The 142727-nt window shown below is 27.6% G+C and overlaps 1 protein-coding gene across 1 annotated transcript; it reads left to right on the plus strand.

Annotated features, from left to right (window-relative positions):
* The first annotated feature begins 60613 nt into the window (after positions 1-60613).
* LOC148227754 (uncharacterized) lies at positions 60614-121231 on the plus strand. The gene is made up of 3 exons (XM_088201761.1): positions 60614-60877; positions 88123-88164; positions 119815-121231. The coding sequence occupies exon 3, from the start codon at positions 119822-119824 to the stop codon at positions 120683-120685; it is 864 nt and encodes a 287-aa protein (XP_088057887.1). The 5' UTR covers positions 60614-60877; positions 88123-88164; positions 119815-119821; the 3' UTR covers positions 120686-121231.
* Positions 121232-142727: the final 21496 nt, after the last annotated feature.

Consider the following 142727-nt stretch of genomic DNA (forward strand, 5'->3'; position numbering starts at 1 on the left):
ATTTTTTATGTCCTTTCTTCATACCATTGCTATAAATATGACGCTGTAATTATGCCGGAGAGAAATTGCAAATTGGCATTTGGTATTGTTTATGTTTTTTGCGCGTGTGCGGTTAGGCTACGCGCCTTTGTATACGACCTTCATGGTTCGCGCTAGTTCATGCTCAAGGCAGTCAAGTTCTTCTGGATATACTCGTCTGCTTCTAAATGATGAGCTTCGGTAAGGTATATCGGACGTGAAGCGATGGCCATTATTACAAATGGTCATTTCACTCATAACTGTCTGTGTGTTATTAAATCTGGGGAAAAAGCGGTGATTAAATTCTTATATTCCATTATACTGAGATGCTTTTGCAGAAACATCCTTTAATTACTAGACTCAGGTTTTAAGAAGTATTAAAAATAGCGTCATTAACCATTCAATCTTAATTTACATTTTTAATGGTTTATTTAATGTTTCAATTAGTAAAAACCAAAGTAAAATATAAGTGATGCTGTTTCATAAACTAATAATATATTGTGCTAGAAAAAAATAATTAAAAACATTTTACAATACTATATATTCGAAAATAATAATCAGACTAGATTGATTATTTATATTTATAAAAATAATAACATTGATTTATTTTCTTAAAATATTATGTAGAGTCGAGAACTCATGGCAAATTTTTTATATAGATTTTTAGAGCTCGTGACATTCTGCATTTCTAGTCATTTGCAACAAAATTTAATTCATAAAAAAAATATATTTACTCGTAGTGACTGAGGGATGCGCACTTGTTGAGTCGAATATTGTTTTTATTCAGATTCTAGGCAAATTTAAAATAATTTTAATGAATACATATAAGTTATTATATGTATTATATAATATAGTTAGTTATTAGTTAATATAGTTATAGTTAATATAGTTATGCAGGTAGTCCATTTGAAAGTGTTGCAAATTGACAGATCTTTATAAGTATGACCAAATTTATGTCGTGAATTTGTAGATTCCTAATCGAATATTTAGCTATTTTTTTATTATATGAATATTTGAATGATTGATCAAATATTCGTTTATACTATTTCGAATGAAATCTTAGAATGAAACAATTTGAGCGACACAGGTAGTCATTTTCTCTCTCAATATACCTGAGTGACTAGTGCCGCTTCAAAACCTATGGATTTTTATGCGCTTTTATTTTGTTTTGAATTTCTCAAAAAAAAACTTTTAATGCCGCCGAAAAAAAATGATGAATATAATGTTTATCGGCAGTGTCTACTATGACCGAAATTCGCTGAATTCATTCGTTGAACGAAATAAAATGTTTAAAAAGCCCACCATTAAAGCTTATCTCAAAAACAGGTGTGCGTCGCATTTTTGTTAAGTTCGTGTTACGTTTTTATATTTATGTTTTAAAGATGCAAAGATTTTATTTTAATCAATTTAATAATTCAATCGCGGTTAAACTATTTCTAGTTATATAATTTATATGCAAATACGCACAATTTAAGAAAATTAGGAAATGGCGCAGGTTATTTTGTTAGCATTGTGGCAGTCTCCTTTTTGGGCCAAAAATAGCAAAGTTGTGAAACGGTTTTTAATTTAAAAGTTTTTAACACACAATTCTGGTCGTTTTATTCTGATTGTCTTAAAAGGTGGTAAGAATTTGTATAGGTTATTGGACCATATCGTTACAATCGTATAAAGTATTAAGATTAACTTTGATAATTGATAGAACTTGATGTGCTTTTTTATGGTCTTATCGCATGCGATGGGACAATCGGTTGGACCTTTGTTTCGATGTCATAACCATACACTCATGAATCGGCACCCCGACAAAGCCGCGCCGTCATATCCGCGCCGACATAGCCGCGCAAAGTCAAAACAAAATTCATTTTATAACATGGTTTTTATTTATTAATAATTACAAATATATATAGGAAAAGGGAGGCGTCTCGCTACGGCTCGCGCCGACTTTCCCTGTAGAACCAAACAACCTAACCTTTTTTTAATGATATTGTATTGATTTATTTTCATTTCGGTATATTTTGTAACTGTCCAGCATCATCCAATCTATGACTAACTGTTTAAAAAGCGAATCACTAGTGATAGAGCTGTTCACAAAACAAAATAATTAGAATTGAAAAAATCATTTTCTTTCATTTTATTCAATTTTATAATTTTAATTTGTGCGGCAATGTCGGCGCGGCTTTATCGTCGCGGCAATGTCGGGGTTGTATTGCGCGGATATGTCGGGGCGGCTTAGTCGGCGCGGGATTGTCCGGCGCGGCTTTGTCGGGTCCCCCATGAATCGTTACACGTAATGCTGCATTAAATACAGCAACTTTATTTAACAACTGCTCAGCATTTATTTAAGATGTTATTTTATGTTGAAAATTTAATAGTCCTAAAGCATATTTTGCTGCTACTCGTTTAATGCCAAATATGCCAGTAAAATTATTTTGTATTAACCGTACAATATACTTGTTCAAAAATCTCCCTAATAGTAAATTTTTGTTCTCAGATTCATATTATTTAATTATTTTCACATTTATTAGGACGCTTCTTGTCATCTTCGACGTTGTCAACATTTATTCTATTTCACTTGATTTTAAAAGAAAAGTTTAATACACATATTTTTCAAAATAGAGAAATCTCTGAGCGTGACAAAATGCGAAATTAATATTTAGTTGTTAATAACAAACTATGCGTTTACATACACATTATATATAGTGCTACCAAAATGAGAAAAAATAATTTCTAATAAAAAAATATGTTTTATTATATATTAAAAGGTTATAATTAATTTCTATTGTGATGCAAATATTGTAGGTTTAGTTCTTAAGCTTTTACTACTTAATAAAATATATATATGTATATTAAAAATATTTTTAAATTTATTACAGATTCCTGATCTGATAAAAACAGTAGCACATTTTAAAAAGCAAATTTTATTAAAGGCACTGGTGTTATCTACAAGTTTATTGTAATACAAAAGTATTGAATATATGCAATGTTTTTTACTAGTACCCATGATTTATTTCTTTATTCGTTCTTAGTATTACTTTAAGTACTTAATTTAAATATGCTGTGATAAAGTTTAATTTTATAGTCATATCTAAACTTTATTGTATTTAATTCAATAATATGTATATTCTCAACTGAACGTATCAACCGTTGATTAATGTACCGTAAACTCTTGATGCGTTTAATCCAATCGGTTTAATTTATGAAACGTTTCACTTTTACGATTTCTGCTTCGATAATACCTGTTAACGCTCTTCTGACAGTAAGCATCGAGATCATACCAATGTAGCAATATAATTCAATATCTTATCGAATTGTTTTAAACTCTTAAGTGAATTAATTGAGAATGACTAGTAAGAAGTTTAGTATAATTAAAGTATATATTTATTATTAGACAATTTTTTTTTAAATGTAAGTTAATGTTAATAAAAAGTAAATTAAATAAATAATAACTCAAGTTAATGTGTGATATATAAATGCTGTAGTATATTCAAATGAAAAACATTTTTTTTGGCTACTAAACTAGGTTGAGAGTAAGTTAAAGTCAACACTCAAGTACCATGAACATATTAAGCGCATTATGCTCAATAAAAAAATCAATAATAAACGAATGGATTCGAGGGCAAAATTAAGCGATCAGCACCATGGAAAGCGGAACAAAATTCACGATTAACCACACAAATTGACCGGCAAATCGAGAGCCAGCGAGCCGGATTAAACTGCAAATAGTAGAAATGTTATTTCAACATATGATATGTACACAAGATGAAATAATAAGAAAAGAAATAGAAACCTGTATAGAAGCACGTAGCGGGATAGAATAAATGCGATTTCGATTGTTGACGCACTTTCGTCAAACGACAGTGAAAATGTATTATTCTTTAATGCGAGCATAAATTCAGATTAAAATAAATATACACACGTATAGTATAAACTTTCGTTTTTCTTTGTTGTATATGCCAACTCACTCTTGTTTAACATAAGCTAACGATTAATGTGTTTTTGTGGGCATGTAAAAATTTTGACATGTGCACTAGACCGTGCGGTTAAAATAATACTACACAAAATCCAGTGAAAATGTGATCAAAATGGAATTTCTACATTCTAGACTAGTTACTATAAAAGAATCAAGTTTGAGTTTAATCTTTACATTGAACGTTGGTTAATAATGACATTTTGCTTTCTAGAATTCTTGTTTTAATTAAATTATAATTGACTTTCGCATGTGGTTGCATTTAATGAGCGGTAATGTAATTGTAAAGATTTTGATTTATTTGTGTCATTAAAGAATATTAACATCGGTTTTTTAAATCAGTGTTATTGCTTTTATTACTTATTAATATATCATAAAATAAATAAATAAATAAAGATTATAAATCAAATCAATCGTAAGTTTCTATTTGTGGTTAGGTAATAAGGCGATAATAATTTCTCATTAGATTTAAACCAATAGACAAATATATAAATTATTACAAGATTTTTTGTGTTATTTTTATTACATATTGATTATATTCAATAATCGGTTTATAAAATTATAGTATTTAAAGCAAATTAGAAGCTAAATTTGATTTGCACATAATAAACCGCATTATTGTAATAATACATATATATATGTTTTATTGCTTCTGCTCAGTCGCTTCCTTCTTCATGTTCTTGGTCTTCAGTACTGACCATCAAAGAAACTGAGCACTCAGATCTTAAATACGGATTTAATAAATTAAAGACAGGGCATTCTTCTGGACCTGATTTAATTGCCGATTTTATTTTGAAGGGTTGCGAAGTCAGTCTCGCTGCTCCTCTAAAATGTATTTATAATCTGATTCTCAAAACATCATCATTTCCTGATCTATGGAAATGCACAAAAGTCACTTCTATTCATAAAAAGGGTGACAAATTATATATAAAGAATTATAGACCAGTCGCAGTGCTGTCAGCTCCTGCTAAATTATTTAAAATAATTATTCATAAATATCTGTATAATCCCTTTCGGCAAGTTTTGTTAGACCAACAGCACGGGTTTCGTCCTGCCCGTTCCACTGTTACTAATCTTCTGTCGTTCACCAAAACGGTGACAACTCGATGCGGGAATTCAAGTAGACGTCGTGTATACAGATTTTGAGAAAGCCTTTGACAAAGTTTGTCATAGGTTATTATTAAATAAATTGTCGAACCTCGGTTGCTCAGATAATTTAACTTGGTTATTCTCGAGTAATTTAAGCAATCGTAGACAGTTTGTAACCTATGGTGGACGATTGTGAAAAGAATATTTTACCCCTTCGGGGGTTCCTCAAGGATCCAATCTGGGACCTCTGCTTTTTGTGTTATTTATTAATGACATAAATACAGCAATTAAAAATTCAAGTTTTCTTCTGTACGCAGATGATTTAAAATTATATAAATGCATTCGATCTGTTGTGGACTCCTTCTCTCTACAAAGTGATTTAGACTCTCTGTGGAGACGGGCTTCTATTAACCGTCTGCCCTTTAGTGTCGGAACGTGCCATACTGTGTCATTTTCTCGATCCCGTTCGCCATCAGCTTATTTCTACCATCTCGGTGGTAACATTTTGACTAGAGAAACTTCCACTAAAGATCTCGGAATCACTTTCGAGAGCAAATGGAGGTTCTCTCTACACATACACGACGTCTGTGATAAATCTTCCAAGATGCTCGGCTTTGTTATGAGGAATGCCTTTCACTTTGACGATCCGTCAGTTATTCGCGTCCTCTATGATACCTTAGTTCGTAGCATTCTTGAATCGGGATCTATAATTTGGAATCCCCGAATAGCCAAATATTCCCTTTTAGTGGAAAAAATTCAAAAAAAGTATTTAAGATACCTATACAAAAGGACATTTGGTTATTATCCGTACTTATATCCCAGCGCCTTTCTTTTAGGAGCGTTGGGATATGATTCGCTGAGTTCTCGCAGAAGGCTGTATGTCGCTAAGCATTTTTTTAAATTACTAAAAGGTGCTGTCGACAATCCAGCTATTCTCGAGGAATTCCAATTTTGGGTTCCTGAACATTTTCGAGAATCACGATCGAGACCTCTTTTGATGGCCGTTAGGGCTAGGACATCCGCACTTGCCGACTCGCCTATAGCTGTGGCCATCCGGCTCCTTAATACGCTGACATCACATATTGACTTATTTAATGTCAGCTACGAGGATCTGATCCAGTTTATATCATTTCATTTTAATATTTTATAATTTTTTGTTAATTTTAAGTATTGTTATATTTATGTATATATACGTTTTTTTATGTTTTATAAATTTAAAATTTGTTTTCGACCATCGTGGCGCATTGGGGTAACCTGTTAGGCCACGATGGTCTTAATTTAATCTAAAAAAAAATAAAAAAATAAAATTTAGAGAACTATATTATATGAATTAAATATTTAACTAAATTAAAAACATAATCACAAATAAAGTAGTGTTCCCAAAATTTTTTATTTTAGATTGTTCAACATGTTTTATTTAATTAATATTATCAAGTTTGATTTTATTGCCATATTGATTTATTTCTAAAATTTAAAATATCATATTTTTTGGCTATTTTGGTCAGAAACAAATATATTTTAAGTTCAATTATTACTCAATAAAAATATATTGGTTTCGGGTTATAAATTATAATTTTTTAAGTTAAAAAAATTGAGTTTTTTTGAACTTTTGTAGTGAGTTAATTTAAACACATTTGTTAATTTGTTAGTTAATACCTGGCAGTGAATTAATCTTACGTATTTTTCCGTAATTATTTTTGTTGTTATTTATTTATTATTATTTGTAGGCAATTACAGAAAAAAATCAATGTTTTTCAACATGTAATTGTTTTAATTTATTTTACTACTTTTTTGTATTAGAGTGTTTTATTCATTTATTTTAACTTTATTTTATTTTACACATATTTTATCTATTTTTATTGAAAATGCTATTTTATTAAAGCAATTTCTGAAAAAAATATATTTTTGTAAACCATTATTTTTCTGCGTTATTTTTTATTTTACTTGCATCATTTTTTTGCGTATTAATAAATATTATGTATTATTTTATTACCCCCATTACTCATTGGGGTATCCTGTTATGACACGATGCTCCTAATTCTATTAAAATACAATTATGAGTTTTTTAAAATATTGAAGCCTAGGCACATTTAACTCTATTCCATCTCTCTATAATAAAAAAAACATTGCTTATAAATATATTAAATGTTACCCATAAATTCAAATAAGCCTGAAATTAAAAAAGTGGGATCTTCCAAAAAAGCCTTGCTAAATTACATAGATATCATTACAGGCGGCCCACGACTTTTGCACATAATTGGTTCCTGAAAAAATGTGCGAATGTTGAATGTTTGAAGGTCGAGGGAAGTAAAAAAATTGAAGCTGTGTGTATTTTAAAATATTTATTTATCAAGTAAATATAAAATGTTTAAGAAGCGTTTAAGAGACACGTTTAAGTAGGGTTTGCGGGTGCTTCCTTTGAAAAGTTGTCAAGAGTTAACTGTTTTCCACTATTCTGTTTCTTTTCTTCATATATTATTTTATAACATGCTATGTTTTTATTGATCGCCCTACGCACTTGGGATATGCGTTCTTCATTGGAATCACAATTTTCAATAATATTTAAAAATTTGTTAAGGTGCGTGAAGGCTTTATTCATATTTTTCATTGTTAAAGAGTTTTCCAAAATAAACCTGTCTCATCTACATTAAATATTTGGCTATAGGAATATTCTCCATCTCAATAATTTTGGATAATTGTAAAATCATTTTTTTGCAGCATCTTTATCCGCATCAGCGATTCTTCAGTAAATTTAATATTATGAAAAGAATACCTCATTTTAAATTGTAAAACCAACCGTTACTTGCTTGAAAAACCGTGCTAAATTTTTTTTAATCTATCCTTCCAATCTTTGTGCAAACTAAGAGCTTTTGCTTGAATAATTTAAATACTCAGAGGGACATCTTTTTGATGTTGGTCATCGATCCACGATGACAAAGATTTTCCATTTCATCCATGTTTTTTTGGAAACATATCTTTAAAGATTGTGGAATTATATCTTAATTTTCCACAATTTTGAACGTATTCCTTATTTATATTTTTATTTTGCAAAATTGAACATATCGTGGACCCGTTTGTATCATACGAACGTCCGATTGAAGCAAAAGATTCACCGCTATCAGAACGTCTAATAATTTCCATCTTTGTCTTGAATCGTGTGAAGTTTATGAGTCCTTGATTTATTTTTGCTTGTATCAACACAAGTTTTTCCGTTTCTCACTCATGTTTTTAATTAAAAAAAAATCGTATGTAATTTCATATCTATAAGTGAAAATATTATTATTCTAAGGAAAATATAAAAAAATGTTGTAATTTAATTTTTAATATTTACTGTTCACTTCCTCTTTAGTACATATTATTTATTAGTGATCGTGTACTTCTTATTGATCGTGTTATTAATAGTTTGTCAACTCGTTATTTATATATTATTCTAGGAATTAATTATCATAGAAAAAATCGTGGTAGCTCTAGAAAATTGAGGAAAATAGTATTGAATTCATTTTTATTACCTATCCGTTGTAAACATTTACTTACCATCTCACATAGTTTAAACCGGTTCATATTTATAAGATTATTAAAATTGATCGCTGCACGTATAAAAATAAACTTCTATAAATAAGTTTTACGCTGAGTTTTATATCTAAGATTATATCCCTCTCTACGAACTTTACGCTAATTATAAAGAACACCTTAATTGATACGAATCGCCATTTAACAATCAAACAAAATTTATTTTCTATTTTTTTTCTCTATACCTTTAACGAACCATTAATTCCGAGAAAAAAAAGTAGTAATTATACGCAAATATACTAATTTAACTCCAACACGCCAGTGATAAATTATTTTCACGTCTTGTGCAATTATACGCAAACACGTTCGCCTTATCTGACTGAATAATTTTACAAGCAAAAGGTTGACCATCGCTTACTTATCGATATAATTTATTGATTTCGTTTTTCGGTCACATATTCAATTTCGTCGCACAATCGGATTTGTTCCGTAGAACGAAAAAAGTACACAGTTCTTAATCGTTTTGTAAACGTACTAGGAAATGGAATCGGAGTTATAAAAATGCCACAGTAATTCGACGGTTCGTCATAAAGTGACCAAAATAAGATTTGTACAATTATCGTCATTGACCGGCCACGGTAGGCGAGAACCACTTTATATTTGGTAACCGCAACAGATAACCGCGGTTAGTATTTTTTACAATTTTATTTTATTTTAGGTATTAGTCAGGTTGCTGGTAGCGATTGATATGTGTATTGTTTAATATTAGAACGGCAGTGAAATAAATATAATATACCATATAATATTTATGCAAATACCATAATCATTGAAGACTATGATCCTGAGAAAGGACAATGTACCTGGCACCCATCTCTCGTACAGAAATAATGGAGTTATAATGGTCGAGGGCTAAAGATTAAGTAGTAAACCAGTTGCTAGATTGAGATACTAATCATTTCGAATGCTCTTTTTTTGCAAGCAACACGTTTTAAATGCTAATACGTATTTCATTACGAGACTCGGATGATATTCACAATGCTATTTGTGTTTAAATTAAAATATGAAAACATCACTCACTAGATATGCAATTAAAACAATTTGATCCTTTAAGTTTAGCTATACTAAGAAATTAAGTCATTATATTACATAAGCATTTAACTAGTATATATTTATGCATTCTATATTATTGCATATTGAACATTAATTTCTTGATATATTTTTAGCAGTAAAAATAAAATATTACATCAAGTTATTCGCATGTAAATTAGTGCATATTTTATTATTTTTTATATATGTTATCATGCAGTAAATCAGTAAGACGATTGGTGAATCTGCTTGGTATATATTTTTATTGCATAAATTTATAAATAAAAAACAGGTGTTAGTGTCGGGCGGCATTGTCAAATGCGCAAGAGTTAAGATAGTGTAGTAGTACATTAAGTACGAAATCTTATATTCAATAAATTATTAATCTGATCCCTTTTCAATTTTTTATTGAAAATTTTATTGTAGCAAATTGTAAAACGTCTGAAAATTAGTTATATTTATTTTATTAATTATACCAGCACGATAGACGAGTGGTATAAGTCGGTGAATAAAACATGAAAGACTTAAGCTTAAATTCCATATACACTCTAATATTTTTCAATTGATATTGTGTCATGGAGATGCTTATTAAATATAATTATAATTTTGATCGTTCATAATAGATTAAGTTTTACTATATTTTATTAATCTCATGCATTACTATCCCAATGAATTATTTAAAATGATCGTTACATCTATTAATTGTAAGCTGTAATATTAATTATCGCTGATTTATAAAATTATTTTAGTCTAATATCTCACTACTTACTTAGAACAATAGATGTTGATTGTTTCATCAGATTAAAATGCATTGTCATGTTGCGACGTAAATGCATTGTCATGTTATATACAATATATAATATATTACGTACATATTTTTTCCAAATATGTACGTAATATATTATATGTATAATTTTATTGTATTGAATTGTAACCACAGAATGAGTTATATCTACTCATGCGGAAATATGTAAATAAATTATTAAATAAATATAATATTCACTAATTACGATCTTACAGACACAGTAAAATTTAAAAAGCACTAAGGTTTATATGAAATTAAAACTCAAGCCTTTTAGGTATGCTGGTCTCTTTTGTCCTACGATTTGTCCGACGGATCTGTTCGTTCGTACGGATGTCTGGCGGACAAATCCGATCGTGTGTGGTGAGAAAAGACACAGATTTGTTTGTCCGCCGTCTGGTGGCTACAAAGGCATTTTACTCAAATGCATGAAAACAATGACATTGAATATTTTAACCACGCATTTAAATATGTACCATTAAATTGTTCAGAGGTAACAAATGGTTATACATTTTTTAATAAAATTTGCGACAATGGTAATTGTTTTTAGTTATATATTTAAAATTATTGTTTATGTTTAAACAATTATCGCTATTTTTACTAGTGAGGGTTATTTTATCAGTGAGATTATGGTAAATCTGGGAAAACCTAATTAGCGATATGCTATCAGAATTGTACCTATATACAATAATAAGCACTAATTTTGATTTTTTAGACAATATAAAATTTGATAAGCCTAAAGAGCTATATGGGATCAGAACTTAGGTTTTTTAGGTATGACTATTTTGGTGGAATGAGAGCAAGTTTTTGTCATGACAATGTCATATAGTCTATTAACCGCGCGTTTGAATCAGTACCATTATATTGTTCAGTGGCGATAAATAGTTTCAATAATTTTTATGTCATAAATTTAGTTGTAAGCCTGACGGATAACAAATTGTATTTCTTGTGACTGTCATTTGAATACTTAATTTCTATATTTTACAGTTGTGAATTAAAAATAATTAATGTACTTTTGTAATTTTAACTAAAAAAAAAACACGTTCACTAAACACTTTGTATATATAAATTCTTGAAATAATTAAAAAATATCTTACTCTTTGGAAGTTGGCCAAGGTTGGCCAAGAACGGAGAATATAGTGGGTTAATTCGGGGTTACTTCGGTTGAGCTCGGTTTTGCCCGCTCTAAAATATCTCGGTAGTTATCCGAGGTTACCGAGTGTTTTGTTTTCGCAAAGTAGTAGATTGAAAAAATATAGTATGTGCTAACGAACATGGTAAATAAAACCTTCATGTTCTTAGACATTTCGATCATCACCCTCACGGAAAATATATCATTTGTACATCATATGTTTTATTACTATATTGACTAGATTTCAAACAATCATCATTATAAGGCTCGACCGGAGAGAAGAGTCATTATACCCCGACAAAACTGCCATCTCAGCCGTCTGATGGCTTTTCCACCTCCTGAAACGAATCCTTGTGTTTATATTAAGTGATTATGGTGTTTTTGCCTGTGCGCTGAATCTTGATGTTGATATAATAAATGCCCTCCGTGTAATCATCTCGGCCGATGGATATCATTAAGGCACGTATCCAGATTGGGTTATCCTCGAGGAGGCCTTAGGCGCCTCCTCGGCTTTCCATGGTGGGTTGAGGGTAGCCAAGATTGATTGATGGAGATGACAGGCGACTGATAAGTGGAGCCACAGATTCCTTTCGCAACGCCAATAATATTCTGACATGGCAGCTTCAATTGATAATGACCGTCCAGATGTGAACTAAGCAAAATGATTTTATTACCAGTTCTGTAAATAATTGATACAATAATTCTTTGCTCATTGTAATAATGACTCTTATTAATAAAATTCAGCAAAATGATATAACATTCAAGATTCTACCCTTGTGATTAAAAATATGCATCATGAACATAAATCGCGCTATTACGTAAATTATAGCTATTATATCTTAATTGTGACTTGCGGGTATCAAGTATCCAAGCGATAAATACAAAATATTAATATGATATTACCTATATTTTTAATTTTGCTTCAATAGCAGCGTAATACCGCCATATTTGGTATAATTTAAAATTAAAGATTTACTTGAAAATAAATGTAAAAAATTGTTTGATGTTAATGAACTATTTATAAAGTTGATTTGTGTAAAATTATGGCTGATAAAACTATGAAAAACGTCAAATTGTATTTTATAATTTTGCATATTTTTTGGTCTGCATATTATTGTATAAATACTGGATTGTACTATCACAAAAAAAGTCAAAGTAAATTCAAATATTACACTGCTTTTAAATTTCAGTAAATTAAAAACTGTTTATGGATGTTTTTTAGTTTGTAGTTATTTTGGTAATAGCTGATTTAATGGTAAAGAAAACATTCTAACAGTGAATCAATTATTTCATTAAAATTTATTTTACAATATCTGTACCTACTAATAAAACAACAACCTGCATGTGATTTTTAAATAAATCATTGAAACAATGTATAATAAAAATAATAACTCAGGTTTTACTGATCAGTGTATTAAAAGGTAATTAAATATTAGTATAATTATATGTTAATTTCAATTTTCATTAGTCTTCTCCCTAGCATGAATGTTCATTTTTAATAATAGGCAATTTTCTGCACGATAGAAGTGTTTAGAAATATAAAATATCAAATATTAACAAAATAAAAATTAAAATACAATTTTAAAATCAGCACGTACAGTTTTTGTCAAAACAAATCAATAAAGTTATATTGATCCGTGTATTAAGATAAATTAATTATTATTAAAAACATTTTTTAATTATTATTTTAAAATATTATTATTTAAATTAACAGCAAATTTTCTTCTTATATATAATTGTTTTAAGCCGCATATTTTAAAATTCAGCATTTTCCGTTTAATATTCGTAAATCTGTAAATCGTATTGCTTTGTATGAACGGTGTTTATAATAATACACGTAAACAAAAGAAATATTTTAATTATAATAATAAAAATTAAATTTGCTCCTTTAATTTTCGAACCATCGGTAATGCATTCTGTTGTTTCGACCAATGAAAAATAAGTATTCAAATATAAAACAAGATGGCCGACAGTAACGTGACAACAGTTTTAAATGATATTGCTTCGCGACAATAATTTTCATTATTTTATCATGTGCGTTATTCGATTTAACTGAATATAAATATTCAGGTGTGTTATAACTATGCAAATTAAATATAAACATAATGTGTGTGAGGATTAGAAGACATTAAACTATATACTCAATCATAAAACAATCTTTGTGTTAAATCTTCAAATTTTGAGTTCCGAGGCCGAAAAGTGAGTTTTTCCTTTTACAATACATAAACATTATCATTGCCTCCAATTAAATGCACTTATTTGTTAGATTTGTCTAATTATAACTAATCGAATTTTAATTAAACGAGGTACGTTTTAAAAACCTATTTTTAATAAAAAAATATATGATTTATATTTTTTAATAAAAATAGACAAAGGTCTCAAATTATTATAATTTTTAAAACATATATTACACTAATTTTTCACATTTGGTCTAAAGCAACAGATTAGGTGATCGATATTTTTAGTTTGTTACTTTCTAATTAGTAAATGTAATTAAAAACTGGCTTTAATATTTACACATAAAACATGTAAAAATCATGTTTTAATTATAAAATAACTTTTAATAAAAAAGCAGATTAAATTTCGACTTTTATGCTGACATTTATTAATAAATATTTGTATGTATGTTTATGCATATTTCGTGCTTCAAACAATAACAAGCTTTTAAAAAATCTTCCGTACATTTAGGCACTTCTAAAAATACTTTATACGCTGATCCTTTATTATGTTGTATACGAGTCCAAAAGACCAAAACCTTTTTGTCCCATTTATTTCTCCACTTTTAGTAATTTACTATTTTGTCGGAAAAAATAATTAGGATACGGGCGCCAAATTTTTCTTTTTTTTTGAACAAAAAGTCTAGAAAATTATGTTCTTTGATAAAAATCTAAATTGTTTTGCTAGGGGCCAGTGCACCACTCGCTAACTTATTCTAATAAAATATATTCCTATACTACAAATTATTTTCACAATTTTAAAAGAGTACCTTATAAGGTTCTTTCTTATAAGTGCGTATAAAATTGTAAGTCTGTTTACTTAAAATTATTTATTTATTAATTTACTTAGCTTAATAGCTAATCTTTATATCGAACAACTTTAAGTATATAAACATATATAAAAAATATATAAAAATTACACAACAGAAAATAAAAATATACACTAATAAGACTTAATATTATAATTTATTTCTATATGTACGAAAGTGTTTTATAATTCCATTTAGGAAACCCGTTACATTTTTGCTTTTTCGGATTATTCTTGGAACACTATTATACAAATCAAAACCTCCCCTAGCCGTACTCGTTTTCTTATACTTATCTATCTTTAAATTTTCTCTATTTCTAGTATTATATTTATGTACATCTCTATTTCTTATTAAATACTTATTAAAATATTCTGGTAACATATTATTTTCTAACTTATATATAAATACTAAAACATTCATACTCAATATTTCTTGAACATTCAACCATTCTAATCTATCAATCATACTTTTACAACTAGTTAATCTATTTTTATTTAAGATTACTCTCATTGCCCTATTTTGTAATTTTTGCAACATTTGTTAGTCTAATTTATTTAACACATTTAATATTGTTGCACAATAATTAAAATAGGGCAATATTATACTATTGTAAATTTTTTTTTTGTATTTATACTTAATATATTTCTTATTCTAGATAATAAACCTATTTTTCTACTAATTTTTTTTAATATGTAATTACAATGTTCTTTAAAATTTAATTTTGTATCAACAATTACTCCTAAATATTTTATATTATCCACTATTTCTATACTAGAGTTATTTATTACTATTTTGATATTATTATCTAACACATTTTTATAATTAATAAACATACATTTAGTTTTATTCTCATTTAATTTAAGTACATTATTCTTTAACCATATTTCTAATAAACTTAATTCATTATTTAAATTATTTACAATTTCTTTGATGTTATCACTTATGCAATACATTAATGTGTCATCCGCAAATAGATGAATTTTACACTTTTTCACGTTATTAACTATATCATTAATATACATATAAATAACAATGGTCCCAATTTAGACCCTTGTGGTACTCCATATGACACTAATTTCTCTTCAGAATATACATAATTTATTTTAACTTTTTGTTTTCTTTTATGTAAGTAATTATTAAACCATCTTAAAACTATATCACTTATACCTATATTCTCCAATTTCTTTAACATTATTTTTCTGTCCATTGTTTCGAAGGCTCTCTTGAAATCCAAGAAAACTGCTCCAATGATTTTGTTTGTATCCTTAGCCAAAATGCCATATATTTTTTTCTTAGAGCAAATTTATGTAATTTTATTTTATTTATTGCACATTTTATATTTATTTTAGAATATCACAATAATTTTTAATTTCGAAAGATATATACATATATATTTCTATGTTAAGAATACCATAAATTTAATTTGAGTTATAAATTTTTATATAAATAATATAGAATACATAAATTCTTATATACTGCATAGCTAAATTTTACATTGATAACACCACTTAGATTGATCCCTCGCTATGAGAATTATTTTATTATCCGCTTTTGCTTTCAATAAATATAAGAACCAGAACTTTTGTAGTTTTAAGCCAGCAATAAATCGTTTTTTGGTGTTTGGAAAATTGTTTATTGGTACTACCGATATTACAAAATTAAATGCTGGTAGTACCGGTAATACCGATAATACCGGTATTACCGGTATTATCAGTATTATAGTATTGAGGCAAAAATATTAGTTTAACGAATATGTTATCGAATCAATTAAATGTTGTCAATTATGAATTGTGCAAGTGATTTTTATATTTCAAATATTGCAGGTTATTAATTTTTTTAAATATTTACGAATATTGTTGTTTTTATAAGGAATATATTTATAATATTATAAATAGTATAAAAAAATCAATCTTTTTGCAGATAATATCGCAATCTATTGTATCAATTTTTGTGCTAATGGTGATAAACTTAAATAATAAATTAAGTATAATAAAAATTTGGTATAAAATTATGTACTCAAAAAATAGAATAAAAGTAAATAAATGATTATTGATTATAAAGATATGTTAGATAATAATATATTATATAAAAAAAATATGTTTAAAATTTTTTTTTAAATTTTTTTAACGATATTGTTATATATTGTCATATATTATAACTCTGTTTTTGTGAGATGAACGAACATTCATACGAGTTTTGATCTAGCAAGTCTGTTTACGGACACCCCTTTTCTTACATCGAATTAGCATAATCATATATTTAAGGGAATGTCCTTTGTTCGTCAGCATTCCTACTAATTACTTCAAACCATACGTTCAGTCGTCCGTCTGACGACCCCCTTAAATACCGATTTTCATCGAGTACCCGAAAATATATAACAATATACTAAAAAAATATGTACATTAGCTAGGATGATAAATAAGTTATGTATAAATACAAAAAAATCTACAGTAATTATTTTGTAATAATATTAAATATAGTTAATGAATTAGATAAGACGATTTAGAAATAAAATACATAATGATTGAAAGAATATTTTTTTTTAAATATTTTAGTATTATTACACAAGTTAAAAAATAATTAGTTACTCGAGTAGTTAATTAGTGCAATGATACATAGATTTAATACGAGAAATAGAGATAATATAAGGCTAAATAGTACTGCTAATGGAAAATTATCTGGAGTATGATAATAATATTATTAGGACAATCCGCGTATTTAATAATTAATTAATAATACGTTTCTACTTATATTTTTCTTGTTATACAATATTACACTATAAATTCATATTTTTCTCGAAATTAAGAAATACATATTTCTTAAAAAGTTAATTAATTATAAAATCGCGGTATATATATACACATATACCTATGGGTTTTTGTTTTAACCCAATAAATTTAGTAAACATTATTTATTACGTACTTGCAAAGTGAAATTTCGAAATCCGCTTTATCAAAGAACTTCGTCTTCGTTTTTGAGCGATTTACAATGGGCGACGTCTTTTATTTCCTACATAAACGATACAATATATGACCTTATCATAAAATTCGTCTTCGAAATTCGGGTCAGACATCCTGTCCGACTTAAAGTTAAACTGCACACAATATTAATAATTATTAATTATTTATCGCACACAAGAGAGAATTCTCACGCCTTATGTGTAGCACTGTTTACTGCTTCTGTTAAGATCGTGGGTAAATAATTGCACGATCGGGTTAAAAGATAAACTGTACGGAAATCCTTTACGGCCCAGGCCGTGACGAGATCAACGAGCGAACAGTCTATTTAACGGCGAAACCGTATCCGTTGTTAACTCTCCGACTTCGACGTGTGCGGTTCAAATTAGTTAACCTTAGGAAGTTGGATTGAGTTTTTTCTTTACTTTTCTTATACAATTATAGTCGTTGCGGTTTGGGTTAATTGGGGAGAGGGACGTCTGTTTGTTTTAGCCGTATCCATTTTGCTCAAGGACGGACTGTGATTCACTAGTACGTTGAAATATCAACGAAACATTTATTTGGATAAATTTGATTATTCACATTTAGACACACTATTTAATAATACATAAATTGTATTACGCATATATTTTTAGTACCAGAGTTTAACGAAGCGGTTCAGAAAACACCGCAGGAAATAATTAATAGATTGTTTCATTGACTAAGGCCACTTTGAACAATGGAACAGATGTATTGCCCGAGGTGGCAGAATAGCAAAGCAGCAATAAAATACATTGATATCCGTCCATCATTGTTCATTTTTATAATTGCTTTATCATGCCTCTGCGAAAGGTTAATGGTCATTCTTAAAAAACACAATTTAAACCCCCGAATTAATAGACGCAAAGTGTCACAAATTTTTATATAGTACAATGTAAATGTATGTGCATTTTTTGCAACATTAAATACGTGTTATTTTAAATCGATAGTGACACATTTGAAACGCAAAACGGACACACCGAATTAATCCATCACAATGGATCGATTGTGCTCGAGCGTCCAAACGATTAGATGAATTAGCAAAACGTTCCATTACATTTATTATAATATAAATACGACATTGAAACCGAGTGGCCGATAATAAAAAAAATAAATAAACACATCACAATCGTCCATTATAATCGACAATCCGCAATTAGACCATTCACAGCGACAATCGAAAGAAAGTGACTGGCAAAAAAAGGTGACAACATTTAAAGAAACACATACACACGTTCGAAATTGAACCTTTTGCCATTGTTGGAAATTTTTTGCATGCTGTCATGCCGCCATGGCAAAAAAGAGTATCGATACAGACAATCTATTAGCGCGAAATGTGGAACGGCCTTTGGGAAAACGCCATTGTGGGAATGCAGCCATATAATGCTGTGTACCGGAAGACCGGTTTCGGATATTCATACAAATTATGCACCATGTTTTATAGTTATACATATAGTATATGTGACGATCGATAAGATTTATAATATGAATAAGGAGCGAACGAGAGTGTGAGTCGTGTATTTATTACCTTTTTGGTTAGGAAAAAGGGAAAGCTCTTTTTGAAAAAAAAGCTTTAACGCAACTTGACTTCACGTACGGTTACTTTCAGTGTTGGCTTACTTTGTGAGCTTTTCAGAAAAAATGTAATTGAATTACTGTTGTATCATGAAATCGATAAACATAAACTATTGTGAGAAAGGTCAGATTAAAAAGTATCCGACTTTATTTGTTGTGTCGAACAATCGAACTTGCGCCATAATGAGAAAGTGCGATTTTTAACAGACTGGACAGAACTTTGTCTGCTGTTACGAAGCCATAAGAGTAAGACCGGGTAGAACCGAAATCAGATACCCGGGTATCTAATGGGTATCCGGTTACTTTAATTTCAATATAATATTTGATTTCTCCATATGAAATAAATATCTTATAATTTTTAAAAGGCAAAATTTTCCGGCTATTCTTTTATTTCACCAAACATGAGAGCTGTGTATGGAAAAGGGACAAGAAATCCCTATTTAACAGTCCAAAAACATTGTATCACAATGTAAGATTTATGACATATTTCGTTTCGGCATCTTCAAACATCTGCCGTTTACAAAAAAAAAAAAATGCGAGTATTTGCAAAAAATACACACGGTAGTACACAAAAAAACGATATTTAGGTATATTAATATTATTTACTGTTAGTGATTTATGATCATTAAGAGTCTTGATCGCTCGTTATCTATCGGTTAATGGTTGGAAAGTAAAAGATATGAACAGATTTTTTAAATACTGCAATCCAATTTTGATACCAATTACACAGAATAAATTATTTGATTAGATAATTAATATTTATCATCGATTTAGAAGTAAAAAATATTTATTCTTCACTTTTGCAAATATGAAAAGAGCAAATTCTGCATGTAAAATTGAGTGATTCATCCTTACTTTTGTTTCATGACAAAATTTATTCTTGACAGTGGACTCTAAAATTTATATAGAGTAGCTAAAATTAAATTTTTCTTAGATACTACTTTATAAAAATTACATTTGTTCCATCTGCGGTGTAATATAAATTAACAGATTGTTTCTCCGTGATTCTACACATATTTTAAAACTGATTTAGCAACCATAATAGTTTTGTAAAAAGCAATAAATTTATCCACCGTTGTAATTAATTTTGAAGTACTAATTTTATTTTTTAGGCTTAAAAGCTTAGGAACCTTTTCCCGTTTTTACATGTATTTTATATGAACTTCCCCTTTTTATTTTCTAAGTTAGTTATTGTTAATTTCTATCGTCTTTAAACGCTTTTGAAAAATATTGAAAAATATCATTAATTAAAAACATATTATATTTGAACTTTAAAATTTTGAAATATTTAGGCAATTGGAGACCAGAATATTGCACATATTATTTTTATTAAGATATTATGTAAATGTAATTTTATGAAAATTTTGCCCATTGTGTTGCATTAGCTTAACTGCGATGGTTATAATTTTAATAAATAATTTTATAATTTTGGTTTCAGTATCGGGCGGCGGTTTCGAATGCAGACGAGTCCAAGTTGATCTGAAAGCTCGTAGCAGGCGGCCATTGTAATTCGATATAGAGTGGTAGCAGAAATACCAAAGTATTTGTAGTAATTATGCTGTAGAAGTCCATCTTGCTTCCCGAAATGCATGAGTGAGTAGATATAAAAATAAATATTTCTCTCCGCGTCTCTGATCTATTTGTGACATATGAAAAAAGAGTATTTTTAACCTTCGCCTTTCTAATATCTATATTTTATAATAAAGCATAAGTATGTCTCCCGGGTGAGCATTTATAAACAAAACCATTGTGTTTGCTTTCCAGTGACGATAAAAAATAATGACAGAAAAGCGCAGTCTGAATCTTGTCTGGTATACTGGTTCGAGCTACGGCAGCAGACTTGAATTTTTATTTATAAAAATACACTTTAATTTTAAAAAACTGTCCCCAGCTATAAAGTAGCATATATTTATTAAAATTTTTATAAGACTTTGTATTTAACTGAATAAAAAATATGCCGTCTTCTTTTGAAAAGTCCATTTATTATTTATTTTGATAATTTGTATATTATATATTTGCAATCAGTTTGAAAGAGTAAAATAAAATGTAGTTTTAGTATTTAAGAAATTTTCTTTGTTTTAAAATAAATATTAAACAATAATTATTGAGTAAAAAATAATACTTATTATAAATAACATTATATTTGCTTATTACAAATAAGTTTTTATAGATTTTCATTATTTTATGTATTATATGATTAATTAAAATCAAGCTAAGTAGAAGATATAAAAAAAAAATTCTCTAAAAATTATTTTCGCATAAAATAAAAATATATAAATAAGCTATAAGCTTTAAACATAATATTTTTAAGGCTATTATTAAATTTGCATAATATTCTATGCCATATTTATGATCAATAGCAACATTTTAATATTTTTAGTTGATTTTAGAACATAAAAAAATATGCATACTTGCAGTGAAAAAAAAATTTAAATGGCGAAAATTTGCGATTTTTCTCTTTATATTATTTATTTATAAAATTAATTAAATATGTAATATTTCTAATATCATAATTAAAACAGTTATATTTTTATTATTGCATCAACAAAGACAGTAACATTTTGTTATGCTTATATTTTATATGGAAAAATATTTACGCAGTGAAAAATAACAATATTTAATTGGCGAATCTTTAAGACTTGTCATTTTAGATCACTAATTAATAAAGTTATTTATAAACGCAATTTAAAGCCGGTAAAAATATGGATTTGTGTCACTTTTTCGCTTTTGGATAAAGCAGGACAATGAAAAACTTTTGGACAATGTAGGAAAATGAAATTGAATCTACAGTGCCGACAAAAATAACGAGACAATGGCAAATGTTAGATGAAATTTAGATTTCCCATTTCTCGATGGTATATAAGCTAGAACTTCTTTACTTATATTTAGCACATTACTTCCGAATTTATATTTCAAACTTCACTTGGATCTTTTACTTTTAATTGGAAGTTCCTTCTGAACTTCCGATTTCGCTTTTGATTTAAAAAACATGAAAGTTCGACCTCGAAAGTTCGACGCCAAATCAACACAGACTTAAAATTTTAAAGCCCAGTTAAAAGCATCTGCTTTGACTTTGACAATGCAATCTGGTAAATCCAAACCGTAACCATTAATCTTTAAGTGAATGTTGTTTTTATAATCTAATGCATATTTTTTTTTTGTATTTTAAATGATACAATTATAATCGTTCTTGACTAGTATATGTAAAATTTTATTATTCTACTATTATAATATGGCACAGTTGCACGTTATAACACACAATATACGAGTCATAAACTTGAGTCATAAGCACGAGATTTGCACTTTATATCTACAATGAAATAAACAACACAATAAAAGTTTTACAGTCGTCACGCACTGATCGAGTTTTCGCCTCAATCTCCTCGAGATCTTTCTCTCGTCCAGTGATTCTGGTAAATTGAATGCAATATAAAGTGCAAATGCAGAAGTGGACCACACTACATGCAAAAGCTTTTGAATAATAATTAAACTACTCTATCGCAAACATTCAACGGTACGATTTGTTCACTAGAAAGGTTTCGTTTGATTTTATTATTTCAACTGTGCAAAAGTGTGCCAAATCAGTGTAGAGAAATTCATAAATATACCACCCTGATCTCAAAGTGTCATAATACATTTTTTTGTCAATGAATCGTAATTTTAAGCTCGCTCCTCGTACCAAAGTCGTTCGTGCGGAACACCGCGACTTACCCGAATCGAAAACCGAAAAATCGTTATTTTCGGACTTAACTGTACAATTTGATTGATCGGCCGTCATTTCTATAATTGTTTCAGTGTAGTGTACGTTTTTAAAATAAAACTTGCTGATACTGTAACTATACTACGACCCACTTTCGATTGGAATAAAAACTTTGATGACAACTGTCGAACATTCGTCTCGGATCGTCTGAAAGATTTGATTTAAGCCTAAAAAATATATAGGCTACTTAAATTGATGTTTTTGCTCAATATTAGTAAATAAATATAAAAAACATGTGTTTGAATAGCGATAACTTAATATCAATTTAGCTCCAAAATGTTATTGCTATTATTTAAATTTGATTCGCAAATTGAGAAACATTATATAAAATGTTTGTGCTGTCGATGTCGGCATATAAAGAAGACCGCAAACAATTTATTTTCAATTGAATGAAGCACAGCAAATAGTAATAAGCAATTGTAACAGGAAAAAAGTAAAATACTAGATCATGGTTATATTGAGAATGTTCATCGAAGCATATACGAATGTGCTAAAAGTCATAATAATGCCGTTTTTTAATAAGGATATAAATTGTTGATTCGATGTCCTTATAAACATGTTAAAACCAAATTGCGAAAGAGAGAAAAAAGCACGTTTAAAGTATGTCGATAAAAGGAATTTCACAAAATAAAACATTACATACTTTATACGACGATAATAATAAACTATATATATATATAATATAATAAAATAATCTTCACACAATAGGCATATAAGCACTTATTATATAAATTAGCTCAATTAGCTATAAATATAAATTAAATACACTTATTTACAGTTGATTATAAAACAAAATACAATATTTAGTCTTTGAATATAAACAGGCATTACTAAAAATCTTGTAAATAAGAGACATATATGAATCTCTTAAATTTGATTGATTTTCAAGAGCATATGATAAAATAAAAATCAAGATTGTTTCGATCTTAACCAGATATCAAAAACTATATAGCAGTTTTCTTGGATTTCAAGAGAGCCTTCGAAACAATAGACAGAAAAATAATGTTAAAGAAATTGGAGAGTATAGGTATAAGTGATATAGTTTTAAGATGGTTTAATAATTACTTATATAAAAGAAAACAAAAAGTTAAAATAAATAATGTATATTCTGGAGAGAAATTTGTGTCTTATGGAGTACCACAAGGGTCTAAATTGGGACCATTGTTATTTGTTTTGTATATTAATGATATAGTTAATAACGTGAAAAAATGTAAAATTCATCTATTTGCGGATGACACATTAATGTATTGCATAGGTGATAACATTTAAGAAATTGTAAATAATTTAAATAATGAATTAAGTATATTAGAAATATGGTTAAAGAATAATGTACTTAAATTAAATGAGAATAAAACTAAATGTATGTTTTTTATATAAAAATGTTTTAGATAATAGTACCAAAATAGTAATAAATAACTCTAGTATAGAAATAGTGGATAATATAAAATATTTAGGAGTAATTGTTTATACAAAATTAAATTTTAAAGAACATAGTAAATTACATATTAAAAAAAATTAGTAGAAAAATAGGTTTATTATCTAGATTAAGAAATATATTAAGTATAAATACAAAAAAAATAATTTACAATAGTATAATATTGCCCCATTTTAATTATTGTGCAACACTGTTAAATATGTTAAATAAATTAGATAAACAAATGTTGCAAAAATTACAAAGTAGGGCAATGAGAGTAATCTTAAATAAAAATAGATTAACTAATTGTAAAAGTATGATTGATAGATTAGAATGGTTGAATGTTCAAGAAATATTGAGTACGAATGTTTTAGTATTTATATATAAGTTAGAAAATAATATGTTACCAAAATATTTTAATAAGTATTTAATAAGAAATAAAGATGTACATAAATATAATACTAGAAATAGAGAAAATTTAAAGATAATTAAGTATAAGAAAACGAGTACGGCTAGGGGAATTATGTACGGAGGTTTTGATTTATATAATAGTCTTCCAAGAGAAATCCGAAACAGCAAAAATATAACGGGTTTCATAAATGGAATAAAAAAACACCTTCGTACATATAGAAATAAATTATAATATTAAGACTTTATTATTGTATATTTTTATTTTTTCTTTCTATGTATTTTTTATATATTTTTATATATGTTTACTAAATTTGTTAGATGTAAAGATTAGCTATTAAGCTAAATAAATTAATAAAATAAAATAAATAAATAATAATGATCATACATTACATATATTCATAAAAAAATGTTTAAAAACATCAAAATACACAGTAAATATTATATATTTATTGTGGCTTAGTGATTTGTGTCGGGCTCATCAATTAAACCACTTTTATATACACAATCATGCTAATAAATCATTAAAGGTCAATATAAAAAATGAGTTTATTAATTAAAATGGGATACGAACTTGAGAAAAGTTTTACCAGCTCAAGTTACAAAGTATATAGAAAAAATAATGACATCTGTCGCATTGAGAAAGGATATGGCGTACATTCAGGGTTTCCCTAAATAAACGGCTGTTCTTAATTTGCTCTATTATCCAATGGGAATTTGTTAAAAAAAACCCGCTATCCTTTTAAAACTGTTCTTCGCACTGAAAAAAACAAAAAAATCTCTCATGATGATACAAATAAGGAAATGCAGGCAATCACATTTTTTTATCCTCAGACACTGCGTATAGGAGTTTTCTTTCATTAATTTCATTTCAGGCACTTTCTCAAATGTGTATTCTACTGAAGCTTACAATTACTTATTTATTTCAGAGTTAAAGGCATCGAGAGGAGGCTGTGCCAATTTCAGGCCATCAAAAATCGCAGATGCCGCCGCTTCTCCCTTCATTTCCACTGGTCCAGTTCGACGATCCAAAGCAAACATTATTTCGTAATAATTGCACAACGAATTAAATAATAATAAAAACAAACTTCATATTAATAAAGTAAATCTGACCTGAAGAATAGTACAATTACATAATTATAATTCCAATCGTTTATCACAGATTAAGTATACCTAATTTTATATAATTGACGTATGAATATTAAAAATAATATCAAGATAGGTTTTGCAGATTTTAATCTGTAATAACAGTTTATAATTAACTAAATTTAAGTCAATGTTTTACGGACTGATTTCAGTTTGATGTTTCATTACCTACTTAGTAGTTGTTTATTGTGTTTAAATGTTTAGAATACGTAATTCGAGTTTATTTATGTAATTTATATATTGTATAATACATAGTAACCATTGCTTTTAATTATACTGATTTCTTGGAAACAATATAATATATTAAAATATACAACCGAGAAAGCTGTAAAATTCATATAAAAAAATAATAAACTCAACTTCCTTGTATTAATATCTAGAGAAATGGTACAACTAATTTATATCAATATTAACTAATGATATTTTAGCTTCATTATATATATTTTTTGATGACGGATGAATACACTAGTGATATTATCATTAATTGGATAAAATGTTACACGATATTTTCATCTATCAAATCTTAACAAGATATCATAAATATTCATAAATTCAAGACTTATTAAAAAAATATTTTCTAAAGTCACGGCATATTTGCTTATCTTGCCTATTCCACAGAAACGTTGTATTTTTCCCACGTTAGATCCGACAAATTGCTAATCAAGGTGAACAAACAGCCAAAATGTCACGATATCTCATCGGCACCTCACTTAAGAACCATTAAACCGATTTAGTTGGGTCTGTGACCCCTTTTCGTTGGGGTCAGTTTTGCGGGTAATTTGCGACTAGCACACAAAACTACTGACCAAGTGAGCGAGCTATTCGTAATTTAGAATTTTCACCGCAGAGATGAGATGTGATCTGACCATCTCACTCTCGTGGCTTTGTTTGTTTTGAGTCGGCTTTATCGCAGAATCTAAAAGATAATTATCATATTAATTCCGTTAGTCTTGGCCACTGGGCTGCGATGGAAAAAATCAGAAATGAGCAGAAAAAGTTATAAAGTTTATTTGAGGACGGTGGAAAGCCACGTGAAAGCTTATGGTCTTGTCGGATAGTACGGTTTTTAGTTTAAAAATATACGTTGGAATAAAATTATACTGTTTTTTTAAGATATAAAATTTATTTTATATAACATAAAGTTAAAAAGAAAACCGAATAAATATAATTAGTTCGCTTTTAATTGCAAACATATTAAAACATCAAGTAATTGCTGCGATTTAAATGCGTTTTTTTATTTGCAGTGTAAGTGAAGAAAGATTTCTAAAGTTGATAGAAGTAGATTGAACTCGCAATATTGGAATAAATAAGTAGGCTTTTATTTATTTAATATTGACAAAATCTTTTATTTATTAAAAAAATAATAAAAATAATATTTGTAAGGAGTGCTTTATTATTTTGATATGATTGTAGAGAAGTTAAGCAGTCCGATTCTCATTAAATCGTATTAGCTTTAAGTTTTATGACTTTTTTGTGGTCTTAATAATTTAATATTGTACTAAACTTGATCATAATCAAGTTTCATTATATATAAATAAACATTTTCTTCTTCTTTTTATTTTACATAAAGTAATATTTTTAATCCTTGTTTTTAATTACATCAATTATTAGTCTATCTAAGATATCTAATTGGAGTGTTTTTATTGTTTTTCATAAGCTTTTATGACAAATATAATATAAGTGATTATAGTGCTGTGTAATGCATAATATAATTGTGTATTATTATTATTTTTATTTTATAATATGTTTCTATGAATTAAAACTTTATCTCCGTAGCTTTAACTACATATAAACTTTTCCTAAAATATTGTTTGAACGTAACACCAATTTTTGAAGACCACTTTATAAAAGACCGATTGAATAAGATATGAAAAGTACATTTCATGAACATCTATAAGGTTATTAATATATGTTTCTGGAAATATATATTTAAATATGTAGTTTCATTCTCTCAAATAACTTCCTTGATTTGTTTTTCAATTATGTTTAATAGTACCACGAAGCATTAAATATATTTGCATTAGAAATTATATCGCTTTCTCCAGATTCATATTTGTTTTGTGTTGTGCTTCGTCTACAGAGATTTTTTCTAATTATTAAAAATTAACGAAATCAACTTTTATGATTATGCATTTTTTTAAATCAATATATTGTAAATTTGGTGTCAATTAGTTATGCATCTAAAAAAAATCAATAAATATTTTTTGATTTATTAATTTGATAAGCATATAAAAGAGATACATTTTAACAAGTAATTGTTACGCAAAAAAAAAATTTGTTAATTTTTTTCTCTTAATTATGAAACACTAAATAAGATTTATTTGTTAAAAAGATTTTTTTATCAATACTATTTCTTTTATTGAATTATTAAGTATACTTAAAAAAGTAGAAAATTGTTATTAGTAAATGTTGCGGTACATAATAAAAATGTCACTTTGGAACGTTGCAATAAATCATAAGAATAAAATAAAATAAAAAAACATTACCCTGTAAAAAACTTCAGAATGTTAACTATCATTATGAATAAATTGAACGCCAAATTGATTTTTATTAATAAAAAAAATCTTATTACAGCAATATGTTTTATTCGCTAAAAAATAATAAAATTTAGCATTTATTTGTTTATTTTTTCTACTTTTAAAATACAAATTTTACAGTAAAAAGTAAACTTTAAATTAATCAAATTTATAATATGTATCGTTTTCTAGACATATCAATTTTTAAAATTTAAGTAAAAAATATTAAAATATTTTCATAAATAAAATCATGGACTATCCATAATAGTTGCGCTACTAATAAGTTTTCGCAATTAATTAAATTGTGTCCTTATAATTTATTAATTATCTAATAAGTGATCCGAAAAATCGGTGCCAAATACAAAAAAATGCGATGCGATATAAACACATCTGCAAATGTACTGATTTTGAATCTACCTTATAACAAATATATGTATTAGGCAATAAAAAAAATGTTTCCTCCATGTTTCAAAGAATTGAAAATGAAAAGGAACGTCGGATTTCTCCATAGTTATTAAAGGTATATTGCCGTACCAAATCACTTACTTTCGCCGCTTCATCTAGAAATACCACTTCGCTTCCAACTTGGAATAAACAAGGGTTGAGCTGAACTTGTACCAAGCAGAGCTACGTAAAATCAAGCAAGACAACCCTCAGAAAATAAACAAAATCAATTGCCCATATTTGATCATTTGATCTAATATTAAAGTAGTCATCCGAACTCCAAGAATTCAACCCAATCTACGATATGGCTTTGATACTACGCGACGTATATTTATATATTAATTGATTAAAAAAATAAAATTTCAAACTGTTGTAATAAAAATTAAATGCTAGGTTTTGCACAAATATATTATAAATAAATTTAAAAAAAGCTAAAAAAATTATGACAAATAATCTTAATTAAGCTAATATTAGTGTTGTGTTATTTACTGGCCATTGACATTTTCTTTAATGTTGCAAATTCAATAAAAGCTGCAACAAAATATGTTTAAACGAACCTTAAAATATATTATTTTGTCGATTGAAAATAAAGATGTTTCAATATTATTGTCTGAAATGTGTACCATAAAAATGTCAAAGTTTATATTCTAATAAATTTAAAACTGGCATCGATATGTAAAATTTCTTACGAAATCCTTCTGAAATCTTGCCAATTGCATTAGGGTGCATTGCTAACTCAACCTTCAAATGATACCTTTTGTGAAAGCAAGTTAGGCGACCGTCCGATAATTACAAAGGACCGTTTAAACAACACTTGTTCAATGCAAGTCAATTAGTGTGTTGCATAGACGAGTTTTAAAGCTAATCAAAAGTAAGGTTATTTTTTGGGATTGATGGTTTGCAAAAGCCTGCGTGGCTATTGTGAAAGTGGTAAAATAAGTAACAAGTGGCTTATAGACCATTGTAAATTAAACTATAACATTACTTCTAGTTCTCGTTCTTCTTACCAATGTTGATGATTTGGAACGAAACCAGATTATTTGTTATTGTTTAATACATATCTTATCAGACGCGATGGCTTATACAGAAGCATGACGTAAACTTAAAATCTGTGGTTAATGTGTCTTTTCTGTACTGCATTCCTTTGCATTTGGCACAGACCTTCTAGTGAACTTGTTTGTAAATGGTAATAGAAACCGTCTGAACGAATTGATTCATTATAAAAGTATTTTAGTTTATGTGCCCGTTATAATTTATGGAAGTGCAACGACCTTTCCAATTCTCGATCTTTTTAAGAAATGCGATGATTTGGGGGTGGAACTAGACTTTTTGTTATTATTTAATTTTATTCATATTATTTAATATATTTTTTTAATAATAATTCAGAGATTGTATAATATGTTAAGGTACTTCAGCAACGCAATTCCTTTGCATTTGGCATAAAAAAATATTTCACTTATACAGTGGAGGTATATTGGCACCAATCTTTTCTTTTGTGCAAGTAACGTGCATAGTTTTAATGGAAGTGCTTTGTAACTGTTAATGGATACCGTTTATTGGACGTCCGTTTGAATGCGCAATATCGTTTGTTTCCGTCGATGGAAAAAAACTTTTTTTTTTAAAAATCTATGGAATGAAACCATTTAATTTATTTATTGTTTGTCTTTTTTTGCAAAACAACTGGCACTGGTACAACGGGGTGTAATAAAAACAACCAAAAAAAAATATTTAAATATGAAAGATTGTTATTACTAGGCATTACCTACCTTAATTTTATTTAATTTTTTTATCAGATTAAGAAAATCCAGGAAAACTAAATCTGTGATTATTAATCGTAATTTTAATTATTTAATAATCACTAAATTCGATCTCCCTGATACAATAGAAATAAAAAAACACATATATGATTTAAATTAAATTTGAACATAGCTCTTTTAGGTATTAGTCACCTACTTATACCACTGGTATATTGCATTGTTTTTAAAAGTGAATTAAAAAAAATTCTAGAAAACATTTCATCATAGTTTTTTGTTATAATATAAATAATAATTTATACGGTACGTGTGGCGCGTAGTTAATTTTAATTTAAAGCAATAATTATTAGAATGGAAAGATATAACACAGAAAACATGGCATACAACCGTATAGTGTAACTTAGATGATAGTTATTTAACTTTAAGTCTTGAATATTAAATTAAAAGCCAAATTGTTTACTAAATACATATTATACTGTGATTTAATTTGAATATTTTATTAAAAATATATAAAATCAACTGTCTATTTTAATAATTATTCAGAAGAAAAAAAATGTACGATCCTTCTATTTTTTGGTTAATTGGTATATTTTTGAAGATAGCTTTATTAGTCGCGTTTTTTGTTTTCACGTACAAGTTTTTGAAAGCTCATCCTTCCACAATCAATGTAAATGTAAGCAGGTAAATATAATATAATACTATAAGATTTAAGAATATACATTCAAGATGTATAATAATACATATATATTTTTTAGGCTTAGAGAAGAAATATCAGAATCTTAAAATGGATCCAGATTTCGTGTTTGTCATCGATGATAGTTATTTAACTTTAAGCTTTGAATATTAAATTAAAAGCTAATTGTTTTTTTAAATAAATATTATATAGTGATTTATTTGAATATTTTATTAATAATATATAAATTCAACTGTTTATTTTAATAATTATTCAAAAGAAAAAAAATGTACGATCCAGCTATTTTTTTGTTAATTGGTATATTTTTGAAGATATCTTTATTAGTCGCGTTTTTTGTTTTCACCTACAAGTCTATGAAAGCTCATCCTTCCACGATCAATGCAAATTTAAACAGGTAAATATAATACTATAAAATTTAGCAATAAAGATTCAAGATATTTATTTTTTAGGCTTAGAGAAGAATTATCAGAATCTTAAAATGGATCCAGATTTCGTGTTTGTCATCGATGTTATCTTCACCTTCGCTTGCATATTGCTAATGTATTATTTATCAATTGAGTTTTTACAGCATGCTAGTATAAAGTTTAGCTTTATATGGTCTTAAAACTTCTTGATTCTTGAAACACCAATAAAATATGTAAGATTATTACACAATTAAAAATATTTTATGCTTTGACCAAGTAAATATCTTTGAATTAATTGATTCCATATTAAATTCCTTTTATTAGATCCAAAACTTGAGATTATAATAAGATAATGATTTATTAGGAATATATTATTTTAATACTAAACTCTTACACACCTATTTTAATTACATAATAGTTCTACCATATTGTAATTAATTAATGCAAACACATTTAACTTAAATACACAAATATATCTCTTACAAATCTCAATTTCTTATCAGTTGTTCTTGATCGTGTCTACATTCGAGACGTTCAATTAAACACCCGATAAGAAGAAAAGCAGAAAATAACTGAGAATAAAATAATCAAACGAGCCGCTGATTTGGTCATCTCGTGGAACATCTACACTTTTACAGTAAGTGTATGTTTTTTGTGCGAAATTAACCAACTCCATAAAAATAATGAACATATTTTATGTGTTAAGTGACATTTTGCTATCGCAAAATTTTGAAAGGTGAAAAAGCTGAATGACAAATGAGGTTTTATTATTTGTTTAATTAATAGTTTATTTACGGTTTAAGATTTAAGATTGATAGAAAATTAATGAAAAATACTGTCTTTTCTATTTTATATGTTATTGAATATTTTCTATAGATATAATATGTTTTATATTTGCCTCGCAACTAGAAACTGGAATATGTATATAAGCTCTTAAAATATGGATAATAATAATTTTATACAGAAGCACCATTAAATTTTTATTATATAGTATATAGTTATTTAAGTTTTGTGAAAAGTAATTGTTGTGTTATTGTAAAGATTTATATACTCTTTTTAAATATGAATATAGATTATCGTTTTAAATGATACTTTTATGGTAGAAAATTACAATCCATGCTGAGATAGTTTCAGTATAACAATTGATAAGAAAGCATTATTGTTGTTCGATTTATAGCTTAAAATAACAATGTATCAGATTATTTAAAAATATGTTTGTCTAATGAAATCTTCTTTAAAGTTTATTTTTTAATTATGATTGTTTGCTGTTCTTGCGACTAAATGTTACTAGCGATATGACATATTTTATTTTTTAACCCCAAAAGTAGTTTGTAGTGTTATTAGAATATTTATATAAGCTCTTAAAATATGAGTATGAAAAATTATTATACGGAAACATCTTAAAGCAGATTTGCATATATGTTTCATTATAGATGTAAACCAGATTTGTGTAAAATTGTGTAATTCAAATGATCCTTTTTATTACGAATATGTCTAAATGTAATAAATGGTACTTTTAATGGTAAAAATTAAAATCCATAGTGAGAATGTTATCCATGTAAGAATTACAAGAAATAATTTAATTAATTCAGAAAATAAATGACCGTATAAAAGAAATAGGATGTTTTTTTTAGAGTTATATAATCTTAAAACACTTTATAGTTAAAGATTCTTTGCCTTAAATAGCAGTGAGTCAAATTATATTAAAATAAATTTGTCTAATGAAAAAATCTTGATACTATGTATTTAAATTAATACTTGTTTGTTGATCTTGTGTTTAGAAACTCTTGTATATTATTTTTACAGAACATCTACTGCGATTTTTAAAATAAAAATACAGTAAAATAAGTATGATACTTATATAATTATTAAAATAAAACCTCAAACTTTATAGATTAAAATTATTAAAAACAATGTTTTATTTTGCTTTTTCATACTTAATGTATTTTTTAGTCAGCTAAAAATTTTAATATTTATATTTAAATTATTTTTTTATCTATAGATCACTATTTATATTATTAACTAATTCATTGTCAGTTTTATATTAATTTATAAGAGTATCATAAGCAAAATAGGGGTATCATGCTCATTTTTATTTTTTAGGGCATATCATTTTAATTTTACAAATTAAGATAAATATTATTATTGAAAAAAAATAATAATTAGAGAAGCTGAACTTTTGTAAAGTATATTAAAAGAGCAAATAATTAAATTATTTAACTTAGCCTTATTTTATTAAAAATACAATTTTTTTACGTATTTTAGTGTACTAACAATTTTTGTTAAAAAATAAAAAATATTTGACTTATAAACTCACATTTATTAAAATAAATGCTCAGTTTAATTAAAATATTTGTTAATTTTGAATTAACTATGTTTTATTTTAATTTGATGCAAATTTTTTTTTAGTATTTGGCCGCGCAACGCAAATATTTTTAATGGTTTGAATAAATATCGCTGTAATTTAATTACTTTTTAATTCAATAGTTCATGACGCGAGAATATATTTATTAAATTTATTTATAAATAAAACTGTTTTATAAACGACTAAATAAAAAATAATTACAATTTTATTTATTTATTTTAAACTTATAAATGCCTGCGTTATTGTTTTAATAAATATTTAACAACCTGAATTACGTTTTAAAAAAAATCTTTTGTACTTGTATTGTTAGTAAAATAAATCAATAAATACTTTATTAATATAACCCAAAATTTTAACATAGTGTGGTACCTTAGAATATCTTTTTAATAATCGAATCTCTAAAAACAGTTTTTTTAATCCGCGAGATTTGGAAAATCTAGGAAAACCTTTGTTGTTAAAACGCTTTAAAACCTGTTTTTAAATAGCTATAGGCTGTGTCTTTGCTACTCCTAAAATAAATAACAAAGGCTGCAATTTATATAATCAGTAAATAATTATTTATTATTAACATGCATTAAAATTAGTTAATATACTACACATGTTACGTTTGTCCCGCTGCTTCTACAAGACCGCACTGCTGCGACGATGATGATCATAAATACACTTACATCTAAATCACACAATTTAAATTTAATTTGCATAAAATAATCAAACGCATCTAATTATAACAGATTTTTATAGCTGTGCTGCTGAAATAAAATAATAAAAATCATACCAGCGAAACATGTTTACACTTTTATGGCTCGATTTATCGCTTTAACTTTATACTTAACGGCGTAGAAAAAAACTTTAATTGACTTAAATTAATTTTATTTTAAAACCTTAAATCAGAGGTTGATAATCATTGATTTTGTCAGCGCGTTAGTATAGTATTGTGTTTCTATTTAAAAGCATATCTTTTTTTGTACCGTTACATGCCAATTTCAGTATTTATGAGCGAGATTATCTATTATGTGATGTAAATTATTTTTTTATTAGTTAATTAACTAATTAAACAGATTACAATTTAATTTATAATTCTTTGATGTTTAAATAGTACTGATAATAACATTTAAATATAGCTTAATATTTTATATATATTCATTTAATTATAAGATAGCTTATCCTGATGTTGAGCTTATTAAACAGTAAGCAATATAACATAACAAAGTAATTTAAGGCACCGTTCAATTTTCCGCGCGATTTTTCATAGACATGTCCATTTTATCGTTAAAACATCACCATACGCATTCTATGGTGCTGCACGTGTAATTATGTAATTATTCACCATGAATTTTTCCTCAGCTTACTATGCATTTGTATTTTTTGCGTTATTTATAATCACGACCGAGAGCCTGACAACGATTTGTATGAGAATCGACCAAACCGGTCTAGCAGAGTATTCGCTCCACATTTATTATCCTAATCTTTCATCTTAACAACGTGCCCTTTATATGTTATTATAATAATATATGAAATGAAAGCCATTGCAGAAGGGCATTGTTCAATCAATAAATAAATCGATCGTTTAGCAATAAAAAGCCTAGTAAAATACTTGTACCAATTATTACAACGTAGATAATAAGAAAAACTCAATTTAAAATAAATATCTAAAGATATAAAAAACTAAAAATAAAAATCATATATTTGTATACCTGGTCAGCAGGCATTTTATGATTGCATGTGACATCTAGTCTTGTACTATAAATAGTGACCTATTAGTTCAAAAGTAGAAACTATTTATAAAATTCTTTGCCAGTTTGTTGTTATATATGGCTATGACTCCATGAACTGAAGAAGAAAAATATTCATGATGAAGAAGGGAGTATATGGTTATCTATTAAAATTTTGCTAGCTATGATTAGTGCGGTTTTCCCTAAAATTATCTTATTTTTATAATTCGAAACGAGAAAATATCTGTAATGTTTTAGTCAATAATTTTATATTGATTGTTAATAATATATTGATGAATTATCTCGTTCTGAATCTAAAGTTATTTCTCATAAAATAGGTCAAATTGCAAATTTAAATTGTCTGTTCATATGCTCTTTAGAAATTACTGAAATTGAAAACATTTTTTACAATTAAAAATAATTAACAACTCAGATGTAAAAATAAGCAACTTGGATATACTAAAAGTTTATGTTTTATGGAACGAAATGGATTTAATATATATTATTAGGGGTGTCACATTTTTACAGAGAATTATAGAAACTGTGAAATTAAATTATGAATTTGTGATGCATGTTTTTATATTAATAAAAAATTATTTATTTTTTTTATTGTATTTGATTTTATTTTTTTTTAAATATAGAAATATTTTTTTTCAATAAGAATACTTGAAATTTTTAAAATTGTTCAATCTTATCTCCCGAGATTAAAAAATCCTCAGGAACAACACCCACCAGCTATGATCGATTTATATTATAAACAATCTCAAGAAGTGTTAAAAGCAGTACACGAAAAATCGAAAACGCTGCGCGCATTGGGTGCTGAAATAATAAGTAGAGAACATGATATTGGAATTAAAAAAATCATTTCAATGTTGTGTTTAAATTTATTCTAACAGTAATATTAGCTAATCATAAATTGAATAGTTTTGCGAATATATTAAAACTGTGGCGACCACACATATAGGCACATTTAAAAGAGCGACTGTCTCATTATTCATTTATTAAAAATGAGACAAGCATCATGGCACAAGAGGGATTTCTTTTGACCACACACAACACGGGTCGTTAAGAGAATCCCTTTTGTGACAAAACGGTACGGACGCAATCAATCACCACAATGCAAACCCTTTCCAAAGAATTCGAAAGTCTGGAGCCAAGAAAAAAACTCGCTTTCGGAAATACACATCCGATTTCTCGAATTCTAAGAAGCCACTGCAGCGATTGGCTAGAAGATCGATACACAATCGCGATTGGCCAGCTAGCGTGCATCCCCCTAAAGGATATAAGCATGGACTCCGACGAGAAGAGGACGCAGACGACCAGAGAGACAAGATCTATCAGCAGCCATTCGGAGGAACCAGACACGCGCCCTCACCGACAGACCTGACACTCGCCGCACGCAGCCTAAGAACCCTGAGCATCATCTACGGCCATCACTACCTGCGCCACGAACACCTTCATCGTCAACCACCCCTAGGGCTACGCCCCCTAAAAAACTACGGATGTTTATTTGTAGTATTAATTATTTTTTTTACTATTTTTTGTGTATGAAGGTTAAGCGAAAGTTTTATTTATACTTTTATTTTTTTATTTAGTAAACAAAGTATATTACCATGCGTTTATTTAAGCTAAAATTTAAAAATAGTTGCTATTCAAGCCATTTAAGATTTTAAATTTAATTTTTCTCGTGTTTTTGCGACGTCAAAATGACGTTTATGTGGTCTCAAAGCTCGAGATAACTCATAGAGACTTAATGTGACGACCTAGCTGAACCAAATATAAATGTGGAAAGCATTGCTTTTAGCTGGAATTTGCTGCTGTATAAACAATATTTCTTATCGTGTCTAATAAGCGTTTGGTAGTGATAGATAATAAAATGTATTAACGATTTGATTCTGCATTATATGACAAGTTAATTATAATGGCTCCAGAATAGTATTTTAAATTTTATTTCCATTGATTATAGCATACACCTAATTAACAGTTGTTGACTAGAACAAAGTACTCGATGAAAAATTGCATCGAGTAAGTCACGTTCTCGTTGCATAGTGCCTCTCCTCCGATTGCATAAAAAGCTCGGAGGTCGTTCGTTGTACCCGACGCCGCTAGTCGTTCGAGGGTTAAGGACGTGCCTGGTCTCTTTAGATATTGAGTTTTTTCTTCACACCATCTTATTTCTTGTTTACAATGAGCGTTTCGGCCCCTTATGTGTAGCGGAAAACGGTCGTGACCGGTAGCCGTTTCCATTGTGACACGCGGAAATCTGACGCCACAGGGAACGGTGACAATGCTAGTTGGTGTCTGCATATCTCAGATTGGTTCATGTACAGTGAGATGACGACGTGATGGGCCACAACCGAAAATCAATTAAGGAAGCCTTGTCCAGGTGGTCCTTTTTTACGGTACGGTGCAATAAACGGGAAAAAATTCGCATTGTATGCTCGCGGATTGCGGAAATGCTGAGCGACGTTCCGAGTGATGGTGTGATTATTATGAATGGTGTGGCTAATTGAAAACTTCAGGATTCATGCTATGGTGGTGTCGTATTTAGATTTGGTTAAATATATGATATTGCAAATATTGAAATTAATTTTCTATTTATATACGAGGGACTGCAGCTCATTTGCTATTAAAAATAAAAGTCTAATGCTTGCAAAGGCGAAATTATTCTTTATATAAAATAGCGTTTTACTCGCAAAATATTTATTTTTACGGTAAATCTCAAAAATATAAAATTTAGGCCCCTACAGATGAAACATGACAGATAAGAAAAGAGATTTTATCTACTTATCATTACAGCTAGATAATAGACACGGAAAAAAAAACAGAACGACCGGCCAAATAATATATAAGCTTCAATGTATAATGAATAGTAATAAATATAAATAATATTTTGAAAAACAATAGAATAATAAAAAAAAAATAGTTTATTCCATTGTTTTTTCATCAATGTTTTTTATTTATTTCAATGCGCGTTGTTTTATTCGCTTAGTGTTTATCGAAATTTTAATCGTAACAGCAAATTTAAATTCAAAGATTTTGTTTTGACTAAGGCTTTTTGACTATCGATCCTGAAGACCAGTTTCATCAGTCTCCACTATATCTTGCCGTGCCCGTGCTGTTGATCCACCAGAAAGGCTTTCGGATAAGCTAAAAAAACCATCAGCCAATAAAAATAAAAAGTGGGAAGAAATTTGTGAAAAAAAAGTGTTTGTTCGGCACATGAAATAAGAAAAGATACAGCTTACATGTGCAGAAGTTGTGAAATTCCAAATGTATAAAAAAATGTGAATAGTGTAAATGAAAAAAAGTGTAAATAATAAAAATAAATATAAATAGTGAAATAGTGTAGTTTATAAGTGTAGTGATAAAAATAAACGTGTCTGTGACAGTTGTAAGCAGAAAAAGGACGCCGAAAAAATTTGGTGAGTGCATATTATATTAAATTATAAACGGATATTTTTTATTAATGGTTTATATAAAAATTATAGTAGCATTCAAACATACATATAATTAAATTGCAACCATTTTCAATTTACACAAAATATTAGGAATGAAAAAAAAATTAATTCGTTCATGATTTTATTTCTCAGAGATTCTTTTAAGTGCAATAATTATTTTATGTTGATAATTATTGCGAATTGTAGATTTTTTCCACTAGTTTCTTAATTTGTGAATCATTGCGATTTTCCTAATGGTGAGGAAATCTCAAAATAACAAACACCCGGTTAAAATGTTCGTAATTTACTGCATATTATTTTTTGAAAGTTCTTTTATTACTGTGCTATCTAATTTATCTACATATACCGTAACGATTTTCCTTTTTAATTTTGCAATAACATACAGAATTTAAAGTTGAAAAGCTTTGATAATTGATATACTATCAACTGTGATGTTTCGATTTCTTTTGATTGGATTAGTTTAGGTTTACCTAGCCAGACAGTTTTTCCCTGAAATTTTCTGTTTAAAAGTGTAGCATAATATATTATTTTTATATGAAATAAATAATTATAGTTCATAAATTCCATAAAACATATTCACGTACCCCAAAAAGGCGACGTCTCATTGTATTGCATCGCAATGGAATAAGACGACTCTTTTTATAAAAAATTTAAAGTAAAATATAATTTATTTTGTATTTGATAATAAATAGAAATAGTATACTACCATCTCTGATTATCATATAGAGGCAAACTTGTATTTTTTTAATAAAAAACACTTACTTGGAACGCAATATATATTTTTATTTAACTAAGCTTTCATTAACATATGGTATTATCTTTTTTATAAAAAAAAGTATATTTGTTATACTAATTCTCTAATATTTCTCACATAGTATGCTCACAATTATTTGTAATTGATCCTAACATCATCCACTCAAGTAGCTCACCACAGTTGAAATGACCCTGTTTATATATACCTTGATTGTCTTTTTTTTGTTGATTGAAGTTTTTAATGTTGTGGCAGGTACGAGCTTATTGTAATGTGCAAACATGCAATCAAATGCTTATCTGACAAGCGTGAACGGTTTTTGGTTTTTATGGTATTCTTAGTCTAAAAAGCGGATTCGTATAGTTACGTTGACCCAAAAAATAACATTAAATTCAACGCTACGATAATGTTTATAAGATCAACTCCTTAATACACATATTAACAGCAATTAATGTGACGTTGTTATTTCATTAAATAGTAATATTATAAAATTACCAAAATCACCAAAACTTTCTTTAAATATAATATAACTGATTGGAAAAATAGTAAGTCTCATTTTGTAGTTCTATTAATATAAACTATATTATTATATATATTTAAATTATATCATTATAATAGTTTATATTGAATTATTATTTCATTAATATTAACTTAATTATTCTTTGCTTTGTTTTTTATTGGTGTCGCAAAAAAGGATAGATAAATAAGAAATGTGCTTTTTGTAGTTAAAAAATGTTCTTATGATTAAATGGTAGTTATGAACCAATGAGTTATAAATTGATTTAAAACAAAAAAAATGGTTTCAAAATTATTTTAAAGTGACACAAATCACAAATTAACTAATTATTTCGAAAAAGTTTCTTACCTGAAGTTAATTAAAAACATTATTCAAATTAATGGAAAATATTAAAAAAATATTAATCTACTACAGGCGGCCTTCGACTTTCGCACAAAATTAATTCCTGAAAATGTGTGCGAATGTTAAATGTACGAAAGTCGAGGGAAGTAAAAAAATTGAAATTGTGTGTATTTTAAAATATTTATTTATCAAGTAAATAATAGATGTTTAAGAGGCGTTTAAGAAACACGTTTAAGTGGGGTTTGCGGGTGTTTCTTTTGAAAAGTTATCAAGAGTAAACTGTTTTCCACTATTCTCTTTCTTTTCTTCATATAGTATTTTATAACATGCTATTTTTTTATTGATCGCCCTACGCACTTGAGATATGCGTTCTCCATTGGGATCACAATCTTCCATAATATTTAAAAATTTGTTAAGGTGCGTGAAGGCTTCATTCATATTTTTCATTGTTAAAGAGTTTTCCAAAATAAACCTGTCTCATCTACATTAAATATTTGGCTAGAGGAATATTCTACATCTTCGATAATTTTGGATAATTAGGAAATAAATTCATTTGCAGCATCTTTATCCGCATCAGCGATTCTCCATTAAATTTTATATTATGAAAAGAATACCTCATTTTAAAATTGTAAAACCAACCGTTACTTGCTTGAAAAACCGTGTTAAAATATTTTTTTAATCTATCCTTCCAATCTTTGTGCAAACTAAGAGCTTTTGTTTGAGTAATTAAAATACTCAGAGGGACATCTTTTTGATGTTGGTCATCGATCTACGATGAAAAAGATTTTCCATTTCATCTATATTTTTTTGGAAACATATCATTATTGATTGTGGAAATATATCTTTATTTTCCATAATTTTGAACGTATTCTTTAATTATATTTTTATTTTGCAAAATTAAACATATCGTAGACCTGTTTGTATCATACGAACATCCGATTGAAGCAAAAGATTCACCGCTATCAGAACGTTTTTTAAAAAAAAAATTAAATATAAAAAAAATGTTTTTTTTTCTTCAAATGTGCGAAATAGCGAATTATGCGAAAGTCGAGGGCCGCCTGTATAGTATTAAAAGTTATAAAAAATGTTGTACTATATATTTTATCACAAAATTATTATGCAATAAAATATCAATTCAATTCGATATTTTTATAAAAAAAAGCCTATTTTTGTTGTGTGTGAGGATGTATTACATTTTGAGCTTAATTAGCTCGACTATCAAAATTTGAATTTCCTCTTTGTGGAGTATGAGATTTTATTTCTAAAATAAGAAGGCAAAAGATCATGAGATCAATTGATTTTAATGAGAGTTTGTAACGTAATTAAAAATAAAAAAAAATGATAACTCTCAGCGGCTGAGAAATGCATATTGATATTTTACTACGTGCAGTCTGATAGTCTAATGAAGAAATTTAAATTGATGTTTTACTACCTGTAGTCTGATAGAGATATGCATATTTATATTCTCATCTTATTTTGATACAATTTATTTGACAGACTTTTTGCACTGAAATTCACTAAGGAATGCGTATTTATTAAGCCGAACGGCAAATTCTGATTATACGTAAGGGGCTTTTGTTAAAAATAGTTTTTGAACTAAACTGTTCTTCCGATGGAATGCGACCGATATCTTCTGGAGGTCTCCGGTAACTGCGTTCTATAATTAACAATCTCTACCAATGTTATTATATGTAATCATGTTAACTTTCTGTTCTTTTGTATGTAACGACTAAACACATATACAAAACCATCAAATTTAAAATTCATAGAAAAAGTAGTTAAATTTCAAAACATCACCGGCAAAACCGTGTTATTGATTTGTCTCAATGTTGTTTTGTATGAATTTATTAATCTTTATTTATATTAAGAATAAATAAAATAATAAAAAGCATACAGAAACAAGCTTTTTATAGTTTTTAATTGAAAAAACATAATTCAAATCTTGTAAATCATAATTAATAATAAATTGGATTATAACAATTAATATGATTAAAATTGCAATCTATTTGCAAAATAAATATCGAACCAATCAAGGCAAGTAATAATATAAACAATATACTGCTGATAGTATAATTTATGGCTGTATTAAAATAATTAGGAAAAGATTTCTATTCAAAACAATTAAGGTGAAAGTATTTAAAATTGCAGTTTTATTCATATTATTATATTAAGTCCACAATTGCAAATCTATTATTCGCAATCAAAACTGTAATTATCAAGTAATCTGCAATTGCTAAATAAAAAATGCAGCACGAATATAATTTAGATTGGAAAGTATTTTATTTGAGTTTAGATTACATTAAATGCTATTTTTATTTGGACCATTGTAGGGTATAGTTAATTTTAGCCGATTTTTTAATTTGTTAGAATATAGAGACTCAGCTAAGGTAATTCTTTAAAAGTCATTAAAATCAGAAATGTTAAAATAGCACTCTTGCTATGTGCTGGGATTTTTTATCACTGATAATTAATTATACTGAATGTGTAACGAATGTTCGATTTTTTGCAACTCAGACTCCAAACCGGAGGAGGTCCTGATTTGTAATTTGTTACATGACGTGTTGCTGGTTATAGCGTAACACTAACGATAATCGAAATTTTATAATAGATAACTACAAAAATATTTTTATGAAGTAAACATATTAAACGGTTAGTAAGGAAAAAGTGTTGGTTAAAATACTATATTTATTTTTCATTATTACTGATATTTAAAGTATTATTTATTTATTTAAATAATAATCACAATAATTTAAGTTTTTATATTGATTTAATGTGTATATGGAGAAAAAATTAAAATAAAATAATAACTTTAATTTGTTTTATGTGCATAATTTTTTTATTAAACATTTTAAAAATTATCTTTAGATATGTTTATTAATGAATTTGGTCGTTTCAGTGTTGAATTAGACACGATGGTCGATTAACACTTACAAGCCATCAATGATAAGCGACTTTGCTGATAGCGCCAATTTGATACGAGAAATGTTCAGTGAGATTGGCGGCGGGGATCGATGATTTATTTATTAATAATGACGGTGTAACGTCGTGATCTTCTCACGTTAAAATTACAAGGGTTTTCAACCTTTTGCCGCGAGTAGGCGATCGTATAAATCATGACCGGTCGACTATTAAACGTTGACATTCAATCGAAACGCCAAATGCAATTTTTTTTAAAAAGTCCAATAAAAATCACACGAAGTGCAGAGTAAAAATAAATACATAAACAACGGATCAAATGAAATATATTTATTTTTATCTGTTACTTGCATATATATATATTTGCCCAGTTAACATTATTATGTTAATAATACTGCATTACGTCGTAAAAATGCATTGGAGCACTTATATTGCAATTAAAATAAGACCATAATTGAAATTTCGCTTAAAGCGCGTGAAACGAGTCATTCATATATGGTCATAGTTAATTATTTTGCATAATAATTAATGGTGTATTTATTCATGGAAGATCGATTACAAGAAGCTCACGCTAGAATAAAAATTATTCATACTAACCATCTGGTATATGAGTTCAAAGAAAAGATGGATACTGAATATGCAATTCTAAACGATAATTACACAAGCTAAAATTTTATATATATTTTATAATTTTTGCTTGTTCTTGTTATTAAAAATAATACTTAGAATTACAGTTATAAAAGTGACATCTTTGTTTGTGAATCTAGATCAAAATTATTATTTTTATTACATTTAAAAATAAGTTTGCGTACTGATAAAATACATATAATATATTTATTTAAATTAAAATCGTTACGATGATCAAAAAATTATATATATTAAAAAAAAAAAATTAAAATCAAATGATAAAACAGATTAACAAGCAATGCCGGCGTATTAACAGTCATTGGCTAGTCGGCTAATACGGACGTCCTGGCTCTAACGAGCAGCAAAAGAGGATGCGATCGTGAATCTTAAAAACGTTCCGGAACCTGAAACTGAAATTCCTCGGGAATAGTTTGACTGTCGACAGCACAATTAAGTATCTCAAAGAAATGCTTAGCGACATACAACTTTCTGCAAGAGCTCAGCGAATAATATTACAACGCTCAGAAAGGCGTTGGAATACAAGAACGGATAATAAGTAAATATACTCTTATAAAGGTATCTCAAGAACCTTTTCTGAACTTTACAGATTAAGAAGAAGTATTTCGATATATGGAAATTTCAAATTATAGATCTGAATTAAAAAATGTTGCAAATTGACGTGTCATAGAAGACGCGAAAAACTGAAGGATGCAAGTGAAATGCGTTCCTCATAACAAAACCGAGCATCTTGGAAGATTAAAGGCAGTAAATACTCTTTCATCAAACGCCTGCCATAGACTACAAATTCATTTGAGAATAACTGAGTTAAATCATCCAAGAAACCGAGGTCGAGATTTATTTTTAAAATAACTCACAAAGTACTTCGAAGGCTTCTCAAAATTTTGAGAAGAATGAGGCTTGTGAGTTAAAAAATCAAAAATAACGCGAATTTAATTATATATTATAATATATATAGTGTTGCAAAATATAATAAATTGAAATGAAAAAAAAAATATAAAAATACACTTTTTATCAATATCCCATTTAAAATTGGCTCGTATTTTTCTGGTCATTATTTTAATACGATTGTGATCAGAATTAATATTACATGGGTCAGAATTTATATTAAAAAGTCAGAATATAAATAAAGCTAAAGTTTTATTTTTATCGTTTGTTGTATTTTATTAATTAAATCAAAGGCTGCATATTTTTTAATTTTTTTTTCTAAATCCGCATTTCAAATGTGATTTATGTTTTATACAAAAATATTTGTTCTATTTGCTTGAATTGATTTACTTTTTTTTTTATAGAACTGGTAAAACATGATCCTCATATCATTAGAGAATATCAAACATTTATTGAATATTTTACTAAAATAGGAGCAATAAGACTGTTAATTATTTAATTGTTTTAACTGTTATGCCATCAGTACCAGGCGCTAAGATATTTTTTAATTTGTTTGTATACATTATGGCGTCTTCTTATTTAATTTGATAAAAATAAATAAATCTAATAACTTGAGTCGTATTTGTATTAATTAGTATTTAATCTGACAGAAATGTTGCAATTAAGATGAAATGCTTATTCAATTCAAGGTTAAATCTGCATTAATATTTATAATAATGTACTTATCATTTTTATTTTTTCGATTATTTTTGATAATAGTTTTATTATTTTTCCATATTTTAAATTATTATAGTAATCTATTTTTATTTTTCTTCGATTCGTATTTACAACATTTTAGCTAGATTTTTTTTCTGGGCTAAGATAAAACTAGGTTCTGACTGGCCCTTTGTAATGATAAATATTTATATTTTTAATCAAGTTATTTAAATTCGTTGAGAGTTAGTTATAGAGTCTTCAGTATTCTGACTTATAAAAGTTAAGGTGTGAGTGAGATATTTTATAAGATATTTCTAGCATAGTTAATTTATTGCTTATTTATATTTATAAATGTTATAATATTTTTTTTAGTTCACATGATTGACCTATATTTGTATTCTAACCAGATGCTGTTTTAATTGTAACCATTTGATATTTATTCTAACCCTGAATGAAATAATTATCACCAGGCTGGAAATAAAATTCTGTCAGAAGTAACTAAACAGAAGTGATTCGATTTTTTTTTAAGTTTTATAATTGAATTATGAAACTTAAAATTTATTGGATCATATATTTATTTTGCATAAATATTATATATATCGGATTTTTTTTAAAAACGTTTTTGATATACATAATAATTATTATTCATATTCATGTTACTGGTTTATAACCATTGCTATGTTTTCAATTTGATAAAAAAAATAAGTATATAAAATAAGACGTTTATAGTTATAACTTAGGGGAAAAAATTAAAAAATCTTTTAAATCTTAAGCAAAGCAAAAACAAAAATACAGAGAATAATAAAAATTCAGAAAATGAAGTATTAATTCGAGTACATTTCAATGGAAAACTAAAATTATTGATGTTTTTTTAACCTTTAAAGCAATATGTGCTTAGGCAGTTTTTGCGTGTATTTAAATTTAATGTTTTTATCGTAGTCGACACTCGAGATTAGTGGGTTAGTGTGTGTGTTTTTTCAAGATATTTTTTTAATATTTTTTGCTATGAAAATGTTAGTGTTCTTTAATTATTGGTATTTTAGGATTAATATACAATTTTTCAAGATTAGTATTATAAATTATTTTTGTAGATTAGTTTTAAATGACTTTTAATTTAGAAAAAATAGTATAACTAATATTACTCCACATATGTTAAAATGGGTATAAGTCAGAATAGTATAGTCCGTAAGGTCTAGACTGGTAATCCAGAGGCCGCGAGATCGAGTAACGAATTTTTATGAAAAAATACGATAATATTACAAACCGACCGCAGCTGTAAAAACAATATTGACTTTAAATTATAAAAGATTCCCAGACTGAAATCTAGTGGTTTATACTGATTTGTAGGTTGTTATTATGTTTGATTGTATTATTTAGTTGCTACAGATTTATTCCGTAACGCAGTGGGCGTAAGCCTGTCAGGTTGCAAAGGAAGATTAAAAATAAAAATATATAATATATGCTATAATATAAATATATATAAGTATATAAAAATATATACCAGAGATTCTAAATAAATAATACAGGTAGTAGCTTAATTCCTCAAAGTTTCAGTGCTGTTTAAAACAGTGTGTAATATTTGAGTTCTTACTTATCCTTCTATATATTTTGACAAATAGTGAACGGGCTTATTTTTAATAGTTAGACGATATAGTATATCTGCATTCAGCTAGTACTCGCCATGTTTTTCGGCCCTTGTTTATTTTAAAGTGTAGTATTAAGTACTCAAGTTTATTATCTTGTAACTAAACAGTCTCAATACAAGAATATGTATTATATAAACAAAATCTAAAAGTGCCATATAGTCACTTAACCACGCGTTTTAATTAGTAAGATTATAATGTTTAGTGGTTATGAACTAAAAATTTTAATATATTAACCCTTTGAGCGGTCAAAATATTAAGAGCCTCTGAATTGATATACAAAAAAATATTTGTTTTGAATAAAAAAATCAATTATATAAATATTTATTATTTTATTTTAATGATGATGGTCCGCAAAACATTTTTTGATTTTTTTGGTGGTCTGTGGATGTAAAAAGGTTAAGAAACTATGCCCTAGAGTAGTCGTCAAACTATCTTGAACAGATAAAAATTTAGTTCACACCCCCAAATATATACATATATTTTTTTGTAAATAATCAAATTTAGTTTAAATATTTAAATCGTAGTTGGCAATTTCTCGTTTCTTTGTTGTTTACAATCATGTAATTGTCATTTAGCGCACCCACCCTAGCTTGGAGACCACTGCCATAGAGTCATGGTCGCATATATTATTCTTCCTGTTGCTGTCAGGACCACAGTATTTAGAAACGAGCTTTTCAATGAGATTTTAAAGCACAATATATTTTTTTACTGATAGCTACGAGGAGCTGAAAAAATTGTATATGTAATAGTGCTTATATATTTTATGTGTGCACCATAATATTTAACAGTATTATTTTTATTGGCCATTGGGGAAACTTGGATACTCATAATGGCCAGATTTGTAATATAATATTAATTATTTATTACCACGTTTAATACAATTAAGTAATTTTATAAATTAGATTTTCTTAAACATTAAATGTTAATTATTATAGTTACTCTAAATAAATTAAAACTTGTTTTAAAAAAATTAAAAGTCCAGATTAACTGAAGTGGTGTTAGCAAGTCGTAAAAGTCGTTTAATCGTAAAATGGCAGTCGTTAAAAAACTTTAATTTGGCGCTGGTCAAATGAGTTTATGTGGCCGAGCTCTTGCAAAACGCATTATATTTTGACGAATGGTGACCAAGTTTATTAGATTGTATGTAGTTGGTGGTGCATGTGTATTTTTATTAAATGACAGATCGTAAATTAGTATATTATCTGACTTCACATTTTCACGTCTAGGTTATGTAAGGCATTTTTTAGCTGCGTGTTTTAATGTGTACCAAAATATAGTTTAGTGGTGATAAATGGTTATAAAAATATTGCACACAATGATTGATATTTATAGTTTATTTAAAAATAATCTTATAACGTACAGTGTTTATGTTTTTGAAAATCTGTGGAGATTTCTACTTCTGTGGGTTTTGGCATATCACGTTTTGTTTAAATTTCGATTTCTCTCGATGCATTAAGCGTCTATATTAAAATGTAGAATTTCTGTTATGTAGTGTTATGTAGAGCGAGTTTTTGTTATTTTATTTTTAAAGAATATTTTCTTAAATCATTAATAGGAACTTTATTTTTGTAATCATAAATATCAAGTTTTAGCAGTTTTTTGTGACAATAATTGTTACTAACAAGATTTAAAATAGAACAAACAATATTAAGCTTAGATAAAAGCAGCCGTTTATATTTCGACCGTCTAATTTGGTCCATCCATGTAGTCACGTTGAATTTCCAAGAGTTCAACTTTAACTTTGATCATTTGAATTGTTGTAATTAAAAAATAATTTATAAACCTTTGTAGCGAAATAAATAACATCTTAAATGACTAATGGTATATCAGTTATCAATAAGCATGTCATTTTTTAGATCCACTATTTTAAATTAAGTTTCTATGTAAACATTGTAACAAAAAGTCATTAATAAATATCGCGTGATATATAACAATACATCACATGTAACATGATTTATATAAACACCCATTTGTTATAATGAAATGGCAAATTTGCATAGTCCTATTGTGTATTATATATTAAAAAAATAGAATTGGAATAAAACAAAACGCTGAACGTTTATATAGGCAATATAAAAATAATATGTCTTATATTTTTTTGCGTTTCCTAAACATCCGCTGTTGCGATAAATCCATATCGTGCGAATCTTGAATGTCTAATTTATTAATTAACCGAAGCTAATTTATGAACGCACTGTTCTTATCTGATTTAGAAATAAAGAAAAAAAACACACACGCTACACAAGAATGTAAATCTATTGGAAATTGAAACGAAATAAAAAAATGTGTATCATTAGCTCAATTATCGCATAACAATCGTGGAGTTTTACGGCGTTATAATGTGAGCAAAAAATTAGTGTAGTACGAATTTCATCTATCAGCAAAAGTTATTGGGATAGTAAAAGTTCACTGCCTCGGGTTATTGTGTGTGTATGGAAAAGGTGCACGAAGCAATTCATCATGACCGTCCTTCACCTTGCCACTTGGAGGAACACATTAATATGATTAATGAAACATTAAACTATGCATTAAGCAACATCATGCAACATAAACAGAAAAAATACACAGACCACAAGATGCTCTCGGTACGGATTTTTATTTGCTTTTCGTGCATGTCGAAACGTTAACTTCGATTGTAATGGCATTACGAAAATCGATTTTGTGTATATAGCTTGTTAAGAAAACAAGAAGGACCGGAAAGATTTTTTTATACTTATTGCTTACATTGTAAATATTTAACTATTGTTTGAAAGTATTGTATGTGATCGGTTACTTAACACCGTCACAAATAATTTATGCGAATTTGCAGTAAATGTATGTGGAATTTTGTCATCGTTTTATTGTATAGTAATTAGTATTTTAAAGATTTATAAAAAAAAAATTTAATGCATATTTATAATTCAATACAACATGTAGAATTATATAAATACAATTTACGATTTTACTATTTTTATTTATTGTCTTTAGAAAGCTCTCTATTTTTTTTTGATTATTTAAAACCATTATACAAATCAAAAGCTTCGTACAATATTATTATAAACGTTTTTATATTGCTCCATTTATTTCAAAACCTAATAAAAACAAATAATATTAATTCCCGTTGTCTAACGACGACGACGAACAGCGGTACAACCGATCATTTATTAATCATTTGAAGTGTAGATAACTGATTTTATATATATATATATATTTTTAATTTTTAATATTACAAGTAAAAAGTGAAACACCAGATTAAAATCAGTGTCTGTAAACCTGTGACATTTATTTTATTAATTATGAACTAATATTAAAGTTCATAATTAATTTGATTTTATTTTAATTATTTATTACGATATTTATCTGTAAAATTAGAAAAATATAGAAAAAAACAAATATATGACGATTAATAGGATATTTTAATTTTATATTAATCACAAAATTTGACCGTCCATAAGCGATTAAAAAAATACTTAGTTATTATGGTAATTAAACCTAGTCTTTTAGTTATTAGTTATTGAATAATACTTTAAATTCGTTATTTAATTCAGCGTAGAAACGATCGATAAAAAATATTTAATATTCAATATTAGAATTATCGGATTCATTAACTGAACTACTTCTTTATTTAAAATTTTATTGATTTACTTATATTATTAATCATATAAAGGCGGGTCCGACTTGCGATAAAGTGTTTTAACTGCTAAGTGAAAAAAGTGGAAAATTTCCTAACAAATTAAGCAAAAATTACACAGCATTATATCCGTCGCCTCCTCAAAACAACCAAGGATAACTTCCTCTCAAGCAATTACTCTGAGAACCACTTCATGGAGATTTTATTTTTCACTTTGAGAACCACCTCATGGAGAATATCTGCTTGGGAGTTTAAGATATATTAAATTCCGCCGCTTCTCTCTTCGCATACATCGGTCCAGCTTGACGTCCGGAATCCAGAGTAAACCCACTTTGGAGACGCCTGCAGCATACGTACTCACTCACAGCCAACACGTCTCAGCCATTGCGCAGCAAATTAAATAACACGTATCTTTGTTTTAACCAAATAAACACTCACGTCTTGAGGGTGTTTATTTGGTTAAAACAAAGAGAAAAAAATCATATGTAAAAAGTTTCTGTATAAATATTAAAAATGATATATTCTAGCTATAGAGATAATAATTTCAAAAGTGTTTTTGTATTTAATTTATTTGCTTATGCAGAAATGTAAAATAAGTATTTTTATTACTCATATAATAATTATTAAATATGTATATAAACTATATCGTTGTTATAATCAAACGTTACTTTAATTTATTTTTTATAAACAGAGTAACTGAAAATAAAGATATGTAATAAATATGAATAAAAATTAAAAAAAATATATTAATACTAAATAATTTAAAAATATTGGAAGTACTATGTTTTCACAAAAACAATCATCATATAAATATTTATTGATCAATCAAATAATACGTTTTTTTCATTTTTCTACTTAAAAGTAGGTAAATATGACATGTAGGTATAATATTGATTCAAGGCGTTTTAAATATAAATATCTTAGAAATGCACATTGTGCATTGTATTAAATAAATAAATTGTACATTTACATAATGATAAAATTTTTAATATTGATATATATGTTTGAATATTAAAATATTGTCAATATTTTTCGTCGTATATATGTATGACATAATCTTGATTCGAGACTTGTGTATATAAGTAATTGTTTTTCTAACAGTCACTAATGCAAATATGATATTACAATATAAATCAAAATGCTAATTAAATAGCGCGACTCTATGAATTTCATTATTTCATGATTTGACTAGGTCTTGTATAATTGTCAAAATAACACCATTAGCCGCTGCTTAATGTCTCCTCAATTCGAGAAATAAAAGGGGAGCAAATTAGCAACAGTGTGTCTTATTAACGATTAGCATATGTGTACTTTCACACGGTTGTGCGTTAAAATACGATTAGATTAGATTGGGCAAACGAGAGGCGGTAATTAACGCGATTCACTTTCTTACAGGCATCGTTGGGTTTTGATCGCTTTTTTGGGTATATCGCATTAGGCGATATTCCTAAAAATAAGCGGCGCGTTTGAGCACTCAAGATGATAAATATTATGCGCGGGCTTTGGTTAAAAGTGAAATTATTGGTGAGAAAGAACGAAAGTGGTCGTTCATGGATCAAAAATTGAACGCGGGTTTCCGTTATGGCCGAGCGTTGAGGTCTAATGGTGTATATTTGTTATTAGATACGTATAAGCTCATTAATTATATATTATTGTTATAAATTAATTAAAAACTATTATATAATATTCTAATTAGTACAGAGTGGAAAATTTATTATTATTAGGACAGCTATTAAAACATATTACTGTTATTTTAAGGTTGTTAAACAATTTTTAATAATTTTATATTTTTTTTATAAGAACACAAAAATTTAGAACTAGTGATTAGATACTGATCATTTTTACTTAAATATAACGGTTATTATTATTTTTTTGCTTAAAAAAATTTAAGGCTTAATTATTGTATCAAAATCTTATATGTGTCCACTTTCATATAAAAATTAAAAGAGTTTGCATTATGATACAAAACAAAAAAATATTTGAACTAATTTTATTAAAGAGTTATTAAAAATGTTTTTATGATATTTTTAATAGACTTTATAATAATTGTTAATAATATACGACTATTTAATTATATACTTAGTGAAGCTATGTGAATAAACTATTTAAATATACGGCTAAAATATTATTGAAAAACATTTAAATTATTTATTAGATATTTTATGTTCATTGATTTAATTATTAATGTAATACATAATTAATAAATATTTTGCAGTAAATTAACAAATTATATATATATTGATATTAATTGTAATTAAATAAATATTTTACAGTAAATAAACTATTTCTTTTTATTGATATTAATAATAAATTGCTAAATTTCTTTTACACACCTATTTATTTATAAAGCTTATTTTCAATACTTGACAATTTAATTAAAAGTGTAGCTTAAAATACAATTAACTATTGTATAGTACAGAATATAAGCCTAATTATTTTGTGAAAGTATGAAGAATAACTAAACTCTTTTTATATTATTTTTTAATTAAATCTAAATAATGATGAAATAATTATTAATTATTTCTTATAGAATATGTTAGACATGACATTTAAAATATGTTTTAGTAGTTAAATTTTATTTTTGTGTCAAGGTTTAACATATAAGTAAAGGTATAAAAATTATTGTTTCTCATAAATGTTAACTAGTCGTTTATTTAAATGAATAAAATTGTTTATAGATTTTTAGGTCATTATATAAAAATCAAAGAAAATAAAATTCTGCACATACATAAACATGTATTGATATACATAATAATTATGAACGTCATGTTTCTCGACTCAATCAATCATATCCGATTATCACATACGTGGAAGGCGAATCTGTGATTATTTCCATATCTCATTATGCCGTCAAGATATATTAACATCTCCAAGTTTATCGTTTGCATGTATGAACTTGTAATTCATTCTAAAACAACGCAATCTCGCCAAACATCAAAGGTTACACGTACAAACGTTTTAAAACCATATCCATAATTACAAAGCATTTTTTATGGTTTGTAAAACTACACGCTATTTTACTTGTGTGGGTAATAATCGCCCAGAATAATTTGTCAACCACGATCAATTAAAAATAATAATAACGTCAACTCACACGTGACGGAGACGATTGTCTAATTACTGTGTTGGATTCATTCGCGTGTAGACGAAAGTTGTGATACGTTAATGTTTATGATTAAGCGTATAGCATAAATTGTATGTATTATTCTTTGTTATATACAATATAAAAGAAAAGCGAAATCCGAATGCGAAAGCTCGAGATTTGCTGCCGCGTCGATAATAATTAGACTCCATTCAGGAGCCATTATTATCCTTTATGTTGAAAGCAGTCATCTGTCACGGTGAACGTGCTTTTGTGACACGGTAAATTTGTTAGGAAAATGTGTGTATAACTAATCTGGATCACTGTGTTCAGTCCGAGAGCAACATAGCGGTTCCTTTTGTCACACTGTACTAGTCATTTGAATGCGTTTTGTTGCACTAGTGACTTGACTTTCCATTCCATGTCTGAAAGCGTTGATGTGTATGTGTGTTTTATTAATATATTCTATAAATATATTTTTAAAGTATAATAGCTATATTAAAAACACGTATTAAAATGAAAATAATGCAGTAACAAGTTTGCCCCTTGCTATGACAGATTAAAACGAACCGGAAAAGCTCCTCGTAATTGACAATAAATAATTGCTATTAACAAAGCCCTTAAGTAGTTCGAAAAAATATTAAGTGACACTGCTAGAACGCAAATCGTTGTATTTGGTATTTTATTAAGCTTTCCAAATTATATATTGTAACGCGTTGCTCGTAACAAAACCGAATCTCAGAGACCAACCTTAACTTGCTTTCAAAAGTGATCCCCAAATCTTTAATTGAAGTTTCTTAAAGTAAATTTTTTTAACTAAGATTGTAACATTGTACAGAAAAATGTAAATGCGGCAGAGTCAAATTAGTGTGGTCATTTAGAGAGTCTTCCTTGTAGTCTTCGATGATTCGATTGGTGATTGATAGATAGTAATTTGTGTATGTTATTAGTAATTACCAGTGATCGGTAATAAAGAGCAGTGACACATATTGTATAATGATTCATCGAGGAAGATTGAACAAATAGTATAAGAGATAAATAAAGAGCTAATCGTATTAAACATTAGCTCCAAATTTTATATTTCATAAATGGTATTTCAGACATGTTGATTTTTTAAACCAAACGCTTTCAAATGCTTGCGTAGCTATTGTGAAATTCTGAGTTTAATGCTATTTTTATTAATTTTTATTAAAATTATTGTTACCTCATACAGAAACAATAAGAGGAAATTAAAACGATTTTAACCTCTAAAATTTTAATTTTATTAATGGGTAAAATATATGACTAGCTGTCTTATTGCTTTTATTACGATTAAAAGTTAAAGATTGAGTAAATATACTAGTAATATTCTTGTAGTCATCAAACAAATTTATACTAGAATCAGATAAAGTGCGGGTTTAGTACACTACCTTGCAGTATTCCAACTTATTTTTTTATAGCGATTTAAATGTGTTTTCTTTTCCGACTATTTATATATTTATGTTTATTATAAGTATTAATTCTTAAAAAATGCTAAATGACCTCCAAGAGTATCGTTAAACATATTATTTTTAATTTATCAATAACATTTGTTATGCGATGTTCAATTGAGTGCTTTTCTCAGAAGACAATGTAGTGATTCGAATTAATTGTTTAAGTTGATTTACAGCGTTTATTATTTAATAACTGTTAGTAACGTACTGAACTTTTTATTAAGTTTTCTACCAGAATCATTGTAGAGGTGCAAATTTCAGCTTAAAATCAGTGATAATAAAAAGAGTAATTTTCACGAATGTTTTAAATAAAGGTTCTTTAAATAATTGTCTAATTAAGGCTATTTTTTGCGTTCATATTATTGTAAATTAATATTGTTTATTGCATAACTGTCTTAAAAAATTTTAAACTACTTTTTTAAAATTTGTCAAAATAAAAATTATATCCGGGTGTTTTTCTTGCACTAATTCTGTTAGAATTATTGTAATATAAGTCAATAGAATATTTGATAATACTTTGGTTAGTGGACTCAACTGCCATTAAAATCTTAAAGCAATTTATGTGATAATTAAAATAATGTTCAGACGTTTTTCTTGAACTAATAATCTTATAGATTTAATGACACTTACATAGACGAGTACAATATTGTCTTTGTCGTTTATTGCAGAAATGCTTCTATCAACCAACTTACAAATTCAATTTTTTTTTATCTAAATTAAAATAATATCTATGAACTTTTTTGTGACAGTATTCTTATAGATTTAATGATTTAATATAAGGCAATAAAATAATATCTTAGTTGTCTTTTAAAGATATGTTTTTAATAACTGCCTCACAAATTTAAAAACAATTAAAAAAAACTCGAATTCTTAACTGTGTCATAATTAAAATAATATCTAGGCGTTTTTCTTGCGCTGATTATCTTATGAATTATACTACAATTAGATTAGTGAAATAATATCTCTCTTGTCTATCTTCAATCAACTGTATAAAAAAATAAAAAAATAAAGAACCTCTTTTGTTGTAATTTATCTTAAAATTAAAATATTCTTGTGCAGATATTTTCTGAATGTTATGTAATATATTTCAGTAGAATATTATCTTTGTTGTCTAATGCATATATATTTTTATTAATTGCTTTACAAATTTTAAAACAATTTAAAGAAAACTTTCTCTTTTTTAATTTGGCAAAATTAAAATAATATGCAGACAATTTTTTGCGGAAATATTCTTATAGATTTGATAGAATATAAGTCAGTGAAATATTATATCCGTTGTTTTTTGCAAATATGATTTTATTAACTGCATTAAAAATTCAGTGTATTTGTGAAAAACAATTTTAAAAATCCTCTTTTTTTTAATTTTTCGAAAGTAAAATAAAATTAGGACGCTTTTCTTGCGCTGATATTTTTATATATTTAATACTATGTTAGTCAATAAAATATAATCATTTTTGTCTATTATGTATATATTTATAATAACTGTTTTACATATTTTAATACAATTTTAAAAGAACCTCTTATTTTTTATTATGTCATAATTAAAATAATATCCTAAAGTTTTTATATTCTATAGATTTGTTAAAACTTAAGTTAGTGGAATATTATCATTGATATCTATCGCAGATATAGTTTTATCAACTGTCTCAAAAAAAAAAAAAAAATTAAGAATAACCTCTTCTCTTAAAATTATTTTAAATTAAATATATATCTATGCACTTGTGCAGATATTTTTATTAATTTAATGTAATAAAAAGCAATAAAATATTATCTTTGTTGTCTATTGCAGATATGTTTTTATCAACATGTGCAGGCAATTTCTCGCGCTAATATTCTTATAGATTTGATAGAATATAAGTAATTGGAATATTATCTCCGTTGTTTATTGCAAATATGATTTTATCAATTGCCTTACAAATTTGGAAATAACTAATTAATTACAAATAATAGTATCCAAACCCTTTTATTGGGTGAATATTTTGTATAGTTTTAGTGAAATGTAAGTCAGTAATATTGCAGATACATTTTTAGCAACTGCCGTTCTAAATAGTAGTGAAAACTAATAATTATGTATACAAATATTAAATTAATTAGGCTAATAAGTACTTTTAATAGAATTAGAAAACACAAGTACTGAATATTAGTTAGCAAACAAAAATAAATTTCTAACAGAAGAATCAGTATATAATTTTTTAAAGGTAATATGCAACTATAGATTTTAGTGTACAAGTAAACTTTTCAATAATTTCGTTAAAAATTAAAATATATAGTATTTTTATTTACTTATATAAAAATATATGAAAAACAGTAATATTTTTATTACATAAGATTCCATTATTTGATGATATGTTTATATAGCATATAGCTTATAATGTACCTAAACTATAAACAAATCTTATTATCTTGATTTTAATAATATATGCTAATAGCTCAAAATATGATGTTTTTAAGATATACAATATGGTTTCATTGTATGGTCCAATAAATCTGTTTTAAAGGAATAAATGGTAATAATAAAAATAATTTATTTATTAGTTTCGAATTCTTTATTTTACAATAGCAATAGAAATAGAAATTACACAGTAATATTGCGGTTAACTTTTAGTACCTAATACTTATTATATATTTTCTATTAGTATTAAGTTGAGAATTTAAAAAAAATTCTTAGCACCCTTCGTGTATTATACGAAACAATACGATATAATTTATAGATAATATCTTAATTTCACTACATACACGATGATACCATTTGTTAAAATAAAAAATAAGTTATTAGCTCGAAATTAATAATGATTCGTAATTGTGTATTATTCTACCAAACAACATTGAATATGAAAAAATATAGGGCTTATACTATTTTATTATAATGCTATAAAAATTAGATAAAGGCAATTTACCGTTCATTTTTGTTGTAATGCTATTTTAAATAATTGTATAAATATAATAATATTTTTAAATATTATAAAATACATATTAAAAAATAAATAAAAAAATATTTTAGTTAATAAAAGTGACTAATATAATGACTTAATCTGCACTGTAGATAAATTTAGTTTCGAATCTAGATCAAGTTTACATGCACAATAAAATTGTTAAAAAAATATTTTATCGTTGTAAAGTTCTCACGACAGTTATAAAGTTTTTTAAACACAGTTATACGAAGTGTGACAGTAAATTTTATGGACTAAGATTTTTTGTAGTACTCTGAATTCAATCCTAACATTACTAGTTACATTTTATCGCATATCTATGATTTAATTTTATATTGTATATGTGATATTAAATTTTAATTATTATAATGAATTTATAATTAATGAATAGTATATTTTATTTATTACCAAGTCCAGTGATTTTTGAATCACACATAAACGTGTGTTTTTATTTGTTTAAAATTAATTAGGCTTTACATTCGGCAATCTGTACATTTCCTTATCACTGTCACATCGTTCCACTTTGAACCATTTCTCAGTGATAAAAGCACATGCTTCCGTACAAAGTTAACCGTTTTAATCCGACTTAATTTAATTGCGCTCGTTCTTCTTGCATTATGTGCGAGTGCAAATTAAAACGACATTTCGAGTCGTTCGCTGGGAATTTCTTCAGATTTATTGCGAATTTGATTGAGATCGTGGCTTATGAGGCGCTTATTCCAATTTTCGCAATGTATCACACACATAATGGGTTATTGTTTAAATCTAAACTGTATTTTAAACATAGATAACGAATTCAATTAACTAACGTGGAGTTAGTAAAATTTGTATGATTTAAGATTAAATAGTGACGAAAAGTTTGACCGTTAGTTATTTTATTTTACGACAGTACATATTTAAACTGCTATAATAAATTTAAGCAAACGTTTCACACAAAGCTAATCGTTTATATGTTTATTGGTATAAAAGCAACAAAAATTTAATCGTAAAGCTAAATTAAACTTTCTAATTATAAAGGAGCTGATTTTATTTTTGTGTTTTATTGAAAGTGCTTATAACCGTTTTGATTTATTACTGTAAGTGTTGAAAGTAATTTTATAACACAATTTTATATCCTAGTCCTAAATTCTTGCGTTTATTGATGTTTAAGAATATTGTGTTCATGAATATATATATATAAAATGCATTTTCCTATACCCTGAGGGTTTTAGCTAAAATTATGTATAGCTGTTGTGTTTTATATATAATAATAATTTAATATCATATGTAATATTTATTATATAATTATATTAAAAATATATTTGAAACACATTTTACTACATAAAAAATGGTTATATAGTATTAATAACTAGTTAAAAAGTCTAATTTATTATATAAAAAAGGATGTTAGTATATAAAATATGTATGTTTTATACTCTACAGTCAACATAATAAATATATGTGTTAAATTTAACACATGACGTTGATTTTGTAAGTCACAGTTTTATTTAAGGTTAAAATATAAGCACCGCTTTAAATTTATAACACAGGATAAACATCAATTACAATATTTTTTAAGGCATGTTTGTTCATATTTATATATTTTTTAGATGTTTATAAAGTTACATTTATTACGATAATTATTCAGAATTCTTTATTTTAAAAGATTTTAATTAAAAAAATATTTATTTAGTAATAATTATATTAATTCAATTTATTTTAATGTGAGATTTTTTTATCGTAAAATTGACCCATTGACACCCGGCGTGAAGCATGAAAGTACGGCATAAAACGGAGGTGAAGTGTTTTAGAAATCGCATTGAACCGCCCGAGCCCCTCGGTTTGAGAGCCACTGCTCCAGAAAGCGTGTGCAAGTGAGTGCTTTGGCTGCAGCCGCGTATAAACTTGGCTACCGGCGCCTGTCGGTGACATTTGCCTCGCGAACCGCGTACGAACACACCGTTTGTGAAGAGATCGCGAACATCCCCGAGAAATCGCGAACGTTACACGGGGGCAAAAAATACTAAAAATATCTTCAACACTTTCTCAAGTGAACAGTGTAAAAAGAAAAAAATTAGCAGTCAAAATTGACAGTGAAAAAAAATCAGCAAGAAGACGTGTTAAAGTGCCGTTTCAGTTTCAGCTATCGGTGAGTAAAATATTTTTTTTAAATAAAAATAAATTATTAAAAAAATATGTTTAAATACAATTTAATAGTAAAAATGTTAGGTATTATTATAAAAATATTTTAATAACACGTGCGTAAATATAGATGTTAAATTTAAATTATTAAAAGTGGAGTTCGCGGGGTTAATTATATACGAGTGTGATTTATGAAAGTTATTAATAATTTAAAAAAATATGATTAAAAAATTTATATACATTAAATCACGATTTACGGTTTATAGATATGTATAAAAAAATTAAGTTCACGTTTTATACGCGTAAGATCGAAAAAAATCGAAGATTCTCAACGTCACATGAATCATGATCAATTAAAGTGAAATTTGCAGGATAGTCAATATTAATTAAAAATAAATAATAAACTGTGACAAGTATCAATCAAAGATGTATATTATTTGTGACGCATCAGGAAACCTGTTAGGTTTCAACGACCTCATTTTCAAGAATGAAATAAAATTTTCGTTGACGTAATCCGCGCTGGTTTAAAGTGTTTGTATTGGCATATAGGCGAAGGTTAAGTTGAAGATCAAGAATGTTGTATAACAGCGAATGCGCACGTTGTGTTCAAAAACCACCGTTTTATGCAATAAAATTGTTTATTTATTATCTTTTTGATAAAAGACACAGTTATGTTAAGAAGGTGTTTTAAAAATGAAAGTTAAAATTTACATCTTGATTGTTTTATTATGGTTTATAATTCAGGAAAACGAATTGAAATCTTGAGAGAAATTTTTATGACTAATATATTTGATATTGCTTCTAATAAATGATTTAAAAAAATATTAGTATATACGTAATTTTAAATGTAAATTATATATTAAATTTTTAAGTTTATTTGTATTTTTACAGTTGACAAAGATATTTATTATTGATTATATGGCAGAATAGAGGTTAACGGTTTAAGTATCTATAAAATGCCTGTTTAGCTTCTTTGTTAACTTTTAGATCTACCTTTTTGTCTGAAAGGTTGTAATATTACTATTATGCAGCTTAAAGCATATAAGAAAATGGTTAATTAAATGGTAATATATTTAAAGCTATTAACATATAAATATTCAAGGATTTAAAAAGTGTTGATAATTTGCATTAAAAAAGTATTATTTAATATTTTTTTGCAAAATATATAGAACATATATTTTACAAAAAGCATTTAATCGACAAATATTATTTTAAATTTTAATTATATATTAAAATAATACGAATAAACTGAGTTGTTTTTACTGTCTCTCCGCAACGTTTCGCAAAAAATTGATTGTGCAATATTTGGTGATTTAATATAAGATCTGTTTTGTCGCGAATATTTTTAATTGATATTTCGTTGCTTTTTTTTATTTATAAATAATCATTTTGTGGTTATTTGCAACATGATTTATTTCTGATTTTATAGAGTATCTGGTGGTATTTTTATTATTGTATACAATATTTGATTAATCGACGTGCATCGATCGATCGTATGTGGCTAACAAATTTTTACAGCATCTTTCTTAAATCAGAAATGTAATGCTTTAAGACAAATTGAACTATTTTATTCTGGAAAGATACTTTTTTAGTAAAATTTTGTGTATAGTCACGAAAATATCTGAATTGGCGAAAGAGTGAAAAAAATTATTTATCAAATGGTTTATAATAATTTATAAGCATACATATATTAATCTCTAATTTAGTAATCTACAGAAACACACATTACTACACGGATATGTCTATCCGAAGATGCCTGAAATAATTTAGGCAAATCGTAATAAAATTGCCGTAAAAATATTCCTGATTTAAAATTTATTTTAGGGATTTTACGAGACATAAAATTTTTGCTATGGACGTTGTCAAAAGACTCTATATTCATTATTTATATTATTTTTTTGTTGTAATTATTTACAACCGAGTAAACACAATCAACAACCACTAAATAAGACACTGGAATAACCAGTGGCATATATTTTATTAATAAAAAAATTAAATTACAGTTTACATTAAACATACATATGTCACCATGCACGAATTATTTTAATAACGATCTGGATCTAAAATAACGTAATCTGCGATAAAAAAATTGAAAGTATAATTATTTAATTATCACTAATTCCGATCTTTGAGAAACGATAAAAATCTATAGATATTAGGGTCTATATAAAATATGAATCAATATCTTTCAGGTATTTGTCATTGACTTACTACTAGTATACCGTGCTTTGATGATTAAAAGATAGTATCTTAAACGTCTAGACGATTATATATTTATCTGTGTATTTTAATTATAATTATATTTACATACCGGCACAACTTAATGATATTCAAAACAAGTTCTTCAAACAGTTTATTTTACTTTATTTTTTTTAACTAAAATTAATAATTTATTTAATGAAATGTCTTGTATTTAGTAAAAATAGTGTATAGTCGAATTATTGCTTTATCGTAGTGTTTTTTTTAAATACTAGCGTCTATATAACATAAATATTAACTTAATATATAACATTTGTAATGTTAAAGTATGTTTTTATAATTCTAAAAATGTAATTAATGGCTTTTATTTATCTTAAATACATAATTTATATATACATGGTTATATAAAAAATACACGCAAGGATCTTAAAATGATAAAAATATTAATGAACTATTTATATTGAAGAGAAATACGATATCGAAATAATAATATATTTATTGTATTTAGGTTTGAGACTTATGTGCGTTGATGTCTAATGAGCGCAACAGATTTTATCATTAACTAATTTAATATACTTTCCCCGCTTTAACATAGAATAATGAGTTATAATTATGTCTAAGCAAATCCTTAGAGATAATATTGCATAATTTAAATTTAGTTCATTAGTGCCCGAGATATAATTCGCGATAGAGTTCATTATAATGTGAATAGTGTAGCTGTACGATCTCGGCGAGATTTAAATTCTAGTCGCGCTCATTGATAAAATAAGCTTATTGTTCTTAAATCACGACATGGTTTTGCTTCTATATATTATAGAAAAACGCACCAACCGGTTGTAGGTATTCGAAGAAATTTATACGAAGAAAAGGAGCTTACGTATCGCATTTTTATGCATAAGAGCGTGTATTGAATAGCATAAAATCATTTTAAAATTAATCATATGCAAATATGATATTAAGCTATTGAGGATAGTTAATTTGGAAGAAAGTGGTTTTTTATATTTAAAAAAAACATTAAAAAATTCGTTTTGCTTAATGAGTTGACAGTACGCTCGGGCATGTGAAAATTATGGTTAGATAAATCACATGGGTGGTCTGAATGTGTTTAGGCGCAATAAGCGGTTAAATACATACCTAAAAGTCATTTTCGAATGTACATGGTTATTAATATTGCGTTTTTAGGGATCATCATCATCATTTACGGTCACGTTGCACAACGTGAGTTGCGTGCCCAAATATACGCAGAGAGATTGAAAACGAGCGTATGTTCTCGCTTACTGAAAAATTTACGGAAACATGCGTGACGGTATTCGTACAAATATTTCTATGAACAAAAATGATTCAATCAATTATAACGACCGGGTGTATTAGATTTCGTTTTCCATCTTGTCATGATTGATGCAGATGTACCTCGGATTAAATCTGTTCATTTATTTTGAGTGTATTTTTTGCCAATAAACAACGATGATCAACAAATGTTGAGTGAGAGAAAGCATTGAAAGTGTTCAATGGGTTAAAACGCATCTAAATATCGTATGTTGTGATTCTTATTACTTTTACGACACTTTCCATCGTTACTTTGTACCTTATTGCAATGCTTCAGGCTCACGTATTATATTATATGGTAGTTTCGTTATTCAAAAATCAATTTGCTGTCAATAAAATTCACGCGCGTTGTGAGGTCTGTGATCACATTAGAACATTTTTGTTTGGTAATAAAATTAAATATGGAGTGAAACATGTCTTATAGGTATATATATATATATATATGATATTTTGGTTATTTTAAAAATCTCTTTTAAGTATAATTTTATTGTTTAATATTCTAAGAAGATCAAATATAACCTTCTACTATGTTACATAATTTTAAATAAATTATGACATGTGTAGTATATAATTTTAACTAAAATATAAATACAGAAACAACTCCTGTAGCAAATCAACACCTGTTTTTTCTTATTTATTTATTTTTTAGATTAAATTAAGACCATCGTGGCTTAACAGGTTACCCCAATGCTCCACGATTTTTGAAATATAAATAGGGCAATAATATTAAATAAATTGTGTAAATATATACCACATAAACTAAATATAATACATGCATAGAAAATTTTATTACGAATGAACAGATTTAAATAGAATGAGGAAAGCGTGCTTGAAATGTTTGTAGTTAAAATAAGGCAAAATAAGATGTTTTTTATTTCATAAAAATAGATGATCTCTTATGATTCGTTATGAATAAATGTTTAATTTTATAGGTCAATTTCGTTTTGATTGCTATTTGATATTAACCATATAAATATCTAGAAACTCACATTATGGTAATTATTTTATTTATTAGTTATTATTAAACTTAACTATTTAATTAAATAGATTGAAAATTTAACTTTTTTTATTAGTTTTATAAATTTTATGTTGCAATGCAGTAATATGTAATATATAATATAAATTAAAGCTCATATATAAGAATAGGATAACAACTTCTATATATATATATTTATATTTATTAATTTATTTAGCTTAATAGCTAATCCTTACATCAAACAACTTTAAGTATATAAACATATATAAAAAATATATAAAAAATACACAACAGAAAATAAAAATATACACTAATAAGATTTAATATTATAATTTATTTTTATATGTACGAAGGTGTTTTTTAATTCCATTTAGGAAACCCGTTATATTTTTGCTTTTTCGGATTATTCTTGGAACACTATGATACAAATCAAAACCTCCGTACATAACTCCCCTAGCCATACTCATTTTCTTATACTTATCTATCTTTAAATTTTCTCTATTTCTAGTATTATATTTATGTACATCTCTATTTCTTATTAAATACTTATTAAAATATTCTGGTAACATATTATTTTCTAACTTATATATAAATACTAAAACATTCATACTCAATATTTCTTGAACATTCAACCATTCTAATCTATCAATCATACTTTTACAACTAGTTAATCTATTTTTATTTAAGATTACTCTCATTGCCTTATTTTGTAATTTTTGCATTTGTTTGTCTAATTTATTTAACATATTTAATATTGTTGCACAATAATTAAAATGGGGCAATATTATACTATTGTAATTTTTTTTTTTGTATTTATACTTAATATATTTCTTATTCTAGATAATAAACCTATTTTTCTACTAATTTTTTTTAATATGTAATTACAATGTTCTTTAAAATTTAATTTTGTATCAACAATTACTCCTAAATATTTTATATTATCCACTATTTCTATACTAGAGTTATTTATTACTATTTTGATATTATCATCTAACACATTTTTATAATTAATAAACATACATTTAGTTTTATTCTCATTTAATTTAAGTACATTATTCTTTAACTATATTTCTAATATACTTAATTCATTATTTAAATTATTGTCAATTTCTTTAATGTTATCACTTATGCAATACATTAATGTGTCGTCCGCAAATAGATGAATTTTACATTTTTTTACGTTATTAACTATATCATTAATATACAAAACCAATAACAATGGTCACAATTTAGACCCTTGTGGTACTCCATAAGACACTAATTTCATTTCAGAATATACATAATTTATTTAAACTTTTTGTTTTCTTTTATGTAATTAATTATTAAACCATCTTAAAACTATATCACTTATACCTATACTCTCCAATTTCTTTAACATTATTTTTCTGTCTATTGTTTCGAAGGCTCTCTTGAAATCCAAGAAAACTGCTCCAATGATTTTGTTTGTATTCTTAGCCAACAAGCAATCATTTATCACTACTTGTAATGCAGTTTCAGTAGAATGTTTTTCTCTGAATCCCGATTATTGTTCACATATTATGTTTTGAGATGTAATAAATTCCTTTAATTGTTTGATTACTACTTCTTCTATTATTTTTTCTATACACGGTAGCATGTTAATTGGTCTCATTTCTTCAACTTTTTTACTATTTTTATTTTAGGTATAGGTACAATAGTAGCAATCTTTAAATTTTCAGGCATTTCTCCTAAGGAGAGTGCTTTATTTATTAAATAATTTAATTTAGTTGCTATTATTTCCCAAGTTTCTTTAATTATATTTATATTTAGTTCATCAGTACTAGGTCCTTTTTTAAATTTACATATTATGTTATGAATTTCATCTAATGATACTGATTTAAATTTACTAAGCATTACAATTATTGCTTTATTGTTATATTGTACTAAATTACTAAGCCTTGGTTTTGAATTCACACTTTCTTCTATGCTCTCAATGTAATATATATGTTACATTCCTATCAACACACATCTTTTAAAATTTTTATTAAAATTAAATCTGCTTAAAAATAGAAAGTCAAAATATTTTATAAATTGTCCAAAATATTATCAAAATTTTTTTAAGAAAATATAAAAAAGGAAAAACTTTTTTTTTAATTTCATAAAAATGTATGATCTTCCAATATAAAAAAAATATACATCAATTTCAATACAATACTTGAAGTAAATATCTTATAGCAATATATGTTAATTATTTTATTATCAGTTGAAAATAAAATTTGCAAAACGCGGTTAAAAATCGGTCATATAAAAGATAATAGTGTTTGATTCTATAGTACATATTTTTTCTTTGGTTTAAAAATTGGGGTGTATTTTATATACCTTTATCTTTAGTAAAACACTATATTTATAAACATTATATTTATATTTTTTTTGATTTTTATAAAAACAGATTTTCTCATAGCATGACAATCATTATTGACAGCAAAGTGACCTGTAACACGTAACGTGATTTTCAATTATCGCCGTGTTACTTTAACTTGTGAAGAACGGCCTTGAGGCACGAACGAACCTCTCATTACAACAAACACCCAACACCCAGCACATAATTAATTGTTACACACTTTTTACTTGCGTGCTTCGAAAGATGCACCGATCGTGCCGTTTCGATTAGTCCTCGAGAAACAAATGGACTGAGGGGCTTCGATCTTATTAAATTGCATCGACCTTCAGGATACAAAGAAAAAACTAACGATAATAACACAACTATATTTTACTATGTATTTTTCAATCCATATCGGTAATTGTTCAAAATTATAGAGCGAATGTGTTACAAACGGGTCAGGCTATAATTTTATACTGAGCGACAGACTAAAATTATTAGATTAGACTATCAATGTAATTATTAATATTAGAGTCTTTGTATTTATAAATAAACCATTAAATATGTTACATTGCAATAATAATTTAATTTATTGCTAAAAACTATTTTTTTTAAATTATTTTATCGTGGATCGTGGTAATTTTTGTGTATCTCCACGGATCAGGAAAGAATAAAGTTTGAAATTACAAACATAGCATGCACAGGTAGAATGCAAAAAGATTAGCCTGATTTAAAGGAGTAAAGTACAGTTCTGTGGAACTACGCGATCTCACCTTCTCAAAGGCGTACTTCATGGCAAAAATGTTGCCATTGCTTATTTCTAAAACGGACGATAATTTGTCATAGACATGATCAAAAAAGTTTTTCCATTTTCGGTGTGGTTTATGCGCATTGATTAAAACCGACGAGCTTTACAGGATCATTGATAAGAGAATTTTCACACTCCCTAAAATAATATCGATGATATGAGATCATCATCTTCTTTGTAAATATATGTTTATTGCGATAATGTCTCGTTTTCTGTGGAAACATTAGACGAACACACCATTAATTGCGTCATAAAAAGCGGTAAGGGGTGCGTTCAGGTCGTCGCACTCATAGACTCGCGTCCAATCGAATTTCACCAACATGCTAATTAGTTAATTAATAATAAATTGATGGAATGTATTATCGTTAAACATGAATTTCGACGTAATAGTTATCTTTTAAAATAACAAAGCACTCGCTTCAAATTACGTTTTATATACATGACAACTTAGAAACATAGTAAACTGAGCTAACTGTATTTATTACATATACATTTAAGTAAATATACACACACATATTTATGCCCTATTAATTATAAAATTATATTATACTGAAATAAAATACATATAGTAATAAATATAAATTAGACCAATAAAATTAAATTGAAAATTATATTAGGACTATTTATTAATAAATATTGTATTTTACTAGGCTCTTAATACATTAACGAATAGGCATTTGCTTAATTAAAGGGCAAGGAAAGAAGCCTTTAATGGCAGTAGGAAACATAATTCAATATTAGACTTAATGCTTTAAATATATGCAACATGAAATACGATATTTTTCAGTAATAATTGCTGAGATTAAATTTATTAAATTAAAGAAATACATATTCATAGTCTTTTCATAGTCTATAAGATTTCTCTATTATATTTTTTTTAAGTCATCGATTGTATTTTTAAAATAGAGTACATGCATATGTGTTGATGTATATACAGTTTTTTTTAATTATACATCGTGACATTTGTATTTAATATAGTGATGGTCCTATATGATAATTTTAAACTGTGCTTTTTATTCACTTTTTAATTGTTGAAATGAAAATAATTTTCTTGAGTTTTTATATACATTTAATTTTCTGTGCTTAATCGTAGGCTGTTTTTGAGAAATGACGTGAAATTATTCAAGACGAGTTCTCAGAGGATTGAGCAATAATTCACCACGGCAAAATCAGTAATTGAATTCTTCGATGCTGTGGCAAAAAATCCACGATGGTCAGTTTTAAATTAAATAAAAATTACTGTTGAGTCCGACGAAAAAGTGGTATATGATGTTTTTTCGGACAAATTTTCGCAATAGGAATAAACGTAAAATAGCTAGGGGCAATAATTTTGATGTAGTATGTGATGTATCAGATCTAAAATTGAATCTTATAAACCTACCTCAATCTGAGTTCAATAAGTCCAGGCCGGATTTATGATAGAGTAATATATTATCTTTTTGTTTTCTGAAATTGTTGCTGTACAGCCTCAGATGTTTCCTTTTGTTTCAAATATGAGTTTTCTAGACCAGTATTCTGTCGAGATGAATTCTTAAATATTTGCCAGAGTAATATCCATTTTTTTGAAGGAATACTGGAGGACTATCTTGATATATAATAAGTAAATAAATAAATAATATTTAATATGCCGTATATCATCACAGTCTTCTTATACTGTCAACGAAGCAACGCATTACCATATGTCATTTTTATTGCAAATTATCCCAATACAATGACAAGCACAGCCGTTAGCTATAATTTTGCATTGTTCGTGAATTGAATTTGTAACTGGAAAATTGAAATTTTGCATTTGTACGCAAATAAATACAAACAGCAAATCACAAACGTAAAATTTTCTAGGAAGTTCACAATAGCCCTTGGCTCTCGAATGATTTTACTAGCTGTTACTTCTATAATAACAGTCGTGCTTATGACGTTGTTTACGGTCGTAATTTTACAAATACAATACAATTGTTGGCAGTGTAATAAAAATATTAATCAATGGCGCTGTGTACCTTTTGGCCCTTTTGTCGACTTGCCGTCTGGATCGAATCGGAAAGCATCCGAGAAAGAGATCGCTTCCTGGAAAATTGTGCGACTTTCGGTCGGATGTTGAGTCTAACAACCGTTGCGACTCAATTAGGCTTAATAGTAGCGATGCTTTTTGGTAAAACGCATAGTTGTTAACCCCCGAACGACCGTGGGAAAGTGACGGATTAAAAACGGCTGGTTAATTTGACGCGGTTAAAGGCGTTACCGGGAAAAATGTGTCACTTTTAAACGCGATTAGCTGTTATACGATATCAATTAAAGAATTGGAATAATAATCAAATTTCTAACAAATCTCAGCATAAAGATACTTTTATTTCAAATTTATTAAACTAACAATTTTTTCGCTATCGATTTTTAATAAAATATTTTACATATTAATATAATATATTAAAAATACATAGGGTTTGTGTTAATTGGGTCAGTAATTTTGTTTGATTTTGGTTAATACTAAAATTAAATTGTCAATAATTTTTAATATATGTTCAATTGATAAATTAATAGTAATTATACTAAATAGGTTGTTTAAGAAGTAAATTGCTAGTTATATTGGTTGATAAAAATTTAATAAAATGGCTTCATTAAAATAAAAAAAACATATATTGATACAAAAATCACTTCGAATGGTATCAGTAGTGCAAAATAAAAATAGTCACTATAACTGGTAAATAGCCACAAACGAAGCCTTTGTTATTAATTTACAGTTTGTTAATAACAAAGTTACTAAGAATTAGTTATAATTGATATTAAATAAAAAAAAAAATTTAATGCATTTATCAAAGCAATGTATTAAAAAAAATAGCTGAAAACAAATTATAATATAATATCTCTCTTATACTGATATTGAATTATATTATTTATTATATATTATAAAATCAGAATTAAATTGCTATTTATTGATTATTACAAGTATAAAAAATATTTTTCAAAATAAAATAAAATGCTAATTAAGATTAAGCAACTTATGAAACTTTTTTTTAACTTAAATAATCAATATAAAGTTTTATTATTTTGAAAAATAAGGTAAATAATATATAATTTTTATGTCAATACATTTTTTTAATCTGCAAAGAAATAATGTTGCCATATGGAATAAAAATCTCTGATATTTAGCTCATAAAGAAAAGCATGTGTTGATTAAATAATTTTACGCATTCAATTAAGTTGCTCGCAGAGCACGTATAAAAGGGTAGACATATGCTTATTTTGAGAGGCAAAAATCACCAGATTTTTAAGAATTGCAATCTTAACAACTATGTATATTTTAACTTTTTATTTATTTATGACATGAGTTGAATCTCTTTATTTATTCGGGATTCCCTGCATATCCATTTTTCGCATGCTATAAAAATTAAATATTTTATTTTACATTAGGTAAATATGAACAGAAACTGAGAATTTAAATTACTAACAAAATAATAAACATAAGCTAACAATACAATTTAGATTCTGAAAGGAATTACTAATTTATTTTTTAAAAGTAAAAATAATTTTTTGAAACATAAATATTAAACTTATGTTAACTTTTACATATTTTTTGTGGTATTTTTATAAAATGTAAATTACTTTTTATTTATATAATGCTTTATTTAATTTACATAGTTCAATCTAAATTAATGTGTATTAAGAAGTTCATTGTTAAATTAAATATATTAAAACATATATCATAAATTATTTGTTTATGTGTTTTAACTATAAAGATTACCTTTTTTGTTTAAGTGTTTTAAGTATAAAGATTCATTGCTTTAAAATATTTTTTAATGTCCCAAAAATATATAATCTTAATTTTTTATTTGTATATTTTATATAGCAATATTGTAACAAACACAAAATTAAAAACATAATATAAGGAAGGTGTTTTTTTATTATATTGTTAAAATCCAATTAATTTTCATTATTGCGGATTCTTCTAGGAATATTATTATATAATATACATGTATTAAATTTACACTTTTGTATAACATTCCCTTGGCTATACTTATTTTCTTATATTTATCTACCTATATGTATGTAGATTATATTTTTTTATGGTATTGAATCTATTTACAATAATTATATATTTTTTTACTAACTACTTATTTAAATACTCTTTTTTATAACTTATAAATAAATACTAAAACAATATTTTCTTAACATTTAACCATTTCAATCCCTAAATTATATTTGTACAATTAGTAAATTTATTTTTATTTAAAGCAATTAACTTTATCGTTTGATTTAATTCATATATATAATTTTATATACAAAATAGTTAAACAAAAATGAAAGTAAGATAATTTAATACTTCTGCAGTTTTTTTTTGTCTATTTTATATTATAGACATAATATATTTTTCATTTTAGCCAATAATTGTGATTCTTCTATTTTTTATTATTTACTCTATAATAAAATTATTTAAAAAATATATATTTTATCTGTAATTGCTTAATAATATCTGATATTACTAACGATTTCTGTAATATTAATGATTATATATACAACTAATTATATAATGTTATCAAACATATCTATAAAAATAAATTTTACACCTTTCATCTATTTTTTTAATTAATCAGCACGAGTCGTATAAGTCGCTGATAATTGACCTGAAAGACCTGGGTTAGAATCTTGTATAGATCTTAGTGTTTTTAAATTTATATCGTGTCTAGAAGATCAGAATTAGTAATTATTATATTATCATAATTTTAACCTATCATTGCAGATCATGATAACCTAGTTTTGCATAATCTCTCGGATAAATCGTACATGTTAGGTATTGAAAATTCTCTAATAGTGAGATATTTTAGCTTAGAGTATTAAAAAAAAAGTTTAAGTGCATCATTCTCAAATAAAATAATTTATTTATATGATTTATCAAACATTTATTCAGCACCATCACTAAAACAATACATTGTTGTCTGCAGACATTTTTCTATATTACTTATTAAATCATCAATAAATATTAATGGTCCTAATTTGAACTTTTGTAGATCATCGTCAGATAGTATTCTCTCTTTGGAATAAGCACAATCAATTTACCTTTCTGCTTTTTATTATTAAACTGTCTTAAAATTATTTCATTATACTAACTTCTGTTTAATGTATAATACAACATAAGAAAAATCCCAATTGATTTATGTATTTATTTTAACCTAAATTAATTGCTGCTATTTATTAATTAATTTATATTTTATCTAGGTCTCAAACTAGTATCATTTTTTGTCTTAAATAGCGGATAATTTGCTGATAGTTGTATCAAATAAAAAAGGTTCTATCGGCATTGTGTGGTGAAAAGATCGATTCGGCTTTACCAAAAGGGCGTTCATAATTCGAAACGTTTCGACACGATTGAATGGCAGCATTTTAGAAAAGCTAACCGTATATATGCAGACACATAAAAGTATAATATAACATAATCACACATGAACGCGAAATATTCGCATTATGCGGTCAATTTAGCGCGCCTGTTACACGCGAACTGAACGAATACAATATAAATATAATGCGAGTGTTGTTTATTCTGTGAAATTGCCATTATGGCGCCATTATTATTGTGCAGTAATTTCTAATTGAATATTTATGTGTTAAGATTTATTCTGAAGAGTCTATTCACAATGATAATGTTTATGCGGTATAACGCTTCAGAGTTGTAATTGTTTTTTGTATGGATAATTTTATGTATTTATTTGATACCGTAATAATACGGTAAATATTATGAACCTATTATATAATTATATTTTTGTATAAATTATATAGACTTATTTATTTTAATTAGGGTTAAGTTGTGATTTATTTAAAATTATACATATTTAAAAATAATATTTAAAGCAACTATTATATGTAGATACATATAAAGTTAACATTTTAAAACAATTAATAATCAATATTATATTTTTTAATATTTTTAGCAAACATTTTTGTATGCCAAAATATATGCAATTAGACCAAGCTTATGTTTAATAAGTTGTAATAAAATTAATATAAAGTTAAACTTTATTATCAGATTATTTTTCATGTGTAATCTTGGTATTGAATAAAAACTTAGTACAAAAATTTCTTCCAAATATTAAAAAGCGTGTCATAATTGAAATCTTCTCAAGCAGTTAATCCATTGCATGTCTAATGCATTTTTCCATTGACAGATTATCCATGTTTCAGTACATTGACATTGATTTTATCGCGTCTGGAAAGTTCAACATATTGTAACATTGTACTGTGCGAATCGAATGATAAATTATAATTGATACAAGAAACGCTTGTCGAAAAGTGAACTTTAAGACAATTTTTTGTTACATTTTTAACAGAGGTCGTCAACCTATTTTCTATTTAAAAAAATTCTCGCTGTTTCGATTGGAATTCGGCCCTTTTGAGATTAGACAATACAATAATATATTTTTTTAAAGATATTTTACGGGCCTCAAGTTCATAGAAATAAATTTGAGATACTTATCAAGTGTTTCGAAACAAAAGTGGATTATAATCATTATATGATAATGAATATCATTACTGTGAAATAAATATCACTTTACCCTATGCAATAAAATGCTGACTATAATACGTTTTTTAATTGGCAAATCATTGTGCTATTTGCACTAAATTAAATAAAAAATATTATTCTTTCAAGATATCCTGTTGGTTTACCGAACAGTTAGCTGGTTAGGCTACTGTCTTTTTCGTTTGTATATTTTTCTAGCCTGTAAATGCAGATGTGACAGGTGTGTAGTTAATGGACGTGGAAAGTCGCAATCGTAGATGTTCGATCGTGTATATGTCGAAGACACGACAATAAATCGATACGCACTTGACATTTTGTCGAGTGCGTGTCGATTTGCACGTTTTCTTCTATGTATTGCTCACTCAGCGGTTCTCAAGACGTGTGACAATGTGTCTGATCAATTCAAGTTTTTTATTTTTTTTTGGCAAAAATATTTAAGAAAAATCTTTTTCAATATGTTGTTTTCTTTCATATTTAAAAAATAATTTTGTATACTTTTTGTACAAATATTTTATCTGTTTTATGAGTTTTTATATAGATATTGTCGGTAAAAATATATTTTATTTGAAGCACATTTTTAACTTACATTATAGATAGCAATACATACTTTGACAAAATACGTTTACAATAGCTGTGCTAAATAATATATTTTAAAACATAATAAAACTAAGGTATTTTTTTTGGTTGAACTCAATTATGAGTTTATAACTTTTAAATATAATTAATATGTTTATATGTAATAAGAAAAGTAAAATATTATTTAACAATAATTAACTAGTAAAATTCAACTAAAAATTAATTATAAGCTTTACATTATAATATAGATATTTAAAAGTCATTTTTCTCAGAACATTTAAAATTTTGCATTAAAATTATGAACGTTTAAAGTAAAAAAGGCAAATATTTTTTATTAAAAAAATAAATAATTATTTGCAGCATATTGAAACCTTCATTAAAGCTTATTTTTGAGCTTTGAGATTTACATTAAAATTATGGATGTTTTAAGTTTAAAAAGAGAATACTACTTATTAAAAATAATAAACTAAATAAAGATTAATTATAGTTTGCATTATAATTATCAAAATTTACAGTTAAAAAAGTGTTTTTTTTTTTTATTATTATTAATAATTTACTATTATTCTTACCATATTTAAAACTATCATAAAAATTTACCTATGAGCTTTGAGTTTAACAATTTAATTAAAAATGTTTTAAGTTAAAAGAGTATAATATTCTTTATTTAAATTGCTGGAAAAAAATATTTTCGCTAAAATATAAATATGTTTTTAAATGAAATCTTGTATATTAGCTATTATATTTAAACCCTTTTAATTAGTGCTTTGGGCAGTGACTAATACTAGAAAGAATGGATTTAAATCTTGCATTAATCTCTGTGTTTTTCTGTATATATACGTGTCTTGGAAATCAAAATTAGTAATTATTATATAATTTAAATTTTGATCGATAATCACAGATCTGGTTTTTCTAGATTTTCCTAATCTCATGGATGAATATGGTATAATACCAGTTAAATATAATTGAGCTAAGTGTAATCATAAGCTGAAAAAATAGTTAATATTGAATTAAATATGTGTTAACCCTGTGGTAATGTTTAGCCTATAACGACTTTTAATGGCAATGGAAAATTTACAATAATTTATATTTCTTTAAAATTCTTCAGCTCATAGAAACTATCATGTATGTACATATAAATAAAACACTTATATTATAATAAACTATGATTTGTAGTTATAGCTATAGCTTGGTAATGTCTTAATTTGAGAATATAAAGATATTGTCGGTTTTATTTTATAAAATTTTGCTTAAAAATATTGAAGAAATATTTTAAATTTATTATAGTAATTAAATTCAATATTTTACATTTGAGTCATTTTGTGTATTTAATTTATATCTAGATTATTAATATTTAATTATAATTTTTAAATTTTATTATTATAACGATTTTAATTTTAAAATTGCTAGAGAAGTTTTGATACCTTATGTATAAAACTTGCTAAGGAAAATCGGGAAAGAATATTAATAAATTAAATACATATATTTAATTTATAATATTTTGTGTATTTAATTTATGTTTAATTATAATTAATATAATATATTAGATGTCTAAATTTTATTTTTGTAATTCATAGCAAAGTTTTTAATTAATAACAATTAAATATTATTTTTAATATATTTAGGATTTCACTAGAGCTTAATTCAAAGCTTTGAGCTTTATATTATTATTGATATTTAAAGTTTTAAAAGAAGCGAATATTTTGCTTAAATAAAAAAATGTTTTTATAATAAAATCTCGTACATTAGATATCAACACTCTTGACCAGTGGTAAAGTCTATTATTAACACCAGAAAGACTTGTGTTTTTTAATTACAAATATGTCTTAAAGATCAGAATTTGTAATTATAATATAGTTATAATTCTAATTGATTATTATAAAAAATAATATGATGATTTGAAACAGTTTCTTTGTAAAAGGTCTTATTAAGAAATTCTTAAGCAAGTGATATTCTAGTCATATAATATGTCTGTTAAGCATAGTAGATAAAGCAATATATTATACCGCAAATCTTTCAACTTTTTAATGGTTTTTGACCGTTTTAATTGATGACGTACAGGAACCGGAAATTGCAGTTTTTGGGGCATTTTGTCAATATCTTGCCAATTACTTTTAGCTGTAAATAGCAGACATAAAATAGATTTGGAGCGTAATTTTTGTCTAACAATTTTTTTTTTGTTATTGCATGTTACAAGACGATCGATAAATGGATCTTTCATCTTGCGTGAAAAAAATGCAAAACAAACTTCATTAGAACTATTATTTAGCTTTTATTCAGTTTTTGCAGCACCCATTTATTAGGATTTTATTTATTTTCTTAGCTATTGAATTACCATTGCACCGCACGTTCTTTAACAGTACAGTTTAATTGTACTTTTTGCTACTTTATCGCCAGTTTTGAACTCATACAAAAGATTTTAATTGCTTTTATCCGAATTTGAAACATTTAAAGAACCGTATATTATTTTGGGTTACCTGTGTATTAAATATTTGCTTTGAATTAAAAAAAAAGTATTTATTGCTAATATATTTAAAGTGTCATTCGCCCACTTTTAAAACTGCGTCAATATTTTATTCATATTTTGGAATTTCACCAAACATCTGCCCACAGCTTTCGCAGCAACATAACGGGTGATTCAACAACTATTAGCTCACTCTCCGTTTGCTCTCTGGCAAAAAGCATTACGGCGTTCATAAATTCGATTATATTGAATGCGTATAAGCGGAATTTCTCTGTACGATCGACAGCACGTAACCCTAATGATACATAAATTAAGCGGCGCTATGGTGTCCCATCGCAGTTGATCGATGATCATAGCATGGCCAGCTTTCATATTTGAGTCAGGAGGCTGTTTGCTTTATAAATCGCCCATACAAGAAGTGGCTCGCGTGCCCACTATAAAGAGGACTTCTGGCTGCGGTTGGCCCTTGCGGGAACGATGATGAATGGACCAACCAGATGGAGATATAAACGATCGTTTATCATGTGAGACCGATCCGATTCGTGATGATTGACGGTGATGGCTGACGTACGACACACTCAGTATGTTGGCAATATGTCAAATGGGATGGATCTAAATAGTTTTATATACAACTTACATATATGGGAATTGCGATGACTGTAAACCGAGGTGGTTTTATTCCAATTATTCCAAGAATTGTTGTTTCCAGTATGGTTTTTATCATGTGAAGTAGTTGTATTACACTAAATATCTTTATGCATTTACATGATTTAATCAGTCAATCTGTTTTTTTTCAAGTCAAACGTTACAAGTGTATTTATATGAGAAGTGTAATACAATAAAGCTTAAATGTAATACAAATATAAATTAAATTATGCAATTATACCTAATTAAAATTAAGCACCTCAAACAGCAAGATCTTTGAAATAGTTATACATTACACGACATAATTAACTGTACGCACTGTTCGCAGCAGTTAAGTGCATTCTGAGCGTTTCTCGAATTGAATAACCAACATTTAGTATTTCCATAAATATATATCACATTCTCGGCTGTAACGAGGTGCAAACCACACTCGAGCCTCTTCCATTAAGACATTATTTATACAACAATTTCAAAACGTCCATCCGTACACGAATAGTATGTGTTATAGGTATAACCATTGAAATAACCGGCGACACGACAGGGGGGTCAGAAAAGAACCGGTTAATCGGATTCCGCGGATTCGTTTTTGTCCCAAGAACTACATTCAGGATATGTATGTAAAGCGATCCTGTGTATTGTGCTGATAAATGATGCATTAGATGCAATAAATTTGCATCGCGGTCATAATCGGGAAGTTGAGTTAGGGTTAACCTTGGGAGTTAACCGGTCGGTTAAAGCGACGGGGGACTTGTGTCTCGAGACGCATGAGTACAGTGATTGTAATAATTATCGTTACATAGAAAAATAGTATAAAATGCAGCAAAATTAAAATATCCACGGCCCGCGGCCCGGATGCGACTCTTCAGTAATATATAATATTATAATTATTTCAGTCCTGAAGAACGGACAAAAGTCCGTTCTTCAGGACTGAAATAATTATAATATTATATATTATTTACTACTGCTTTTAATTTAATTTAAATAATAATAAAACTCGCCATTAATCATAGGTATAAATCATTTAATATCTATTAGAAGTTCAATGGTTTAAATTCTATAATATCTTATGTTTTATAACGTCTGGGAGATAGGAAGTAGATTATATTTAATTAGGTATTACTACTTCGCAATAGCCAGAGTTTACATATATCAAGGCTAATGATTTATATTATCAATATTTGTTCATAAAGATTTAAAAACTTTCATAATAATTTATTGATAGTAAAAAATTATAATTAAAACGCTAAAGAAAATATAAAATAAATATAAACAAAATAAGCATCGATGTATTTTAATACTGAAGTTAGTTTCTTAAGTTAGATAAAATATTATTATTATTTACATAATTCTAAGTTTTTGTTTATATTTATTTTGAAGCAAAAAAAGATTTAGGTAATCGAATAGGGTATAACTATTTTTGAGAATATCAATGTTTTCAAAGTGAAATTTTCTACTTATGATCTTAGATATAGCATATTTTACGAAATTATGATTAAATCTGTTGTTTGTGTTTATTTTAAAGTAAAAAAATATTGAATTAACTTTTTTCAACTTTAGTTTAATTTTTTTTTTTTTTGTAGTATTTTTCAAACTCTATACATTTTTGAAACTAATGAATATGTAAATATTATGGTTGTTATTAAAATTGTTATTAAATATAATTTAAAAATAAGTAGATTTCGATTTTTTTTTTGTTTTCGTTTATTATTATATTATAATACCAACAAAAATATATAGTTACTTTTCTAAACTTTACTATAAAAAAGGTAAGGCTTACTACTTTCTTAATTATCAATATACATATTTATAATTATGAAACCAAATATGAATTAAGATGTAACATGTTTCAAAATTATATGTTTTGCTTCCTTAATTTATTATTTATTAACTGTTGTCTTTGTTTATATTAAAGTTAAGCATATTGAATAAATTTGTTTGAGCTTAACTACAGTTTTAATATTTGTGTTTGTAGATGGAAAAAAACGGTATTTAACGGTATTTAAATATTTGAATTCATATTTTAGAAAGCTTTACAAAATAACATTGATAATATAATGTAATATTCTTAGTATATTATTTTAAATACATATTTAATTGTTTTGATATATTTTTAATATATACTATTTTATTAGAGAAAAAAATGTTTAAAATTTTATGTTGCTTTTTTAACTACAAATCATTTTTTGAACTATTTTATTCGTATGATTTTTAATTCGTATGATTTTTGTCTTTTTTCCATCTATGTACAAAATAAAAATAAAAATATTTTTAAGAAAATTATTAACGCATGCAATAAAGGGTTAACTGTATTTAATTTTAAGATTTAAAAAAAAATATTTTGCTAATATTTATTAACAGTTTTTTTATTTAAAATTTTGTAAGTAGAAAAAATAATATTTAAACCTTAATCTCTATCCATTCCTTAAAATTATAAATATGTAAACATTATAATTTATATTTTATAGAAAGCGCTGCAAAAAGGCGTTATTAATGTTCCGATTATCATAAAATATTTTATGTAAAATTAACTACTATTTAAATATATTTTTTTATAAAACATATATTTTGATATCCAATTATTTCTTTAAGTACCTTTTTATTTTAATTTTAAAGTTATTTTAGAAAATCATTTTTAATCCTTAACTTTAGAGTTATTTTTTTTTTATAATTTTTCTGTTTTTATTTTATAAATTAGAAAGTCAATTTTGTTTTAACATAAGATCAACTATGTTTGGATACGTTCATATAAAAAAATATTTTTTAAGAACTCCTATAAATATACGTTTTTATTTTAATGCATATGATAAAAAGCTTCATGCAAACTTATTGTTTGTGTTAGGATACTTACTTTTTTTCATACATACATGATGTTCTTTATGAACTTAAGTATCTTATTTATAAATATTTTATTATACTCAATATCTATTTAATTATATAATATTATAATAATAAATTAAAATTATTTTGCAGTATTAATTTTTGATTCTCAAACATACATATTATTTTTTATAATATTAAGTATACATAGAGAGAATATTTTATATAAGCTGTATATTAAGCAATTTTATTATTATTATTTTTAGCGTTAAATATCAGAACCGTTTTTCAAAACATTTCGAAACATCGCTCTAGATAGTTATTAGCCACTCAGCACTCAAACTGATAAATAATTAAAACTGCACGTTATATATACATATATATATATATATATATATATATATATATATATATATATATATATATATATATATATATATATATATATATATATATATATATATATATATATATATATATATATATATAAAAAATCATATTATAAATATTTAGATATTTTTTTTATAATATATCTTTAGAATATACAGATATTCTCTGAAGTTTTTTTATACAAGATACGTGAGATTAAGAAAATACAGTAAAATCTAATATGTAATAATCGATCGGAATTATAATTATATAATAATCACAAATTCCGACCTAATAACTGCGATAGAAATTTAAAAACATACAAGTTTATATGTGAATTTTTTTTTAATATTTTGGGTATTATTCACATACTACGCCACTGGTCTTTCTTTCTGGTTAATATTAAAAAAATATGTGAATATTTTTTTATGTGATAAAAATCAATTTATTGCATAATAAATAATAAAGCAAAGCTTCAAGTATACAATCAATGGAAAAACCTATTTATATTTTTACTGAGACAATTAGCAAAAATCACAGTTAAATATGAGTATATTTTTCAATTTAATGTATAATTTGACTTCATTTAAATTATTCATGACGATATTCTTTCGCTAGATTTGGAAAACCAAGGAAAACCTAGTTTATGATGATCGATGTAAATTATAATTAATTACATATTTATTCCAAATTTTTTTGACAAAAGCACTAATTTATTTCCTAAGACAGAGTTCTAGGTAAATTAAATATGACAACAATGAAAATTTTAGCAAAAAATATAGATAGATACGAATTAAAAGTTCAGTTTAATGCATATTTATTTACATCAATGAATATTAAATATATATTAGCAATATTAACTATCATATATCTGATGATATTTTTGTTATTGTATTTTTAGAACATAATTGAAACTAAGGTTTAATAACTATTATTTTGTTTTTTTGTTGTTGTAAGACTAATATAGCTGAAATGATTTGTAAAAACATCATTTATTAAAACTATTTTTCACTATTATGAATTTATATTTGGAGTTCCTTAGACTAGAAAATTTCTGTTCTTTGTATTTGTTATATTTATATACCTATATAATACAGTAGTGGCCTTAAAATAAAATAAGAGAAACTAGCGTTAATAATTTATATATATATTTTATATAAAGAAATATCTTTTGGAATAATAGGCATAAAATAATCATTAAATCTGCCATTAAATAGCTTTAAAGGAATAATAATTTTAAAATAAAAAATGTCGGTATATTGTCTTAAATAATAAATCTATTTTCAAGAGACTATACACTAAATTGTTTTGAATGTAGTTAATGATATAGTTATAATGATATCTCATGAAAATCTCATTAAAACGATAGATATAAGTGATTAGATGCAGAAAAATACAATGCCATATCTGATCGAACGTATAGAAAGCGTATAGTTTTTTTCGCTCACCTGGGTGGGTGATCTCCATTTTTGGATTTTTATGCCAACCAGACCCTGACCGCCGTTGATAAGTGGATATACAATTTACGATTGTCTCTTTGTAGTATAACCCACGCTCTTGTAGCATAACGTTACTTGGCTTTAAAAAAAGCGACTAGCATGTCTCTGCGGAGACATTTCTCCTTTTAATGCATGCACACAAGAGCCTCGAGATGAAGAATGGTTAGTGTGAGCCATAATGAAGCATGGGTAGCGTAATTAATAATGGCAAATTCCCTTTCGTGTTTTCAGATTAGCGATCCGGTCCCACGGCCACAAAAGCTCGGAGCAACCTATTAATTTTCTTCCATTTCCATTTTCTCAACCGGTCAACTGTGTAACCGAGGGTATCATGACCGGTTATCGTCACAGTGGTATTGTCATATATCTGTCGGATTTATGGCTGTTATCCACTGTTGGTGTTTTAACCGTGTGCATAAATACATGGTATGGCATAAAAGTCACTCGACTGAGTGACTGAAACGCAAGCGATTAACACGGTCGCTTTATTCACAACAACACTACAAGGAAAATGACAACTATTTTATTAACTACAGTATGAACAAATTTCTTAGCTCAGCTTAACGTTGACTAAAATTGTTTTTTTTTGTATTGTTTAAAACAATATTTTTAATTCAATTTTCATTATCTTAAAATATTATTCTAATCATTAATAAATTACATATAAGTAACTTGTTTAAAAACAAACATACTTGCACTTTCTAGATAGGTCAGCTGCAGACTTATTCTTAGAAAAAATCGTGTCTATTTTTTAATAATAATATAAGAGAAATGATATTTTTTCTGTATTAATTTAAATCCACTAATATATAGTGTAAGAGAAAAATTGTAATTAGTCTGTATACTCTACTAGCATACCTTACATACAATACGATCTATATATCGACTGTGTCGTGTACAAATTGTCTGCAATCAACAAAACGATCCTGAACGGCGCCATTACCGACAAATTAGATTTAGAAACCTGCATGTGAGAATTAGTTTTTTTTTCTCATATCCAATAAACACACTCCGTCGAGCTAATGAAAGACACGAATATACAAATCGAACGAAAGAATCGAATATACAGGATCAACGTCCTGTGACTTATTTAGAAGAGTGCGAAGTTCAATTCAAAGAATATAACACGCCGATGTAAAGGAAAAAAAACACATCTCATCTATTTTATAAAGGTGTAATAAAATCAGACGAATCGCTTCTTACGTACTATACAAAAAATGTTGAGAGTCTTTGATATAAAAAAAATAATTTGTATGCATGAATGATGTGTTAACAGTATTGAGTCGAGTTGTAATTGTTGACGCGTTAAATATTTCATATAAAAAAACCGTTGAATCATTTTCAAATTATTTATTTACACCTTTTTTTTATTCACAGGTAAAAATATCTAAATTTGTGAATGTTAAATTGCTTCTTTTTGTTACCGTAACATTCAATAATGGCAATTTGCGTTCATGGATCGTAACCTAGCATCGGTGGCTTAACGACCTTTGCGTAATTAGATCTATGGGTATGATTTGTATATATGAAAAAATACATGTCTATGTATTAATCTCTCGGTCAATTTGACGGCGCCGGGGTCGTCAACCGGCGGTACTCTATGGCCGCGAAAATCACGCGAAGGTCGAGGATCTCTGTTTTTATATTACAGTATCAGACATCTGATTAATAATGTATGAACTATTTATATCACCTGTGTAAAATAATACACATAATAAATAAATCAGCTGTGATCTTTTCATGTTTAATTATAAAAAAATCAGTACATAATTCAATTATTTTAAAATATGTAGATATTATTATTTATGTGAAATATGGGTTTTTAAGGTTAATATTATATAACCAGCATGATAGACCATGTATAAATCGGCGACTAACACATGAATTCCATATGGATCGTAGTGTCTAGGAGATCAGAATTAGTGATTAATATATAAATTTTATTTGGATCGATTATCACAGATTATGTTTTCCAATATTTTTCTAATCTCACGGATGAATATGGTTATAAATAATTAAATTAAAATATGTATCTTGATTGTAAACTGAAACGATTATTAAGCTAGATGTAAATAATATACAGATTAGTAGTAATCGATTGTGTTATGTAACAACATAATATTTGCAATTAATATATAGTAATATTAATATTGTTATAAATAATATATATTTATGCCTGGTAGATCTGTCTAATAAATAATATGATTGCACAATTATTATACATATGCTAAAAATTAGGTGTTAGTGTTGGATGGCGGTGTTTTGAGATACAAAAGAATCAAGATGAGTGTACGATTTATTAGAAAGCTAATGTTAATACGTTTTCATGAGCATCTTTGGCAAATGGTGAATGGGTTTATTTTGAATAATTAGGACCTATCTAGCAACTCTGTTTTTTTGCTGTTTTTTCAGTAGTATTTAATATTTATTAAATTATTTAATTTAATAATTATTAAAAATTAATAATTTAAATATAATTGAATGTTCACTAATTGATTTGCATTTTAATTTAATCAATTAAATTATTTTTTCTACTTTCTTTAAAGTTTATTCTAAATTAAATACTCTTATCTGATTTTTCAATCTTATTCTTGTAGAAACTTGCTAGTTTTGAATTAAAAAAATAATAGGTGATTTTCGATATCACTCAAAATAATATTTTTTTCCCGCTTAATATGTGTTCCATGGAACTATATAAGTAATAGTCCAAAGGAGCAAGGTCTATTGAATACACAGAATGCATTAATACCTTCCAAATAATCTTATAGATTTTATCACGGCGTGCATTGTCGTGCAGAAGAATCACTCGCTTTTGATTGACCAAATTCAGACGTTTATTTTGAAATTTCTCATTATCAATTGCTGATAATAAACTTCTGCAGTAATTCTTGAGCCCGGTTTTAGTAATTCATAATGAAGTGTCCCTTGGATATCCCATCAGACGCACAAAATAAGTTTCATTTCTGGTTTAACTGCGTTCAAAAACTTTTTGCTCTTATTTATTTCTTCGCTAATTAATTTATTATATTGTCGGAATTTTTTTTAAAATTCGGGTGTTAAATTTTTTTTTTAAAAATAGTTATAAGATTTTTTTTCCTAAATTTTTATAATACCTGCACTACACTCTCTGGAAGTTGTCCAAACCGAAGTTACAATTGAAGTTGGCCGAGACTTACGACTTCGAGTAAGCGACCACACTGCCACAAATTTCATATGCCGTCCAGACGGCGGCTTCTGTCACGTACAGCTGGCATATTTGCGCGCGATCGAAAAATGTACAAAATAATCGCAATTTTTGAATTGTCATTTTATTAAGTTTGTGTGGGCACTCACCAATACAATATCAGTGAAAACTTTTCGGTCGTAAATATTCAATTTACGCAAAATATTTGTCGGCTTTTGCAAAATGCCATAAGGCATAAAAATCATACTTCAGAATACAAACACCACATCCTAGAACTTGTCGCCATCGATTCTAAATAAGAATTCGTAACATTTATATAAACCGATCTAAGAAAATACATAAGGATATTCGAAACGATTTTTTTAAACAAAATCAAGTACCATTAATTATTATTTAATTATTTAATTTTATATGAAAAAAAATATATTAACGATATATGTTAAAATAATATACTATCAAAAATATAATTAATCCCTTTTGGTGCCCTAAACTATTCAAAGAGGTCAGTAAGAGTCTGTTGAAGTCCCCGTTAAGCATGTGGTATTATAACTTGACTACGTGACTACGATGCAGCGCTCGACATACGTGTTGACCATGGGACGCCTGCGCGCATACTGAAATTGAACAGTTTGCTAAAAACTATATCATTATCTTTCTCACTGTTGTCATTTAACACGCGAGAGAGCGAAAGGGGAAGTATCTCACAACTCGCGCTCGAAAGAACAGATCCGACTTCGGTTCCGTTGACTTCGGTCCGTTTGCCGACAATGTCGACTGAATTACCCCCACTTCACCTCCCGTTTACGGTAATCTCGGACAACTTCCGAGAGATTTTAGGGCGGGCAGAATCGAACTCGACCGAAGTAACTCACTATATTCTCCATCCTTGACCAACCTTGGCCAACTTCCAGAGAGTGTAGTGCAGGCATAACAGGGACCAGATTAACACTTGGCAATTTATTCTAATAATATATATTTTTGTATAACTTATTATTTTTAATAAGTTACGATTAATCTTATGGGAAAAGAGTGCGTAGAAAATTATAATCTGTTTGTTTTAAATGTGACATATTTTATTCTACGGTCAGATTTTATTATTTATGTGATTCAGTTAGTCTTCATATGCTCATATATTGATAAAAATATCTTAATAATAGAAACTGAAATATAATAAAAATAAAAAATAAATATTTTTTTAAATGGTATACATGAAAAAACATTACTCTGTTTTGAAGTCCTAGAGAAAAAATTACAAAGGACGAAAATGTTCAATTGATATAAAAATATTTAAAAAAAAAAAGTTACAAACAGTAATATATAATTATATCTTGCGTATTAAAACCTAACAGATTATTTTATTACATATAATGTAGCTACAAATATGGAATTTAATAATTTTCTCATAAAATTAAAAAAAAATGTATTTTAAAATGTATTAATTTATATAAACAATCGATTATTGAATCTATTTTCTTAAATATTTAAAAATAGCATATATTAATATGTAACTTCGTATTTTATTTTATTACCAAAACTGTATTTTTATTTTCAGACAATTGGCAACAACTTATACTGGGACGATAAACTAATCAAGGTAAATATTTATTCCGCATATTTTATTTTTAAAAAAAAACTTGTCTCAAACATTTTTAAAACGATAATGTTAATAAACACTCGATAAAATTAAAAGAATCTTATCGTTTAAATCCGATTCTAACATCTCATTCTATCACGCAATAAAAATCGACATAGGAATGACTTGAAAAACCCATCAGTATTTATCCCCATCGTTAATTTCAATTAAGCCTATTTAATTGTTGATACTTCTCGGTCGTGAAGGGTATGCATTTGCCTTTTATTTTTGTGCAACTTCACAGTGTTGTTAATGTAATTGGTCATTGTCGAGACACAAACGCCAAAGGCATTCGAGTCGGTGAGATGTAATAAGAAGCTGAAGAGAGAATCCCTTGAATGCGGTCCTCCTAAGGGTAACCAACATCCATTTCGAACCCTTTGATCCGAACGATCTTACTTCAAGTGATTTAATGACGTCCGACCAGGTTCTCGTTTTAATTACTATAATAATTTGTTTTTGATGGATATCCGCTTTTTTGCTCGTGCCCGGTTAATGTGTCAACCAGACTGTGTCGGCATCCTCAGAATCTCAGTATGGGATTCTCAGTTTCCAGCGATTATAAAACGATAAACGAGGCAAGACCAGATTGTATTTCTTCGATAGTGAGCTGTGGGATTTTTCTTTCTAAAAAATCCGACCAGTTTTGGTTCGCTTTCGATGGCACTAGACTTGTTTGTTGTTCGTGACTCAAAAGGCTTGGGTTAAAAAATCACTTACGATCTTCGCCTGGAGTTAAATATTTGTTTTGAATGATTTAATATCGATAAACAAGACATTAGTGCAGCGGAAAAAAATAGTTGATATTATCATTTAACGTCGTAGAAAAACTTAAAGATAAAAAATCAATTACTTTATTAAACAGTACGGACGTATAAAATACGCCCAGTTTTAAGTTTTATTAGATCTCATATAAACACCTGCTTCTCAAGGTTTCTAAAATACAAAAAAAAACTTTTCCCAATATAGTACTTGTAAATTATACATTTGCTCACATACGAAATCGAAAGCGTGTGATTGCATTCCTATCGGCGCAGTGAAAAGTAAAAAGTATAATCGATACCGGATCATAGAAAATCTATTATAGCCAAATAAATGGCATCAATGGACAATTCGGCTCACGTATATTATTATCTTCATGATCTCCAACATCCATAAAACAAATTTACAAGCTACCGAATGAATGTCGACAAGATTGGTTCTGGCAAATGGTGGACATAGATGAATTGTAGACATTTTCTGGCTATCAAGTCCGAAATGAAGACATGCCGGTATCGTGATATGGTAATATGCAATTATATGGTTGTTCTGTGTGCTATATAATGGTGATTTTCGTTCGTTGTGTTTATTATTATTATACTATGGATGCGGCGCTGAGAGCTCTGCGTGCTACTGATTAGTCTCGAAAATAATTTATCAACTGCTAATGAGCCAACGCATTTATATATACAAGTCGTATCAAAAGTGATGTGTGAATGCACGCACAAAAAATCGTATAAATATCGCATTATTACACAACACTCTGAATGGATGCAGTCGAGTTTTTTGTATAGCCATAAATATAAACTCTTTGACTCTAGACGTTAAAAGATAAATGGTTTTATACATATAAAAAAAATATTTATTTAACATTTTTATTTTAATACAATGAAAAAAATAAATCTGTGTCATTTTATAAAAGTTTAAATATTATAACTGTATTTTATCAAAAGTAAAAAATTAAGTTACAGCGTCTAGTAATCAGGTATCTATTAAATATTAAATAATTTGTCAGTTTCTGACTCAAACTTGTTAGAGATATGCATTTCACAATAATGAAACTGGAAATTCACATACGTATATTAACAGATTATAAACCAACATACCGATGGCCGTAAATATAAAAGGTCAACTTTAATTAGGTTTAGTTGAATTGGCATGAGAGAATATATCTATTTTTTTATTAATTTTCTTTCTATCTGATCTGAAAATAATAGTATGACAAATTTTCTAATGACTTTTTTTAAGCTAACTTGCTGTGCGAGTACAATGAAATTTTAACTTTAAAGTAGATTTAGTTGGAGATATAATTATATTGTATAGACACGGGTGTTAGCGTATTTATTTTTTCATAAAGAAAGAATAATATAATATTGATTATTATTAGTGTACAACATTTTAGTGTAATTAATATACAATAAAAACGTGATATTCTTGTAGCTTTTGCTACGTCTGTAGAATCCAGTCGTCTCTGAACATCGAATTGCACTCTAAATTTTGGACATCATAGCTGGACTAAGTTTGACGCGAAGAGGGAAGCTGCTGCTTTCCTGTTTTTTTAAGTAGACATTCCACTTTAGTAGTACTCACAGTAGGGAGTAACTGATGGAAGTTCCTATGCCGGACGTAAATTCCGACTGGAAGCAAATAATATGCACTAAATATGTATTTATTTATTTATTGAGATGAAAGAGGTTTTTTGCTTTGATTGATGAATAGTCAATATTTTAGACTAGAATTAGATATGTTTATTTTCATCGCCGTCGTAGCATAACCACTAAAGTTTTACCAAGTGGGATTGGGAAACACAGTGAGCACACAGATTTTTTGGCGTTTGTAAAAGCACTAAACTGCCGTTGTTGTAACATTTGAGGACGCTAATCTCTGATCAGGTTAAAATGAAATTGGTCAACATTTGTCGAAAAGTTGCTAGGATAAATAAGCTTTTTCGTTCATTATGCTTTTAATGCTTATATATATATATATATATATATATATATATATATATATATATATATATATATATATATATATATATATATATATATATATATATATATAAGGTAAGAATAGTGCAGTCCGTATCGTTGCAGACTAATAATCCTGACGTTACAGGTTCAAGCCCCGCAGCAGAAAACTCGATATTTTAAACTATTAAAAATCAGTGACATTTATTGATTATAATTTAAAAAACACAAAATAATTTTTAATTAATAATATAGATGTGACTAATTTTCAGACTTTCAGTCTGGTAGTTAATACTTGCTTGTAGGTATTCATAATGTTTGATAGGGCCATTTGGTACACATTTACCCGTTGTAACACATTGAGCTGACGTCAAGCTACAACGAAAATTTTTTGAAAAAAAATGAAAACTGACTGATGCGACAACTTCTTTTCTCACGGTTAATGTGTTTTTGTTAGTGGGTTATTATGGCAATATGACAAAGTTTCTCTTTAAAAATATTAAAATCTGGAACTGTTTTATATTATTCATAAACAATACATGACTATTAAAAAATATTTTTGTTGTATGCCAATGACTATAAATTTTATCTGGATTTTTGATCGAAACTGACAGCATCGGATAGTCGAATGTTATCGATTTACACATCTTTATTTTCGGGGAGATTTTTTTTTATACTCAGGTGAAAATAAATTGGCATTATGATTATGTTCGAAAATTTTTTCTATGCGTCAATAATATTAATTTACAAATATTAATTTGTACTAAAGATGCTCGGATTTGTTGTAAGGAACGCTTTTCACTTTGATAATCCTTCAGTGATTTGCATCCTTGATACCATTTTTATTCGTAGAGTAGTGTCTTTGTTAGCTAGCGAGATTCCTAGCGAATTAATATGAAATCTGTTAAATAGGTTTGTTTATCAATATATAACTATAATATAGTTCAAGTATCAGTGACGGACGTTAGTAGCAAATGTGAGAGTCTGGATAAATAAGAGTTTTTGAAGAGCTATGTTTCGGCACTGCTTTAATAATTGTGTGTCTGAGTTCTAGCAAAACTTTAATATGTGTTTTGTTAGCAGCTTTAACTAATGATTAATGGGTTTATTTCAAACAATTAAGTCACATTGTCAATTTTCCCGCCACTTTATAAACGCATTCGTGTATTTTTTAAATGTGACGAAATATAAATTAGGCATAAAGCGACTTTGTTTTAATTAATGCAAAATTATATAGAATCTTTTACAAAATAATTATATAAACATATATATCAACTTAGGCTTGCTCAGTGTATAGTTACACGATTAACTCTATTTTTCTATAAAACTTTTCTTAGGCGAAAGACAGGAGGTTAGTACCAGTTTAGCGGGTGGGGCAAAAATTATGCTTTTGGTCCAACAAAACTTGGCAAAAGTGATGATGAATTTATGGATAATTCTTTCGATAAATCCAGAAAGAGCGGACACTATTGCAACTGTGATTATTATTATTTATTTTTAGCTTAGTAATTTATGTGTGAATATAGTCTAAGAGCTTGTAATACATTCGAAAATTCGAAATAGTCTTTATTGATCAGTCGTTCACCTCTGCGCCTATCACAATGAATAATATGATAATCTGTTACGTGCTTCTCTTTACACCATCAAAGTTGCACAACATTACGCAGCATCCGTGGTTAAAAAATTAACACCACGGTATCATCACGCCTCTATACGAAAATTGAATTCGAAACGTCGTTTTTTTGTACATATTTTTTTCTCTTGCACCCAAACGAGTCGTGTCGCAATCCGAGGCATATGTCTGACACGAGTCGTAGGAATTCTTCATGTCCAAACAAGAGGAAGGGTCCGAGTCCAATCTTTCACAAATTACATCAACTAACCATCCGCGTCCGACAAATTGGAGCTTTGAGGCGATTGCCGGGAAATTGATGCGCTATTCAAAATATGACAGGATACCGTTGATTAATCGCCGCGAGCTTTCCGCCATGGGAACGAACGAGCTGTGGCGAAGTGAATAAAGCTCTTAAGATTTGCTAAATTGCGCGTGAACTATTTGTTGTCGGTGTTGGCGATTGATAGTTGCGGTTTTCAGATACCATGCAAAAAAATGGCGAGACTAAGAGTTTCATTGATATTAATCAAATAGCATTATACCATAGGAGGTGTTTCCAATATTTCCAATACGCTAGACTTACAATAAATATTCTTGAATTATAGTTATTCTGAAGTTTAATAGTATGATAGACAACCCATATTTTAGTAGTTGTGAATATGATGTCAGTTTATAGTTTTACTTTACACTCTTTAATCATTTACTCAATAGTAATAAATTTGATTTTAAATAATTTATAACTGCATCTCGTTTGCTTATAAGTGCATTGTTCGAGTTACGTACTATTATATAATCAATTTTCAGGGTTACAGATTCCGTTACACATTCGCCAATAGTCGCCATTTGGCCTAATATGGTATGCCGACGGTATGAGGAGACCTTCTATGAATACTGACTACTTCATTTACATACCGCTTTAATGAGATCCGAAGAGCGGCAAGCATGAGACACACAAGTAATTGATCGGGATCTGTGATTTGATATTCAATCGGCGAACGCTAGGAAATCGTGGGAGAAACTGAAAAAACCGAAATAAAAGTTTTAGGTGTAGAAATGAGTTTAGGCTTTTATATATGTTTACAAATATAGTTTATAGTTTTTTATTAAAAATAAACTTAAAGCAAACGAGCTTTTAGATGCGGTTGTCTGATGTTTACAATTTATTGATATTTTTTTAAACAAAATAATTTATTTTTGAACGTAATATTCAGGTAAAATTATTAACAAAAATATTTGGTCAACTCTTTTTTAATAACAATTCATTCAATTATTTTGACAAAAATAATAGTTTTTTAGTGCTATTTTATATATCTGAAGAGGTAATAATCACTATGCAGTAAATTATTAAAATAAAAATGATGTAATAGCATAACTTATTACATATTATAAAAACGTTAAATTAAGGTTAAGTTTAGTGGAACCGCCAGTTACAATATGACTTGCTATTTCATATGAAAATCTCGAATGAACGTTTTATTCTTTCTCAAGACGTTTGCGATCGATTCTTTTTGATTCAAAGCACGTACTTTGACTTATTCTGCAAAAAAGTTTTCTCACGGTGGTGTTCTATTCTAAAAAATTTTAACGTTTAAACCCTGTCTATGTATATCGCATTCTAAAACTTAATTGCATAATATTCAGATTCTCACATATGTAAATTTGCCTGAAAGCTTTTCGACCGTTTATAAACTAGTCGATTTAATATTTTCTGTTCCATTTATAAAATGAAAAAGTATTTTTTATTGATAAGCCTGGTATAGAAAAACATTAACGACCTTGACTCAAATGAGAATTGTTTGTATATTTTTATCCTTAATTATCGGATGGTCATTTTGAAAATATAAACTATCACAAAAAATTGAGTTTGAATGTGAAGTTAAACTTAAATACGATTGTCTCTCAATTTGCTTTATTTTTAATATTGAATATATGAGATTAGGTATTATCAATTGCTTAAAAATTACTGGCGAATGACACAGAAATAGCTAAGAAAGTCACACAAATCCCAAAACTTTGTAAATTTTCCTCATATGTATATCTGAATGTAAATTTTTTAATAATCACTTTAACTTACCTTAATTATTTTGGTATGGGTAACATTTAGGACACTGTTCAAAACATAAGCAGAATCCCTCTTTTTATTAATCACTATCTTTATATAATTATATATTTTTTGTCATTGACTTGTATATAAGCCAGAAACACAAGTCAATGACAAAACATCGTACTGTTTTTTAATAACTATGGTTTCTAGGTTATTATTATAATCATAACTCCGATCTCTTATTAAAAAGTAAGTTTTCCTATTTTCCTATTCTCATTTTTATTATCGTGATCAAAAATTAAATAAATTATAGCTAGTGACGTTAATAGATTGTATATTGTAAAAATAGTTAGCAATTATTAAAATATTAGTCACTGATTGACAGACTTTTATTTCAGTCTAGTATGTCACTACTAGCTTGTAAGTATTAAAATAATAATATTTTATTAGATAGTTTCTATTTATGGCTTATGCAAAACTAAGATATATAAAATATTTTTTAAATTTGAACAAATAATTTTTTTACTTAAATCTTGGTATGAATTTCAAGAAATATTGTATTTATGTACTCTTTCTGAAGAATTTTCGTACGATCTATGTATATAGATATATCAATATAACCAGAATGGCTCTAAATTATTAACAGGTTATTTATGCTAAATTTTAACGTGGAAATGTCTGTAAAAAAGTCAAACACTTTTTATAAATGTGTCACAAAAAAGTTTTTTATTAGTATAAAACAAAATAATGAATAATATGCGAATTTTAGATATCACATTAAAGTCCATAAAAAAGTCACTTTTTTTTATTATATACTTTTTAAAAGTTGGTGAAAATAAATTTGATCATATGAAAAACGAGTTGAGAATGAGCTTTCATTTTTTTTGATATCAGTTTTATTGCATTGTTTATTTACAAGATATTGGTTATAGATTTATGGTTTTTATTAATAATTTTGTACCACTTAGTAATGGCTGATGAAATTTTAAATTTATTGTGCACTTTAAAATGGTTCTTTGACCTTAAATAAATTGATAAATTGATGATTTTTTCTGACAATGCAAGTTTGAAAGAAAACTCCGCTGAAGTGTGCGAATTGATTTGTTCAATTCATGGAAAACGTGATGTTTTTTTCACATAACTTGCAAATATCGGTTTTGGCGTTTCAAAGATGGTAATTTAAATGTCAGTGACCGCCTGCACTTTGTAGGACCATAGATATTCGAAGAATCTTACAAAAAAATCTTCCAGACGTCTGTGTCAGATGAAAAAAATTATAGCAAAAATCAGACAAAATCCTGAATCCCATTTGTACGCCTATTATACGCTTTGTATTATTTGGATTAAATCTTACTATTTCACAGTTATTATGTTTTTTGGTCTTGCAATTTTAGCCATTTTTTAAGCAATTAGTAGATCTTAAAAAAATCACATAAATAACAAATTGACTCAAAATAACAATGCGCTTACTACACAATAAAAGGAAGCCGCTGTGCATTGTTTTAGTTTTTTACAATATTCTTCTTTAAAAATAATCAAAATATAATCAGACAAAGGTCACAACGTAGTCAAGCGCTGAATAATTTATAAACGATTAAAATTCCAAACCTCTGTTTGAAATCGGGGTCCGATTTTTGACCGAATTATATTTTTCTCACGTGCGTCTGAGAATCAGAACGCTTCGGAAACTGTTCTTCATAATTTCCGATTGTTAAAATTTATATAGATGCTAGACCACAAAGTTCTCGACATAGATATTTTATAGATATTATAAAAAAATACGAGTTTGAAGGTGTAGATATGAATCGTTTTTGAGTGAAAGTCATACGTGATCTAACGCGGAGAAACATCAATACGCGATGTGCTATTAAATAGAAAAAAAATAATTACTATTATTATATGAAAAAATATATAAAACGTGTATTTTAAGAGATTAGCGTATAATGTGTATTATATGTGTATAAAAGATAAACACTAGTTTATTCCTAATTCATAAAAAAATATATTAAATTATATTGTTTTACACAGAATATTTTCACGGTTATTGATAGACCATAATTTAAAAAAAATCACTATAGTTTATGCATATTACAAATAATACGTAATCTAATTAATGTGATTAAAAATTGCAATCAAGTTTAAGCACTACTGCTAGCAAGTAATTATTTAAATTAGACGTGCTAAGCTTGGTGACTCAATAATTTAAAATTTAGAGTATATGTTGAGTTATTAATCCACAAAGCTTGAGGGTACAAAATCACAAGCAAGTTGAGTTAAAAAGCTTGTTTCGAGGCTAAAAATAGTATGTTATTATATTTTGCAACGCCGATATTTACATTCAATAGCTAATGGGGTCGAATTAAATAAATTATACGATAATTACACGACACTTTAAAATTATCATAATTTTGCAGGAACGCTGACAATGTATTGCATATTATTTTATATATACATAAAAATGTAATATGTGAACCGATCGATATTTTTATTAATTTTGCACATTTGCCATTATCGATTTCGATCGAGTATTGTATTGTTTCTGAGAAAAATGTACGTGGCAATTTATGAAAATAATAATTTGTAATGAATAATGATGAGCTTTCGGGAAAATCAATTTACTCTCGTCTCACGCGGCGGCCCCCATTGAGAATGGTACGAGCAAAAATGCTCTCGTATAATCGTTATGTGCTGGAAATATTAATTTTGTCGTTTTGTCCAACTAGTTAATTGAAAGTGCGTGAGTTAATATAATGTCGGTATATAAAGTTGTTTATATAATTTATATATTTTGTATTTTTTTAGACATTATTACGTTATGTATATACATTCTTGGTAGTTGGTTTGGGTAGAATAATATTTACCAAGAAATGTTTAGATAAAATAAAAGCTACGTTTAGCTTACACTTAAGCTTGGGTAGCACCGTTATATTTTTGATTTAGGTTTTTACATACTTTTATGGTATATATGTTAATCGATATAGCACATAATAATTTTTTAAATAATCTATTTTTTGTAAAAAAAAAACAAAACAAAAATAAATCGTACACTAGACAAAAATTTTCCATCGTAAATTTTCAGGATCAATTTTTTTATAAATATCACAATATGATTTTTATCACAGATATAATAAACTATGTGTCATCGGTCAAAGCAAGATTGTTAAAACTTAAATTTAATAAAAATGACATTTTGTTGGAAATATGTACTATATATTTAATCTATGTTTATATCGTATTACTTCTTTTTCTAAATATGCTAAGCATTGGATTAGATATTTTATTATAAAGTACAAAATCATATGAAAAATAAATATTTATTTTCTCACCTTCTCGTGAATTTTTTTGTTATTATTTTTATCTTGTATTTAAAAAAACATTATATTATTCCATATAAAATAACTGGTAATTTATTAAAACACTATCTTGACTTTTATATTGATTTCTTAAAAATTGTTAGCAAAATCTTCGTTTTATTTGCTCAGCATTTTAATTAAAATTATTATAAACCTTTTAATTATAATTAAAAATTTTGCTTTATTTAAGTAATTATGAGTAATGATTTTTAAAAATTTAAATATAAATTAAATAATTAAAAATTCAGTTAATATTGAATTTTACAATTTAAAATCTTATTGTCATTTTTATCGTTAATTGTTGGCAAAAAAGTATAACAATAAATACCATAAAAGAACTGTAAAGAAAATTATAATTGCATAGTAATTAATATACACATATAAAATCATAAGTAACTGTAAAATATTAAATAGAAATATTTAAAATTGTATGCTTAGTTACTATTTTAAAAAATATATAATTTTGGCATAAGTATCGATATAGCTCTAATAATTAGGAGTCTAATGATCAGGTTTTATTTCATTAAATATATTAATTACATTATAGTCATTATTTTATAATTATAAATATGTAATAAGAAAATATTATTTTATTAGAAACAGTGTTGAATTATGATAAATTTTACTAAAAAATTTGTAAAATATAAAAATGATCAAATCTAGAGTGCAATAATTAGGTTTAAGCGAATTTAATATATAATCTGTATTAGTTTTTAATGGATAATTAATCATAAGCATGTATTAATAAAAACAAATATTTCAATAAAAAAAATTTAAAATAAAGAAATTGATAACTCAAATCAAAAGTTCAATTATTAGTATTAAATAATTATAATATTTGATTTATATAGTTATTTTAAATAAATAAATATACAAATATATTTATTGTAATAATATTAGTATTGTAACAAAGTAACAGTTAAAATATAAAAATAAAATATATTGATTACTCTTATTCAGAGAATAATATTCAGGTTTAAATAAATAATTACATTTATTTGTAACATAGTTACAAGTATTTAAGTAAAGTTGATATCTAGTACTAAATTATAACGAATTTTACTACACAAAAATTGAAAAATAAAATCGATAAAAATTAATTACTCAAATTTAGAGTTTAATAATTTTGTTTAATTAAATTAGATATATTATTGATACCATAGTTCATATTTAGCGATTTTGAAAATAAAGTATAAAAATATATAAAAATACTCATATTAAACATATACCAAAATATAATAAATTTTACTACACAAAAATTAAAAAAAGTGGAGTACTCTCTTTAAATAAATTGAATTTGCGATATTTCTTATGATAAAATATTATATTAATATAGTCAATATATAATACTTTATTTAGGCAAGTAGCAAAGTATATTTTATTACACAAACATTTAAAAATAAAATTTAAAAATTAGTTGATTATTTTAATCTAGAGTTTAATAGTCCGGTTTAGTTAAATTCAATATTTTATTTTTATCAAAGTTTATATTGGACGACTATAAATGTTTAGTTAATTTATGGTACTTTATCAAAGCAAGTAATGAATTTTAGGAAAAAAATAATTTTACATAAGAATTTAGGTATTTTTTACTGTATAAAGTAAGTGTTCTTTAGTATTAATGATAATTTACACCGATTAGTACCGATAATAATTATTGTAATATTAAATTATTAGTACATATAAAAGTTGCTTCTAGTAAAATAGGCAAAGATGTTTTTCATGAATTTGGCGAATAAAAAGATAATATGAAAATTAAATTGAAAGGTATAGGATTTCACTTTGTTTTCATTAAAAGTAATTTTTTAAAATAAATTGTAGCTAGAAAGATATTATATATGTATAATTTTCATATTATATTAAATAGTACAGTAGATTCTAAACATGTTAATTAATTATAATTGCAATATTGTTTGATTTTATAAAAAGTTTATTTATATATAAATAGAATTTGGTATGCAAATAATAATTTATTGTAATACAAAAAAATGATGACTATTAGCATTTTATTAGAATTAATTATATTTATTAATATATTTTTTCTTAGCTTATACGTATAAAATCAATCTACGTTCATAACCCATCTTTACTTCACACTCATATATGTCTTTATCAAAAACTTTTCTAATTATTATGTTTAATATTCCTTGATATATTGAAACCATGATTCGATTATTTTTTTGAAATCCAAGACACTTGGACTTGGTGACGATTTTTCAATTTTCCTTCTAAATTGGCGACAGAAAAGAGCACCGTTTGCAAATAACGAATTCGTGTCTTTTAACTCTTGTGCATCGTGACCTGGCCGTGAATGGGCCGCGTATCTGATATCGGGTTTCAATTAGTAAATTACGACCGGTGGACAAATGTTAACGGACCGCCGAATCTGGACCCGGTGTGGCACGATTCGCACGATCGTGCCGCACGAAACGACGCCACTTTGTTTCTTCTCCTTCTTCTTCCACTTCTTCTCGGAGACAGAGAATAAATCGCAATCGGGATCGATCGGGTAAATCGATCACGTATCCGCATTTTAACGGCGACACCGTTAAACGACCGAAATGATAAGGACCGGCGACAATACGGCGATTTTTTGTAGCGTGCGTATGTGCGGTTCTTTATCATTGCTTCATTCGATGGAGCAAATGAAATGATAGGTGGTGATCTGTAAGTAGGGATATAGAGGCAAGAAATCTAAAATTTTTGACTCGTATTCATCTTTATTTCATGTAATTATCTAAGTGAGAAATGTCGGATGAAGTACGATTAACCTAATGTATTTTTTTTTCAAACTTTTAACTGGTTTGTTTTGCAGTGTGTGGTATTGCTTGAATCGTCTTAGAATTATGTGGTTATATTGCTTATAAATGCAGTAGAAGATACATTATTCATCGCAAGTTATCAAGCAATTAAAATAAGGTGTATTTGTGTTTGCCATAGCGTGAAAATATAATAACCTAATGCTAGCCTTTGAAGCTTATTCTCATTTTTCATGTGTGACCCATTACTTAGCTTTCAAAATTTTTTTTATTGTTGATGTAAATGTTATTTGCTTACATAAGAGATTTTGTAGTTCTTGACTAGATAATTATATTTTTTTTAATAATTCGATTTCAATAACTTTATGTTTTTAGTGATTCATTACTTGAGAATTAAAAAAAAAATATACTTTAGCATATATTCTTCAAATGCTACGCATATCTTAAGGCATAATTTAATAACCTTATAAAAATTCAAGTCTACTGCAGAAACTTGTGGCTTCTGGGTTATTAGTTTAGCGCCTTATGGACAACACTATTCTGGCCTTACATATTTTCTTTATTAATAATAGCTGTCACTTTGCAGCTTTAGTTTTGCATACCTGAACTCATGGCCTCTGGCTTATTAATTCAGTGCCTTATGAACTACGTTAAAAATATTTTCAATGGTTATGGGTAGTCCTGGCAAAATTTTTCATAACTAGAATTAAAGAATGCTAAAGAAATTTGAGATAATCTGTATCTCTATTATAACTTATATTTTTTTATCGATGAACAGAAAAAGTTGAATGGTATTAGTAACCATTAAAAAGCATCAGAAAAAATCAGTTATGATGAAAAATATAAAAATTAATCTATAATTTGTATATTGTTAACAGGAATATTAAAAATATTTTTAACTTAAAAAAACGCTTAACTCAAATACTGTCAGTGAAAAATGTAGTTTAAATATAATATATTGCTAAAATAAAATGTTGTTTAGTTGTAAATTAAATTTTTTATTTGATAAATAATTAATATATAAAATATTAATCAAGTTCTAGATGAATATATTTATATTAAACTAATAACTATTTTTTTTATAATGGTAACTAAATAATTATTTTATATTTTTTACTTAAATTTTATTACTCGTATTATTGTATTGTATTCTTTTCCTTAATCATGTATAAAATACAATAATTTCATAAAAAATATGTTTCAATAAAACATTATTTTTACCTAAACGCAATTTTATATACAAAATGCAAATTTCCGTATTCTTAAGATTAAAAGTATAAAATATTCACTTCCTTAATGCTGTAAAGTTAACATACATATATGTAAACTTCATTTCCTCTGTAAATAGATTAGCTCAGAATCTATTTACCATACAGTGATTTCCTGTTGAATTGAATATTTAATAATTAATAACTAATTAGGACTAAGTTCTTTGCTTTTATTTGATTTTATAATTTAAAAAGATCTTATATTATACATTGACCACTTAACTGAATTTATTGAAGAATTTCGTTCTGTACTATTTTTATCTGATTCGTACATATTTAATAAGATATTAGCTCTCACTCTATTTAATTGTCTCTATATAAATCGATTTAATTAAATTAATTTATTTATTTAACAATAGTCACTGGGAAAGTTATTGATTGACTAGAAAAGGCAAGCATCTTATACAGTATAAATATATTTATATTTATTAGAAACAGCTGCTTAACCTAATATGTATTAGTTACTTCATGGAACATCGACACATTTCTTATATTTGTATTTACAACTGCATATTTTTAGTATAAATAATTGTGAAATTACATATTCAAAATCACTTTACAACTAAAAAAAATTGTAATTAAAAGCTATTTAGGGTTTATTTTATTTGTTTACTTATTTATAGTAGTAATGTCGTAATTTAGCTAAAAAATAAAAAAAATATTGTTATAAATGATATATAATATATTTTGTCAGACAAAAATGAAATTATTTTGTTAATTTTTAAAGATTTTTTTTACAGAATATTTTTTAGTCAAAATTAGTAGTAATCGTGTTTTCTGTTTAATTGGAAACTGTTTTATTTACATTATTTATTTATTTAAAAAAAATTAAGATCATCGTGACACGTTCACTCATTGTAGCACCACAGAAAAAAATAGCAATACATAGTATTATTACAATACACAAAAAATATATTGCAAGTAAAAAAACAAATAATACATAGTAGGATTTTTTTTAATAAACTTGAATCCCTGCATAGAGAGATTTAAAAAGATTTCTAATTAGTAGATTGTGAGTTAAAAAATATCATCATCGTACAAAATACTCATTTGATTGATAGATGTGTTTAAGGGCCAGATTTTTAATATTCGGCTGCATCAAAAGTTACGTTTTAATAATAATAATCCCAAAATATCGAGATGAGATTTTTATTCGGATTTTTAAATCCATTCTTCCAATAACTCTCGATCTTATCACTACCACATGAAATCGATTAAATTCACTTCGGATTACGCACGCCAATCAAGTATTAAGCCAACAAGCGCCTTTTTGCATTCAACCGGAAAATTCTATAGCATACGACATCTTAAAATTCTTATCTGTCATCCTAACAATTGCATAATGGAATCCGGCGTGAAATTGGCCACCGTTTGCAAATAACGAAATCGTGTCTTTAACCGTCCGAGTCGTGACTGGCCCGTGAATGGGCCGCGTATCCGATATCGGTTTCAATTAGTAAATTACGGCCAGTGGACAAACGTTAACTTATTTTTTATTAAAACGGCAGTAAAACCGCTTTAATGTTATCACGAGCTACCGACTTTGAACTCTGCTTACACACAAAGTAATAGAACTGTCTATAAATATATTTGAATAAATATGTAATAATATTTGTGTAATTATATCAAGAGATTAATAATTATTTTTTTGACTTCCTATGTTTATTGTCTGCTTTTCTCAGCTTCTATGAAGCAAAGTTCGGGTAAATCGCAGATGAAGATGTTAGCTTACGAATTAAAAGTAAATTTGACAGATCAATACAACAGGGGTGAAATAATAATAATAGTTTTGCTTAGGATATCACGCATTGTTTATTACGCATCCTTTCCAAACAAAGGGCAGTTTTTTTCCAGCGTTTGAGAACAATTTTTTGCACGGGTAATCTAGTTTCTAAATGAGCTTACTAAATTTCCGAACACAAGATTTTTAATTGTATAATGGCCGTCATGACCAAAGTGTTTATTTGTATAAGTATCATTTGTATAATGGCCATAATGACGTATTGGAGAAACCTGTCAAGTAATGATGATAAAATTTATAATATACTAAAAAAATGTTTGCCGAAATCCGTCGCTGAAGAGAGCTAATAGCCATATGTCACATAAAATATTTAGTATATATTGGTTTAGGGGTCATTAAAAAAAATCTTACAAGTGGCATATAAATAAAAAGTACGCTGACGCAGAAAACACATTGAATTTTTTAGGCACAATACTAAAATGCTTGGATGTAGACGTCAGTAAGAAAATTAGTGTCTACGTGTTTTATATTTTAAAACTGTGGTGATGAGTTTACTGTTAATTTAATTCATTGAGAGATTATATGTACATAAATATAAATTTTCATTATGAAATGATTTTGAGAGGTGAAATATTAAAATCAGCCTAATGATTATTTTTACAAAACAAAGACAAATTTTACAACCACCTCCTAAATAAAAAGGCTAATAAAGTAAAATACAAAAACAAGCGTTAAATACATTCGACTTGCCGCCATTGCGGCGCTAAGACCGATATTTAATAGAAAGAGTGCGCTTATTATAAAAATTATGTCCGTCCGGTATGGAGTTTTATAAATAATACTATTTTTTCTAAATTACAGGTCATTTAAGATTAGGCTATAAAAATAATATATAATACACATTTTTATAATAATCAATAAAAAATCCATTGTCTTCCGTATTTAATTTTTGGTATTTATAGGTCAAATTATCGTTATGTAAAATATTATATTATTTCAACAAATAAATAAACTAAAACATCAATAATATTTTGTAAAGATATAAATTGAATTAGGCACGAATTGGTATAAAATTTATTTAATACTTCGTTTTATATTTAAATGCAGTTAAATTTTATTATTTATTTTTAACTAACATTAAAATTAGATAATGTTTTGATACAGGATATATATGTGGTAGAAGTGAAATGATTTTTGATTCTATTTAAATTTAAATTGTAAAATATCTTAGTACATATGTATGTATTTATATTTAAAGTCTGTAAAGATAATAAATATTATGTGTATTTTAGCTTATAAAACTAAGTTTATGTAGCTTAAATCATGCAGATTTTGACACTATGTATAAAATATTAATAAAAATGCAATTATGTGCTAATTTAAATTTACTGTATATAAAATTATTTTTATAGTATTGACCGAAGGTCAATATTGATTATTTTACGACACATAAATCATCACAAACTCTACAAAAGCTTCAAACGAGCATTAAGGGTATTTATGGAGGCGGCTTTGAACGATATTCAAAGACTAGAGTGATCTCGATTAACATTGTAATTTATGATGTAATCTGTACAATTATATGGTGATACACGCCACGTGTAGCGTTTTATATAACGGCGGCACAATGTCACCTTTTGAGGTCGGTCTTTTGAAGCTATTATTTAATATACGATCGGTTTGATGTTCTCACACGTATAGGGTAAGTTTTTAGTTTTATGATGACAATAAAAAACTTGAGTGGAATTTAACGCACGAACGGCCACACAATGAGGTGTGACTACAAAAAGTGCATTGATTCTCGTCTGTCCTAGTTTTGTGGAAAGTATCGAAAATTGCGATTCGCCACGTTGGACCTTCGATCTCTTACTGTCGTGTTTTGGTGATTTGTTCTATTCTTTTCTTAATAAAAGTGGTAAAAAGATGTTGCTTATACGAACAATGTATCGATTTTTTGGGCGTGGGATGAGAAAAAAATGATCGTGATAATCTATTTTGAGGTAGTTTATATAATAATTAAATGCGGTATTAAATATATATAATTTTACTACAAAATATACATAAAAAAAAACAATAGGTGCCAGAAAAAAATAATTGATTTTAACACCCACTAATTAATAATTTTTAAAATGCAGAAAAATAAATAAATAAAACATTTAGTTTCACGTGCTTATTCTTAAAAGAAAATCTAGAGAAAACAGTCTCGAATTTATCCCGGAAATATTTTTTAAAATTGTCATTTTAGTAAAATCTTATCGAAATACATTTTCACTAGCAGAAATATATTTTTACCAGTGACAATATAAATTATTTGGCAGGTGCTAGTAAAATTATATGATTTTAACTCTTTTATATATTTAAATATTTATTATTATTAATTTATGTGACAGCGAATGTATATTTTTTGGTAAAGCTATATTTTCACTAGTTGAGTGCAAATACATTTTCACTAGTAGATATATATTTCTACTATCAAAAATATAATTTAACTGATAGACGCTAATATGCTGCTCCAAAATGTCTATGAATCTCAATTTGACAGTTGTGAAACGTTCATTTGCTACTCAAACCCAAATCTAACCTAATGAAAGTTCTAAAACTAATTTTAGTTTTAGAACTTTCAAGTCCAAAATACAAATTAAGCCAACTCATCTCTCGGGGGAAAATAAGTACTGACAAACATAACATCTCATATATTGCTTTACAATTAGTCTGCATTTCGATATTACACTATGTTTTAAAAATATCATAACTATCCTTATCAATATTATTATAAACTTATAATATAAGAGGGCTGATCAAAGTATTTTCAAACCGAATTTTGGTCAATAGGAGAGCGCAAAAACAATTATCACTTCTCAGAAGGCAAAAATTCACGTCAAAAGCAATAAAATCGTGTCGGCGCCGGCGCAGTGGGAACGCTCGGTAACGAGCGTTCCCACTGCGACGGCGACGGCACGATTTTGTTGCTTTTGACGTGGATTTTTGACTTCTGAGAAGTGATAATTGTTTTTTGCGCTCTCCTATTGGGCAAAATTTGGTTTAGATCTGCTTTATGCGATTCTTAAACATTGACATTAAAGTGTTAATATAATTGCTTTTGCCCTGAACTGAAAATTCACAATATAGCAACACAGAGCAGCAAAGAAAACACGACTAATTATCAGGTAAATATTATGAGTAGCCATTTTTAGCCATCGCAACGGTGGCTTATTTTTATATTTATTTGTAGCATAAAAATTATTTATTCAATAAATTATATTACGATGTTAAAAAATATATAAAATGCCATTTTTGTCATGAGGCCCGGAATCATTGTTTTCCCAGGGTCCGGTTTCAGACACAACAGAACTCAAATTTTGTTGTCAAACTGACAAAATCACCGTTAGATTCTGACATGTGCAATATATATGTATTATAGAATTAATGTTAAGTGTCTTCTTTGTTGCTCACTACCATCGCGTTTATTAAGATAATTTTTAGATAGTGACCATACATGTTTGAAAGAGAAGTCCTGAAGATCATATATGGGTCTTGGTGAGACCATTACATTAAAGAATGTGTAAGGCACCTTTCATTTTATTGCAGGACAGGGCCTGATACTTTTAATGTAATAGTCATAAATTATGCTATAACTATAAAGTTGTTTAAGATTATTGATAAAACTCAATACTGTAACATTATGACATACAGTGGCTATTACACTTTTAGAATTAATAAGATTATAACAAATTAAACGTTGCATGAGTACAACTTAAGGTTAATAACTGATGTATTTAAATAGTGATATCACAATAAGTGATATCAAATGGCTTAGCTCACGCTTATTTATATATTATACAACTATAATATACAATTATGAAATCGAATAAAAGTAAAGTTGTTGCCGTCTATTATTACCGACTACCATATGAGAGCTATAAAATCACAAACCGAAGCTTTCAGAACAAAACGCATAAAGGATAATACCTATACACTTACGACCAATTACTGAAGATTGCACAGCGATATTGTTGCACAGACTGCTCCTGCTTGCTTCTATAAATATAATAAATTATCCTGAACATGAACGCATACACATATAATGAATTATTATATATAATATGCAAATATGTAGATTGAAATCGAATACGATCTACTAGAATGTCAGCTTTGGTAATAAATACGCGTTATTATTCGATAAAATCAGAATGTAATTATTTTTACACTTACCAAAGGCTACACTAAAGGCTACTTTGTAATTTTTTATTGGCGAATGGGTTAACGTTGTAATTTTATGGTGTTTAAAATTTTATAATGAACAGACATTAACGATGTGGATATAAAATTAATTGTATAAACTATAAAGCAAGGTAGTGTAATCAATTATTGAAAGGTTAGGATATATGTTGATTGATTTGGTATACACATAGGTTTGATAGATTGTATTTATAATAAAGTAAACTTATCTTATATTAATAAAATTGTCTCGTGATAGCTTGGAAGGTATAATTTATTAATGACGTACAAGTTGATGGAAAATAGCCGACACACATTCTTCAAGTAAAGTGCAGGTAATAAATACACCAAGTGGAAACATCCATAAAAATTTAATATAATATTAAATGGACCAGTTTCTATCTTATATGTGTCTCTCATAATTTTAGATTGAATGTAGGTATGAGCTTTTACAGATGTATTTTTAACTTTCTATGTTTAAAAAAACATACATACATAAAAATTATATTATATACATTAAGACATATAAAATATTTTAAATTAAATTAGTATATAACATTTCGTTTAAAATGAATATGTTAAATGATTTAAATCAATTAAATTAAAACTTAATTATATATAAAAATATTTAGCTAATTATATTTAGTATAACACAATGTGAATTTAATACAATAATCTATTAAATAAATCGTATCATAAAAAAAATCAGGACATTTTTTTTATATAATATAGACTTTAAAATTTATAATTTTTTTTTAGTATTAAATAAACGTTTATTAAAAAATATTACATGTTTTGATTATTTTTTTTTAATTGGGTTACTATATTATTGTAACATAATATTATTTTTATAATTTTACTGGTCAATATCAGTGAAACTGTATTGTTACACTTATACCTATAGTTTGGCCTTAACATATATGTCGCGCCCTTAACTATGAAATTGATTATTGTAGCGGTAATCTAAATTAAGTTTCATAATTACCATTTAATTATTTATTCTTTTCAATTAAAATTTATGAAAAATAGTATAAACGCTTTTTTCGAAAATAAGATATATTCAGATTTTTAGTTGTAATTTTTCAGTATTATTTAATATTTTAATTGACATAAAAACAAAACTTGCAAATGGACGATTTACGCTTGTCAAATGACAGTTTCGAGCAGAATACACATTCACTATAACACATTTATTGTATTATCATATTTTTAGTTGATTTTAAAATATATGTGTTGCCATCTGGCAACATATCGATTTCACTCGCTTAAGTTATATTATATATATGGTATTTATTTTTAAACGTGTTTATTTTAAACATATTTACTGTAAAAATTTTAGAATTTTTTTAATTTTACACATTTTTATAGCAAACTTCTTTGATAAAAACAATTTAACAAATTTATAATTATTAAAAATAAATGCGATTTTTTATTTTTTTTTCTAATAATTTAGATTATGATCATTTGGCAATACAGAACAGTATGTATATTTGAACATATTTTGCAATACATGTACATATTTTGTATCAGCATGTTTTTATTAAATATAATATAAATTAATATTTTATTATTCAATTTATCAAATATATTTTACAGAAATTTATAATGTGATAAAACAATAAATTTTCATTTATTACAAAATATATAAAAAAAATATCTTGCATAGTTAAATAAAAAAAATCTTTTAAATATTTATTAAGAATTTGACTGTTGCCATTTGGCAAAACATCAAATTTGACTCGTTTAAATTATGTAAAAATTACATATTTAATAAATGTAAAAAATACATTTTTAAGCTATGTAAAAAATAGTATTTAAATTAAATTAAATTTTATAATTCGTAAAAAATTGCATTTACTTAAATAATCATTTAAATTTGTTTATTAAAATATAAAAGAATAAAAATTATTATTATAATTAATTATATAAATCAGAAAATGCACAATGTGGCCATTTGGCAACATATACTTTTATTCAGTTTAAATTATGTATAAAACATATATTTTTTTAGCTTGGCACATTTATCGTACAAAGTATTTTTTTTTAATAAAATAAAAATAAGATTTCCATATTTTTCTTTACTAAGTTTTTTATACTAATTAAAGTTGATAACTCAATTTAGATAATATTTCTGAAATATTCGCAAAACTTAACCATATAATAGCTTTTATGAATATTGTAGCCAATTCTCCATATAATAAAATAACAATAAGCTGTTTAAATATTTTTGTAATTTCTATCAATCAATATTAACTATTTAAAACTAATAAAAACTTTAATAAAAAATTACACTATAATTATTTTTTATTTTATATTAATTTATTGCGTTAAGATTTAGTGTGTATTGATTTTATTTATTTTAAACTACAAAATAGACTAATTTATGATCATATCTCTTAAAAAATAATCGGATTTAAAAACAATGTGTATTATATTCAAAGTAACAGCTTAAAATATAAAATCTAGGACTTGAAAAAACTTAAGTCACCTTAATTAATAGAACGTACATAAATGTATTAATGATATAATCTTTAGTGATATATATATAGACCTACAAATATTAAATTTTATATATGTACATTAAAATTAGTATGCATTAACAATTAATTTGTGTTTTTTTAGATACTATGTTCACTCATTGCTGTACAAAAGTTTTTAGTTACACTGCACAGTCACTAACACTAATTAATATCCAGTATTGACTACTAGATTAGTTCAAAGAGCTTTCAACTATTATTAAAAATATAATATATATAATATATTTTCCTCTTAAATTAAACTGTTAATTTTAATGTTTCATGTAATTTAGTATGAAGTGCAAATTTCAAGACATATGAATTTTCTTGTAAAACGGATAAAGTGTTGTAGTTTTTATTGCATTCTTTTTTTTAATGAAAAAAAGAAGAAAATTTTTAATACAAGGTGGAGAAAATTATGTAATTATATTTAACCTTTAATGAAAAATATAATTTTTCATCTTCATTTTAATCATACACGTTCCTCTACAACTTAGCACGTAGCATTCCGACACCATAGCCGCATTATAATCATCATAATCGTAATTATAACCTCAAGAATTATTTTATTGCCACACGCAACGTATCACTTTTGTTCGATTTTCTTATGGTCCACATAAATTATAGTGTGTCATTCTTCATTTCATCCACAAGCCTCTTTACCTGTCCATCCCCTATATGGATAGCCAGTGTTATAGATGAGCTTTTAATAGTGCCGTTTAATATTAATGAACCGATTAATCGGTAAAACGCAATTTTATACTAAGATAATTACTGACATTCCGGATATATGCGGTGTACATAATTGGGATGTTTCTAACGATTATTCGCACCTTATAGGATATTATCTTATATATTTAATACCGATCGATTTTGGACGTGATTATTTTAATTGTTTTGTATTTCTATTAGTAATAGTTATGAATAATTTATGGTTAGTGATACGATTAATGCATATTGATAAGAAATTACAAGTTTATTTCAGCTTAACTTGTGTTATATTAAACTCCAGCTTAAGATGTAAAAGGGATGCATATAATAAATTATCATTATTTAACGTCTCGACTGAACGATCTTCTCTCGCATCGTCATTACTCATTAGACAGGACGCTCTTAAGTGAATCATCATCCTCGCAATGCTAATTAAGCGCTAAGCGGCTCTCGTTTTATTCTCAAGAGAATTTTTCATCCCAAAGCTACCCAAAGCCACGGGAAAGCTCCGTCGCACTACTATATGAAGATGTGTAATTTATGATTTAATGATACACGCCCTATCCACGCCACACATGAAACCTGTATTCTTTTGCCATTACTGAACTGTGATCAGGTCTTGTAAGTACGCTTACATCGACCCTTGTAAAGCAACCGGCTATTCCTTAAACACTAACTAATAAGCAAGAGAATAAATCACATACGAAACGGCGTAAAATTGAGCCTTATGAGTAGATAAAAATAGGTTCGACCGATATCTAGTGGGAGCAAAGATATGTAACAGTTTACTCTTATATAAAAATTGAAAAAATAAGAGAAATAAAAATCAAAAAATAGTCATTATAATATTGACAAATATTTTAAAATATAGCACCATGGAGCTCATCTATGGAAAGGTTTAGAGTGAGTTGCGGAAGTTTGCCGTATCGTGATTAAAAAAAGTTTGAATAAATAGAAAATAAGACAAATTAAAAGACAATCATGTTAGTGCTTAACTCCATTTTAAAACCGAACTCTTCAGAAAAGCTTATGTTTTTTAAGTGGCAACAAAAGATAGTACAAACAATATTTATTTGAAGCCATTTATATCAAAACGAGTTTAAATGGTTCAAGATTTGTTTTATTTGAAAAATAATAATATTATTTGACGACCTTTAAAAATCTGCGTGGCTATTGTGCAATTATCAGTGTTCTACTGATCTCTAATATTTTTTTAGGCAAACCATTGCCATTGCGATAAAAAGGTATATATAATTTATACATTTAAAATTGTGATCATTTTAAGGCATTGAAAAGCTTTAGGAATACCAGGGTTGCCAAATTTAAAATGGCGATTTTTTCTGGATTTTTTTTCACAATTAACGATTTTAGGATATTTTTAACTTTATTTTGGCCATTTAAAAATCTATTTGTTAAAGAAAATAACAAAAATAATTAAGTTAAATTTTTATATACAGTTTTTATTCTAAAAAATATTTAATATTTATCACTTCATTTTGATGTGACATTGATTTTTTTTAAAAATTCTGTTTTATTATTAACTCGGCTTTTAATTTTTTTATAATCAATTTATTTATGTCTTAGACTAAAAATCCTTTCAGATTTTGCATTTGCACGTGAAATAGTGAAAAAGTATTTTTTTTTAAATTGTGGAGAAGATTTAAAAAAAAAACTAATCTTTTATCAAGTAATTGCCGTTCTATAATATATTATGTTTGCCATTAATCTTTCTAAAAATATATATCCTTCAAACACTTTTTCTTGATCTACTTATATTTTATATAAGTAGATCAAGAAAATCTACTTATATTTTATATAAGTAGATATAGAAAAAACGCTCGTTATCGCTCGTCATTATCGGACGTCTACTTACATTAGCTCCAGTAATGGACATAATTAATATTATTGTTGAAAAAATGGACGCAAAATTCGCTGCACAAGCGAAGTTGATTGCGGAACAGCAATCTCTAATTGCGCAACTAAAAAGTCTGCTAAAAATTCAAGCTGCGACCCAGCAGCAACAGCTCACAAAGAGAAGAAAAAATAAAAAAATAATCGCAAAATCCATGGACTCTAGGCCAAGCAATGAGATGGTGATAGGCTCAATTTCGTCGTTACCAATTCAACCCGCAGTCTCACCGACTCGTCGACGACACGCGTCAGCTCCTTCGGTTGCAGAGAAAACCCCAACGCCTGTGCCCGATGTCTCGCCATTTGCCTGGACCGAAGTCAGGAAGAAGAATAAACAAGCGCGCAATCAGCTTCTTCGCGGGTCTGGACAGCAGGATGGGTTAATAAAAGCAGCTTTAAAAATGAGACATCTACACGTGCTCTACTTGCACCGGGATACAACCGCGGATGCAATTATGGTATATCTAAAAGAAAAACTAAAATCATGTGATGTGTCGGTCTCGAAAATCATTACAAAGGGCACAAGTTATGCATCATTCAAAATTGCAGTTCCTGATGCCAAACTAAATGAGGTTATGTGTCCAGAGTTATGGCCATCTGGATGCTCATTTAAAGAATGGAGATTTCGGAAAGGCGTTAAACCTTCCTAGGAAGAGTTCGATGGATCCCCTTTCGATTTTTTATCAAAACGTAAGGGGATTAAATTCCAAGACCGTCGACTTTCTTTCCGCTATCTACGCACAGGAGCATGACATCATCGCTATAACGGAAACGTGGCTGACTGATTCCGTGCTGAACGCTGAGCTCTTCGACGATCGTTACACCGTGTTTAGAAGAGATCGATGCAGCAGAGGCGGAGGTGTGCTCTTAGCTGTCCGCAGAGATTCAATTCATGCGCGAAGGCTTGCGCATCTCGAAGCTGACGGAGAACATCTCTGGATCCTCGTCGAGACGAAACGAGCTTCAATCGTTATATGCGTGTTATATTTTCCGCCAAATCAATTAAAAGACGTTACTGCTGCATTTTTTCGTAAGATTCAGTCGGAATCTGAATATTTTTTGAAGAAAAAATGTATCATCTTGGGTGATTTTAATTTACCTACGAACATTAGTGCCAATATTGATATAAGTTTAATAAGTAATATTTTTAATTTAAATCAAATAAATTGTGTCAATAATAATTTTGGTGACAAATTAGATCTAATTTATACAAATGTAAATAATTGCATAGTAATTAAGAGCGAATTCGTATTGGTATCGGAAGATAATTATCACCCGGCGCTAATGATAAAATTAAATATAAATAAAAATGGCATAACTACGAATGAGTTGGAATGCGTGAGCGATCGGAATGATCTCGGATGGTCGTTTGGAAATTGTGTAGATTTTGGTTTATTAAATAATTTACTTTTAGGTATGGACTGGAGCCGAGTTGGCGGGTGCGTTGATGTTGAATCTTCCCTGGCGGCCTTCTATGAGGTTCTTTATTGTGCATTCGACCAGCTCTTTATTCGAAAGCGCCCTCGACTGCTTAACGTGTCATATCCTAGATGGTTTTCTCATGAGATCATCTCATTGCTAAAAAGAAAGCACGCCTTTCATAAGTTATGGAAGAGATCGGGACATCCATCTGCTCTCGAGGAATTTCGTTCATTAAGAGCACGCGTTAAGTGTTTGATAATTTCCTGTCATCGCAATCATTACAAAAATTGCCAAAAACAAATAATTAATGATCCCAAAGCGTTCTGGAAATTCATTAGCACTAAACGCGCTACTCAGTCTACGTTGAAAGTGATGAACCTCGACGATAAAACATTGGACGGTTCACAAAATATTGCTGACGGTTTTGCGCAATATTTTCGTTCTGTTTTCGAGGAATATTTTTCGCCTTCTGCTCAGTCGCTTCCTTCTTCATGTTCTTGGTCTTCAGTACTGACCATCAGAGAAACTGAGCACTCAGATCTTAAATACGGATTTAATAAATTAAAGACAGGGCGTTCTTCTGGACCTGATTTAATTCCCGATTTTATTTTGAAGGGTTGCGAAGTAAGTCTCGCTGCTCCTCTAAAATGTATTTATGATCTGATTCTCAAAACATCATCATTTCCTGATTTATGGAAATGCACAAAAGTCACCCCTATTCATAAAAAGGGTGACAAATTATATATAAAGAATTATAGACCAGTAGCAGTGTTGTCAGCTCCTGCTAAATTATTTGAAATAATTATTCATAAATATCTTTACAATCACTTTCAGCAAGTTTTATTAGACCAACAGCACGGGTTTCGTCCTGCCCGTTCCACTGTTACTAATCTTCTGTCGTTCACCAAAACGGTGACAACTTCTCTCGATGCCGGAATTCAAGTAGACGTCGTGTATACAGATTTTGAGAAAGCCTTTGACAAAGTTTGTCATGCGTTATTATTAAAAAAATTGTCGAACCTCGGTTGCTCAGATAATTTAACTCGGTTATTTTCAAGTTATTTGAGCAATCGTAGACAGTTTGTAACGTATGGTGGCCGATTGTCGAAGGAATATTTTACACCTTCGGGGGTTCCTCAAGGATCCAATCTGGGACCTCTGCTTTTTGTGTTATTTATTAATGACATAAATACTGCAATTAAACATTCAAGTTTTCTTCTGTACGCAGATGATTTAAAATTATATAAATGCATTCGATCTGTTGCGGACTCCTTCTCTCTACAAAGTGATTTAGACTCTCTGTGGAGATGGGCTTCCGTTAACCGTCTGCCCTTTAGTGTCGGAAAGTGCCATACTGTGTCATTTTCTCGATCCCGTTCGCCATCAGCTTATTTCTACCATCTCGGTGGTAACATTTTGACTAGAGAAACTTCCATTAAAGATCTCGGAATCACTTTCGAGAGCAAATGGAGGTTCTCTCTACACATACACGACGTCTGTGATAAATCTTCCAAGATGCTCGGCTTTGTTATGAGGAATGCCTTTCACTTTGACGATCCGTCAGTTATTCGCATCCTCTATGACACCTTAGTTCGTAGCATTCTTGAATCGGGATCTATAATTTGGAATCCCCGAATAGCCAAATATTCCCTTTTAGTGGAAAAAATTCAAAAAAGGTATTTAAGATACCTTTACAAAAGGACATTTGGTTATTATCCGTACTTATATCCCAGCGCCTTTCTTTTAGGAGCGTTGGGATATGATTCGCTGAGTTCTCGCAGAAAGCTGTATATCGCTAAGCATTTTTTTAAATTACTAAAAGGTGCTGTCGACAATCCAGCTATTCTCGAGGAATTCCAGTTTTGGGTTCCTGAACATTTTCGAGAATCACGATCGAGACCTCTTTTGATGACCGTTAGGGCTAGGACATCCGCACTTGCCGACTCGCCTATGGCTGTGGCCATCCGGCTCCTTAATACGCTGGCATTACATATTGACCTATTTAATGTCAGCTACGAGGAGCTGATCCGGTTTATTTCATTTAATTTTAATATTTTATAATTTTTTTGTTATGTTTAAGTATTTTTATATTTATGTATATATACTTTTTTTTTATGTTTTATAAATTTAAAATTTGTTTTCGACCATCGTGGCGCATTGGGGTAACCTGTTAGGCCACGATGGTCTTAATTTAATCTAAAATAAATAAAATAAATAAATAAATAAATTTTAATTGTGTTAGTGCTTTCTGCGATTTCTTAAAATGCTGGTATGCTATGCAAAGATAAGTTGGAGAGATTTTTATATTTGTGGTGAATAAAATTAAACCGCTTCTTTATATATTTTATAGCCGTCATCAAATCAATTATTTGGTTCCATTTTAAATCGATTTTAAACATAAGTTATCACAATTTTAGATAATTTCATAAAAATTTGCTCCATAATATAAGGTGACCAGATTTTAAAAATATCAAAGGAGGACAATAAATCTCATAAAAAGTCATCTCAGACATTTTTGTTCGAGTAGGACGAAGAATACAAAGAAAGACAAAAGGAGGAAAAAGAAGTACAACAATTTTGAAGAGGACGTCAATGCTTAATCTAGGACCGCCTTGCATGATTCATCATTAAATATACTTCAACAATCGTAAAACTACTACCTTAGATTTTTAGCGCTCGTTTAAATATGAAACATTTTAAATACGCCTCATGAAACATGGGGGCTGGAAATTGGTTGTCAACTCCTTATAGCGTAAGCTTCGGCGAGCACACTTTGAACGTTTGGACATACGCCGATTTACTCAAACGCTTCTCTAAAAATCCCTGAGCAGCTCCAGAATTCTCCGACATTCAATTTTTATTTTTGCTTCATTTTGTCTTTTTTTGTCCTCCTCGAACAAACATTTTTAAAATGGCATTTAATTAAAAAAATCTGAAATCACGAAACAGTTTTTTTTGGCTAAAATATTAAGTATTCTTAATACGTTAAATAAAAATTGTTAAATTGTCATATTAAAATAAATTTTATTTTATTTCATATAGCTATTATTTGATATTAATAATGATACAGTAATATCTATATTATATTATTATATACGCGACTGCAATACATAATAGAAAAATATAGATTTACTGCGTTTATTTATTTATACGTTTAACGATTTATAATGATCATTGGTGCCGATGGATTACGCGAATTTAAGCTATTTTATATTGAATACAAAATATTTATATAGAGAGAAGCAACACTAGTTAAAGACGTCATTTCTAAGCATATTTATCTAGGGGCGCAGACCCTTGACAACGCACCATCTTGGGTCTGTGTTGCCGGGGTGAGTCTGCAGTCGTTGCCCTTAAAGATAATCCTGATGGAGGCTCACCCGAGATGCATCCGAAGCGTGTGAAGATGCAATTCAGGAGTCTTTGATAAATGTCTCTCCACATAAGATGCTTTAAACAATACATAGTCTAAAGGCGGCTTGCTGTTGTGCGGTTTTCTATGAGGCCGGGAACGAAGAAAACCTCGTCAATAAGCTCTCTCCACACTGGTTGACGACCTCCGGCGCCAGTGTGACTACACGCTGGAGTTCGCCGTTTATAGTGTGGGAGAGCGAGGGACCACTCTTGAGGTTAAAACCCAAACCTTTGAGGGGAAGTGATCTTTCAAGGCACTGCTGATGAAGCATAAAGGGCTCCGCCCTGAGAGGAACCGAGTGTCAAGACTGCGACTGAGTCTACATAAATGATACGCACTGCATGCAATGTAAAGCAATGCATGTCAGTCAACAAGAGTACGTCCTCCCGAGCTCTCAAGAGAAATACTAATGCAACTCCAATAAAATATTTAGCACTACGGGGGTTGGGGTCCCGCTCATCTGGTCGTCAAAAGCTGGGTGCCCACCCATAAGGGTTGGACTTGTATGGATTTAGTACTGGTTTAGCAACGGATAACATGTTGACGACATAAGATCCACTAAACTGGTGTGGCTCAAAGGCTAAATAACTATCGCTATCTCTGGTGCCTGTTGAAAAGAGTTACGTTTTTTCTGAATTACACAGAAACGTGTGACAAACCTATTTTAAAATCTACAGCAAGTCCCATTCCTCTCAGTCAATAGTACGTCATTGGTTAAAACCTATATTTAAAAGCTGTTCATCTTCACTATTTCTAAGCTCTCACTTTATGCGTGTAATACGTGAGAAATTATCTGTGTTAACACTTATATATTAAACATTATCACCATCTTATCTGTTAATTACATCATCGCCACTATCGGCCTAGTATCTATATATTAGAAAGCCATTCTAAGTCCGCTCGGATTAGCCTAATTAGCCTTTCATCCCAAAGCTTCGCACAGTAGTCGCCACAATCGCTCGTTAAGAGCCACTCAGCTGACAGATTCAAACCAGTGCACTAGTCATGACCGGTCGGTTGTGCATTCAACGTGTCAAACAGCCGTCTGACATCATATATCCGACGCAGAAAAACGATTAAGCCGATTGGGTATGAATTATACAAATTGCAGCAAGTACACGCGCAACTAGGGAAATGGGTCTGCCATTATAATACATATTCCCATACACACATTACATGGGAATCTCTGCTCGGAGGTGGTAATTATTATCGTCGTTTTTTTAAACGTTTAACGCCCCTAATGCGACCGTTTATTGGATGGTTGATTGACTGGTGGGTTGAAAATGGGCGATAAGTCACGCGATTATTTTCGCGAATTTTTTTGTCTTTGCTGTGTTTACACTAATGCAGCTCGTTTGATAGACGATGTAATGATGATTGTTAAAACAACGGTTTAAATTTAATTTACGGGTACTCTTGCACGAAAGTGTATGATTTCGATGGTAATTGTGTTGAAATTGCTTTTTAGTTTGACATAAGTAACTGTGATTGATATAATTTTAACGCGTTCTTAAAAAAATGGTTGTAATGTGGGAAAATAAAAATCAAACAAGTTCGTTTAAGTTATATTAGCAAACTTAAATGGAACTAAGTAAAATATAATTTTTCTTAGCGAAGAAAGTAGAGCTGTTTTTAATTAAATTAAAGTAAAAGTTGAAAATGTCTTAATTAAATTATTTCATACGTGATTTCATATAATTAAGCAATTGAATCAGAACAATCAGTAATGTAAACAAATCAATAGTATAAATCACGCTTGAGCGCAATAATTAATGACTGGCTTTTATTTGCTTGTGTTTTACCATTAAAATTTCTACGGATTTGCAGTTAGTGATGCTCTATTTATTATTAAGAAATTAACACAATCGATACATTTTGTACACATTTTAATACATATTTTAATTCTTTTCAGATACAAAATGGCTTCAAGAATCAGCATTCTTCTTATAGTCTCGATGCTGTCTTTATCAGCAGCAGCTCCATTTTTCAACAGGATCAGAAGATCTGTAGAAGAATCACCGGAAACGCAGAATACAGCTGATTTAGAAGCGAAGATAAGAGAAGCCATTAGTTTCTCTACTGCTGCTAATTTAGCCCAATCTGAACAAAACGTAGATTCAGAAGGAAGAGCTTCAAGATTTAGGAAAAATAAATCGCTGCACTATTTCGATTACATACCGTCTGAGATCTTCGCCAGCGATGAAGATTATGGAGATGATGAGTTTACGATAGAGAGGAGTGAAAACAACGATGAAGACGATATTTCAAGGACTATTCCATCAAAGAGGAGACCTTCGAATCCTTACAAAGACTTTAGCAACACAAATTCCATAGGCTATGAAAACTCCCCGATTTATTACATACGCTTACCCCCAACCCCTTATATGTTCGTTCCTGGATTGGGTTATGTATCACAGCCACCCTCCATAGGACCACCAGTAGCGCCTCCGGTAAATCCGTTTATTAATTTACCAATCGATTTCGTGTCGAATGGCAAACCGACAAACGTTTATCAATGGAATGGTGCCCCTTCATATCAACCGTCAAATCCAATCAATTCCTATAATCCGATCTTTGACCGCCCATCCAGACCGCAAACGTCTTTGTCCAACAATTACAACTATCAAAGACCACAAGCTGTCAAGAAACCATTGACAGACAGTAAAATCACAAATTTGGACAAAGGTCAATACTTATTCAACGGAAAACCAAGCAATATATTTGTCTTGAGAGATACTTACAACTCATTATATTCAGACGCGCTTCAAAACTTCTACCCCTAATCAATTTTAATAAAATCACGCATTAACAAGCATTTTTCTTAAATAATTAAATAAAACCCATTTGATTCAATCGAGGGAATAAATTAGTCACATTCCTATTTATATAAAAAAAATAACGAATAACACGTAGTTAGTAGCTATCGCAAAGACTGCTGTATCATATTTTTTATAATATTTAGTGTCTTAAATGATACACTTTGGATGTGAAAGAATTATAAATATACAATATCTACGAAAGCGTTTGTAAATATTTAGTAAAATAACTATAAGTAATTTAACTATACTATATCATATTTTCTTATTGTATTTTGTACACTACGTGAATGAGATGGTGATACTAAAAAAAGATTGAGCTCACGATTAGTGCTAAGAGTAATATTTATTATTTATTTATTTATTGTATTTTGTAATTGAATTCAAGAGAAAGAAATCAAAAAACCATCTATAGATTTGTATTTAAATATAATAAATTTAACGAATATATATTTTTAATATGTACTGTATATTTTTAGAAGAGAATTTTTTAATAAATTTTAGATATCCAAATTGTTTTTATTTTATTTAATAAAGAAGAAATTTATATTTTTAAATTATTTAGTGACATCTATTGAAAATAAGCTAAAGCCATCTGTGTATACATTTTATAAGCATAATAATACTTTGTCAAATTTATTAATATTTTTCAAAAATATCAAGAGATGTCTCTACGTGGATTAAAATAAATAAAATAAAATAAATAAAGTCTTATTTAATATAAATATTTGTAGTATTATTGAAATATAACTAAAAAATATTCCAGATAAAATAAATTTCGATGAAATAAACGCCGATAAATATTTTACATTAAAAATAATTAGGTGTGATGTGCACTGTGATGTGCAAAAGGTCCCGGTGAAAATAAATCGAAAATGGCTTCAAAAACAAGCAATAAATTAGTGTACATTGCAATATGCACTAGGTCTGAGGAGGTTAAAGTAAAAAAATGTGAATATCAGAACCCGTATATATAACATCACTTTAAAGACTATTATTATATATTTGCATGGCAAAAATATTTTATTACAATATAAGTTACATAAAATAAAAATAATGTGGAGCAGTGCTTCTCAATATTTTTTATATTACAGCCCGTTTTTAGGGCAACCTGCAACCGCAAATAATTACTTCTGAAGCTCTATAATAAATCTATATTATATTAATTAATTATAAGCGGAATACATGAAATATTAATATAACGCACATCAGACGCTTCAAGGAATGATCTAAAATAATTGCATTACTAAAATGTGTGTATTATTTGTAACAATATTTTCACTAAAAAAACGAGTTGTTTCAATTATTTATTAATAATAATGGACGGCGGATGGTGATAGGTAGCAATTATACACAAATTGGGCTGCTAAAATTTTTTTTAAATAAAAAAAATCGTCGATAAAAAATATGTTTGAAATTATTTCTCTTGCGTAGAGCTTCAAGATAAGCTGAGGGCAGCTGCCCGAAAACCCATTTTCCCTTTTTTTATTATAGAAGTCTGGCGGACGAGGCCCCGCCGGTCAGCGTACTCCTTTGGATTTCGCCAAATTAATATAGTTGCTTCTATAATGTTGCCAGTGTGCCACCATAGAGCTTATGGCCAATGCTAAAGTTTTGATTTTAACTTATGACTTATTATGAAATTGAAAATATTTTAGTTTATTAAAGCATTGATGTAATAATAATACCTGATAAAACCTAACGATAACTTATCAAAACAAATAAAAACACGTATGATTGACTCATGGACCTATTATATTCAGTGCTGAGCTCTATCTGATATTCACTGTGCAATAATTCATATTTTTTGCCAGCCTGTTCCACATACAAAGCCCAAATCTCCACTAGCTCGCATTTGGAACCTAGCCATGTTTAACCGGTTCCCTTTATGCAAGCCATGTAAAACTTGCTCCATAAAAAGTGGATTTTTTTTGCACTTGGTGCCTTTCTTACTTGTAGTGTTCATTTAGTATTCTATTAAAAAAAGCTTTACCGACAGATATTCAACGTCACCGAGTAAATATAGGCCGGAATGCGGCCCAAATGTGAAAACGCGATCTTGGGCCCGTCGGTTTGGCTGTTTTCGAGATAAATCTCGTGCGAGTCGGAGCACTTTACGCATTTGGCCCCCGACAAATTACGACCGTTGGCGTTAAACTGCCATTAAACATGGATACAGGTATTCGGAAGAATTGGGTCGTTTACTCCAAGCACAGTAGATGGACCGTAAATGTAAATTTATGATCCCTTTACACATGAAAAACCTCCGCGCCGCCGAATTATTAGCACTCGAGCGCCCCTCTGAATGAGATATTAGCAATTAAGAACCGAAATGCACATTGTTTGCATACTAATAAAAGATGAAACAACGATTTTTTAAGTGCTACATATGTATACATACATACTTTTTTCAATTAAATTATAATGTGCAATAAGTTTTTGCCACAAAGATGGGTTATATATATATAAATTGGGGTTCAAAATTAGATTTCTTGAATCAATTTTCATCACTGATTATAAATAAATATATACTATTTATAATTATTTAAATTTGCTCTTTTTAAAAGAAAGATTATCATTAGTAATTTATTGAAAAACTGCATTACGTTAGTAGCATACTTATTTGTTTTCATGACAACAGTTAAAAGATCCATCGGATTCAGATTGTTATTTACATCATATTTACTTTGACTTTTCTGATAGATTGATAGTAAGAACCAAGTGTTCCTACTTCAATGGCAACGATACGATTTTATTGCTTTTGACGTGAATCTTTGACTTCTGAGAAATTATAATACACATTATAATTAAAACTCATTTTAAAAATAATTAATATGAAAATTGTTTTTATTATAAAAAAATATCACTTTTGTGTGCTTGCTATACGCTATTTATTTTGTATTTTTCAGTACATCAGATAATAAAATTATATGCATGATTTAATCAGCATTAGAATTCGATTTTTTCCGTCTGTGTGACACATGTCAGCCGCCAAAATTTATTTTCTTACAGTATTTAAAAAACGAATAAGGTGTATAATTATGGATGAGTGTATAAATCTTATATATTTTTTGCTTTTCTGTATATTTTTTTGTGATGTTTGTTTTAATTTTTATATACGTCTCTTTGTTTTTTAACTATTTTTTTACATAGAAAAAATGTTTAATTTTTTTATTTTTTTTGCTAAAAATAATTCATTTTAAATATAATTTGGGTTTTTAAAACACTTTTCTTTTCTTTTATTTGGGTTTTTAAAACACATTTTTAATGGAAATTTATAGCTACAAGTAAATTATCATAAATTAAGCGAAATAATCGATACAAAAAATGTAATATATATAAAATTTATAACACATCCATTAATATACACTCGAATCATTTTTTTATATATACTTAAAGAAAATAAATTTTGGCGGCTGACATGTGTCACACAGACGGGAAAAAATGGTATCCTAATGACACTGGAAAGATAAAAAATGACTCGTTACCACAACATTTTGCAAGAGGAACAAGTCTACGACAAAATCCTAGCACCATAGTGGCAGTTGCGTCACCTTCAAACACAGATATAAGAGTTACTTTTTAGCAACTTTCTATAAAATCCGCTGCTGGGGTTCCGCCCTTTTTTAAGTATCTACAGAGACTGTATCGTCTTAATAATTTTATTATGTACAGATTACATTTTTAAAAATTAATTTATTTATTTTAATTAAATCTTTCACTGTAACCTGATAAACCCAATGCGTTACAACGGAAAAATCTGTATTAAGTAAGTCAATCAGACATAATGAATACCTACAAATTAGTATTAAAAACACTAGACTGAAATTCTAGGAATTGGTGACATCTATATTATTAAATATTAATTATTATGTGCTTATACAACTTATAATCAATAAACGTCACTGCAGCTGGTACTGGTTTATATAAAAATAACACATTTTTATAAATAAAAATTTGAGTGCTGCTGCTGGGGCTCGAACCTGCAACCTCAGAATTACTAGTCTGAGACGTTACGGACTACGCTATTACGTCCTTAAATCAACAATATAAAAAAAAACATAAAAATATGCATTCATTCAAAGCTTAAAAATATATTTTGTATTTAAAGAGAGAATAATACGGTTAGTGCCAAATATTAAATAAAGGGTTGCATTGCATATATACAGTTTAAAAATACTTTAACTAGAGATTTTACATTTCATAAGCATTACAATTAGCAATCATTGGTAATTCTCAATCATTTTTAAATCATCGTTCACAGATAGTTTTACTAGATATTTATTAGACAATAACAAATAGTATGCTTCCGCTCCAAATTATTGCATTATCCAGATAATGCAAGACTAGAAGGACATTTTCTAACTCTCAAGGGATATACATATAAGGTCGAATACAACTGTACTCAAAAAAATTGCATCAGAAATACACTTAAGAAAGAACTTGACACTTGGATTACGTTTTTGATTTGAAATAAATTAAACTGAATTTATATTCAGCCCTAAGAAGTCTGAGGAAGCAGCAGTCACCACTTCCACATCAGACAAAGTCCATCTGAGCAGTCACTAAATTCCCAAAAGTTCAACTTGATCTTTTAGATAATTTGGATACTCCTAGAACTGACGTAATTTGTAATTGTATTGTGAATTAAAAAATAATATTTACTTTTTTAAAAAAAAAAATTAAAATAGTTATGTAGTGTTATTATTGTAATATACATATATGTAGCATAAAAAGCGCTAGTCCAATGCGTTACTGCATAAAAAAATTTAGTATGAATATTTTTTTGGAATATTACAATACACACAAAGTGCCTTTGTGTGTTGTGTGCAAAGATAAAGAGAGTTTGATTTTAAAAGTCGTGGCACATGATTTGTACACTGGCACAGAAGCTGAAGCGATGACAAGGCACCCACCCTCTTTCTAGCCCGGGGCGTTAATTTGGATCCGGATCGGAAACATTCCCGCCTGGGGCTGAAAGCGGGGTCACCCTACTAGACATGGTTGGCAGATAGTGATGATTACTTTTCGCAATTTAATACCAGACACACAATTTGTTACACGTTAAAAGACGCTTCAGAAATAATTAAAGCATATGTACCATATTACTTTCAATAGCAGTATCGTGCATTGTAAGCTATTAATATTATATAAAGTATTACTAATAATTTATTATTATAGTTTGACATTAACTGTCAGCTTTTGAGATATATTAAACAGGTAAGTTTTATGTGTTTGGTATGTTATGGTGTTTTATTTTATATTATTGTGTTGCATGACCCTGTCTGTGCGCCCATAAGTCAAAGCGCATCATTGCTTTTAGGGGAGAGGTAAAATTTAAGTGAGGTTTGGTTAAGCACAAAGCGACTTTACGGATAATAAATTATTCTAAAATGAATATTTTGTGAAGTTGAAATTATAACGACTTCAAAAAGTGGGGTTGTTGCAAGCGGGAAATTATGAGAGACAGCAAAATTTACTTTTTGGAGGCGAATAAAATTTTTAATTTACAGGGTGAATACTAAAAAAGATCTCTTACTATTTTACAAATAATGGGATAAAAATATTTCTTAAATATATTAATTGAGTCGCGTGGACTTAAACCAATAAAAGGTAGATTTATTTTTAAGCTCTTTCTTGTTTTTGATAAAATATATAAACACTTTTTATGATAAATAGACATTTTGAAAATATTCTTCTATCAAAACTTTCATCTCAAAAAGTTAATTTATATGGGTAACGTATCAATAATCAACAAAGTTAAACTTTGCAAGACTAGAATAATACTTCAAAAGTTAACCATTTTATTTGTTATTGATTTTAATTAAACTTTTTCTATAATAAATATTTTTAACAAAGCATAAGAATACTGAAATATAGATGTATAATATGGAATGCTTATTATTATATGAAACAATATTTGTACCTCGTTCTTAAAGATTATTTAAGCTCAAGTTTTTTGATTCTTAAGAAGTAAAAGGCCAATTACAACTATAATAAAAAAATTCACTAAATTTAAAAAAATTTAATGTGTTTATATAAGACAGATGTATTCATATTTAGTGTAATAGAAATTACCGTCAATATAAAATAGACTTTCTGAAAAATATTGTTTCCATAAAAATTATTTGGATAAATTAGTTGTAGTTTTAAAAATTTTAATTTTGCCACAGTTTTTGCTTTATATTATTTTATAATTGTAGTTCATATATAATTTATAATTAAATTATTACAAAAAAAAATCTAATGATAACTACAATAGTATTTTCTACAGCAATATGTTAGTTTTTTTTAGATAGATTGCTCACAATATAAAATTTAAAGTAATAGATACGAATCGTTGTCGCCAAAACTTACTCTAAAATCATACATTAAAATTTAATAATAAAAAACTAAATTTGACACAGCTAATACAAACCAGGAAAAAGCTGCGATGCTTGAAAGCACTTTTCATATATTAAATAAGCTCATATAATATTATACATACAATATAAAAGCACATCATAATAAAACAATTAATGAGGTAAAAAACGATTAAATAAACAAAAAAAAAATAATGGAAAATTTCAGGTGTTTACTAACACAATAAAAAACTTTCTTTAAATTTGCCTTAATTACCACCATTTTTATTCACCATTTGGAAAACTAGAATAAATCACCCTAATAAAAAGCGTATTAAAATTTTTACCTCTCAGCTAGTATACATACTTAGATTTTGTCTTTGACTATTTATTGATGCTGAAATTTATATAAAAAAAAAACCATAACTAAAAATCTATGGCAGATGCAGTATAAAAATATTGAATAATATTTCATTTTCATATTGACTTTTATTTGTTTTTAGTTATATTTTACTTTACAATTTAATAAAGATAATACAGTAAAGATATAATTGATATAGATATTTTTATTCTATTTCAATATAATTAATATGGACCACTCATATATTTATAGAAGTGATACAAACTATACAAATGTTTATTGTAATATAACTCCTTGTTAAGTGACAAAGAAAGTAAGCGAAGAAAAAGCACTTTTAATACGTATAAAAACGTATAAAAATGTTTATAAGTCACACTTTCGTCAAGAATTTATAGAAATTTTATAAATTATAAAATTAATTAATTCAGATAAAAGTTTTTAATAGCGAGAACTTTCATCAGAAATTTCTACAATATATTATATATACTACGAGAGAGTTATTCTGAAGTTGCACCAAGCGGAGCTACGCTACGGAGCCACGAAGAATCGGCCGAGGAAGCAGCCGCTTATACTACGTAATGTCCGAAATTTAGCGTACTATCTAATATTAGGGGACTAAAAATTAATTACAAACACTAAGAGATCATCGCGAATATATTGTAGTCATTGCTACTTCAGCACATTTCAAAAGACATGGGCAAAATAATATAAAGAATTGAACAAAGTATAAATTTCAAATAGAAATGTACCGGTTTATATATTCAGTGTATTGTATGTACTTATTAACGATGTAAATCAAATATATAAAAGAGTATTAAAACGTTTTAATCGATATCTGTAACTAGCAGATTTAATTGTAAGCATTTATAATTAATAGCCATTGTAATTTCAAACTTCGATTAGAATTAAAACATTACGACTTGATAATCAGGGTTCTTCAAATTTTCTTTTAACGCCAAAAAGGTTGCGCTTCGCTGTCATTAAGCTCAAGGACACCATCAAATAGTAATTATGCGCCTCTGGGACAGATCATTGGTTTTTATGGGACCATAAAAGGGCAGCCAGTGTCACCCAAAAAGTCCAAATTCGCACAGCGCAAAATTATGCCCGGCTTTATTGAAATAATAAAAACCTTTGTGTGTTTATAATTTGATAAAAATTAAAATTCGATCGAATAACAAACAAAATAAGACGCAGATGCGAAGATAAAAAAAATGTTTTTCCTTCCTAATACGATGAGCTTTTGAGCTTAAAGCTTCTTTTCAAATTAAATTAAGACTTTCGAAATAATTCATAACAAAGTATGATAATGAGCGGCTATACACACCTATCCTCCCGAAAATGTTAGGCATAAAATAAAATAAGGCGGAGTTGCAAGGAGTTTTAATGGTTGAACATAAACTTTTTTATAGTACACTTACTATTAGGTAGATTATTAAAAATTCACGATACTTGATGGTCTGCAACTTCCTCGTGGCGATTTATACTGTAAATTTAAACCTACAGTATTTTAAAATAAACCGGGTGTTCCAAATATAATTAAAATAAGCTTTATTTAACTCAATTTTTAATTGAAGGAAATAATTATCATTTTAACATGAAATTTTAGAGTCAATTAATAGCACTTTTTAGTTACAAATTTATTTCATCTTAGATAGTGATAAATTATTAAATCAAAATTTTATGAAACACCTTGTCTAAATGTACTAAAACCTATGTATGTATATAATATAGAATTCTATAAAAATCCTCTCAGGCCTTAGTTTAATTCGTGTTCGATCAATGTCTCATCTACTTTTATAGTTATCTGTGACTCCTCTTTCATTGTTTTCGGATATTGTTTTTTTATTACAGACCGTAATGCACTTTTTCTAGTTTCATGACCCGTCTTTTCCGCTTTCAGAGGGTTGGAAATACGCCGAGGGGTAGCTTTCGATTTTACCTCTTTAATACCCTGAGGATATCCCTCTGCAACATTTGCATATGCTGTGTTGTTAAAAATTTATTATTTATGTCGTGACACACCTCAAATGCTTGGTACATGAACATATATTATTTAGATAAATAAAAATATATTACAAAAGTAATATTTACCTTGTAAATTAAAAAATACATATTCAATGCAAAAATCTTTATTTTGCAGAGATTTAAATAGTAAAGGAGAAAAAAATCTAGCAATCATATTTATATGTTTACTGTAGCTAAGAATGCCAAAAAACATTTCATACATTAAACATAATGATTTAGCATTGCTACGTTAAAAAAACTTTAAGAAAAGGTGGATCATGAATTTTCAGAAAATGTCCGAAATCTCTTTCGTTTATTATTGCAAGAAGTTACTAATGAATAGCTTATAAGTATGCAAATCACGACGCTGTTATATATTCAAAGCGCGTTTTGTCTACATTGGCAATAATATGTATCAAGTGTATTTTTTTAATAATGTTCAATGAAAAAATATTAATTTTTAGTTACACAATCGAATTGAAAGCTTCCGCCCGATAACTTTTAACTGTTGCATTTTTGTACCGGCAGCGTTTTAAAATTGAATATTTTTTACAGTGTCCACATTGAGTTTATGTATATGTCAACACTTTACATCCAGTGGTGATATATTGTGAATACAGTATCCAATTATTGAGTTATCTTTCGTCTCACTGATTTTTTAGATGAGGGGATTGAAAAGAGAGATTTATACGAGCGAATTTACACAAGAATTCAAACAATTTATTTAATGAACGCCGATACGCTCATCTGAATGAATAACTGAATTTCAGATAATGTAGAGTAGAACATAGATGTACGTATCTTTATTTTACATATATATATTATATCGTACCCGTTGAAAAATAAATGAAAAAGGTACATACATGTATAATAAAAACGATTTTTTTAAATATGTTTTCAGTTAATTAAACTAAACCTTTATATTTTATTAGTATTATTTATCTAAAACTCTGCCTAATATTTTATATAATTACTGTAGAACTAATATATTTAATATTAACTATTTTAAAATCATTATTAAATATGTCTATAAATTTAGTTTGAGTAGATTTTAATTTAAGCATCTTTCTAAAATAATTTTAATTTACAATTATCGATGCAATAATTTAATTTGTCATCTGCAAACAAATGTGCTTAAATTTTTTAGCATTACTTAAAACACTAACGGTATTTACAAAGACTTATGTAGTATACCATAAGAATATTCTGTATTTAGAATAAACAGTTTTTTCGGGTTTTAAGACTTTAATGATGTGTCTTTGGAGCCAAAATAGATGCATTAAAAACTGATAACAGAATATTTTATAAGCATATACTATATTTTTTATTAAAATTTTTTAAGCATATATAAACCATATATATTTTAAAACGTAGTTGCCGCTTTTCGGTGGTGGATTCGAAATGGCAGGTTTTGAAAGTACAAATTTTTTTGCTGGAGTGTTGAGTTGAATTATTGCCAGCTATGATCTTTCGTGATTTGTTCTTGTGCTGTGACAAGGACCCTACTGAAAGATACACAAGGGTAAACGCCATATATCTTCTGTTGAATTTGTATAAATAGCATATATACTTTACTAATTAAAATAAAGAAGAAAATAAAAATTGTAGATATCTCTTTTTGGCTTTCAGTGCAAGTAGACAACATTCAATAATAATACATAAGGATGTTAATATGGCTGTTAATGCTTTGCGTATTTTAAGATGCACTGGATGTGACTTCTTGACGTTTCTTCTTGTGCGTATTTGTTCGCATCATCTTCCCTTTTTTTCTGTCTGCTCGACTGACCTTTTATGCCCAATCGTCAAAATTTATATATTGCTGGTTTGAGACAGCTTTGGCGAATCGCAGATGATGATGTTGGCGGGCCAATTGCATCGCTTCTAGGACACACCCACAAAATGTGTTTCGCCTTAAAAATGAAACTGCTAGAAAGCTGTTTTTGTGATCATTAATAAAGGGGTAGAAGAGAAATATTATTTTGCACATAGATCGCGGATCCTTTCCAAAACAAAATGTACTATTTTCTGGTACTAATGTGTGCTTATGAGTCACAGGTGGTCCGTGAAATAATAATAATTATTAATGCAGTTGTTTAGCCCCGAGATCTCTCTTTCAGTGTTTGGTATTCTTTTGAGGCGAATTGTCGTTAGAATGATCTCTGAATAAATTGTGCAGGTGCTTAAAACTACTACAGTTTATTTTACTTTTTGATTTATATTTTTTTATATAATCAGCAAACCATTTAAAAACTATTTTATTTATACATCTAATCTCTAATTCACATACTATAATATATACGGTAGGCTCCTTTGAAATATAGAAATACTGTTTTAATGGTCTTTTTTTAATTATTATTTAATATTTGTAATGCAGTCTCTGCAAAATTTTATTTCTTGAAGCTCAATTTTTTCACATACAATATTTTGTAAAATTTTAAATTTATTTTGTTGTCCAATTATTGTTTTTTTCATTATCTTCTTTCTTGAACTTATTTCCTTATACTTTTCAGTGAGTTGCTATCTGCCTTTTGAACTATATGTCGGATAATATTGATTTGTTTTCATCCAGGTACTCGCAGTTGGTAAACCCATTGCTTTGACATTAATGTTGCACTGTAAATATTTTTATATGTATTTTTTTCTGTGCAGAGTTTATTAACGTAGAGCTGTTTTGCCTTGCATATGTATGTTATTTAATGATAATATTATTAACTATGAATAATTTTTTTTTTAATAAAATACAACACTTTTTAGCAGTTGATAAATACTTTAAATATTATGTATTATTAATCAATAATATATATGTACTCTTCGTTAATATTTAAGCTTTAAATCAAAGTTAATTCCATGTTCTAACTAAGTTGCAATCTTGCTGCTATATTATCTATTATATGTCTATTATGACTATAGTCCGCACTAATAGCTATCCGACACTCCCGAGACCAAGTTTCTCTCGCGAGGCTCTTTCCGAGTATTCATTAAAGATTCAGGAGCACTCCAATCTGAGCTGAGTCTGACTGAATCTACCCCTTAGACGACCACCCCTTTCAGAATGTTATTCGCACATCAACGCATTATATATTTATCAAAACAATACTTAACAGAGGAAAATGCCCACATGAACAAATCCTTATATGACTTTTGCGTTTGTTTGTTACACTCTCTCTTATATACCGAAAGCTCTTATTAGCAATTTGTATTTTTAGTATTTTTGAAGTATTCTCTTTTCGAGATAGATTCGCACACTAACCTAACCGAGGCGATAAATCATTTTCTACCGGACCACCGCTTTTAGCATTGATGACAAGATGAGATTACGCCAAGAATGGAGTACAAAAGCTCGAGAACGTCCGCCGATCAAAAGGCAATTTGTACTGTGGCCGTGTCGCCATAGGAACCTTTTCCTTGAAGGAAATCTTTCGAAAATTCGTTCGCATCTGCGCATCATCATACCCCGCAGATTTATCCTCTCTTCTCTTTTTTATCTCGTGAAAGGTTTGATTGACGGATTGGTCAATTGGGATTATCAATCTTCCGGGGGAAATTTATTATACGCCCGCAAATAGATATTGAAAATGTTTTAATATTTGCGGAAGTCTTTGCCTTTTTCTTCTTTTTATTTACTGTTTTTTTTTATAAGAATTAAAGTGTTTTATATATTTAAATTATATAAAAATAAATCATATTTTAACATTGACGGCCCTTAACCTAATACTTATGTGGCTCATAGTGTAAAACAAGTTTGACAAGTTTGCCTTAAAAAAACCAACCCTCGAGTTATCGTTGTATACCTTTTTATATTTTCTACGATTTATTATGTAGTATTTTATACTTCCAAAGAAACACGCGAACAAAATATATTATACGACATTATTTTATAACCAACGACAGCTGTTATTTTTCTAAAAAAAATAACTCACAATGCCATAGTTCACGTATGTACTTTCACCACCTTGTCTACAACACACTTGTATCATTCCGTGCAACAATTTACAACCGTTTCCGAGCATGCACCACACACCAACCCTTTATCTTCCGCTCCATTTAAACTTCCAATCCAGACATCCTGTAATTCCCATCACAGGGCCACCGCAATTTTTGCCCTCCTGTCATATTTTCTCATTAGTTAGATCGAAACCCACCGATCCGACCCCTAGATATATCCCTTTGACTTTTACTACGGCACTTGCAACGCACTTCGGAAAATGCACTCGGGCCGAAACGAAGATATGTTCCCGTTTTTATGGTCATCCAAAGAGAAGTATAGATTGGGGCAGTGCCCCCTCTAGGGGTCCGAGCTAGGAAATGTTGGAGCAATTGCATCAGAGATTTGCGTTATCTAAATAATTTTAACATAACAAGAGCAAATTCCGCAGTCCTGATTGCATTATCAAATTTCAGGTTGCGGCTAATGGAAATGGCGACTATTACCATAAATATAATTGAAGACGGAGTTTCACAGCCTCCGGAGACTAGCCGTTCGATTGTGGTCTGGTTTGACTCTCGTTAAACAAACACCATACATAAAATAAGCACTTATAACCATAAAATTAATGTATCTCTTATATAAAAAAATACACGGTCATGGTAATCAGTAGAGAGTAAAATAAATTATTTTTTTACTAAAGTTTGGAAATGGTTTCATTAATCATGCAAATATAACATTACATATTATGCGCTCAGTGGTAAAGTGATTAAGGAGGATTAACATTAATAACGCATTAGTTAGAGATTACATCTTAGGCCCTGGTGTCCACTATATGTAATCCTAAATTTATTAGTTTTTATATTAAAAAAAAAGATTATTTAAAACATTATAAGTAATGTTGTGCAATCTATTACAATTACAATAAAAATGTAGAATAATAATACACAGTACTATCAATGTTCACATATTAAAATTATTATCATTTAAATAAAATTTTACAAATCAATTAATTTTACGCAGACCCTTTAAAACAGGACCAAAGTTATATTATGCTCGAAAGAGAAAGCAATTGCGCAGTCTTAAAATACTGTTTACATAAAAAAAGATAATTACCTATAAGAAATGCGTTTTTATACGTAGGATCCATTTAAAATTAATAGAAATTCTATCTAAGAAGCAAATTGGCTGAAAAGTGTAGTGCAAATGGTTTATGTATATTAGTTGATTATATTCAAACGTTACAAATTCAATATAAGTAATCATTATTATTTAAATATTATTTTTCAAAGCAATTAAAAGCTTTAAAACAAGACAAAAGTGATCTTATGCTTGAAAGAGAAAGCAATTACGCAGTCGTAAACTATCGTTAACAGAAAAAAAGATAATTACCTATAATAAATGAGGTTTTTATAGGTAGGATCAGTTTAAAATTAGCCGCAATTCTAGCTAAGAAGCAATTTGCTAGAAAAGAGCACACACAGTGCAAATGCACTATGTTTTTAAGCATCGCTTCTGTTTTCGTTGATATAAGATTTATTAACAGCCTAGTACATTTATTATAGATTTTAGATTTGATGTAGAGATGTTATTATAGATACTCGGAGTGTTACTCCGGTCCGTTTTGGTCACTTAAAACGACCGACTCTCTTATTTTTAACCAGTCCTGTTTAAAAAGTACACTAAATATCTATACCTAGTTTTATATTTAATATAAAAACACATTACGTGAATTTAAAAAGTGTGATAAACTTTCATTTGTAAGATGCATTTGTGAGTAGTCTTAATCAGCGAAAATAAATGATTTGCACATGCGCTTGTAATATACCAAAGCGACAAATAAACTTGTTTATTGCAAGTCATTATGACTTTTTAACGATAATTTGAGTCTCATGCTCAAGGGTTGGTGCTAACAAAAGCATAAAGAAATCCTCAGTAAATATGTATAAAAAAAATAAAAGATGTGGATAATTTTAGGAGTATTTTCTAATAATGTAAAATAAATCAAAGATGCTATTTTGGGGGAATATATGTTCTTAAGAGCTCAACTTCTAGCTTTTTTTTATCTATCTGTCTAAACTCATAAACATTTTTAAGCAAGAAAAGAAAAACGACTCAAAAAAATATTTAAATTATAAATTTTTAAATACACTTTTACCTAATTAAAATTAATGACACAAAAATACTTTTTGTATTATTTAATTGCATCTATAATATTTAATTTATTAAATGATTGTTAAATTCAATATTTTTAAAATTTTTAAATCATTTACTACCTTTTTATATGAATATACTTTAAACGGCAGATATTAAAAAATATACTTCTCACTTTTTTACTACTAAAGAACACATTAAATATTAAAAGCGTATTAGTAGTTAAAAAAAATGAGATTTCAAATTATAGATAATAAAAATGCCCTAAAATACATAAATATTTCATTATTACTAAAACATTATGAAATTATTAATTTTATTAAATTTTTAATATTTATATATGGGTTTTCAAAAAAAAATCTAATAATATTTAAAACAAATATGAAAACAATGTAGAGCTAAAAATGAAAATAATAAGCAAAAGTCTAATGGTTATTCAAAGAATATGAGAAATTTGTATTACATGAGAAGAAACATCACTATTATGCATTGGGTAAAACGTAATGTCTAGCACGCATCCTTTCCAAACAAAGAGTTATTTTTCAGTAGTTTTATATTTACAAATATTACCGCAGTTGTTTGGTAATGAGAATTTTCTATTGTTTTAAAAATATTTAAAATTGTATAGGTGGTTGTAACCCCCCACAGCTCCCACATTTATTAGCACATTCATAGTTAACCAGTTTTTTTTTTTTTTTTTTGTATATTATTAACTGATTATACCTGTACATGAAGAACCATTTTGATTACCAACCAATCTGCCTCTTTCAATTGCGATATTAATACTAAAATAAATAATTCATCGCGACGATGGCTTCTGGTATCTCGTTCACGCAACAGTGCGTGCACACCCCACACTAAGGCTAAATACATATTTATAGAGAGCGAGAGAGAGCCGTCGCTCTCTGGTTGATTTAACACTCATTCAACGCAAGGCTTATCTCGGCCAGAACAAACAGAGCTCTGTTTTACCAGTTCCTTATCTCAAATGCACCATCGGTAAGCCGGCGGGCTTAAAATGTCAAACTGACGTTCGTGCATAGGGTGAGAGGGTGGAGGGTGGTAGCGTTGCACTTTCCATGATTTATAATGTCGAATATTCCTTTCGGATTCTCTTTGAAAGTCCCACCATGTGCCGGTGGCACCTACTACGTGCCTAGAGAATGAAGACTGGTGCGAAAATTCTGCACGACGGAAGCGGAAAATAAATCGGCGAGATTAATGATCGGCAGGCGCTGAGTTGCGCGGAGAGATTGGCGATAAATACGTTTTTAAAAATAAAGTTGGAGAAAATGCAATGAAGCCATCTGAAAAGACACTGAATACAATATTTTTAGAATGTGCTTAAACAATGAAAGGTAGCTGAAGTGATTATGATAGTAATACTAAGAAAACTGAAAGTCAATTCATACTATTTATTATTAACTGCTTATAAAGTGTCCTTAGCTAAAACTTAACAAGTAGTTAATTTAGCCATACTAGTTTAAATTCTAGGAAGAGTACATGAACATATATGCTTAGTAATATTCCCGGACGTCGTTCAAACGCTATGTGCCTCAAGATGTGGTACATAAGACTCTAATTCTAAATGTAAATGTTTTACCTAAAGCATATATTTAGTTGGTAAAGTCTTATATAATGAATAGATATCATAAAGTCACGAAAAAAGGAACAACATTTATCAGTTACAGTATTGTGGTGAGACAATTATATGATAAAAATTTCAGAACAAAATATTGTATTGCGTAGTGAAGGAATCGCGATATGTAAACGAAGACTGTCAAAAATGAAATAGGGAAACTGTCTGAATTGATATTTTTGCATAGCAATGCTAAGGCATAAGTGTTGTTGGTAACACAAGACGATTGTGTAAAATCATTCAACCTTGACTAGTAAGATAAGATTAGTAAAGTCTGTGTATGATTGATGATGTATAGATGACTGATTTGGACTGAAAGGGTTCTTGAAAGCTCTTAGAAACGCGTGACAAGCCAGTGCTTTTATATTTTATAAAAAATGTTAACTTTCAAATTAATATATTTTTAAAGTGGTTCTATAAAACATCGTTATCTTCTTTGTGGTAGCAAAAGGAGTGGCGAAACAGTCACCGCAAAAGAATAATTTAAAATAAGGATTAAAACTACATTTATGTGATATATGTATATTTACAATCATAGTTTTGTTATGTCTTAGAAAACACAAAGCATAAATCATTGTATTTTGGATCAATGGTTCAATCTAGTTGTTGCCGAGCTGTCTTAGTAAGATCCTATTTTTTTTATTAAAGGCAACATGTTATTGACTCTCATATTATTTATTGTGCTGTTTAGCATAAGTTACACTATTGTTTTTATTTTTAATTCTCTTGCTCCAAAATTTAGATGTTTATTAAAAAATGACAATTTATTTTCTTGCAATGTTTCATGCATTAAAAACATTACATTACATAAAAATATATATTGCCCGTTCATCGCATTTCAGGTGTCTGGGTCAGACGGCAAGATATACTTTACTCGCTGATCGACCAGATATGCAGTTTTAAAGCGTTTAACCAAAATGGTTCTAAGGCATTTTTCTCGAGCTAAGTGTATTAATTTATTTTTATCATGTTCTTTGATCTATGGTAAAGCATATTTTGAAATAAATATTTTAAAGCGTAAACAAATTTCGTGGGCGTATCTAAAAACAATACAATTAACGATGCAATAAACGATGCTGTCTTAAATCAGCTTTATAAAAGATGTGGCATATGATTATAGAGGCAGGAGATACGTAACGGACTAACAAGAATGAGTCAAAAGATCGCATTGACACTAGAAACATCAAAAAAGCCGCTTTACCGAAATAACAGCAGACAATAATACAACTTGACAAGCCAGCAAAAAATCTGCCATTTCAACTTTAATGCCTAATAGCGGCATTTGTATTTATTTATATTTATGGTAATTTATATATGTTTATAAAATAAACTGTTATCAGCCTTTCCATAAGATCTCGTGGTGATTCAACACCGAAAGAGAAAAAAATATTAGAAAGTGTTGCAGGTCCTCAATTATTTTCAACACAATAATATAATTATTGAAATGTACATTTATTTAAAATCGTAATAACGTTTTACTATAAATTCGTATATGAACAAAAATAAAAATAAAAGATTGATACTTCGCTATTATAAAAAAATTAGATATATTTATTATTAAAACTTTAAGTAACAATATGATAATAATTTTTAAAAATTGTGATTTGTGTTATAATGCAATAAAAATAAAATAAAAAATAAATTGCAGCAAAACAACGTAAAAACAAAATAATGGTTTGAAGGCCGCAATAGTGGCAAACCCTATGAAGAGTCCAAGTGAAAGCCTAGGTATTTAACACTTGTTTTCCAATTTAAACCTGTGTTAGCAAAGTTTATCTTCATTTTGTGGAAATAATTGTTTCTGTTTTAATTCAGTTAATTTTTCAGTTTTCAAAATATTTATTTACGATTTCAAAAATTTTTCATTTATTCGCGATTGTTTTTTTACGCTGACACGTACAAAAATAAAAGGATATTTTTAATTTTTGCCATGTCATTTGCATACAATATAAAGAGAAACGTCCCAAATGAACTTTCCTGGGGTACTCCAGCTGGAATTTTACGCGGTATCGAGTATTCATAATTTAGTGGAGCAATCTAGCTTTTAAGCGTGGCAGAAAGTAGTACGGCTACCTCAAAAGGAGATCGGTTTATTTTTGTGTTATTTCCTATTTTTTCAATCTTTTTGGAGTATAAATATATTAAGCCATATAAAAAAATAATTAATCAACCATTACCAGTCGTTCACTATTCGCGTAAAGATGACTCTAGAATCGACTTTATACTGCTTTACATTTTGTGACATTAAATTTTTCGTACAAAGGACTGTTATCCGCTCTTTTGTCGTAAAAAAAGGCACATTACTCAACCATTAATTCCGAAATAATGACAAAATAAATCGTCGAATTATCGGAGAATGGTGTACTAAAAAAAACTGTGAAATTATTGCTGAGATTGAATAACGATAAAGTTATTGAATAAAATAATAACATTTGGTTTAGTTTGATGCTTTAAAATGAAAATTCATGATCTCTCACTTTCATTAATATTTTTTTTGTATTTACTGATACTTTTATTCAAATATATTATATAAAAAATCCTCATTAATCAGAATTCAAAATAAAAATTTTAGAATATGATTTCATTATCCTAATTTGTAATATTGTTACATAATTAGCTATTAAAATAAGAATTTTACGTTTTTGCACTATATTGACTCTGAATGAATAATTAATAGAGCTTTATTTACATAGCTATTCTGAAAAATCTACAGTTAAAATGCGCGTTCTTCTCTTAAATTTACTGCGTTGCATTTATGTAAAGGTAGATTAATATTTAAGTAGCAAATGCAGGTAAACAATCTACAGAGCGCCGAATTAGCCTCATTGTAGGAAACGTGCATGTTAATTGTAACACGTCTGTTTAATTAGTGTAGTAACTCAAGTTATCTCATTAGCAAAGACTAAAGCACAGACTCTACTTACTTAACAAATTAATAAATATTGTTAAAGTGCATTCAATCATAATAAATTCTAATGCCTTGGCGATTCGTCATATATTATTTATTTAATAAAGTTGTTTTTATTAAGATTGTAAAGTAAACACAGTCTTTCTGATTGATAAATAAACAGCGAAACTTTTATCTGAAAAGTCGATTCAAAGTTGTACAACATCTGCGTTTGAATAATACGCGTTTTTTCGCGAATCGTTTTCGTATAAAGTTTCTCGCGAGATCGTTTTTGCTGCAAATAGGAAACATGTAATAAAAAACAGATAATGCATGGCTGGTTCGAAAGTTTACTCTGCAAGGGTCGCTGCGAAGGGGGTTTATTTGCACGTAGTAGACGTAGATGTTAAATATAGAAGAAATCTGCAAATTCGCCTTTGCCATTCAATTCTGCTCGACGGGAAATTTACATTATATCGGCGAGTTTTAGAAGGAGAATGACATTTTGCTTTTTCGCGCTGCGACAAGGGTTACTCGCGATCACAACTTTCACAAGGGAACGTTTAGCCATTGTCGTCTTATAAGAAAGAATATATTTAAGATTGTATTTTTTGTACATACTATGTAAATATTTTTCAAACAAGTGTGTGGATACTTGTAAAAAATGTATTTGAAGACTGCGAGGTAAATGTTAGACAAAAGGACACCTTTAAAGTAAAGACTAAAAAAAAAGTTTGAGTTTAGTTGTAATGAAACTCATTTAAAAATAAACTTTGTTGAACTTTTTAATGTTTGAGCCGATACAGATTTTAAGATTCAATAAATTTGTTTCGTATCAAAATAAAGATTAGAAACTTGAAACAACAAAATAACAAAAAAACATAAACTAGTAAATGGAACATTATCAAAGCTGATAAAGACTTGGGAGTGAAATAAATTCTTAATTCTCTTGATAATTTAGTAATAAACTATAGTCAAATGTGTTATATGTTTTGGTATGTTCGTAAAAGTAAATATATTTTATTTGATAAAAAAAAAAAATTAAGAACATTGTTTTGAAATATAAGTTTTATGACCGAGTCTAGGAATTACGATTATTTAATATTTTGTTTTTACTTTCTTGAACATTTGACAGTTAACTAAAAAAATAATAATGAAAGAATCGTCGTGACTGGTATTTAAACATGCATTAAATACTTAGGAATTCGAAATAAATTATTAATATTATGACTATGTATTTCTTGTTACAATTTTAATTTAATAATTGTTTTACCAATATGAAAGAATTCAAGAATCAATGACTTATAAATGTTCGAATATGAATGGTTTTTAAACACGGATTAAATACTTCAGTATATATCATAAATTAATAATGTTAGACTATGTTCTTATAGGTTTAAATAAATGTTTTACCATTCCTCGCGTTCGTTTATATTATATATTAAATGCAATATTATTAATATTATAATATATATACATGCATAAATATCGACATGAATTATTTTTAAGTAAATTAGTAAAAATATTTTTTATATACTGTAGTAATAATAATACATGTTTTTATCATATGTATAAATTTCTCAGAAAGTTTTTATAAATAATGATCAATTTCTCATTTTTTAAAAAATGAAAAACATTGAGATATGATAAACATTAGTTTACTTAATATTAAAAAAATAGTAAATGTTGCTTTTATCACACCAATCATTTTATGTAAATATCTATTATTGAAGGAAACTAAATTATAATTTTTATATACTTTTTTCTTTTAGATGCTTTCTAATTTTAGTTTTTTTTTTTAATACATTTTTATTATTTTTTTTCAAGTAACCCCACATGTTAACAACGCTGCAATATACAGCATCAAAGGGGTTAGCCATCATATCCAACAAGTGTACACACGTATCTACGAATAATTTTCAATTTGCAGTTAAAACAAACAGATTAACTGCGGAAGCGGATTGTTATAAGGGAGAGACGCAAGATAGAGAAGCATTGTGTATGCGTCGCGATTTTGCATACGTGGCAGAGAATGCACACCCACCCCACATTCAGATTGGAATAGAAGTTCGAGTTAGGGGTAGGAGTGTGGTGGTGGTGGTAGTGAGATCAGACGTAATTAAAGTTGAACCACCTGCTGTGCACTTCAGTAATTATGGTCGTAGACTCAGTCACCCCTCTTAGACCTCATGGCTCTGAGATCTATGGCGGCTGTGAAAAGGGGCGGTTTTGTAGATTTTGGCGTGGCACAATGATTAGTGGCGTGTAATGTGTGATTTGCCTTTGTACGAAGGGATGAGAAACAATTGCCGAATAGAGGTTGATGCATCATGTTCGTTTGCATACTTTATATTTGTTTAATGTGTATCTGTATTATATATGTGTATGTATTTATACTAGTATTGATCTGACTTGCATTAATTATAGAATGGAAGCTAATGTAACATACATATGATATACTATATGGATATAATATTGGTAATGAAGCAATATTTATTTATTACATTTAGATATAAAGAAGCTGTATCTAATCATCGTTAAAACATATAAATATAATTATTTTTATTTATTTAACTAGAAATAAAATTAGTAAAATAGAAAAACAAACTGTAGACGAAAAGAGGGCGTTGCACGAAAAATGGACTAACGATTATTTTTTTGTTGAAGCTATGGACAAAATTACAATGCGTTTTTA

Source organism: Plectrocnemia conspersa, unplaced genomic scaffold (assembly GCF_051122295.1).
Source record: "Plectrocnemia conspersa isolate PC_06_02 unplaced genomic scaffold, ASM5112229v1 ptg000013l, whole genome shotgun sequence".
NCBI lineage: Eukaryota > Metazoa > Arthropoda > Insecta > Trichoptera > Polycentropodidae > Plectrocnemia > Plectrocnemia conspersa.

Coding starts and splice junctions, on each gene's coding strand:
- LOC148227754 (XM_088201761.1), top strand. CDS start 119,822: ATGGCTTCAAGAATCAGCATTCTTCTTATAGTCTCGATGCTGTCTTTA.